Source organism: Camelus dromedarius, chromosome 3, assembly GCF_036321535.1.
Source record: "Camelus dromedarius isolate mCamDro1 chromosome 3, mCamDro1.pat, whole genome shotgun sequence".
In the NCBI taxonomy this organism is placed as follows: Eukaryota; Metazoa; Chordata; class Mammalia; order Artiodactyla; family Camelidae; genus Camelus; species Camelus dromedarius.
The window spans coordinates 84111483-84236616 of record NC_087438.1 but is presented as its reverse complement, the minus strand read 5'-3'; the positions used below and the strand labels follow the sequence as shown (position 1 = coordinate 84236616).

General features: G+C 34.9%; 2 protein-coding genes and 2 long non-coding RNA genes across 8 annotated transcripts; 1 reads left to right on the top strand and 3 right to left on the bottom strand.

The window, feature by feature from the left end:
- Positions 1–4533: 4533 nt before the first annotated feature.
- LOX (lysyl oxidase) lies at positions 4534–19422 on the top strand. Of its 2 annotated transcripts, XM_031448888.2 has the most exons (7): positions 4534–5732; positions 6083–6191; positions 7287–7424; positions 8649–8805; positions 12104–12199; positions 12553–12668; positions 15817–19422. In XM_031448888.2, exons 1-7 carry the CDS (start codon positions 5096–5098, stop codon positions 15821–15823), a joined length of 1260 nt encoding a protein of 419 aa, XP_031304748.1. In that variant the 5' UTR covers positions 4534–5095; the 3' UTR covers positions 15824–19422. The 2 variants fall into 2 exon arrangements, with proteins under 2 accessions (XP_031304748.1, XP_010997112.2); XM_010998810.3 differs by lacking the exon at positions 15817–19422 and having other exon boundaries at positions 12553–12672.
- Positions 7418–14274, bottom strand: LOC135320321 (uncharacterized). 2 transcript variants are annotated; one of them, XR_010379550.1, is made up of 3 exons: positions 13663–14274; positions 12429–12767; positions 7418–7497 (listed from the first exon to the last, which is right to left on the bottom strand). It is a non-coding gene; the product is annotated as an uncharacterized LOC135320321 (long non-coding RNA). The 2 variants fall into 2 exon arrangements; XR_010379554.1 differs by having other exon boundaries at positions 12429–12475.
- Positions 19423–19737: 315 nt separating the features above from the next.
- LOC135320317 (uncharacterized) lies at positions 19738–28907 on the bottom strand. The gene is made up of 5 exons (XR_010379549.1): positions 28765–28907; positions 28345–28399; positions 23635–23720; positions 22466–22513; positions 19738–20045 (listed from the first exon to the last, which is right to left on the bottom strand). It is a non-coding gene; the product is annotated as an uncharacterized LOC135320317 (long non-coding RNA).
- A 5722-nt stretch (positions 28908–34629) lies between these two features.
- SRFBP1 (serum response factor binding protein 1) lies at positions 34630–90755 on the bottom strand. Of its 3 annotated transcripts, none has more exons than XM_010998942.3 (8): positions 90614–90751; positions 80860–80948; positions 79694–79766; positions 57917–57988; positions 46825–46906; positions 45358–46066; positions 44107–44135; positions 34630–41040 (listed from the first exon to the last, which is right to left on the bottom strand). In XM_010998942.3, exons 1-8 carry the CDS (start codon positions 90647–90649, stop codon positions 40856–40858), a joined length of 1275 nt encoding a protein of 424 aa, XP_010997244.1. In that variant the 5' UTR covers positions 90650–90751; the 3' UTR covers positions 34630–40855. The 3 variants fall into 3 exon arrangements, with proteins under 3 accessions (XP_010997244.1, XP_031304745.1, XP_064339482.1); XM_031448885.2 differs by lacking the exon at positions 90614–90751 and adding an exon at positions 90468–90599; XM_064483412.1 differs by lacking the exon at positions 34630–41040 and adding an exon at positions 42139–43453 and having other exon boundaries at positions 90614–90755.
- Positions 90756–125134: the final 34379 nt, after the last annotated feature.

Below are 125134 nucleotides of genomic sequence, written 5' to 3'. Positions count from 1 at the left end.
TATAGTGACTAACATTATTTACTTAATCACATAAAATGAATATGCATTAAAGACTCTAAAAAGAAATACTTTTCCATTCCCTAGGGTTAAGCACTTTTCCATTCCCTTGGTGGCCCAAGGGGATGGGTAACCAAATAAGATATATTTAAAATTCATTATTTCTGGAATTCTTCTACCCAGTCTGTTTACACATTTTTTTTTTTTTCCAGTTCAGTCTTGACACAGAGACAAGTGTGTACCAACTGTCTACTTTTTATATTTGGGTGAGTACCTGGAAGTGGTATGTGGCAGAAGACAAGAAGTAGAGAACACAAAACATTGTTAACTTCAAAACTAACTTACTCCTCTCCTCCATTTTACCCCAAGTAAAAAGACTTCTGGTTCACTCTGTTCCCCTTTCTAAATTACTTTAAAACAAACAAAAACATGCTCAGTATCTCCATTCACCTCTCAATTCATCTACCTTGTGACAGATATCATACCTACCTCTTTTTTCAATTATTTCTCACACATTTCCAACTTCCCACTTTGTCTGTTAATTGTATTGTCTGCAACGTCTTCAAACTACATGGCACCAAAGCACATATGAGCATTTTTAGTCTTTACCAATAAACAACGTTTGTATGAGCCTCCTCAGCCCCAAAGTAAAGAATCTGTTCTCAACCCAGAGTCCTTTGACTATGGCCTTAGTGTTTGGGCTTTGATCATTCAGTGGCACTGCTGTTTGGCTTGGGCTTTCTGCACAACTCTACTTTTCCATTTGTATGAATTATCTCACAAATATAAATATAGCTTACAAATATCAGAACACAGCCTTATGACTACTTTTACTTCCTGATCAATGGGCCAGACACTGCAGTTTAAATTCTTGATACTGAGAGCCTAGAATCTTAAAAAAAAAAAAAAAAAAGCATCATTCCACCTCTTGTCCTCTTATGCTGTATCGCTATATAATGCAGAAATGTCCACAAAAAGAGTTCTAGGTCAAAGTAGAATCAGCTCTGGAGCCTACTAAAGCTAAAAGCAAAAGTATCTTGATGTAGCTATGGTTATTATTATTATTAATGATTATTTCAGTGTTGAGTAGAAGGAACTGTAGTTTCTCCAATTTTGTGAACAGAAAGCATAATGTGTGCCTAGACTGTCTCCTGTAGAGCTGGCAAACACTTCCCATTGTCCCCAATGTGCTAGCCACATGTTTGTTTTCAGCTGGCTGAGTCTTAAGAGTTTGGAGAAAGTGGAAGAGAGAGAAAACCAACTCGATTTCATGAAGAAGTACTACAAAGGGTAATGTGTTTTTGTCCTCCTAAAGCAGTATGTGTGTGTTTAAAAGAAAATAAGTGGTGCACACATTACTATTCTAGTTAGTTATTTTGTTCTCATAAGACCGTTTTAAGTCTGTTAGAGCAAATATGAAAAAAATGTACTTTATTCAGCTATAAATTGATAGTGAATCAACTGACATTCATTGAGTGCTCAGGTATGCAAATCACCATTATGATTTACTATACTTCAGAGTATAACTGTTCAAGAAATATTTGTGAAGCAAATAAATGTATATCAAATTTCTGACGGGAAATATGTAAAAAGAGAAAATGGTAGTCTGTAGACTCACACAGAATACATCCAAAGTTTTAAAGTCCGAGTAAAGGAGTTATTCAATTAAATATTAATAATCACGAGGAAATATTATAGTGAAAGAAATGAAAGTAACTGGAATTTTTTGGATATTCACAAAAATAAGAGATTTTAAAACTAGGAAAAAATACTTTACAAAGGATATGGGTTAATCCTTGAATCCTACACATAACTAAGAGCCAGGAAAAGTAAGTCAGCTGTCCAAAGATACATAGCTTTTTAATGCAAATACCAGGATTGGAAACAAGAGTATTTTATCTAAGATCCACGGAAAAACTTTCTACCCCACGACTAGGGGCCACTCTGGTCTGCCACTCTGACAGTCTGAACCCCATAGCAGAGGTCTTCCCTCAGCAATGTGTGGTCAAGCCCTAGCAGTTGTGGGCTTCTTTTTTCTGGGGAATGAGCTGTTTACGGTGAATACAGAGCATTTTTCAGTTGAGAGAAAATTATACTGTCTCCCTTCCTGCTTCTCCTATAATTTGGCCTGTCCATCCAAATTATATACACCTGCTTCTTCTTTTTACTCCATCTTCGTTTCATGGGTTTGGGGAATTGAGTAGTGAAGTTCTGTAGCAAGTCTATAAAATGGTAGCTAGAGATGTCTGACCTTTGTACAGATGGATGGCACTGTTGACCGGTCATTCATGGGGTCTGCACTTGAATTTTTATCTTCATCGTTTTAGTACTAGATTTGGCAATCCACTGGCAAGCTTCCATCCAACACACCTTTGTGACCAAGGATGCTGTGTGGTTATGGGCAGAGCAAATCTAACTTGATGCACTAACAGCCATACCCATCACCCTGGATTCAGGATCATGAGATCTGATGAGCTGAGAGAACTAGCCAAGCCCCTTCAGTATCAGTCAGGGTTCTTGAGAGGCAAACAATAGAAATGGACTCTGACCACAATGAGCCACAAAGGAATGCAGGGAAAAATCAATGGAAAAGCTGAAGAACCAGGTCTTGGAAGGTACTGGCCTAAGACAGCTTAAGGGGAATTGATGCAGGAAAATGGATGTGGGGCATGAGGGCTGTGTCCCAGGTCTCGGTTGAGCCCCTGGGACGTGCCCCGCCAAGTGTGGGTCCTTGGCTTTGCACAGTAAAGAATTCAAGAGCAAGCCACTGTTGAGTGAAGGTAGATTTATTCAGAGAGATACATTGAAAGGCAAAAGAAAGGCCACGAGGTGTGGGGGTTGGGTGCTTAGATTAAAAGTAGGTACACACTCCATAGACCGAATGTGGGCCGTCTCCGAAGAGGGAGAGAAAAAGGCCCCGCGAGGCTCCGTGTTGCTGGTTTTTATGGGCTTGGTGGTTTCATATACTATGTAAGTGGAAGGACCAGTTTAAGCAGCCTGGGGAAGGGGCTGGGATTCCCAGGAAGTTGGCCATTTTCCACTCGTTGACCTTTTGTGGCTAGCCTTGGGACTGCCATGGTGCCTGTTGGTGTGTTATTCAGCATGTTAATATATTACAGTGGGCGTATAATGAAGCTCAAGATCTACTAGAAGTTAAATCTCTCACCATCCTGAGCCTCAAGGCCTACTAGGGGTTGAATCTTTCACCATTTTGATGTTAATTTGCTGTGGCATTCTTTGAATGGCTGTGCCCTGCCCCCTTCCTGTCTCAGAATCTGCATAGCAAGAACTCATAGAAACTTTCTTTAGTAGTGGAAAGAGTGGGTTCCAACATTTCTGACCCTTGTGTATTTCTACTAAAGATCTGAATTCTAGGGGTATGATTCCATTAGTTGTGCTTGAATCTCAGGACCACTGCTTGAAGTAGGGGAAGTTTCCAAAAGGGAAACACAGCTGTTATTAACAGAAAAAAAAAGTGAAATGGGTGTTGAGTAGTCAAATTAGCAGACATTCACCACACCACAAAACGTGGGGATTAAACATGGAGAGACAGAGAGCAACACTGATGAGTGAATATCAAAGTATATCTAGACAATAGCCCAATGATGAGACCAATAAAAAGGTTAATCAACCTGGTTTTGAGTCATACTTTTAGATCAAGCTGTTAATTTTTTTTCTTTGAAATGTTTCCAGCACTGCCCAAACCCTGAATGGTATGTGATAACTGGCCCATTAAGTATCTCTTTCCAGTCAGCATTACCTGCCTCCTATCCACAGCCTTCTCTTCTGGCCACTCCCACTCCTTTCTCTTTACCAAAATCTGAAACCCAAGGCTTTTTCTTCAGCAACCTCTTTGTTTAGATTGGAAGATCAATCAAACACCATAGGATTCTTTACTGACTTTCCAACATTTAACAAATGGTGACCTAATTTTTTTTAAATCCGGTCAAACCTCTTTATTAGTGCATAAAGAGAAAAAAGTCAGATGAAACGCTTACTTGAAGCTGCCTTCTTAGTGCTCTCTTACGCAGACTTGCTCTAGCCCCCTTTACTGAAACCTCCTGATAGACACTGTGGAAATGAAAGATAGGTCTCCACTTCTATCCAAAGTACAAATCAGGCCGGCATTTTGAAGAGAGACAGGTTTATTCATCACTTCAGCATTAGCTGGCTTTGTTTCCTGTAATATTTCACTTTTGGTTATTAAAATATTCATTGTAGGAAATAAATTTGTAACCCATTTCTCATATTACCTACACACAGAAAAAACAAAATTTGATATCCTGGGTCTTACTTGCTGAGGGCGCTTCCCATAAAAGCGAGGAGTGTGCATTGGGAAATTTGTGTGGTTAACTCCTTACAGATAAACGTTAGTCACAATCCTCACTCTGCCCCCCCATCCCCCCGCCCCGACTCTCGCCCCCAGCACCCTCCCCACCTCCCGACTTTCCGCCTCTCCAGGGCTGGTGACCTAATAGCATTTTTCTTCATGCATATTTTGGCGTCGCCCCATGGCCTGGCTGCCTTAGCCTGTCTGAGTCTTTTGAAATTCCTGCATGTTCGCCCCAGATTAAGCAGAGTGTGTCTCAGGATGTGTGTTCCGTTTTGTTCTTTCCCCTTAACGCTCCCTGTGCAACGTGTCTGGGGGGAGGAGGGCAAGACGGGGAGGGGAGGGAGGGGCAGAGGCGAGGAGCTGTCCGCCTTGCACGTTTCCAATCACATTACGTGAACAAATAGCGGAGGGGCGGCCGGGCCAGAACGGCTTGTGTAACTTTGCAAATGTGCCAGAAAGTTTAAAATCTCTCCTCCTTCCTTCACTCCAGACACTGCCCGTTCGCCGGGGCCGCCGCGCCGCTCCCCATCGCCTCCCAGAAAGACTGAGAAAGAGGAGAGAGGCGAGTGCCACGTCCCAGCAGCCGCCTTTACTGGAGAGGGTCTGCAGCCTACCCTTGGCACTGCTTGGTGGGGACTGAGATACCACGCGCTCAGCCTGACTCCCTGGTTGAAGATTTCTCCCTCCTTCACGTGATTTGAACCCGGTTTCTCTTTTCTGCGAGCTACGTCCTTCTGGAGTGGGGACAATCCGGCAAAGGGAGCGATGCGCTTCGCCTGGACCGCACTTCTACTCGGGCCGCTGCAGCTCTGCGCACTCGTGCGCGGCGCCCCGCCGGCCGCCGGCCAGCAGCAGCCCCCTCGTGAGCCGCCGGCACCTCCGGGCGCCTGGCGCCAGAGGATCCAATGGGAGAACAACGGGCAGGTGTTCAGCCTGCTGAGCTTGGGCTCTCAGTACCAGCCGCAGCGCCGACGGGACCCGGGCGCCACCGCCCCGGGCGCCGCCAATGCTACTGCCCCGCAGCTGCGCACGCCAATCCTGCTGCTCCGCAACAACCGCACGGCGGCGGCGCGGGCGCGGACGGCTGGCTCATCTGGAGCCGCCGCCGGCCGCCCGAGGCCCGCTGCCCGCCACTGGTTCCAAGCTGGCTACTCGACGTCTGGGGCCCGCGACGCTGAGGCCTCGCGCGCCGGTAACCAGACGGCGCCGGGAGAGCTCCCAACGCTCAGTAACCTGAGACAGCCCAGCCGCGTGGACGTGGATGGCATGGTGGGCGACGACCCGTACAACCCCTACAAGTACACCGACGACAACCCCTATTACAACTACTACGACACGTACGAAAGGCCCCGTCCTGGGAGCAGGTACCGTCCCGGATACGGCACTGGCTACTTCCAGTATGGTAAGCACCCCCAAGTCACCGGAAACAACCGCACACCCCTGCCCCAATCCTGTGGCTCCCCGACGTGGCTGCCTGGGCGCGGCAGGCCTTAGTCCATGCACATCCCATCCCTCCCCCTGCGCCTGCAGAGGCAGCCCAGGAATCTGGTGCAAACCGCGTGCCTGACCCCTCCTGCTTCTTTTCCTCATTACTTTGCAGCCCTAGGCGTCCCCATTCTCCTGCTGCCCGCAGCCCAACACTGCAGTCTGGTTGGGTAAAGGCTGAGGGGTGAGGAACATGGAGGGACCCAGAGCCAGGGTGGAGGCCGCTGAGTTGTCTCACTGTTATGCCCATCTCCTGCTGACATTTAGGTCTCCCAGACCTGGTGCCTGATCCCTACTATATCCAGGCGTCCACGTATGTGCAAAAGATGGCCATGTACAACCTGAGATGCGCTGCGGAGGAAAACTGCTTGGCCAGGTACCAGCTGGGATCGCCTCGGCCCAGCTCCCCTGTCTTGGTTCCGGGGGGAGGGGTTGTGGGGGCTGCTTGAGTGCCTGATTCTGACCACTCTTGTTCTGTGCAGACAAATGTTGCAAAGTGGGACAAGAGCTGGGAAGTGGGACGTGATCTGGGCATGCTGACCTAGATGGAGGGTTAAAATTTTGAAGATTTCTGTGGCTTCTGGCTTTGAAACTGGGGCACAAGTCAGGGAAATGAAGCAAATCCCTTCTCCTGGAAAGTGGAGGTCACCTATTCTTTTTCCAGGATCCTTAAACTCTGGAGCCAACTGTTTCCAATAATGTTCTATTAAATTACTGTACAATAATATGGAAAAAATATTGTAATGGAAGGACTTAATACCCTCTTAAAAGACTGGGGCCCATTTTGCCAGTGTGGCACCCAACAAGGTTTTCTTTTTTTGTTTGAAGCCACCATTAGTTGTTTTGGTATTACTTCAGCCAGAATAAGAGCATGAGCAAGAGTTTTGTTTTTGCATTATTCCTAAAATAAAATCTTAGCAATTTAGGGAATGGAATTCTCTGAGTTTGCTGCTGGGAAACCAGCAGAGGGAGCAAAAGATGTTTTGATAGGACACATAAAATTTTTATTTAATGTAAAATAAGGTCATCAATAGGATTTGAATATATATTCACTCAAAATATATTAGAAACAAAAAAGAGTAATGCTTGTTTACTTTGTAAATTTCTTCCACTTTGACCCCCTTATAACTGTCTAAAAGAAGAAATCCAAGCTCATCATTTTCATTCTTGAGTCTTGCATCACTCATACCATTGTACTCCCTATATTACAGTAATGCCATTGTTTTAAAGATAGTTACTAAATTATTTCTCTAATCTGGGTGTACTTGTTTGGAGTTACTTCCCCACTTTACATGCTAGTTAATTCTTTAAGAAAAAAAAACTTAGGCAAAATGCCCTGGTCCCCTGGCACTTAAAGCCTAGTTGGGGGAAGGGAGTAGCCACCATTACAAAATGGAAATGTTTTGCCTGTAGTTTTGTCTTTAGTTAACATTCTGTGAAAATAATAATGTTTCTTTTTTCAAAATCACAGCTCAGCATACAGGGCAGATGTCAGAGATTATGATCACAGGGTACTGCTAAGATTTCCCCAAAGAGTGAAAAACCAAGGGACATCAGATTTCTTACCAAGCCGACCAAGATATTCCTGGGAATGGCACAGCTGTCACCAGTAAGTGGATGGCCCTCTTGGGTACTTTGAAGTGGCTTTTTCATTTCACATGTGATTCTTGATATGACAGATTCTAACACAAAGGGAGAAAACTGCAGTTATTTACCTTTAGAATTTTCAATGTAATTTGACATAATCAAGGAAATCTGTCTTTAAGATAACACATCAACTACTGTGTCCTGTTATGTTTTACACTAGGAACTCTAAACCCAGTTTATTAATACTGTTGATAAGATACAGCAATTGGCTTCACTAGAATTTTATTCCAAAATACTATGGGTAAGATTTCTAAACAAGCCGATTACTGTCAAGATCATCTATAGTTAGTTAGCACCTAATAAATACCACACATTATGAAAAGGATTCAGATACCATTCTCAAAGAAAGATGTAGATGAGAAGGATCTACCTCTATCTTTTAAAAGGACTGTACCAAGCCCAAGGTAGTTGCTTGTTTTGTCCTAAATTTAAATATTTTCACATAAGGTAATTCTATAGTTTGACTTGGTAACTTGCCTCTGTGTTTATTGCCAGGAGATCCTGTTGTGTGCCCTTAAACTTTCTGAGCCCTTTTGTGTGCCCTTAAACTTTCTGCAGTTTTAGCCACTTCTCCTTGTTCTTTCCTTATGTCAGATGAATAGCTCAGCACCTTCACATTAGTGAAATGAGAAAAGTAGATGTGAGCACCTAATTTGCTGATAAAATAGAATTATTTTATTTCTAATAAAAGTTTATACTAGTTAAATAATAGTGGTGGATAAAACATGCCTTTATTTCTCCTTTGCATAGAAGTAAAGGATTTTAAATATGTGAGAACACAAGTTTTAAAAATTTCCCAGAAACCTCCCAAGAGTCATGTACTCTTCTTTTTTGGAATGAAACATCAGTAGTTGCAGCCAAAGGAGATATACTAGAGGACATATGGCAAGTTTCACTTAAACAAAGATAATTTATTGTCTCTCTCTTCAAGAGACAAAGATAAAACAGGGTATAATAGAAAGCAAAATACTCAAAAAATCTTTTTTTCTTAGTCACAAAGTTAAAGCTCTACAATATTGAAAGATTTTTGTCCTGGGGAAAAAAGATATCTGGCATGAATCTGGGTCTAAGAAGATCAACCAGAGCTCAATTTTGATGTGAAAACAAATGTGGGAAGCCATCTAGAATCCTCATTGCTTTCTCTGTATGTTACTGACCACTGCTTCTGTGTTGTGTGGGACATTAGACATTACCACAGCATGGATGAATTCAGCCACTATGACCTGCTTGATGCCAGCACCCAGAGGAGAGTGGCTGAAGGCCACAAAGCAAGTTTCTGTCTTGAGGACACCTCCTGTGACTACGGCTACCACAGGAGATTTGCATGTACTGCACACACACAGGTAGGACGGCGGCCTGAAATCAGGAACCCACAGGCTTCAGAGAAAACCGGCTTCTATCATCTTTCCTCCTGCCTGTCTTTTTTAAAAACTATTTTATTTACGAGGTCATCTAGTTTAGGTGGTAAATTATTGGGAAAAGGAAAGTGATGGCTTGATGATCCAAATTACTTTGAAAGTATTTCATCATCACAGAAAGTCAATGTGCATACTTGTTATGTTCCACAATGAAAAGCAGTAGTTTATTATCTGAAAAAAATCTGAATGGTTTCCAGTACCTGCACTCATTCTGTATTCTTTACCTCGATTGCTAAGTAGCTGTAGAAAAGGTATCTATTTTGTGCAAAACTACTCCTGCCTCCACCTATTAAGCTAAAAAGAGAATAGTGATTGGGATTAGCAAAAGGACAAAGTTTTTTAAAAAGCACTTCAAAAAATGTCTCTTTTAATCATGCAAAGAAGAGTAGAAGGACACAGTTTCTTTCTCTACGCATACATATTTTATTTAAACCTACAGTATAATTGATGTCAGATGTCCTTTGGATGGATTTTTTAAAATAGTGCTGAACTAAGCAGTTCCTGTGTCTTATAATGGGAAAATGTGTGTCAGTTAAAAGCTGTGCCAGTATTTCCATAAGGAACCCTAATTTGTAAAAGGACATTATAATTTTACTCCAGTGGAAATCTTGGCAAGGAGTAGTGAATGTACATAACTCAGGGTACAAAGGGATCAGCAGTTGGCATCTTGTGAAGCAAATTCCAGGGCTGTGGCAGGAAGCTTTCTGGTGATCTAAATGTTACTGTTGCTTCTTTCTCTGAGTTTAGAACATCATAGCAATTTGAAGGGGAAGAGATTCAATTCCTCTTGCCCTGGGACAGCACGTGTTCCTTAAGCAAAAGAAGATGTAATGCACCATTACATGTATGTGTGTATAAAGATTCCCTTTTCACTCAGGGATCCCCAAATCCCTCAGTACCCACCTGGGACCTGGAGTTTATTCTTTTCATTTAGAAAAAGAGGCACTCTGGGCAGATCACTGCTAAAATATTTGAATTTAATATTATAAGTGTTTATAGCATGTGAGTCCTCCAATTCCTAGAGGGTGACCCCACTTCACTTTATATGGTAGCTTTCTTGTTAATTATCCTCCATTTTTATCCCACTTAACCCTTATTGACTAGGTCATACACTACAAGTTATTTATGTAGTTGTGATTTTCACTAGATCTGTGTTTCTTTGAAGATGGGCTTCATTTAAAGGAAAAAAAAAAACTTACAGAGCCCCAGTGTTGACTTAGATTAACTGTATTATATTCTTTAAATGTATCCAAATATAAAACTAGATGTAACTTCCTTATATTTATACTTTCATGTAAGTTCTTACATAATAAATTTACATATTAAATATATACAAAACTAGAAACAGTTACATCATCCTCATTAATTTATGTAGTAAAGTTACGTTTTGCTAAAACCAAAGAGTTAATTTACACAGCGTTGGCTAAGGTTCTACATTTTTTAAGTTTTTAAAGTTTGAATACGTGAAATGCCTTTCTGCTTACTGCCTTGAAAAGCTCTTGTTTGCTAGTTCAAATAATCAATGCTTATACTTAAATTCTGCAACCTGAATAAGGTAGAGGTCTAATTTCAGAATTCTTTAAAGCTCTTTTGTTCATCTGAAGGTAAGATAAGCTTTGTAGCTTTATTTAAACCAGTCTTAGACAGATACCTAATCCAATGAATCCTTTACAGTGCTATGAAGGTGGCAGAGGTAATAGCAGTAGCAACAATAATAACAGCACACACTTATTATTATTTAATAATAATAGATAACACTTACTATGTGCCAGAATTAGAATTATGTGCTGGAGATCAGAAACGGAAAATTCTTCATAATATATTTACTACTCAACATATGGTTAATGACTGATCACAAGTTGTATGGACCAAAATGAGAATATGGTTCTTACTGCTGTGGCACAGGTACTTTTTGAGTTTGGCCCATCTGTAATACTGTGTGCTGTGTGAGAGCACACTTCTCTCTCCTTCCCAAATCAAGCCACAGGCAAACCAGCACTGGTAGAACATGCTTTAGATGATTCTGCCATCTCTCTGGTGACCAAGGTGATCTTAAGCACTGAAGCAATTTGGGACACTGAAATTAAATGGCAGTATTGAGTTTAAATGATTCTAGCCTGTTCTTTTTTATTTACTTTGATTACTATTAGTAATGAAAATACAACAGTTAAAACTTCTCATGAAGAACTAATGGAACCAAGAGTATACCTACAGACTCCAATTTGAGCAAATTTCTCCAGACTAACTTTCTGGAGACTAAGGACCATACTTTAGTGGTGTTTTTCTCCTCCCAGCCTGTAGAAGGTACTCATTTACTTACTGAAGTGAATATCTTAGCAGGTAGAGTGATGTGGCATTCATTCATTGAAGCATACGTTTATCCCTTTAATACAACAAAATATTTCAGTGACAGTATGAGGAAGACTATGGTGTGGCAGTTAAGAACAGGGACCCTGGACCCCAAATGCCTAAACGCAAAACCAGCTCAGCCCCTTACTAGCTGTATATTCTTGGGTGAGTTATTTGACCTTATAGTGCCAAAGTGTGCTCATTTGTAAAATGGGGATAATAATAGCTCCTGTCTCATATAGTTGTGAGAACTGAATTTATATATGTAACATGTTTAAAGTTGATTCTGGAACATACTACATACTTCATAAATGTTAGCTATTCAAAAATGCAATATAGACTCCCTCCTTAAGGAGCTTACAATCTCTAGTTAGATATATTCTTAAATAGTATGATTTTACTATAGAGCAGAGAAGGATAAATACCATAAAATCTATACACAAACTGAGTATCATGGGCATTCAGAGCATGGGAAGATAATTTCCAAGAAGAGAAATTGGGGAGAGTTGCACTGAGAAAAGGACATTTGAGCCAAGCTGATTATTACATGGCCTTTATCCCTGAACCGGTATTATTCAAGAATTTTGGTGGAGGCCTGCTTTGTCACTTAAGATTGTATTTATCACTAGTGATTTATGACACTTTTAAGAAGTGAGATGTACTACTACTTATATTAGTCCTGTATTTTTTTTAGCTGGAGGTGCTATAAGGCTGAGTAATATATACTTCTCAAAGGAGATGCAATATAAGTATAGTTTTATGTCAAACTCTTGTAAGTACTAACTTAAAATTTAATTTGTAAATAATAAGCATATTCTTTAGCATACTCTAACCATATACCATCTTTTTAATTTTTGAATTTTATGTGTTTTAGGGGTTGAGTCCTGGCTGCTATGATACCTATAATGCAGACATAGACTGCCAATGGATTGATATTACAGATGTAAAACCTGGAAACTACATTTTAAAGGTAGAGACCTTTGAATATATACCTATAATTTATTTCAACTGCAATTCAATGGGCCCCTTCTCTGGAGTCAAATGGTAATTAATCATGGTCCTGCAAGCAATTATACATCTTCCAGATGTATAACTTTTTTTCCTAAATCAACCTAGAAATATAAAACAAATTAGCTGAAAGAACTTCAGGGGAAAATGTATACAGCCTCCTTTGATAATTTCTCCAGAGGTGAACTTACACACTCTCCCTGCTTGATTTAGTTGAAGCACTGCCTCCATTCTAGCCCTGTGGAAATAGGAAAAAATTAACCAGTAAACACTGCTGATGAAATCGGAAACACAGATGATGTTTTTGTTGCCTAGGTCAGTGTGAATCCCAGCTACCTGGTGCCTGAGTCGGACTATTCCAACAATGTTGTCCGCTGTGAAATTCGCTACACAGGACATCATGCATATGCCTCGGGCTGCACAATTTCACCGTGAGTCCTATTTGCATAGCTAAGTAATTCTCTCCACAACGTGTTTTAGTTCATTAATCAGCATCATACACATTTGTTTTTACTACTCCTGCAGCCTCCCTGTAAAACAGGCCAAAGGTAGAAAATGGTAGAGTCTGAACTATTATATAATTTGAGCTGATCTTTTTTTTGATAATGCTAGAGAATGGGGGAGGTGTACTCAGGTTTTTATCACCCTAAAACTTGGTTTTTAAGACAAGGCATACACACAGAACACACTGTTTACCCACCAAAGCCTGTGTGGTGGCCAAATCTGTGAAATATGCAACATGCACTGTGGGTGACCTTGTGGGAGCCCAGAGAGTTGGGTTTCCTGCCTCTTCCCCATAGTCCATGAAGGAGCCCTGAAGAATTTCCTAGATTTCTTCAAAGTACAGTTTGAAAATCATTACCTTAAAGTGTGCAACTGATGAGGTCAGATCACTTGTTCTGTAGAAATCAAGATTTCACATATCTGAGTTCTACCACCACAAGTACTAGGGAAATACCTGCAAAAGGAGGGGTATGTGGAGGTGGCTTCATAATTTTCCTAGTCCTAAAATTCGTCTTTGAATGAAATCATAGAAGGAATCTCAGCACATAAATATTACAGGGTTGATGCTTTGATGAGGATAATTAAAGAAAGTTGGGTAGTTTTGCCTGCTTGTCTCTGTCCCACCCGGATCCCTTAAACACTGCCTGCTCTAGGGCTGCTGGGTTATAGATTCTAACTACGTATGCCACCTGTGAGTGATACTGTCCTAACGATGGGAATGCCACTAGAGTGATAGTGGACACACATCAGCTTTGTTGTGATGTGGGAGAGGCACGCATGCCTCCAGATCATGCAGAAGGGTTTCGTGTACACTAGAAACCTAAAATTAATAGAAACTTCTCCCTGATCCACAAACCAGGACAATGGTTGCTGCATATGAACTTGTAGTTTGCGGGCTTCCCCCAGGCGATATAAACTTACCTGCTTGTGCATGTTGTTTTGCCCACTACTGGAGCTGCCAGCCAGGGGAAAGGTGGAACTTACAGCAGCCCATCCTCCATGCACAGAGCCACGTGGCCTGGGCTGCATTCACCTTGGAGGGGAGCCTTTCCTTACTTCGTAGAGAAGCAAAGCCTGTGCTTTTCGAGTGTCATGACAGCATTAGAGACAGTAGTCTATGATAGCCAAGGTGTGGCACTGAAAGGTTATCAAACATATTCTTCTGAACATGCCTGCAATCCAGAAAACTTGACTGAGTTTATGGCTGATCACAGTAAAACTGAAAATCCCCAGAAGAGCAGTGTAACTTAAGCTAAAATAATTTAAAATACATGGAATAATTAATTTTTCTTAATTTTCATAATTCCTTAATTTATTCATTCATTCTTTGTTCATTTATTTGTTGGCACTCTGTTTTTTGATACAATATGAAAATTCCATGGAGAGGGTATAGTAAAATGCAGTTGAAACAGGAGGACCTCTGCTAAGATAAGCTAGGTGACTCCCAGGTATAACTCCTGCCTCCTATGAGGAAAAGGTCTGGAGAGGTGATTCTATCACTGCATAGAATGTGTCTTGCTTTTCATCAGTAGAATCCATTGAATTGGATATTGCCAGATATGTAGAACAAATAAAAATTGTTATTTTTGTTCCAGTATAGAGTCTCATTTTTTTTAACCAGTTATTACTGACTATAAAAATTCAAGAATGGTTGATATAAAATTTTAATGAGAAATACTGATCAGATGAAAATATGAGAAAGTGAAAGGACCCATAGTTAGTGTTTGTAATAAAATAACAAGCTCACACTTACCTATGAGTGAAAATAATGGGTAGTACAGAAACCTTGACTTATTTAAGAAAGAAACCTTCATCTTTCCAGAGAGTGGTGCCAGCTTCTTATATTTTCACTTTCACTTCCGGCCTCCCTTGCTAGGGATCAGACTTCAAAGGAAGGAGAGATTTCCTCTGGCTGTGATCCAGGAGTGGCTTTAGGACAGCATTTAAGCCTCGAGGGCTGAGGAGGACTGCACTGGGGAGAGTTAAGGAAGGGCTCGTTGGGAGGAGTCAACACACCAGCAACTGCATGGCAAGAAGAAATTGCAGGGCATGTTTCAAAAAGCAAGTCTTCTAGTCTGGCTAAGGCGTAATTTTCATGGAGTTAAGATATGGGCAAAAAGGATGGAAAAGTTAGGACCAGATCAAAGAGAACATTGAAGAGCAAGATAAAAAGTTGGAACTTCATCCTAGAGGCCATGGGGAGTCTGTGAAGTTTCTTGAGTAGGGAGTGTATCGTGCCTAAAGCCATGTGGTCAGTCCGTGGCTCTGTAAGCAGCAGGGTGTGTGTGCTTCCCTTGGTAACATTACTGTACTTTTTTTTTTTTTTAACTCCTAAAGACAGAGCATCTTTAGTTTACTGACTGTTTTTCATGCTAATCGAGTATCTGATAGCATTCTATTGGTGTGTAAAAACCACCCAGTAAGAAAGTGTGTGCCTTTGATGTATTCTCTCTCCCTCATTTTCCTCATTGTAAACAAAACATATGAACCAGGTGACTCTGTGGCTCAGTTCAGTTCTAAGATACCATGATTAAGTTTTCTTCTCACAGAAATTAACATTTGGAAACTGATGGTTTATGATTTAGAAATAAGTGATTCTCATTTGATGGGGATCTATAATCACAATATAAATACACTCTTTGATTTATTGGCTTTGACCCAGTCTGCCTATTGATGCAACATTCTACATCCAAAATCATGCTGGGAAAGGACTAGAGCAGGATGGTGCAGAGGCCGTGAACCTGCTACTCGGCAGACATGCCACACTTGCTCCATGGAGTGAACTCAGCTGAACGAGGCCACTGCTCCTGCAGATCCTGCTTTACTTTGGATTATTTCAGAGGGTGTTACTTTTAACTCTAAACATCAAGTCTGTAGGTATCAGGCATACACTTTCTGCTACTGACGTAGTGACTTTCTTCAAATCAGTATGAAAATAATGTATTAATAGATAATTTCACAAAGGTGACTATTGCTACATATTTTTTAAAAGGCTGACTTTAAAGTTGTCTGCTGTACTCACTCATGGTATTATCTAAGGTTAATAACTTATCTCATTTTGTTTTCTTAATCTAGGTATTAGAAAGCAAGCCAAAATTCCCAATGGATAAATCAGTGCCTGGTGTTCTGAAGTGGGAAAAATAAATTAACTTCAGTAGGATTTATGTATTTTTAAAGAGAGAACAGAAAACAACAAAGGAATTTTTGTTTGGACTATTTTATAACAAAGTGCATAACTGGATTTTGAACATTTAAATCGGCATTATTTGGGAAATTTTTAATATTTTTATTCACATTACTTTGTGAATTAACACAGTGTTTCAATTCTGTAACTGCGCACTTGGCTCTTTCAAAAAAAATTCAAATTTCTTATGCTCCTTTGAAGTTATAGTGCAAAAGGGAAAAATATTTCAATGAATGAATCAAAATTACTCTAAACGGAGAATTTTCTAAAGTTCTGAAACTTCAGTGAACCATAATAGTAACTGGCTTATATATGTCCTATCATAGATTACTTCAGAAATGAGGCTCCTACTGTTTAAATAGACATGGACGCATTTGGTGCTGAGGAAGGAACAAACATGTTACCATTGGTGTCAAGAAGTATTACTATATAGCAGAGAAACTGCAATATATGTATTCAGATACTTACATCCCTATATAAAATTTATGTTTACATTTTAAAATCAGTAGATAAACTCTTTCTTTCTGTCAAGTGTACAATTTCATCCTGACTTAAGTCAGCTTTTGTTTTGGGATGAATTAAGTAACTGAGCTGCCCAACTCTTGTCTGACGTTTGGTGATGCTCCCCTCTACTCTTTAATTTTCCTATGGGCAGAGACCTTGTAAACGGCATTCTTAAAATTATTATTCTAGGGACTGCTATACGTAGGACAACTGTGTCAATGGGAAAGTCATTCTGATGATAGATGTGATACATCCAGAGATAATATGCATTTAAGTATATTAAACTGTTAGCCGAAAAAATTTCCTTGCTGACATAAAAATCATACAAACAAGTCCCCCAAACCACAACTGTCTCTAAAATACTTAGAAAAGTTAATGAAAAATATCTTTAGGATCTTCAACTTTTTCACAATTTTTAAATGTTCAGCTTTAAAATGAAGTAGTCTAAAACTTTTTAAATTATCTAGAATAGATGACATAATATATATGGATATGGGAACACTATCCTAGGTCATCTAGGAATCAGTCATACATGGTTTTTTCGTGTGTGTCTGAAATGTAATACAAATTAGCAAAGCACATAGCATTACATACTTGAGGTGTTGGTGAATAAGGGAAAAAAAAACTTTCTGTAAAATCAAGGACTGTGTTGCATAATGAGACAGCTGTGATTTTATTTTAAACTGTGAAACCATGTGCCACAACAGAATTTGGAGAATTTCTCTTTTTCCTAGATTTGAAAGGTACAGAAAGAAATCAAGTTACACTTTTAAGTTAGTGATGCTTAAGAAGTTTTCCTCCATTAACTAGTATTAAAATCTCAAGCAAGGTACTTCCAGTGCCAGGACACATTAGATAGAATTGGAAAGTGAGTTGGCATCCCTGTATTATATATCATAGAGTTGTAAAGTCAACACCAACAACTAGTAATCATTCTGCACTCACTAGTGCCTAGCACGGGAAGAGGGGCTAGAGATGGACAGTCATCATGGGCAGATACAGCCGGCCAGATGATCCTCATCTACCAGGGCACACACTTACCAAAAGACAATACAGACAGCTTGATAGAAACCCAGAACTTTGACTGAGCTAGTATCTGAGCTATGGAATAGCTTCTCTGATGTACCTCTTTGCCTTAAATTGCTTTTAGTTTTAAGATTGTAGAATGATCCTCTTAAACTGTAATCTTTTCTAATAGAGATATTTTAATATACTTGCTTTTTTAAAAAACAAAACTACTGTCAGTATTAATACTGAGCCAGACTGGCATCTACAGATTTAAGATTATCATTTCATTAAGAGTCCTACCCCTGTACTAAAAACTTGCCAATATCATGGCCTTTGGATACATATGAGAAGATATATTTACTATCATTCCATGGGTCTTCCATCTGTCTGTCCATCTATCATCATTTGAGGGCCTAATATATGCCAGACACTCACATACTAGGCACTGGGATATGAAAAAGACTGTCCCTAACCTCAGTAAGTATTCAAAACATCATTACCACCCATTAGGTTCACCTCATTTCATTCTTCATGTAATAATTACATGTCTAAAAAATATCTATTTTAAGCACTCTTGATTTTCATGATCATATTTTATTAAAAATAAGTTAAAAATGAAGTTATATGCATGTATGTGTTATTAATAATTAAAACTATATTTCCAGTTCCTGAAATGTCTGCCTTTTAAATATAACACATACTGTTTGGCTGATTTTGGAAAAAATTAGTTTCAATTAAGAGGCTAAAGATTCTCACTTATTCTTTATATAAATATTCCTGCCCCACCCTCCAATCACCCAGACACTCTCAAGTAACTTAACAAGTATTGATTTAACACTCAATATTTTTGAACCTCAAGGGATCTCTTCTCTGAATAACCACCAAGACTCACAGATAATGATTAGCTGGTAAAATTTATCCATTAATAAAGTAAAAACATAATCCAGTCTTATCAAACTCTAAATAAAAAATCTCTTAAATAAGAAGTACAAATGATACAAAGAATGTTGAGTACTGAAGAGACTGGTTTTTAAACAAATAGACTGTGAAAAAATGGGCTAAATGGGAAGATAACTTAGTGAGCCTTCCACATGCCATATTAGTTCTTCATTATTCAGACCACAGTCTGTACTAAGATGTCTTGACCTTTGAGGTCAGGATGCAGTCTCCCAAAAGTACCATAACATACACATCCATAACTTGCCTTTTTTCAGGAAATCTTTATATTTTTACATAATAATTTTATTCACAACTGCTACCATCCAATTAGTCACTAGGCATTATTTTTAATAATGAACAACAAATTTTTCTTCTCTTTGAAACCTCATAGGAAATAATCACACTCATAAACATTCCCAATATTCAGATTCTAGAGGAAATGCAGTTCACGAAAATTATCATAGCACTAAGAATCTATCTTACCAAATGGTGTTAAAATATTGAATTTCTGGCCAGAAGAGATTTTGTTTTGAAAATAAGTTGTTTTGATACTAACAGTATAATAATTGATAAGTAAAAATTACCTTTTTCTATATTTTTTGTTTAGAATTCATATTCACAATCAATGTATTCAATCAATAGCTATATTCATTCCCAGCTACCAAAAGCCCTGGGCCACTTTTGAACACTTAAAGCATTTCATTTATCCTTCTAGCCAAAATGGTGCTGAACTATTTCAACTTGAATGTAAAATGTGTTAAGTCTTAGCTCATAGGATATATACATTTAATATATAACTGCTCGCTATGAACTAAGTAACATGTGATTTGGTATTGTAATGTTTTTAATGAAGTGTTAGTTTCTCCCAAATTTTTTCAGGAATTCTAGTTGTAAAACATTTTTAACTTTTTTGAAGAGCTCTTATTTTAAATGCCCAGACACTGGCTTTATATTCTTCTTTATACTCTCACATTCTTTTTATTATATGCCTATAGTATGGTTGCAAGATTATGTAAAAATGCCTTGAATAAATGATTTCAAGTGTCTATAGTGGTCATTTGTTGTTACATATAAATAAATGATATGAATTTCATTTTAGGTTAAAATCTTACAGCCATGTGTATGGTTGGTGGTTTTGCTTAATTGCCTTTTGTATTAACAAATTGTTTAGCAAATGCACATGACTTGAAACTTGTCTATGATGGATAAAAATCTAGCTGATGTTTTAAAAAGAAACCATTATACATGAATGGATCCTAACCTTTTGTCATCATTACCAACTACTTCCAAGAATGCAGAGCAGGCATTGTGAGAATAACCACTCTCAGTTTTGATTAGCATTTATAAGAAATATACATGAGCATATATATATCCAGGGGACACAACTCAAACTACAAATTAAATGAAGAGAAACATTGCTATCATAGTAATTCTTATTTAAACATGTGCCAGATTAACCTGCAAGCTGGTAACCTGAAAGGACAAATAGGCCCCAAACTGTGGGCAAGTGTTTTGGGGGGACAATTTGAAAGAGTATAACCCACAAAGACAATTCACCTTTAGGAGCTCTTGCAGGTAAAACAGATGTAGGCTTGTGGCTGGCAGTTTGCAGATGTGAGCTGTAGAGTATCAATGATACTTGGAACCACCAATTTCCTGCTTTTCTCACCTGTTCAAGGCAAAATATGCTTTTGTTATTGGTGTAAAAGATGATTTCCTTCATCTCATCAGTGTTCAGTGTTATAGGTACTGCTCATTATTATTACCTCATTAACCAAAGACAGAGGAAGGCAGGTCTTTCCTTCTGCTAGAAAGCTTGACTGCCTTAAGTTACTCAGTTATTAATATTTCTAATTCTTGCCACAGATATTAGTAGGGAATTAACACAGAGGTTGAATAAATCACTTAAAGCATATATTAAGGAATTCTAACTTCACAACATACTCTACTCAAAGAGCCCCATACTAAAATACATATGGAAAATGTTATCTCTATGGTGGAGATTCACAATACACATTACCACCTTAAAGATTCAGAGAAGCCCTGCAGTAAAGAAACCACTTTATCCTTGTTAATCAGTGCTTCTCAAATTTGTTTTGCCGCAGAAGTCTTTTTTTAAAATAGCACTTGTTATCCTGTTAAACTTTTTTTTTTCTTGGAAAACTCCTAGATATGACATATTAAGTAATTCTCAATTCATAAAAATGAGATCATTTACAAATTAATTATGATCGTGATAGCATTTGAGCTGTAGGACACAGAGATACCTGAAACCCACCAATTTACTGCCTGCTTTGCTCCCTTACTAAAAACTGTGTGGTTAAATAGGATTCTTTCAAAGGAAATGATTATTTCACTTTCTAAACCATGTTGTCTTTCAGAAGGAGATATAGATCTTTTCTGTTTGTCTGATAACTTGAAAGCTTTATATAGTTCTTATTAAAAATCTCTCTTCTCCTAGATATTAGTTGTTTTATAACATTAAGGATGAACCAGTCATTTTCTTCCTGGTTCATTCATTTTGTATAACTGAAATTATTATGTTACATAATAGCATAAATTAAGTAAATTTCAAGTAAATCTTAGTTACTTCTCAGATTGGGCAGGGAAAAACAAGATTTAAAATGAACGACTTGGAAGAATATATGTATGTATTTACAATGTGCTGCCAATAATTTGGCATTTAACTATTGATAAGGCACCAACTTTGGAGACAGAAAAAATAGCCACAAACCAAAAGGTTAGCCATCAACACAAGTCCAAGAATATGCCTTTGCCACTTTTAGAAATATAATATTTTATTTTACATACCAAGTCAAATCAGAGTTCATGACACAACTATATATAACTGGGACTAAGGACAAATGTAATGACAGAACCTGGTTAAGAGATGACTTCTTTTAAAAATGAACCAATAATGTTGGATGTTTATTCACATATCTTTACTGAATTAATGCATACATTTGGACTCTGAAAAATTTGGAGCCAATGTTGCCAACCAGTCATTGGAAAACTAATGAATTATACCATTGTCATATAGCAAACCACTAGAATAAACAATTTTCAATTACTACAATGACATTTTTTTAGAGAAGATGGTTTTAGGAAAAAAAAATTTCTATAACACTTTCTAGTTGGGTTGCTGTTGGGGCATGGATACATAAACAATCTGGTGGTTGTGATCCCTTCAATTTTGTTTTAGGGCTGTCTGGTTTCTGGTAACAGAAATATATCTTAAGCTTGCTTAGTTCAAAGGGGAATTTATAGGCTTTTGTAGCCAAACAGAGGGAGAGCAAAAAGAGGGTTTGCCACCAGAGCAGATGGAACCAGGAAATCAAATACTATCAAGATCACATTCTTGCTGCCTTTTCTCTGTTTGATTGTTAACTTCATTTTCTTGGTTTAGTTTCTCCAAAAGGATGGAAATCTTGTCTGCAGATCTGGGTAGCCATCAACACAGCTTGTTGATCAGAAAGAAAATGGCATTAGCCTGTAACTCAACTGTGAAAAATCTAAGGGAAGGCATTTCATAGGCTTAGCCTAGGTCATGTGCCAATGCCAATTCCAGTCATTGTAGATACTACAACAGGTCCAGTTGAGTCAAGTGCTCTTCCTTATTAAATCACCAAAGTAAAGGAGATAAAGTCAAGTAAGAGAATGGCTGCTCCCATCCAAATCATGGGACTACATTCTGGCTTCATTAATGGATGTGAGGGGAAGTTGGGGGCATGGACAATGATAACTCCAGAGGAAGGGAGTGAGTTAGGATGGATATTGTCAATGAGAAGATTACTGGGAGCCAGAAAGCAAATTTATGTCCAGCAAAAAGATTAATAAAATCAACATACATGGGATCCAACTCATAACCTTTCTTTCCAAACTGTTCACCCACCTTGTTTTTTATTAAGTGAACCCCATATTCTCAGTATCTAAGGGCTGGCTATTCTCCCAGAAAGAAGTCATGCCACCTTGCTCTCCCTTTGAAGATTATTCACCTCCCCTATTGGTAAGTCTAAATGGCATGCTCACTCTCACCCTGCCTTCTGTTTCATGAAGCCTTGACTAGGGCATTTCAGGAGGGAAGCTCACCTTTACAAGAGTGAGAAGATCCCAGTTCTTTCTTATTCAACCAGTCACCTTGGAGTTGCAAAGGAAAAAAAAAAAAAAAAAAAAAGTAAATCCAAAGAAAAAAGAATACGAAAAAGAACCATTCTTTTAAGGCTTTGTTCCTCTACTTGCTACCCATAATACTATCCCTCTACCCTGTTATCCTGTTGTCTTTGACCAGCAGTGAGAAACTCCCTCAGGAAGGGGGATCTTAGAGAGAGGGCACTGCATCCTTTATTTCTATTAGCTACATTATACTTCTAACACATTTACAGTTCCTATAGAGTGGATACAATTCAGTCCGAGGGGAAGAAGGGAGAGAAAACCTCAGAGAAAAGCACAGCAAAATACTAGTGTTCTGGGAGAACTGCAGCCATAATGAGAGGCCTGGGTGAGAGTAACAAGCAGTCAGTTATACCCATCTCCCAATATTATCTTAGTATTCTCACCATTCATTGTAATCCACAGAGTGGAAAAATGGTTGATTCTGGGGTGAGGCAGGAGTGGTACACAGGTATGGCAACTCATCCCAGAGGTTTTTGAACCTGAGTCCAAGAGCATCAGTAACTGTATTAAATTTGCTTTGCAGATCTGAGATCTAAGTGGATGAGGTCAGAGGAATGGGATGGAAAACACATACATGGTGCAACTTCTTTACTAATTTAGGCAAACAGCTCTCTGGAAAGTGACAAAGCCAAGATATTCTCCAAGGCCCAGGCTGACCAGAGATGCCTCTTAGTCCACAGGGAGTTATTCTCTTTCAGAGTCTGAGAAGGCTTATCAGGAGCTAGGCACACAGAGCTTTATTTCCTGCCCCCTTCTCCCCAGTTTTCTGAAAGAAATACTTCTGAGTATTAGAGACATGGAAAAAAATGACATATTCTCGTTTTCTCTGGCCTCATGTACAGGATTTCACAATTTAGCAACAGGGGGTCCTCTAAGATTCTTTCTCTCTCAGTGATCAACAAGAGGCCAATATGAGGGCTTTAAACCTCAAACACTGGTCTCATTTGAATTTGCTTAGAAAAAAATCTAAAAGTTACACTTTGAGCTATCAGAATATAGTTCCCTTTTTATCATTTTTTCTCCATCTTGCTATTATGTGTGAACAAACATTTTCACATACTTTTTTTTTTTAACAGACTACTTACTGTCTCATAGAATTTTCCACATTGTAGAGTTTGCAGATTGTATCCTGGTGGTGCCATTTAATTCATTCTTCTGTTCCTTGTATTTCCTATGGAAAGTCAGACCTAGAGGCTTGACCAGATGTAGGTTAGGTTTGATTTGGGGGAGCAAGAAGACTTGCTAGATGATGGTGTCCTTCATAACTGCATCATATGAGGAAGCCCAGGATGTCTCTACTGTCTACTTTTTTGTGATGTTAAGAATGATCAGTGGGTTCAGTGTTGTCAGACTGATCCATCTGCTATAAAAGATTTTCACCTACATACTTCACTAGCCATTAATGATCACTGCTAGATCCATTATCACATTTTCAAAATCAGTGATTTTTTTTAAAGAACTGTGAGTATTCCATAACAGTGTATATACTTTTACATTTGAACTGAACTATTTGTTTTTTCCATTAATGTGTTTTATTAAATTAAGTAACATTTAACATGATAACTGATCTTATTTTTTTTTCCTTTTAGTAATTTGAGATAGTTTTGGAACCTTACAAAAGACATTCAAGGTACTGTGCTCTTTCACAAGAAAAGACAAAACGTTGTTTTTGGAGCTGTTTTTGTCATGTGCGTGTATATTTTTCTCCCATTATTGTCAAATGTAATTTTAACCTTACACAAATGATCTGTTGATTTGAAATATCATGGGAAAACTTTGACCTAGAACATTTTCAAAGAGGTTAGTTACTGGAAATACAAGAAAGCTAAGGACATTTGGCAAGGTGGGTTATATTACATGCTTCAAAACTCTACACAAGTACATAGTTTTCTCCTTAGATTTTTCAGTTTTCAATTTGGTCTCTCAATTTCCTGTAAACTAAATTTCAAAAACCCTAAGTGACGTTCAAGGCCTTCCTTTATCTGGCCCTGACCCCCTCCTTTATCAGTTTCATACTGACCACTGCTGTGCATTCTCTCCTCTGACCAAACTAGACAACTGACTACCCTCTGTGGCTTCTTGTCTCCTCAGGGGTAAAGTACCGCCCTGGGAACACACAGGGACTTTACTTTTCTATCTCTTAAGGTATTTTTTTCTTTTTTATGCATTCACATCTATGAACCCTCTCTTTCTAGACTTGTAGTGGACACTACTCTTTCTTGTGTAATGCCTTGCCTTCCTACTATTTAAAAGAAATTATTACCTTGATTCTTTTTGGGAGAATACTCCCCACATATGGCATTGTTAATCATTGTATCCAATAGCAAGCAGGAGATAGTGCCAGGCCCCAAGCTAGATGAATTAAAGAACACCCTCCCCCTAAAATTTTAAATATTAGTAGTGATTAAAAAATTGATAATGGTTAGAAACAATTAACTCAGATGAATTTCTCCAGAACTAATAGCTAATATTTACTGAGTTCTCTAGTCATCAAACCATAAGAAAAGAGAACAAAAAGAAGAAAGAGAAAAAAAAAAGTCCTACAGAAGACTGCTTTGGCAGTTTGGGGGTCTCTTACAGTTCCATATAAATTTTGGAATTGTTTGTTCTAGTTCTGTGAAAAATGTCGTGAGTATTTTGACAGGGAATGTTTATATGAGTTAAAAAATTCTGGTTTTTGAAGTGAAAAAAAAAAGGAAAATGAATGAAGGGCCATGAATGGCAAGGTATCCTTTTTTGTGGGTGAGTTGTATTCCATTACATATATATGCTGCATCTTCTTTATTCATCTATTGATGTGCATTTAGGATGTTTCCATATCTTGGCAATTATAAATAATGTTGCTGTTAATAGCAGGGTGTATGTATCTTTTTGAATTAATTCTTATTTTGTGGTTGGCTTTATTCCTTTGATAACTATGTAAGTTTAAAAAGCTAAAGCTCTAAACCTTCTTAGAAACAATGAACAGTACATATATGTAAATTTTAAAAATATGTGCGTATATTTTATATATGTATTTACATGCAATATATTGTACATGTGCAGTCAAACTGTAACAGTTCTACCTAATAAAACCGAAAAATGAAAAAATTAAATAAAATAAGGCAGTGGAAGAACCAATTTTAATTTTATTTCTTCCTTTCCAGTTAGCTATATTTATCATTTTATTTCTAACTTCACTGGCCTCAACTTTCAGAACAATGTTAAGTGAAAATATAATAACAATAATAAAGACAACCATCCTGGTTATGTTTCTAATTTCCAATATTTCTCCATTTAATGCAATACTGGTTATTAAAGATACCCATTTTCACAATGAGAAGTTATCCTTCTATTCCTACATTTTTAACTGTTTTGTTTAGAAATGGGTAGATTAATGAATCTCTTGGTCTTTTATGGGATAAAAAAAATTGTTTTAATTGATCTTACTGGACTGATATATTTAGTCAAATTCGGTTCCTAAAATTTAATTAACCATGGTTAATGCTGGACAACATTAAAAAATACAGAGAATTTAGCTTGCAGTATTATTTGACATTTTCCCATTCACGTTTATAAATGATTCAGCTCCTCCCACTCCCCATTATATAATCTTGTTAGGTTTAGCATCAAGATTATCCAAGCTTCAGAAAAATATGGCAGCATGATGTAGTTGTTGACAACACAGGCTATCTAAGCTCACATGCTAGCCTCACCACTTATGGCTGTGTGACCTTCAACAAGTCCCCTGATCAACAAATATTAGGGTGACAGAATAGAATGTAAATTCCATCAATCGTCATAAGGTGGAAATGGTATAAATAACAAACATTGAGAAAGGAAGGAAAAGAAAAGAAAAATTTGCTACTTCTTCATATTTTTATAGCTGAGTCAAAAGCAGATAAATATATCCATCTGCTCATTCCTAGCATATATTAATTTAATCATCACTCAGAATATACTGTCCAAGGCAAGGGTCAACAAATACGGACCACTGACTAAATCAAACACACCTCCTGTTTTTGTAGATAAAGTTTACTAAAATACAGGCACACCCATTTGCTCACATATTATCTATGGCTGATTTTTATGCTATAACATGAGTCAGGTAGCCACCGGAGATCTCATGGGTTGCAAAGCCTAGAGTATTTGCTGTCTCACTTGTTAAACAAAGTGTTTGCTGACTCAGGTTCTAAAGCAATAGACTATTAAGTGTGTGTGTGTGTGCAATTATAGTGATAAGGATAGCCTTTATTAAAAAATGCAAATATTTAATATTTATAAAAGTATCACGGACACACCTAAGTTGCCTAGAAAGAATGACAATGTGACTGACAGCTGACTTCTCAATAGAAACAAAATCAGGAAACAATAAAATATTTTCATAGAAATGGAAGAAAATAATATTAACCAAGATTAGTTACACTACTAGAATGTCGTTTAAGAATGAGACTAAAATAAAGACATCATTCTAACAGACAAAAACTAAGAGGGCTTACCACTAACAGATCTTCACTGCACAATGCTGAAAAATATGTACTTAGGAAAGTAGGAAAATGATACCAGAAAGAAGGCTGGAGACAAAGAAAATGAATGAAAAAAGAAATTGGTAAACATGTGAGTAAATCTATATAAATACTAACTGTATAAAGCAGTAATGATAATGTCTAATTTGGAGATAAAAGTAAAAGGCAGAACTAAAATATCTAACACAAATGCATGCAAGATAAAAAAGTGACCAAAGAGTTAGGAAGCTTATGTATTTGTATTGTTTGGTAGGCTGGTAAGAGTTACTGAGGTTAACTTAAGTTCCAAACTTGTAAAGGTAATTCTAACAATCAAGAGATTACATTGTTTAGCTCTGCAAATAAAATATACCTAATGGATGAAATGATTATTTTTTAACAAAATTTTAAATTAAGTTCAGGTGAAAATCTAAACAGATAAATTAACACAAGAAAAAAAAAGAGAAAGTTCTCAAAATGCACCAGGCAGGCAGAAATTTTTTTTTTCAGGATTATTCCACTAAATCTTTAAAGAGCAAAAGAGGAACACTTTGTAATTTTCATAAATGCTTAAAAAGCATGTGATAAAACTCAACATCCATCCTTGATTTGTAAAAAACACACCTTGGTAAGAGGAATAGATCATAACTTCATAAAATGTATCTATTTAAATCTAAAAGTCAACTTCATGCTTAGGTGGAAGCACTAGAAGCATCCTCACTAATGTCAGGAGCAGACAAGGGTGTCTGCTTTCAGTATTACCATTTTATGTTGTACTGAAGGTACTAGCCATTCTACTCAGGTAGGAGAAACAGAGTTACAAAAATTAGAAGCAAGTAAAATGACCATTATCTTAAGAAGATAGAATTCTGAACCACTGCTACCACCCAGGTCCAAGCCACCTTCTCTCTTACCTGGATTATTCTAATGGCCTCCAAACTGGCAGCTGCAGGTATTTCAACTATATGAGTCATTGATATACGGAAAAAACTTGTATATATCCATGAATATTTATTCAAAATAATATTTATTCAAATATTTATCAAATATGTATTTTAAAAACAAATATTTAACTGAGTATCTACTATGTACTTCTGTGAATGTCACAGAAGAAAAATCAAATAAAGAGGGAGGAATAACCAGTTGATGTATTCTAAGGGAAATCAGAGATGTCTCCCTAATAAGCTGACATTTGAACAGAGACCTGCAAAAGTGAGAGAGGGAGGCCTGCAGATATCAAAGTGGAGAATATAAATTCAAGCACTAAAGTAAGAAAATTCTACACATTGATAATATAATTACTGTGCTTACCAATCTTTAAAAATTTCATAGGGCCTGCAGATCTCTCCTTTATCACAGGTGGTGCCTATGATTAAAAAAAAAAAGTTCAGAACTAGTTCACACCTATTTCAGACATAAGCTAAACTGGTTGTTGTTGGTGTATGTGAAGACTATGAACTTCTGTCCATAACAGAGCTAAGCTAAACACTGAATAGTCATACCATGTTTAGTTTAAAAACAAACACAAACAACCCTCCTCCATTCATTGACCCTCTAAGTTTTGGCTGTCTTTACTGAAAAACATCCTTTTAATTATATCCTGAAAACAGCATGGAGAATGACTCCCTTTCAAAACAACTTTTTCCCTGAAGAGAAACACATGTTCCAAGTACAAACAACATTCCAGTATCCAACTTAAGGCTACATAATTTCTGCACAATGATGTCATACTTAGGCTACTGAACTTGCTCCTGTTCGTATCATTTCTTCTACAATTCTATAATGTAGGCTCACTCATGGAAGCGACTTGCCAAGAAAATTCTGAAAAAAAAAAAAAAAATAAAGACTGAGGAGTAAATCAGGCTACTGGGTGTCTAAATAAAATACAAAGCTATTCTAATTTAAAATATTACATTTTATCAGAGAAACAGATAAGCAGAAAAAAGAGCAAGTCCTAGGAACGTTGCTGTGATTACATGGTGACATTTCAAATCAACAGAGAAAGGATGACCCAACTACTCAAAAAAGCATTAGAACAATATTCATTTTGGAAAAACTAGTTTAGATCCCAACCACACATCATATATGTATTAGAATAATCCTTAGCTGCAGTAACAGATAAACACCCTAAATCTCAATGACTTAACCAAATACTTAGTTATTTCTTGCTCATGTGAAGTTCAATAGGTGGCTGGATAGGGTTGGGGGGATCTGTTCCGTGCAACCATGCAGAGACCCTGGCTGATAGAAACTTCACCATCTTCAAAATCTGTCTTGGAAAGTTGCCCAGGATGTCAACATCTAGCTGGAAAACAAGGAAATAAATGTGAAAGATTGCTTGGAAAGTTTTTTGGGGCAGGGAAAACCATGTAATCACTTTTACCCATATTCTCTTGTTGAGCATGTGCCAACTTCAAGGAGGCTCGGAAGTGTAATTTAGCCAGGTACTCAAGAAAAAGAAGGCAGATTAAGTGAACACTTAGCCAGTTTCCAACACAGTACATCCTTCTGGTTACCAGGAATCCTACCACACAGAGCACACTCCCTCCTTCCCCAAGTGAGACAATCCAAAATTCCATCCAGTTACTGCAACCAGCTCAAAGTCCAAGATCTCTGAATGATGTATGGTTCTTTCCATCAGTTCTAGATATGGCCACTTAAGTTCCAGTGACATTTGCACTAAGAACACAAGTTATGGAAATCTCTCTACTGCCAACAGGCCCAACTTACCATGGTAAAACATGGACAGGAGATTTGTAATAAAAATTGCCATCTGGTAAAGGGAAGATGGGAGACACACAGAAGGCCCTAGTCTACAGTCGCTACGATACCCTTCTGGCAGGCATTTTGAGGTCCCTCTTATCTAGCAATGGGACATTTTCTTGATTTCAATTTTGCTATCTGGAAGGAACTACTTATTCAATGTTCTTCATAGTTGTGGATTTACCCTTTTGGAGGTTTTTTTTGGTCCATTATTGCATTTTAAAAAATGATGAAGATTGTGCCTTTCTTGGGGGCCTTTACAGTTTTGCAACCCATCTCTTCCTTGAGCAAGTTTGGGAGCCCCAAAATATTTTTAATGATAGAACATTCAGAGGCTGCTGAAGGCTTGCAATTTCTTTGGCATTACAGGTAAGCAGAATAGTTTTTGTTTTGTTTTGTTTTTTTTTTCCAGAATAGGTTTTTGATGCTAATAGCATCCCCCTAAGTTCCTTCCTAAATATAATTCTCAAGCTTGCCTTATTTTTTTCCCCTTCTTTGCCAACATGGCTTAAAGCTATCATGTTTAGGAGGAAATGCCACATCTTTCTTTACTCAAGTCTGTGCTGGAGCTAGAAGTCTTAGTGAATATTAATCTCTTATTATTTGGGTCTAGTATCCTGGCTTTTCTGTGCTTTTACTTTTTGGTCTTTTCTTTTTACAAACTAACAAATTATTGCTACATCCCATTTCTTTTTTTCTATCACCTTAGTAAATGCAGACAGTAACAATCAACACTCACTACCAACATTCCTTTCTCCAGCCTCTTTCCTTAGAGCTGAAGTCATTAAACACGTGGTCCACCTGTAATTGTAAATGACTTTAAAAAATTGTTTTGTCACTGCATGTATAAATCTCATTTTCTGGATAGCCCTGGATATTAATTTCCATCTTGACTGTCTGTTGGACCAATGCCAAGTGTTTTGGATTTTTGTTACAGTAGCATCCTTCTTCTAGCAATAATTTCTGCATCAGAATAATGACACCTGTACTGTTCAAAAAAATCCCAAAGTCTCTTCGGTTTAACATAGATATTTGTCTGATTGTAAGTTAAGTCCAATTGGCTTAAATGGAGAGAAGGTGGGTGGATAATTGATTTTTAGTTATTTAGGTTCCCCATGCTGATGGTCGTTCCTTCATCTTAAAAAAAGGGCCTTCTAATGTCTCCCTGGGAATTGACATCCAGGTAAGGGACAAAAGAAGGTAGAGGATAAAAGGGGATATCATGGCTCAAATTTGGAAATGGTTTACATGATTTCCATTAATATTTACTATGCAATTCTTAAGTAACATGACCCCAACCTAATTTCAAGAGATGCTAAGAAATGTAGATTCATTGTATACTAGTTGGCATGAGAAAGCAGTTTGCCAATCTCCTTCAGAATACACATGGGTAAATTCCAGAGAGATTAAAGCCTATAGGTAAACATAAACCTATAAAAGTACTACAGGAAAATATAGTAGATTTAGGGATATCAAGAACTCTAAAGGGTGAGAGTTCCATGGGCCTATACTGGGCACTCAGGAAAAAGAAGGGGGACCAAAAAAAGGTAAGATAAAACTTCCCTAGATGGTGCAGGCCAGAAAGAGGAGAGGCTACTGCTACAGGAAGGACACGGATACCAACCAGGATCCTTCCTTCCTATTGAGAAAAAAGCCTTAAGCCACGGTAAGGTCATCAAACACACTGTTAATCAGGGTACAGATAAAAACTCACTGTGGCTTGGGAAGGGCAATAGGAAAGAAAAACCAAAAACCTCTGTATCCTTGGGAAGGGTCAAGAATCTATCCGGTACCCAGACTACCAGATACATCTCCTAACTTGGGAAGGAGTGAGAAGCTACCAAACAAGATTCAGCATGGACACAACGAAGAGTTTAGCTGCTACAAGGAAGAAGGGCAAAATCTCTGAGAAAGTCATAATCCCAAGATCCAGCCATGGTCTTTAACTATGAAAACCACAGAAAAAGTTTTAAAGTATGAAAACCACAGAAAAAATTTTAAACATCAAGAGCTCAAATAATTCATTCCATGAGTCCTTTTTTGAAAAATCTACTAGAAAATGAACTTCATCCAAACAAAAGATGACTGGAAAAACTTTTGCAATTCAGCTTTAATATATGTAATTGCAAGTCTAAGACTAAAACTAAAGTGGGGATAAGGGTAGATGAATATGTTGTATAATAATGCTCTGTGTTATGTGATGTATGGTTGAATGAAGTAAAAATAATGCAACTAAAAATGGGAAGAGAATGCAAGTGGAAGGAGGAAAGAAGAATAAACTCTCTAGCTGTGGTCTAGGCAAGAGTTAAAGTTAAAGAATGTCATTAAAAATGGACAATACAGATGGTGAATTAAAAAATAACGGACTAAAGGCATTAAAAAGGGTATAAGCACAAAGATAACCACTAGAACAGAAATACTAACCTTCTTAAATATTATATTTAGGAATTTCTTTCTTGAAAAAAAGGAACATAGTAAACACATTTTGAAGAGAAACACAGTAAATCTAACAAACATAGTAATTACAGCATAAGATAATCTGACACAATTGAAAGGAATCATCGTCATCATATCACCAAATATTAAAGGGTTTAATTCACTGATTAAACGGAAAGATTTTCAACTTGGCTTACAAAGACCCAAATAAATGCTCTTTTCAAAGAGATACATCTATTTGAAAATGAATGATGAATGATTCAGAAAGGTTGAGGGGATGGGTATATATAGCTCAGTGGTAGAGCATATGCTTAGCATGCATGAGGTCCTGGGCTCAATCCCCAGTACTTCCTTAACAACAACAACAACAAACCAAAGAAAAAAAAAAAAAAAAAGAAGAAAAGAAAAGAAACAACTCAAAGACCTATCAAAAAAGGGATGGGGAATTAAACTACAGAACATGTATACAATGGAATAGGGAAAAATATATTATAAAATTAAAAAAAAAAAACAAAACTAGTAAGGCTAAAACTGAAGGGATAGTCAAAGGTATTCCAGGCAAATGGAAACACAAAGCAGGAACAGCAAAACTGGTACCAGATAGAGTGAGACTTTCTATGATCCCCAATCTATATGCTAAAATGGAAATAAAAAGAGAAACCAGTACATCTGACTATAAGTGGCAAACAACATGAAAGAAACGTAAACAACATAAAGAAAATCAAAAGACAACTGACAAAAAGCTAAAAAGTATTTGCAATACGTATAACAGATAAAGGGCTAATATCCTTAAAATGTAAATAAATCTAAAAAATTAGGGGAAAATGATGAAAACCAATTCCTCATCAATGGAAAAACGGGGAAGACAATAGAAACAAAATCCACAAAAATTGATTTTAAAAAGTCCTTAAAATTTTTTTAAAGTATCCACTATGCCCATAATAAGAGAAATATATAGTAAAACTACACTGAGGTAACATTTCTCACCTACTGGCAAAATTCAAAATATAAAACACTGTATTCTATTGCAGAGGTGGTGGGGAAACAGACCTCTCTCATATGCTGCTAGTGGAAATACAAATTGGTATAACTCTCATGGAAGAAAACCTGGCAATTTTTAACAAAAACACATGTGCATTTACCATGTGACATAACATTGTTACCTCTAGGAACTTACCCCAAAGACGTATCTCCACCAAACTGAAAATACACATGTTGGCTTTTGTTTGTAACATTATTCATAACTGCAAAATATGAAACTAACCTATATGCCTATACGACTGGCTGAATACACTGACAGAGCTACCCGATGAGATGCTATGCCTTTACTTATCTATTTATTTATTTACTTTAGTAGCTTAACAACACAGATTTACTATCTTATAGTTCTGCAGGTTAGAAGTCCCAACCAGTTCTCACTGGGCTGAAATAAGGATGTTGGCAGGGCTGTGTTCTGCTCTGGAGGCTCTATAGGAGGATCCTCTTCATGGTTCATTCAGGTTGCTTCTTGAAGTGGTACGCCTGAGATCCTCGTTTTCTTACTGAATGTAAACTGAAGGTTTCTGGAGGCCACTTGCATTCCTTGGCTCATGGTCCCTTTATCTTCAAAGCTGGCAACAATGGGGCGCAGCCCCTCTCACACTGCTTTTTTTTTTTTAATTGAAGAATAGTCAACTTACAATATTATACTAGTTTCAGGTATACAAGATAGTTACTTGATTTTTTTATGGATTATACTCTATATAAAGTTATTATAAAATATTGGCTATATTCCCTGTGCTGTACATTACATCCTTGTAACTTTTTTTATACCTAGTAGTTTGTACCTCTTGATCCCCTTCACCTATTTTGCCCCTCCCCACAACCCTCTTCCCTCTGGTAACCATGAGTTTGTTCTCTGTATGTGTGTCTGTTTCTGTTTTGTTATATTCATTTGTTTTATTTTAAACAAGGAAGATCTCTATGGACAGTTTTGCAGTGATTTCCAGGATATATTTTTAAATTAAAATGAAGTTCACAAAAGCATTCAGGAAATGCCAATTTTTATGTAAGTAAGGAGAGGAAATAAGAAAATATACATATGTTTGTTAATCTGTGCAAATAGAAACTCAGGAAGAACATAACAGGGATTAATGAGCCTGATTACATACAGGATATGGGTGGGATTGGATGGAAAGGAAAGAACACCTGGAAGGGAGGATTTCCCACTTCTCTGAGTATACTGTTTTTTGCAGCTCTGACTTATGGAACAATGTTAATGTTTCATGTAATGAAAAAAAATTTTAAATTACCAAGCATAAAGGAAAAATACCCTTAAAATAAAACACCATAAGAAACACATGAACAAAAATGCATTTCAGATGAATACTATGAAGGAAAGAGAGGGGAAAAAAAGTATTAACCCAGGTAACTTTTTATTATTATTAAAAAAATTGAGATACAATTCACATACAATATTCACCCTTATAAAGTACACAATTCAGTGGACTTCCGTATATTCACAAAGTTGTGCAACCAACACTACCATCCAATTCCAGAACACAACTCAATCCAAAAAGAAATGTCACACCCATTAGCAGTCACTCACTATTCCTCCCTCTTCCAGTCCCTACCAGTCACTAATCTACTTCTGCTCTCTATGGATTTACCTATTCTAGACGTTCCATATACATGGAATCCTATTCTGCATTGGCTTCTTTCTTAGCACGATGTTTTCAAAGTTCATCCATGTCACAATATTTCATTCCTTTTAATGGCTGAATAGTATTCCACAGCATGTACACACCACTTTTGTTTACCAGGTCATCAGTTGATGGATATTTGGGTTCTTTCCTCTTTTTAGCTATTATGAACATTCATATTTAAGTATTTTTTAAAATAAGTTTTCAATTCTCTTTGGGTATATACAGCTGTGACTGCAAATAGGGGTCATGAAACTCCCATTATGCCTATGTTGGTACACTTGATGGTTTCCTACACATTTTTGAGCGTCTGTTAATTTTTCATTGTTTTGTTTCTCTGTTCCTCTAACTGGATAATCTCAATTGACCAATCATTATGTTCACTCAGTCTTTCTTCTGCCAGATAAAATGTGCTGTTGAACCTTCTGTTGAATTTTTTGTTTCAGTAATGTACTTCTCAATTCTTAAACTTTTTGTTTCTTCTTTAATTTGTCTTATTACTGATATTCTCTATTTGGTGAGACACCTCAGATTTTTATCTTATTAAGATATGGTTTCCTTTGGTTCTTTGACTACATTTAAAATAGCTTATTTAATGTCTTTGTCAAAACAATCCAGAGTCTGGGCCTTCTTGGGACAGTTTCTACTGACAGCTTTTTTCCCCGTGTATGGGCTATACTTTATTTTGGTGGATGTCTTATAATATTCTGTTGAAAACTGGGTATTTTAAATAATACAATGTCACAACTCCAGAAATCAATTATTCCCTTCTCCCTAGGGCTTCCTGTTGCTATTTTTTTGCTGCTGTTTGTTTAGTGACCTTTTTGAACTATTTTTGTGAACTCTGCATTCTTTGCTGCGTATGGCACTGAAGTCTCTGCTTCATTAGCTCAGTTTTACACTAATAACTGCATAAGGATTTCCTTAATGCCTAGAGTCAATACTTCTCTAAGTTTGCTGAGTCTAAATGTGTGTTGGTCAGGAAGTTGACAATTCCACCTTACCCTTCACTTCCTGCTTATGCAAGTCTCCACAAAGTCAGCCAGAAGTGAGGGTTTAGGGCCTTCTCAGCTTTTACCTGAACATGCACATAGCCCCATCATGCATGTAACTTCCTTAATTCCAGGAAACAATTCAAAAGTTATCAAAGTCCTTAGGATACTGAATTTTCCAGGGTTCCTTTTAAGCCATTTGATTAACTTATTTTTCCCAACTGTTACTCCCTGCTTCAGGTAGCTGTAATGTTAAACAATTGCCTCTAAGATCATTTCAAAAACTGATCTCAGGAAAAAGGCTTTTCACATTGCGTAAGATCTTGTCAAGTTAGATAAAGACAGAATTGCCAGTGCGGTCTTCCAGTGAACTACCAAAATGGTCAAATAATAATTCTCAGGGAATGTGTCTTTGAATAAGCTCCACCCCTGTTCTGGCCCCAACAGTGGCTGCCAGACTGCTGGTTTTCATCATGATTGTGGGCTGTTGATTTTCAAGACACCATAGATCTGGGGTGATAAGATCTGAGTGGGTGATAAGAATAGGGTAAATTAAAGTGTCATAAAGATAACTTCTTATCAAGATTTCAAGCATTTAAAATAAATAATACTCCTTGGATTGCTGTAAGCTTGTGGTTAATTCCATAGTTCTGAAAATGCTGATTCTGACAATACGGATAGTTTTCTCACTGCTTTTAATGGAGAAAAATAATTTTTCCATCTCCTTACTCAGCCATTTTTGCTGATATTATCCCAGGTAACTTTCAAACTTGGTTTTGAGATAATACGCTCTTAGGCTAAAGAAAAAAGAACTCTAAATATACATTAAAGTTTGGTTAGTAGGCTTCTGTTTTGCAGAGGTATTCAGTTAACAATTCTGAAGAAAACATCTATGTATTCTGGGGTTGAGAAAACAAGTAAATATATTATGGAAAATGAGAAACCATCTTCCTTACTATTACAGAAAGAACTTACATGCCAAAAGGACACAGGAGACAGCTTGAGGGAGCTCCCATTAATCAAATTAAGGATAATTTGAGCATCAAAATAAATAATGAACTTTTATTTCTCACCATTACGGAATAACAGGCACCAGATCTGCTCTTCTATACTAAACAAAATACTGGACAAAATATATGAAACAAGGTTTCAGACAAGGGACAAAAAGCAGTATAGGATACTAACACCTGAGAGGAAGAACACAAATGAATTGCATGCTACATGTTCACCAGTGCACTGTTTGAAGAGTTTCCAATATAGTGCAGGTGGGAGAAATTCCAAAATAGCCCAACTACCTTACTGAAAAGACAGTTCAGAGTTCAGAGAGGTTAATCTGACTAGAATTTGTGAGGCAAGATACCGGAGAGGAAGGAAATCCGCAAAAGAAGATAAAGTGCTCTGGAGATCTACATAACGGTCAATGGTATTAGGCTGACCTGAGAAATGTGTATAAAGAGTCTAACAAAGTCATAAGGGAAGAGTCACCAGGAAGGAGTTGGCAGAGCCATCCTAGGAGCCTGTACAGCTCTAGGTATAGTCTGTGTTCTCACCAGACACAAAAGAAAAATCTTCCAACAAACAAAGCATTAGGCAAACTTCTTAGAAAGGTAATGCCTCAGTAGTGGCACTAAATGAGCCCCAGACCAAGGTTTCTCAGCCTGAGGACTGCTGAAATTCTGGGCTTAATAATTCTTTATTCTATATATTGTAGAATATTTAGCAGCATCTCTGGCCTATATCCACTAGATGCAGCACCCTTCTCCCCAGCTGTGACACCCAAAATATCTCTAGACGTTGCCCAATGTACCCTGTGGGAAAAAACTGTCCCAGGTTGAGAATCACTCCAGATAAGATCATTAAAATAGCTAATAATACTCCATATGTTACAGGAAGTAGAGAAAAACATGGACATGCTACAAAGACAAATGGACTATCACAGCAAAATCAATAACAGTGTATTGTAGGATTATTTGTAGAAGCAAAACGTATGTAAACAATAATACAAAGGCTCAGGGGAAGAAAACTGAAGCATACTGTATTAAGGTACATGAACCACAAGTAAAGTGGTATGAAAACTACTTGAGGTTAGGCTGTGATAAGTCAAAGATGTATATTATAAACCTTATAAGGCAATAACAAATAAAGTAATAAAAAATACCCAATTAATAAAAAATAAACAGAAAAATAGAATAAAAGAGGTACCCATGAGATAATGTGGAAATATATTTAAAAACTCAATAAAGAGGAGAGAATGGAAACTTCCTTATTCTAAAATGTCATCTAATAAATGTAGAAACAAGATGAAATTAAAAAAAAACCTATCAGTTACTATAGCAATAATTGTTTCAGGTAAGAATCATGAATTAATGTTAAAACTAGTGCATGAAAGTTTCAGGACACAATTACACACAGTATCAAAGATACCACTTGAAACAAGTAAGCCAAGTTAATATTACCAGTAATGGGCCATATCAATATCATTACCTACTTCCTGATATGATATACTAGGACAAATACAACATCCCTTCTGTAACATTACTGCCAGAAGTGCATAACTTGAATTTAATAGTGGGAATATTAGACAAAACCAAATAAAGAAACAATGTAAAATAAATTGATTTGTACTTCTGAAAAATGTCACTGTCACAAAATCCTAAGACTGAGAAACTGTTCCCAACCAAAGAAACATGACAGGTGAATTTAAAGTGACAAATGGATATAAGGCATGATGCTTCATCTTCTGTGGCTTTAAAAAGGCACTGGGGCAACTGGCAAAAATTGAGTATTTGGTAACTGGATTGTGGTAATACAAGAGACTAGAGAATGACTGCATTTTTAAAGAAAGAATATAAAGGTGGGAGAGAAGAAGAAAGAAATGAGAAAAGCGGGAGAGGAAGAGAGCAGATGAAGGGGGAGAGAAGGAGAGACTGAATGAGGGAGAATGAGAAAAAGAAGGAAGAGAAAGGGGAAAAGGAAGAGAAGAAGGAATAGAGGAGGAGAGGGAAGATGAGACCCAAGGATAATGTAAATGCAGTAAAACATTAGTATCTGGGGAATTTGGGTGAAGGATATTGTGCAGTAAAGAACTTGGTCTTGCCCAAAGAGAGAAACTGCCTTTGCCTTCAGCTTCATGGAGGCACTCTTCTGACAGGAGTGTCTCTGTTTAGGGCAGGAGGTGGCTGCACTAAAAAAGGCCAACCATGTCATTTAGGATGGGGGCTTCAGGTCATATGGTATCAGTCCATTTCCAACAATCATGTGGGCAATCAACTGACCGTGCCTAGACACAGATGCCACAATAAAATTCTGGACACCAAAACCTGAGCAAGCTTCTAAGAATGACAATACTTTGTGCATACTGATGCCAGGACGGCAATGCAATCTGAGGACAACAGAAACTTTGCATTCAGAATGCTCAAACTTTGCCCTTATGCATCTCTTCCTTTGGCTGATTAAAATTTATAACCTTTCTCTGTAATAAACTAAAACTGGGAATATTTATAATAGGCTTCAGTGAGTTCTGGGGGGTTTTTCAAGCAAATTTTTGAACCTGAGGGTATGTGGGGAACCCTCCCCCCACAACCTCCGAACCTGCGGTTGGTGTCAGAAGTAAGAGCAGAGTCTTGTGTGGGCTCTTTCCTCTAACTTTGTAGCTGAAACCTAACTCCTTGAAGTTGGGTTAAGAAGTCTTGGGCAGACTTGGCAGTCTGGAGGACAGTGTTCTCAACCTTGCAGTTTGGCTAAACCTGGGTAGGGACAAAGACATTATTTTTTAGCTTTTCCTGGAATATTTTTCATAATTAAAATTTCAACTGAAATCATTTTCAATTTGACATACTTGGAATTACATAAAATAAAAACTTAAAGGAAAAATTTTGCATTCAATACAACAAAAATTATTTTCTCTCTGCAAAACCTCTTGGAATCTATTGCTCTAGTTATCTAAATTCCTAAGCTGTGGAAAAAGATAAAAATGACTTTTCAGAGTTTCTGAATTCCTGCTAACCAGAATGCTTTTCCTGCCATTAACAGTATCAATGCATAGAAAACCTAGAATTTAGTTAGCATTACCTAGTTAACTAAGAAACTTTAATTTCTCCCAGAGTAGCAAAAAGTAAAACATTTGAAGGAATTTAAAAAATCCTGTTTTAAAATAACAGTACTATGAAGAATAAGGTAGTCCCTTCTTCAGTAAGTCATCTCATAACCTCTGCTCAACTATAAGGGGAAATGCTCTTTCAATCATATTTCCTTCAGAATTAGTTCTTATAAATTTCAACTATGATTCCTCAAAAAATGTTTCTATAAGAACAAATGGCCAAATAACTAACTACATGTTGTGTTACTACACTGGAATGTGAATGTTGCCCAAATAACTGAAACTTAATTCAGAAATCTAAAAATTTCCTGGGAAACTATTTTAGAACAGTCAAAAAGCACAAAATCACAAATAATTAAAACTATAGTAAAAATTAATATCTACTTGTATAATTTATTATCTGTATACATAATAAAAGTTACTATCTTAGTTTTGCTAACAAGAATAACTTTTAGCAAAAATGATCTATTTTAAATAGCTACAATTTTTTCATATTGTTCTATTATTTTAAACATACCTCAACATTTATTTTCAGGGTAAAGAAACAAAGAGCTAAACCAGTGAAATACATCATGATAAAACACAAATAAGAAAATCTGAAATAGCTATTATCTCAAAATTCTTTTATAGACGGAACAGTCTGGACATATTAAAAATTAATTTAAGTATGTACTTGATTTGTGACAGTTTAAATATAACCTGAATATACTTAGAAAAGAAAAATAAAGACAAAACCAAATTTATTTCTGTAAGCTGTTCAAAGAGACTTATTCCAATACAAATTTAAACAATGGGCTGGCTTAAAAAAGAAAAACAATTTTTATATAAAAAAGTTCACACAAAGGTACTAATCAATCATCAAAGGTAATTTTCTTCCCCTGAAACACAGCAATTTTAGATTGCTGTTCTTTTCGCCTCCGGCTTGCTTCCCATGAAGGATGAAGAGGCAGTTGTGATTTCTGTTTTGTATTTTCAAATCCTCTTTGTGTACTCTTATTAAATTGATTCTTGAACTGAGGTTCAATTTGCTGAAAACCTAGAGAAAGCAAAATTAATGAAAACTAAGTTTTTACCTAAATAGCATACAAGAGAAATACATTTTATCTTATCAAATCAGTATCCAAGGAAGAAATTTAGTTTTACTTAAATGGAATACCTCACAATATAAAATCTAAGTCCAATAGGGAACAGTTTGAGGTTGAAATACACTTATAAGCAGTAAATTTGGGGGTACATGCTTTCAAATCTTATAAATAATGTTTATTGAGTGCCTCCTAGTATATGCTGTACTGTCTTATTTACACTGATATTAAGAAAGGAAACATAGTCCAGACAACATGTAAGGAAAAAAAAAAAAAAAGAGGGGGCATCTTGTATTTCTAAAGAAATATGATTCATTAGCTTATGATACCTGTGTGCAGAGCAATGTAGCCAGAAAACTCACGTTTTAACTAAAATATTGAATCCAATAATGCTGATGGGCGAGATTTTTAAAGGGCTGTTAATTGATTCCACTCCCTTCGGTTATTAAATAGAAAGTTGTGATGATAAGGTAAATTGCCGTATCTACTCATATTTAAGACCAACTTTTTTTTAACCATAGTTATCCACCAGATATGAGGGTGGCAAGTTGTATTCTATTCATTACAACCTCTTATATTACGAGAAACTCTTATATTATTTTGAACAAAGTACTAGGAGACATACTGGAGACAAAAGATTGAATCGATGCATATTTATAGAATTAGAAAGAAAAAGAGAGGCAAAAATTTTAATAAAGATTAATTAATCAGTCCTAGTGGTGTGTCATTTCTCCACTGTAAGTTAATCATCATTATCAGAAGTCTTTTAAGGATACTAAAAAGCAAATGTCCAATGTTATACAATCAAGTAAACAGTTTGGAATAACACTTCCAAAACAATCCTGTACACAGATTCAAAATGTTTCATATCTAGTACAAATCACATGTGCTCTAGAAATCTTATAATACAGAGTGGCTTTTGTGATTAAGAGTGAAGAATATAAATGTTAAATGAAACTGTTTCATGTATAGTGAGATTCAAATAAGGTAATATTTCTAAACTGATACGTATTTTACATAATTATGTAAAGTATATTTGCATGTGCAAATGAATGGATAAGTTAAATATTATAAATATATAAGCTAAGTAAAAACAAAAACTCGTTTCACTTGGGTTTCCTCACTGGGAAATTGTGGGAGTGTCTTAAGTTTACAATTGTCCTATGTTTGTAAATATAAGGCTATATATTTGCCAAAGCTAGTATTTTAATACAGTCATTAAAATAACATAAAAATTTGGCATGGGCTGTGTAGTTCAGCAGTAGGTAGTAAGGAAATGGATATCTGAGGTTGAAAAGGGAGCACCCTATGTGTTAAAGAAAAGGTAAAACTGCTGCCAGTGGAAACTTTGGAAGTAGGTTACAGGCTCAGGGAGTTGCAGCACCAGGGCAGATGGCTGTAAAGAATAAAAAGATTAGTGTACTGATGGCTCTTTGGCAATGTATTACAAAAAGAGTGCTCAGGAAAGAACTGGCCAGCTCACAGGCAGAAATGAAAGAGAAGAGAGGGTCCAGATATTTGGGAAGTTAAGTTTTAGAAAAGCCTTTGGACTCCAAACAGTAAGTGATAAGACTGAGAAAGATTTTAAGCCCATACAAATTTAGCCCTGGAGTAGAGATAAAAGTATGGCCTTCTCAACAAAACCTGAAAGTCTCAATGCAACAGACATCGAATGATGGGGGGAGATGTGGGGGTGGGCAAGTGAAAAAAACCCCAAAACAACAACAACAAAAACAAACCACAAACATAAATAAGGCAAGATTGAAAACTAGCTCTAGGAAAGAATTTTTGGTGTGGTGACTAGCTCACTGATGGACTGATTAGAAACAAAGAAGTCAGAAATCCAGTATGTTTTTGAGGGCATTGTATTGTGAAAAGAAGCACAAGCTTGGGCCAGAAAAAAATCTGACTTAAGACTTAAAAATCATCTTCAGGATCAGTATTTTTACTAATCATGTGGGGCAATTCCCAGATTATACTAAATGTCCACTTCATGTGTGTCATGGAACAAAGACCCTCCCAAGAACACAGACAGAGACTATGGAGGACAGAGGATAGGAAAGTTCCTCACAGATCCTTCATAATTTTTGCTCAGGTAAGAGATGTGTTGCACACTTCCCATGTTTCCCTGCACAGATTCAGAGTCTTTATTGTAGTTACCTGGTCCCTGCTCTGCTGCTAAATATTTGGTCTGAGTTGGGAGCAGGCAGTTTGTCGTTTTAGTGCACAGGTCACAAAATTTTGAGCACTCACGTCCATAAGATTTGATGGAAAATACTGCATTACCCCTCAGTGATTCTCAGCTTTGAACTGGATATAGTGACTGGATGGGACTTTGGGTTGACCTCCACAGGAAGGAAGTATACTCTATGTGTGGAGGAAAAGTGAAATTAGCATCTGGTGATCAAAAGGATGGTCAGTGACGGACAGTTATGTCTTCAAGAAATTCCACTTCCTTCTTCCACCCAGCCACGTAGTTAGACCGCATTTCTTAGCTCCCTTGTGGCTAGATGGGGTCATGTAACTGAATTCTAACTAATGAAATGTGAGCAGAACTGATTCCTGACACTTTTAGGCCTGGCTCATGAAAACCTCGTATTCTCCATGTACTCTATTCCCTTCTGTTAGCCGAAAGGAGAATACTAAGGAATAGACGAAGAAGGAGCCAAAAGATGGAAGGAGTCTGATCCTTGAATGACTATGAGAAACACAGTCCCTCTGCTGATTTATAGCAGACTATAATGTGAGAAATAAATTTTTATTATTTTAAATCAGTGGGAGTTTAGGATTACGTACAGAAGTCAGCCTAGCCAAATATATTAAACTTGATTTGTTAAGAATTAATCTGAAAATACTTTAGTTTTACTCTTAACCTTGCAAGTAACATATTTGTGCTCTATTTCCCTTTCTGTGGATAGTTAATTCATTCAGGCTATTAAGCAACAATAATTTTTCATCTTGCCACTTTGTTAAAGCATTGCTCAAATGCATATGGAAATCAGGCAGCCATTAATACATACCTGGAGTTTTGCTTTTTGGAACCTGTTCTCTGTAATTTGTAAAAGATGAAAAACACGATTAGGACATTTAAAAGATAAACAACTCATCTGACTTTAAGAAGATAACATAATAAAAATGTTGATAAAACTCATTCAAAAAAACTACCATACTCCTTTATCTGCCCAGACACCAACAAAAAAAATAATGAAAACCCTGAGTTTTAGCGACATCAAAAGTTTGTTAGACCCCAATATTACCAAAGAAACATGTAGCAATTTTCCTCTGACCACCCTCAAAGAGACTTGTGGCTATAAAATATCCTATCTTGGTTACCTTGTACTCTTGAGGTCTATCCAGACAAAGAATTTCAGCTGGAATGAGTCACATGTAACAAAAATTATGATTTACACTTGTGGGAGAGGGCAGGGATAGTGGTGCATAATTCTCAGGTGAGGAAAAAATGTAGCTTTCTGAGGTAGAGCTGGGAGATATAGCGAATAATTTAGTAATTTTCAAGGCTTCAAAAATGGTTTGTGTGTATTTTCCATACCCTTACTTCTTTGGAAAATTTCAAAATCACATTTTCCAATTTTTAAAAATTATTCCTGACCCATAAATAATAGAAAAACAGTTTACTGAAGAAAATTGCTAACCATGATTTTTATTCTAAAATGTAAAGATATCCCCTACCAGATTAGAATTACAAATGAAATTAAACTTATTGATTTATAACAAAACAGCTGTGAAAAGTGGTGGTTAACAGCAGGGATGACAACAACATCACTAAACATAAAGCAGTCTGGAGGAACTCGGTGTTAGGGCAAGTAGCCTTATATACTGAAACAGGAATACATAATAAAATAATTGAGGTTTACAATAATGCCCTGGGTCATCAAGAGAAAAACAAAAATCCCACCATATTCTTTTCAGAAAGCTCTGTTTAAAAAGAGATATTATGTGAGACATTTTCAAAAGTTTTCATTAAACTGAACTCAAAGTTTCAAAACTCTGACAATTGAAGGAAGAAACTTAAATTAGCTAGACAAATTATTTCGCTCTATCATCTCATTTTCTGATGAGGTCGGAAAAATGTAGCATTATCATACGTGTATTTGTACCTTGGAGAAGGCCAAGTCCAAACACAAGATGTATTGTATAAACCAGAATTATGTATGAGAGACAGTATCTCAAGTCCAGGGATGTGTAGATATTTCATATCTTTCAAAAAATTAAGAACTAATAATTATTTCAGGATGAAAACATATTCTTACCTTCCAGAGCTTTTAGATCCAGATAAAGAATGGAAAAACACTGACTCAAACTTCCTTGCTTCTGTATGTGGCTTGTTTTTGTCATTTCTTATATCCTGATGGGTTTTAAGTACATCTTCTTCAGGTAAATATTTTGGGGGGACTCTTTGTTCCTTAACTGAAAAATGACAACTACTTTCCTTCTTCCGTGTCCGTTTGACCTTCCCAATGAAGAAGTCATCACCACTATCACTATCCTCAGACATGGAAGATTGTCTATAAAACCTTTCTTCTGTGCTATCATCAAAATACTCCTTCTCTTCTTCATGTAATTCTTCTCCATCACTGTTACTACTAAGTGAGCTACTGGACTCTTTCTTTTTTTTTATTTGACTTAATGTTTTTATTTTGGGGTCAGCAGGTATCTTCTGGGGTTCAGAGGGAACTGCAGAATCCTTTTCAGAAGGCTTTGATGGAGAATTTGGAATGTCCACTGCTTTGGGTCCATGTTCCATCTTGGCTATTTTTCCTTTTGAATTATTTATTGGTTTCTTTGCCAATATTTTGGCTTCTTTCTCTTCTTGCTCACTGATAATAGTTCCTTCATGCTGTAACTTACTGGCATCATTTGAACACAAAGTGTCCTTGGAATGATTTTCTTCTGAAGCATTCTTTGATGACTTAACTTCAACAACATTTTGTCTTGCATCTTTAAAGGCTTTGACAGCAGCTACAAGAGAAACAGCACATGACTTGCTTCAGCATTGAAACAAATAATATAAAACACCACTATTTCAATACAGTATTTTTTAAATTATTTGGCAACACTTAAGAGAATAACTGGAATTTATATTAACTTAATATAATGGGTATGAATTCACAAACAAATCTACTGACTTTTTAAAAACCAAACTTACAAAAAATGCTCAGAGGTATCCATTTTAAATTTCTAAAATTAAAAGAAAATTCATCCCCTCACATACTGGTATTGTGAAGACCAGTAAAAACCTCATTGAATATAAATGAATAAAATGGCAACTTTAATTTTTGTAGTAATAATGTATTAATACAATTGTAGTGTGTTATAAATTGTGCTTTCAGACATAAAAATAAAAATCTACTCTGACAAAAGCACTTAAATTTTTTCAATAAACTTTATAATGCACACATAAATGAAAATTATGTGACTAAGTGGCAAAATCAAAAGTAATAATATGAACTACACTAATCTTTAGAAAATAAACTCTGTTCAATATTATCATGAATATATATATTTTAGAAATTTAGAAAAAATAGAGATTTAGATTTTTACTCAGATGTCAGATATTGTCCATATTTTCAGGCACTTCCCACATTTGGAAATATTTAAAAGAGACATTTATAATATAAAAAATCTTCAAAAGGAAGAAGAATCATAAAAATAAATAAATGAATGGCCATGTATTCAGATCATATACAGTACATGGCTTAAAATCATTTAATTCATACCTTTTAGCACATCTACTTTTTTCTTCAGAAGAGGGTGCACTGCTAGTCTGGCAATTGCTCTTTCAGTTGCAGTAGAATCAGGCTGCAAATTGAAATAATAAACACATGGGAATAAAAACTACGTAGCACTACTAAGAAGTGAACAAAATACAATCCATTATAATTTTTAAAAGTTAAGAGTTAGGAACAGGAATTTGTTAATATTCTAATTTGATAACTCACCTGTATAATCTATGCTAAAGAAAACACACTGACAAAAATACTACTGCTCTCAAACAATTAAAATTATTATGCAATCAATTAATAAATATTCTTTGAGTACTTAATATCTTTCCAGAACTGTGGTAGGCATCATGTGTGATATTGGAAAAAAAATGTAATATAGCTCCTAAATTCAAAGAGTTTTAAAAGATCTAGTTAAGAAGATTAAATTAATATGAAAAAAAAGTAACATATTAGTACTAAGCTGCATGATACAATTTATGACTACTGTAATGCTTGAAGTTCCATTTATTAGAGACCTAGAAATTATCAAATGCTACATATTTTTATTCTGAATGACTAGTACCACTACTGTATTCTCAGAACCTTCCACCAGTGCCTGGTTTACAGCCAACAGTTTATAGATAACTGACAATGAATGAATGGAACCATATGTACATATACAAATACACAGTATTTAGAAACTCAGAAAATTCTTTATTCAGACTAATTGCTTTAAGTATCATCTGTAGGCTGAAAACTTCCAAATTTCTACCTCTAGCTCTAACTTGAATTCTGGACTTACATACCCAACTTGACATGTTAAAAGAGAATTTTTTGATTTTCTTCTCAAATCTACTGCTATAGTCTTTCCCATCTTACTGTATGTAACTTTACTTTTTCTGGTTGCTCAGGCCTAAACCTTGATCACGTTTCTCCTTCCTTAACATGTCATGATAAATATTTCAGCAAATTCTGTGGTTTCATCTGCAAAATATATTCAGAACCAGTCACATCACCACTTCTACTTACTATCTTTGACCAAATCACTAATACTTACCTGGACCAGGTAATAATAAGAATAAGCTCACATCTGGTCATTCTCCATGGCATCTTGCTCCCCAACAGCCTATTTTCCATATATTAGTCACAGTGAGCTTTTGGAACGTAACCAGATCATGCTATGTCCCCATCTATTCTGTTTGGAGGATTTATCTAGGTAATGTCATTAAGAGAACAATTCCTTAAATTATACCTGGTGCAAATCCTGTGCCAGGATCGCCTGCTGTCTAATTACCTTCTGTATGGGTCAAATAGTATCCTCTCAAAATTCTATATCCAACTGGAAATTGAGAATGTGACTCTATTTGGAAACAAGTCTCTGCTGCTATAACTAATTAAGAGGAACATAGTTTAGAGTGGGCCCTAAAATCTAATGTGACTGGTGTCCTTATAAAGGAAGACATTTAGATACACAGGCACAGGGAGACAGAAAGGGAACAAAGCTGAGGCAAAGGTTGGAGTTGTCCTTCCACAAGCCAAGGAAGGCCTAGGGCTAACAGAAATTGGAAAAAGTAAAGAAGGGTTTTTCCCTAGAAGGTTCCAAGGAAGTGTAGCCCTACTGATGCCTTGATTTCAGATTTCTTATGTTTCAGGAGAAACATAAGAAAACAAATTTCTGTGGTTATATACCATCTAGTTTGTGGTACTATGTTACAGTAGTCTTAGGGAAACTAAAAAAACAGCTCGATTCTGATTCCTAGACATTGTCTCTGTTTAACCTTCTCCAAGAAATATAGTCCATTTGGAGACTATTCATTAAGTATAATGTTAAGCCATTCCTCTGCTTCTTTAACTCCTTGCTGGATTTCCTGAAGCAATACAGGACTTCTTACTCACAACTTTTATTCAATGTGGTACTATAAGTCCTAGCCAGAACAATTAGCCAAGAAAAAGAAATAAAACGCATCCAAATTGGAAAGGAAGACGTTACAATGGTCTCTGAATACAGATGACAGATCTTATACACAGAAAACCCTAAGTACTCCACCGGAAAATTGTTAGAAATAATAAAAAACAAATTCAGTAAAGCTACAGGATACAAAACCAACATACACAAATCAGCTGCATTTCTACACAATAACAACAATATATCTGAAAGAGGAATAAAGAAAACAATCCTATTTACTTAGGAATAAATTTAAACAAGGAGGTGAATGATCTGTACACTGAAAACTGTAAGACTTTGATTAAAGAAATTGAGGAAGACAAAAATAAATGTAAAGATATCCCATGTTCAGGGACTGGAAGAATTAATATTGCTAAAATGTCTCTACTACCGAAAGCCATCTATCAAAATTCCTCTAAAGTGCCTGTTGAGGGATGAATGAATAAAGAAGGAAATCCTTCCATTTGTGACAACATCAATGAATATGGAAGGCACTATGCTAAGTGAAGTAAGTCAGACAGAGAAGACAAATATTGCATAGTATCACTTAAATGTGCAATATACAAAAAGCCAAACTCATAGAAGCAGAGAGCAGAATTGTGGTTGACAGTGACTAGGAGATGCTGGTCAAAGACAGAACTGTTAGTTATGTAAGTAAGTGCTGGGGATCTAATACTCAGCATGGTGACTATAGATAACAATATTTTTTATATACCTGAAAGTTGCTAAGAGAGTCAATCTTAAATGTCCTCATCACACGCAAAAAACAAAACAAAACAAAACTAAACCCTGTAATTATGTAAGGTGACAGATGTATTAACTAACTATTATGGTAATCATTTCACATTATATATGTATATATGTATATCAAACTTGTACATTTTAAACTTATACAAGTTATGTGTCAATTATACCTTATTAAAGCTAGAAACAAAAACATTTTTACCAGAATATTTAAATTTAATATATCAGCATCTTTAGAATAAAAGAAACAAAAAGAAAAAGAAATGACTTCTCAAGTTCTTACTCATTTAGCTGAAATCTATTTAACAAAAATGTTGTCTTATAGGTATGTGCTGTACCTACTTTGTACCATAACGGTACTGATGTATGAACATCATGAACAGATGGTGTCTGAACATCTCAATTTGTCTTTGCTACTTCTAATTTTTATAAACTGGAATTCTGATAAAGTTGGCTATACAACACCACTGCGAAACATTTTAGGGAACAAACTAACCTTGTTATAATGAAATACAAGAAGTGTCAGAGTTGCTTAAGAATATTTTTTAAAAATCAAAAAATAATACAATGCAGAAATACCATAAAAATCTTGCTGGTTGTGTGATAGTGTTCAAAATAATTTTTTTTTCCCTCTGGTAAAACAAAACTAAACACTGAGAGGACAGCCCTGTCATTTTCATATCTGATGCAATAAAAATTTTAAAGGGAGACTAAAATGCACTACCAGAATGTTTGACCTGGAAAAGCTCCTTATTAGAGGAATGAGAAAAGACAAACGCCAGAGATGGCAAGTGACATGCCTGAAGTCACGCAGCAAGAGGCAGGCAGTGATGTGCAGAATGCAGAAATGCCTAAAAATTTAAGCCTCTTTCCTTTGTAAACAGGAATCTTTGCAAATAGTATGGTAGACAAATTATAAATTATATACATCTTCTTTGGGTTACTTCTAGCCCTTCAAAATTTCTTCTATTTGGTGCTAGATGTTTTTAAATTAATTCATATCTATTCTTGATAGTCTGTTACTGATCTGCAAGTCTGAGTAGCTTATGATTTGGGGAGTAGAAAAAATATTCTAATGGGAAAAAAACTGTGCAAATGGAAAAACTGTTAATTACATACCCATTAGTTATATGCCTTATGAATAAAAAGGATTTAAATTTTCATTCTTAGAAAAACCGATAAAAAATGTTATACAGGTACGGGCATATTTTGTTTTACTGCACTGTGCTTTATTGCACTTCACAGATATGTTTTTAACAAACTGAAGGTTTGTGGCAACCCCGTGTCTATCAAGCCTGTTGGCACCATTTTTCCAACAGCATTTGCTCACTTTGTGTCTCTGTATCACATTTTGGTAATTCTGGCAATATTTCAACTTTTTCATTATTATTATATTTCTTACGGCTATCTGCGACCAGCGATCTTCGATGATACTACTGTAATTGTTTTGGGATGTCACAAATGTGCTCATATAAGAAAACAAACTTAACTGATGTTCTGACTGCCTCACTGAACACTGACATGTTTACCACCTCTCTCTCTCCTTGGGCCTTTCTAGTCCCTGAGACACAATACTGAAAATAGGTTAATTAATAACTCTTCAATGGCCTCTAAGTATTCAAGTAAGTGGAAGAGTTGCACGTCTCTCACTTTCAATCAAAAGCTAGAAAGGATTAATCTTAGTGAGAAAGGCATGTTGAAAGTTGAGATAGGCTGAAAGCTAGGCATCTTGTCCCAAACAGCCAAGTTGTAAATGCAAAGAAAAAATTCTTGAAGGAAAATAAAAGTGCTACTCCAGTGAACACAAAAATGATTAGAAAGCAAAAGTCTTACTGCTGATAATGGAGAAAGCTTTGTTGGTCTAGATGGAAGATCAAACCAGCCACAACATTCCCTTAAACAAAAGCCTAATCCAGGGAAAGGCCCTAACTCTCTTCAACCCTCTCTGAGGGTTGAGAGAGGTGAGGAAACAAGTCTGAAGCTAGCGGAGTTTGGTTCATGAAGTTTAAGGAAAGAAGCTGTCTCCACAACATCCAAGTGCAAGATGTGGCAGCAAGTGCTGATGTAGAAGCTGCAGCACAGTATCCAGAAGGTAAGGCTAAGACAGACAACGCAGATGGCTACACTGAACAACAGATTTTCAATGTAGATGAAACAACCTTTTGTTGGAAGAAGATGCCTTCTACGACTTTCATAGCTAGAAAGGAGAAAATGCCTGGCTTCAAAGCTTCAAAGGACAGGCTGACTCTTGTCAGGGGCTAATGCAGCTGGTGACTGAAGCTCAAGCCAGTGCTCATTTACCATTCTGAAATCCTAGTGCCCTTAAGAATTATACTAAAGCAACTGGGCCTGTGTTCTCTAAATGAAACAAAGCCTGGATGGAAACAGCACATCTGTTTATAACATGGCTTAATGAACCGAATATGTTAAGCCCACTGTTGAGACTTACTGCTCCGAGAAAAAGATTCTTTTCAAAATATTCCTGCTCACTGACAATGCACCTGGCCACCCAAGGGATCTGATGGGGAAGTACAATGAGACTCATGTTGTTTTCATGCCTCCTAACTCAACATCCATTCTGCAGCCCATGGATCAAAGAGTCTTTTCAACTTTCAAGTCTTCATCTTTAAGAAATACATTTCATAAAGTTGCCATAGCTAGTGATTCTTTCTATGAATCTGGGCAAAGTGAACTGAAAACCTTCTGGAAAGGATTCATCATTCTACATGCCATTAAGAACATTCATGATTCATGGTAAATCAAAAGAGCAGCATTAACAGAAGTTTGGAAGAAGTTGATTCTAACTCTCATGGATGACTTTGAGAGGCTGAAGACTTCAGTGAAGGAAGAAACTACAGACACGGTGGAAACAGCAAGAGAACTAGAATTAGAAGTGGAGCCTTAAGATATCACTGAATTGTTGCAATTTTACCATAAAACTTCAATAGATGGGGAATTGCTTCTTCTGGATGAGCAAAGAAAGTGGTTTCTTCAGATTGAATCTACTCCTGACAAAGACACTGTGAAGACTGTTGAAATGACAACAAAGGACTTAGAATATTATATAAACTTAGTTGATAAAGCAGCAGGAGGGTTTGAGAGGACTGACTACAGTTTGGAAAGAAATTTTATTGGGGGTAAAATGCTATAAACAGCACTGCATGTTAGGGAGAAATTATTTCTGAAAGGAAGAGTCAACAGATGCAGCAAATTTCATTGCTGTCATAAAAAAAAATCGCCAAAGCCACCACCCTGATCAGTCAGCAGCCATCAACTTCAAGGCAAGACCTTCCACCAGCAAAATTAGTATGACTTGCTAAAGACTCAGATGATGGTTAGCAATTTTTAGCAAGGAAGTATTTTAAAATTAAGTTATGTACATTGTTTTAAATTATAATGCTACTGTACACTTAACAGTCTATGGTATAGTATAAACATAACTTTTATATGCACTGCGAAACTAAAAATTTGTGATTTGCTTTATTGCTGTTATTTGCTTTATTGAAGTAGTTTGGAATTGAACCCTCAATATCTCAGAGGTATGCCTGTAGTCCTTAAAATATGTGATTCTGAAAAAGTCTTAATTAAAAATACCAAATTTTTATAAATTACAGCAATCATTTAAATAAATTTAAAAATTTCTCCTAAGTAAAAAATTGTCAAATTTAACACTTTATACCTTTTCTTTATTCTTAAAACAGCAATTAGAAATAATTCATTTAACTTTTTTAAGTTCAAATTTTAATAAGAGGTAAAGGAAATAAAGATCAAAAATTTTATCAAACAATTAGACTAACAGTCTTGATTTTAAGACCACCGAGCCAGTTAGGAACAACCTAGAAGTCAAAGTCAGGTTTCTGAATTCAGTTTAGTATTCTCAACAAGTTTACTTCTAAACTATTTGAGATAACTTTCTCTCATTTTATGACCCAACTCCAAGCCCCCTTCAAATCTTTTTGTAAAGAAATTAAATATAAACATTAAAAAAAGGCTTGTTAATCAAGGGGGCTGAGGGTCATACCTTTGGCAGTGTTCTGGGTCTCTGCTGCAGTTTGGGATGTCTGCATTTTGCTTAAGGCGCTGAGCTTAAGTGTAGGAACTCAGGAAAAAGTAGAACAGCCCCTGCCATGAAAGACTTCAAATCCTTTATCCCTCCTTATTTCTTTCCTGTCCATCTTCCTTCCTCACTTACTTTCTCCCTCTTTATATTTACATAAACACACCTTATTATGTACAGGCATGGTCTTACACATAAGAATACAAACATCATTTTTTGAGGCTCACAATCTAGCACTAATTTAAAAGGTTAAAACAAACGTACAAATAACTAATCCAAGGCAGATTGTGATAAACTTTATAGGAGAGACTGAAAATGTTGTGGAGGTTTATAGGAGAATTCAAATACAGCCATACATCTTAAATTTAAATAAAATTATTTTGAAGCTTAAAAGGCTAAGTAGTCTCTATTAACAAATAGTTTTTACACCTGTGTGAACCAGTCCTCACAATATTAGGGGATATGAAGGAAACCACAGCTTTCCTTATTTAAAGTTGACACAGTGTTTGCCTTGGAAAATTCTCAGGAAACTGTGGTTTTCACACACCTCCAGTTTCTTCCATTTCAAATAAATTAAATAAAAAAGGGAAAACACCTCATCGTTTAGTGGAAAAGTTTTATTTTGGCATAGGGTATTTATCGTGAACACAAGGCATTTGGTGTTCAATTTTGAAAAGAATCTTGAGAATGTACATGTGAGTATAAACAAGAGTCTAAAAATGAAATAGCTCTCTTACATGAAACATTCATTCCTTTGAAATGTTGCTTTAAAACAAACTGACTCTAAATCAACTGGTAGAGGTAGAATGCTAGCAGCAGTACTTTTAATATTAACTGGACTTCAATTCTAGGTTTTACCTAAAAATATAAACCAATACATTCATATTTGTATTTATTAAAAACATTCAGGGACATAATAAAAAACAGTCCCTTCACCTGGATCAGAATTGTGGCAAACAAAGCAAAATAAGGCTTAGAGTCCATATTTAAGGGAAAAGGAGACTTTTCTGTATTCACTAAACTCAAAATCTCTACGACCCCATGATTCCAAAATGTAGTCTTACATATATGGGACTTACTCCATCCTTTCATCCTAAATGTTTGTTTTATAGGCAGAGATCTGGTTTTACACCTTGGATCTGACATCTCCTACTGACTAACCATAAGTGTATTTTGACCTTTCTAGGCCTGTTGTCTCATCTGTTAACAGTGGTACCATCATCTTCCCTGAGAAAGCTAATATATATATTAGGATCTAATGAGTCAGACAACTGGTAGATGTTAACAAAATTTGCTTCCTCTTATCCTGTAGTTGTTTAATATAACTTTTTTATTTTCTACTAGATTACATATTCTCCTAGAAAATATTCTGTGTCTTCTATTCCCTTCCTATCTTCCATAGTGCCTAGTGATCATTCTGCACACAACAGATGTTTTAAATTGAGAAGCCCTTGAAATTCTGGCAATAGCTGTCTGGAAATGTCACAGTTCTAGCCCCCAGACTCTCTAGCTTTAAAACTCTCATATAAATATTAACTGGCTACTTAACCTTTCTAATCCCTTTCTATGTTTGAAAAATGAAGACACTATTACTATTGCTACACACACACATGTGCACACATGGATGTTTTCTTTATGAGATCATTGTTTTAAGATCAATTGAGATAAGAATGTATATGAAAGAACTGTGCAAGCTGTAAAATGTTACACAAATTAGTCTCTTCTGCTCTATTCTGATGGTCAGACAGCTTCAAATGTACAGAGCTCTAGACTTATTTCCTATTTGGTCATCCTCCACTAACCTTCCCTCCTATGGCAAATAATCAGTCTCCCTCCATGACACTCCAAGCCTGCCTCATTTTTAATTTAGAGATTTAATTTATTAATATATTTTGACACAGAAAAACATGAATCCAATGAAAGGATATAACAAATGAAATAAAACAGTAACAAAGTAGCTGAAATCAAATGGCTTGGGAGGAATCTGGAATTATTCTTAAGCAGGGCAATTTCCCTTGGCTCTAAATCCTCAAGGGTTCTATCAAGAACTTTGATGAAACAGAACTGTTTTCCTTTCGTCCTTGTCCACCTCCCCTTCCTTCCTTCTGTTTGGAGGAAGGTACAAAAAGGGCAAAAACATAATCAGGTTTCACTTGACAGTATTTCAGTTAGATCTTAAACTTTCTATCTGAATTACTATCATAAATCTTATGACTAAAAATCTAGTAATATGCAAATGAATTTACTATTGCAAAATAAAAATGTTTAAGCAAATGTAGGCACATTTCCCCACTTTTAGGATGACATTTCATACACTGGAAGGTTGAACAAAGGGTTGTAAATGAAAGAAGATATCCTAAAAATCTGATTTTACAAATACTACACATACATTAACTAATAGTAACCTTCCAAAGTGAAAACTATCTGGCTGAAAAGTTAAAAAAAAAAAAAAAAAAAAACAGACAAATGATATTTTATTATAGATATTTTCAAGTTCAAGTTAAATGATAAATATTGTGAAGTTTTATTGCTAAAATTTAAATAGAAACATAACATTAGGGAACTAAAAATAAATTTTTTTATTCTCATCACAAATTAAGTCTTAGTAAGATAATTTTAGAATTCAGCAAACAGAAAGTTCAAAAAATTTATCCTGGTAAAAATCTTAAAATTATGATTTCTTTAAACTCTCAAGAGAAAACAAATATATTCTGCCTTATTTTTATACAATTACCACTATTCTATTTAACATGTCATTATTTTGTCAGAAATACAGACCAAGCCACAAGTTTAAAACTATAATAGTACTAAAATTTTTTCCTCTCTATGAATGAATGCTATGAAATAAAATATTTACTATAAAATCACGTTAGTATAAAATAAGTTAGCTGTTTGTAAAATCATGCTCATGACTTCTTTTGTGTCACTTTTCTGATAAGGACGAGGAAGATGACAACAACAAATCCTCCCTCCCCTTAAACATACAAAAACCTTTTATGTTCTGGCCTTCTTACAATAAAATGCTTTAAAATATTAACATAACTAATAACAATTAATTATAGAGAAGTGAGTGCTAGTCTACATGAACATAGAATCAGAGTATTACTTTCCTTAAGGCTGGAAAAGGAAAACTGACATTTATAGTTGGAAATTCCAAACTATCTTTCTTAACAATCACTGAAATAGGCAGGCAAAAAATGAGTAAAGATATAAATCACCTGAACAACACCATCAATCAGTTTGACCTAAATGACATTTATAGGACACTAACCCCAATATAACAATTCAAGTGCACATGAAATATTCACCAAGATAAGCTATGCTCTGGACATATAACACAAATAATAAAGTTAAAAGAATAAAAATGATAAAAAGCATGCTCGTGGATCATAAAGGAAACAGTAACCAAAAAATACCTGGAAAACCCCCTAACTGTTCAGAAATTAAACAATATACTTCTAATTAAACATGAGTCAAAGATGAAGTTTCAAGGTTAAATTAAAACATTTCGAACTCAAAGAAAATAAAGCACAACACACCATATTTATAAAATGTAGCTAAAGTGGTGCTTAGAGGGAAATTTACAGCATTAAATTCTTATATTGGAAAAAAAGAAAAGTTTAAATCAGCAATTTGAGCTGCTACATTAGGAAACTTGAGAAAGAGCAAAGTAAACACAAATGCAAGAAGAAACAGTATAGATTAGAGCAAATGTGAATGACAGTGAAAACAGAAAAGTACTAACAGAGTTTAAAAATCAATTAATCCAAAATCTGTTTTTAGGTGGAACTGTCTTATGTAGAATTTAGCAAAGTAGGTAGAAACAAAAAGGAAATACTAAGGATGAAACAGGAGTGACAAATCCAAGGAGCAGAAGATATGCCTGAAAGTCCCAACTGTGCACGTAACAGTGGTTAGCCGTAATTAGCTCACCTCATTCTTTCTGAGCTTCAGTTTCCTCACTTATAAAAAAGGGGTAAAAATAATTTTCTTAGGGCAAATTCAGGGATTAAATAAAATATTCATGAAAACTATTTGAAAAGAACAAAGAGTCTTTGTTCTAATTAGTAAGATTAACAGACTAACTGTTATCTAACACATAAAAGCCATATCCAGTTCAACATATCTTTAAGATCCTTGAGGGTATGATATCACAGCAAAGGAAAATTCATACATGACCATAAAAATTCTGGGGGTGCTTAATTTTGGGGGAGCTAAAGTGGGGAAAGATCATTATAGATACTAATAGTAAACGGCTTCTTGATCAGTTTTCTCTTCAAGGAAAAAAGTGACAAGAAAAAAGTAGGTCAACAATATAAATAATGAACTTTTAAAAGAAATACAACCCACTGCAGAAATACCTTTTTGCAGATTTTTTCAAAGTTGATATCATCACCAAGAGCAGATTTAGTTACTGTATCAGGTTTTAACTCCTGTAAAAGAATAAAACAAATTAATTTTTGTAATGAGCCTAATTTTAAACTATCATTATTTTTATGAGTTAAATTCTTTCCCATGTTTTGCTTTTAAGAAATTTGTTATTTAATGAAATTATTACTGATTTAAATGACATTTCAGGACATTGGCAATCTTCTCAATCCATAAAGAAATGCAGACATTTATAGAGAAACACTTAATGTTAATTCTTGATTTAAAACTATCTAAGCCACAAAATACTTTTCTATTATGGAAGGAGTTAATCCATATTTATTTTAGAAAATACAGAAAACACAGAAAAGCAAAGAAAAACAAGCAAAATTACTGGCAAGGTTTACGTGATTATAATTGTATTATACACCCTCTACAAGCTTCTTTAAGAGAATTTAAGTTTGATATGCATTCCACTAAGAGAATGAGGGATGACCTTAGATCACATGAAAATGCAATTTTTCTATATTAATAGTCATCAAGTTATTCTAATATGCATGAAAAAAATTAACATTTGAATGTTTTTTTCTAATATTGTTTAGAAGAAGGCTGAGTAGAAAAATCAGATAGTTGACTTTAAAACAACACCAAGTAACAGTTAGGTGGATATGTGATATGACAAACACTGTGCAAATATTAAGTGAAAATGATATTTAAATTATAGTTAGATAAAAACAGGACCATAGCATTTTGTAAACTAGCTTTATTTAATAACAGGGCAAATGTCCATTATTTTATTTCTTTTACATCACTGCCCTTATTTATTTAACCAACCTCTTATTATTGGACATTACTATATTTTCTGACCTTTTGATCTTTTTATATAAATTAAGAATGTAATGACTATTCTTGTACATACTGGTTTATGTAACTCCTTCTGAAAAATTACCACATATTTGATATGAAAGAGCTCTACTGGGTTTTTGGAAAGAGAGTAGAATAGAAAAAAAATCAGTATTAATAATGATGATCCAATGTCAAAAAGATCAGAAAGCACTGTTTCTGAGAGTAAAAACTCAATTTCATTTCAGGTACATTAACATAAATTCAAAAATATGTATGTAAAACAAATCCATATGAACAGTACATAAATAATGGACTCATTTTTTTAAATTGTACGTGTGTATACATATAAAAAATTCATTATGTGACATATTTGGTCTGAAAATGTCTTAAGTTTAATGAGCTAATTTAAGAAATTGCTTTCTTTAAGCAGTTTCAAGTTAATAAAACTATTTAAATTATAGTTAAAAATCCAAATTTTAAGACTTGCCCTGCCTTTGTCAATGGCTGGCTACAAGTATCTTTTTTGACTCTGCAAGAAAATAAAAAGAAAACAGACTAAAGAGTGAATTGCTTACATTTCATTGCTAAAATGAACTTAAATAACTGAAGAAGATAATGGTATTACCTAAATCTCAACCCATTCATATATTCCCTCCAAAACAATAAATTCAACAAGGAGCACCAATAAAACTATGCTCATAGCATTATTAGGGGATCAAGGATACCATAAATTTCAAAATACCTATCAGCAGAGAAACCGACACCAAATTTAGCAGAGCTCCCACTGCTGCTACAAATTTGTGAATATACAGAGCAAGAGAATGGAAGATTAAGATACAGGGAGAAAAAGAAGAAAGTGAAGGATATACATTCACGACAAACAAAAGGCACCACAAGAAAGCAAAAACTACTACAAAGCATCAAAATGCTGAACACTGAGACTTGGTAATTCACAGCATTGTCTACAGAGAAGGGAGGGTTTCAAAGTAAGTGATTCTGAAGGAGGAAGCCTCAAGAAGCACTGCTCCGAGAATTATATAAAAAGGGGTTGTGCACTTCCCTTCAGGTATAACAGTGTAGGCAGAGGAAAGAAAGATAAATTAAAGACCCTACAGAAACAAAAGAAAATACATGTAAACCAATTCCTCCTTTTCATCATCCATTAAAAAATATATATATAAAACTTTGCCACACTGACGTAAGTGGCCCCAAGAAATGACTAGGATTAAGAGAAGAAAAAAGTCAGATTCTTATAAAATTAATGCAAGAAGAAAAAAAAATGTAAATCAAAACATTTTATCCGATTCTCTCCTAGAACTAATCATGAAAAACACAATTGTAACATAAACCTGCAAAAATTAGGGAGCCTCAAACAAACATTTGGGACTTACACAAAACATATGAAAAATGAGAAATTAAAACACTAAGAACAGAAATAGGTAAAACACAGAAATGCATCAACAGTTGATAAAGCTTAGGAAATAAAAGAAAAACTATCTCAGAAAGGGAGAACGGATCTAAAGAAAAATTCAACAAGGAATAATGAAGAAAGTCAAGAAAACTACTAAGAAAATGAAAATGAGATAAAGAAAAAGGGACAGAAAGAAAGTGGCAAAGGATGATCCCACATACGTGTAACTGCAATCTATGAAAAAGAAAAATAAGAAAAAACAATACTTAAAACCCTATAGTTCTAGAAACCTTCATGAGAAAAAAAAAAAAAAAAAAAAAACCAAAAGGCTTACGATGTACCTAGCTTAAAGAGTCCTGGAACAATCAACAATGCAACCTATTCAGGTTAAAAAAAATTATTAGACTCTAAAGATAAAGGAAAAAAATCTTCAGAGTTCATGGCCAAAAAGATCAACTTAGTTACAAGATTGAAAAAATTAAGCTGGTATCAGACATCAGGAACAATATACAAAGCAAGCATGGAGCAGTATTTCCTATATAAGCAAGTGTAAGCCAAGGATTTTATACTCAGTCAAGCAGCTCTACAACAATCAAGTCCAGAGAAAATAGTTTGAACCTAAAGGAATTCAGGGAATACTGTACACATCTGTCTGTCCAGAGGAATCTTCTAGAAGAGTTCAGCCAGAAAGAGATAATTTTGGTAAAAGGATTGATGATGCATATATATTTGTAAAGCTAGAATTAAAAGAAATGTGGGGGCACAAGAGAAAGAGTAATACATAAATTTTGTCGTAATCGTCAGAGCCTGTGAATATGTTATTTTACATGACCAAAGGGACTTAGCTAATGTAAGTACGTTAAGAATTCTAAAATGGGGATCCTGGATTATCTAGAGTGGGCCTAACATAACCACAAACGTCCTCATAAGAGTAAGCAGAAGAGTGTGAGTTATAGAAGATGAGAGAAAAAGAGAGAGATATCAAGGTATTGAGATCTGAAGATGCTCTGCTGCTGGCCTTGATGAATACGGAGGAAAGGGCCATGAGTCAAGGAAGGCAAGTGACCTCTAAAACATGAAAAGGATTCTCTCCTAGAGTCTCTACAAGGGATACAATCCTGGCAACATCCTAGTTTAAAACTTCCAACTTTCAGAACTGTAAGATAATAAATCTGTACTGCTTTAAGCTGCTAAATTTGTTGCAATAGCACTAGAAAATTAATTATACTTTTATCCCCTACCAATCTTCATATTATAAAGTAATTCATTACATCATATTATTTGAACAAGTGCCATGTACTATAAATAATTCCCCAAATTAAATACGTAGCTTAAAACTATAAAAGCAAAATCTAGATGCATTTGGATAGATTAAACTTTCCTTATCACACCACTCATATCTCAGTATTTTGGGTCAATTCATTTTTACCTTAATTTAAAACACAACCCTATGTGTAGTTAAAAGAAAATGCTACCTCCTATGACATAGTTCATATAAAATTCTAAAATGGTTTAAACAGCAAAAGTGTATGAATAGGAATGCTGTGCCACAACTAGAATTTTGTTTCACAACTATCGTTAAGTAGACACTGAGGAATTTAATAAATCAAAGTGGTTTATTAGACAATGCAGTAAGTGCAACAAAATATATATTATGAAGTTATCCTTCCCCCTATACTTTTATTCAGAAGAGACCAGGAATTGTCTTTCAGAATAACTGTTTTTTTATACGTTATCACAAACAGATAGACAGCACCTCAAACGTTAGTACACCCTTCAGAAGATAAGACGAAATTAAACCCACGGACTTTCTGAATCCTTCTAAGAGTCTGCTGTGCAGTCTACTTGGGAAGTTCATGGTAAAGTGCCTGGATTTACAAGCTGTTTCTTAATTGCTCTAAACTCTAAATTTATACACATTCTGACTGATAATATTTAATATACTTTTAAAGGAAGAAGTTTTAAACAATCATTTTTATTATTCTTGGATTGATTTAATAGTTCTAACGTTAGGTCATTATTTGACCACAAAATTTAATTTACTCATATTCTGCTTCAAGCGCATGGAAGAAGCAGGCTTGAACATGGTTAGGCAGAAAGCCATCTGGTCAAGAGGTCTGAGGAACTACATAAAATAGGGAACAAAGCTTGAGCTAATTAAATGCTAACTGAATTTAGCTTCTGAAATGGGGCTTAAGTAGTTTCTTTTCCTTAGATTTCCTTAAAATAACTCAAGTCTGAAAAATCTTCATCTTCCCACTTTCAAGCTTACTCATCAGTGAGCAGGATTCTGTGTTGACTTGTGTAAGACATACATTCTTTTATTTTTAGATATTCAATCCAGCTTTATTTTCTAGCATTAGTACAATTTGTTTCTTTTATTTAAACTTTCAAATAGTTAGAATTATCCAATCAATTTTAAGATGAAATAAAATATTAACTTCTTTATAATATCTATGATGGGAGTTACTAATCTATTCATAAAACATTAGAATTACAAGGGGCTTCAGCTATCATATAATTTTACATCTGTGTAGGAAAGGGTTAACTCAGCAGGCGTGGGCTGCTCAAATTTTGCACATTCCTGAGAAAGGCCTATCTTTAGGACTGGCCTTTGGCCAGCTTCTAGCAGATAAGTTCTGAGCCCTTGGGCCACAGGCTACCAATTTGATCAGAAAGTTTACACTAACAATGTGATTTATGGTGACTATGTCTTTGTGGTGGGGAGCTGGAGTCTGAGTAGCTGAGGTGAGTCATGCAGGTGATTCATGCCTATGTGACCGGCTCCCAATAAAACCCCAGACCCCAGCACTTCCATATAAATAAATATCAAATTACCCCACCCCCCGCAAAAACAAACAAACAAACAAAACCCCTGATACCAAGGCTCAAGTGAGCTTCCCTGGCTGGCAGCACTTTGCAAGGAGTGGCAGCACTACATCACTGCTAGGAATGCGTCCATGAGATTATACTGGGAGAGGGCATCTGCAAGCTTATGCCTGAATTTTCCTGGACAATCCCCCCCATGTACCTATTCCTTTTGTTGATTTTAATCTGTATCCTTAAATAAAAATAAACTGTAACTCTGAGTATAAAATTTTTTTTATGAGTCCTGTGAATCCTGCTAGTGAATCCTTCAACCTTGGGGAACCTCAGCCACTCAATTTTATAGAAGAGGAAAATGATAATTCAAGAAAATTTAAGATACTCATTCAAGGTTTTACCACAGGGCTAGGACTAGAATTTCCACATTTTGCTTTTTGCCATATCCTGTTGTCAGTGGTGATAAATTACAAATTGTTGTAATTCCTTCCTAATCACATTAAACTAACATTTTTCAAGTTCCCTACATTAAAGATAGTTATCCCCAATAACTAGACCCCATCAGAATGCTCCAGTTCCCTTATTCCACACTTTGCCTGATGCTACTGCTTTACTTACATTCAAAAGAGAAAATTTAATTGAAATTAGGTAATCCCAATTTTGCTTATTTGGCTGTCTCCTTGCCTTCTTCTTTCCAGAGGATTCTGTTTGAACAAATGAATATACTGACACATAACTATAAAACCAATGTGGTGTTGTCTCTGGCTGAGTGGGGGAAGTATGTTTGCAACCAAACTATTCTATATCAGGCTATGGGGAGGGACACTGAGTAAAGACAAAAAATAACCTGGATGCAGTAATCAACCAGATACTTCTAATTCCAAGAGGCTCTCATTAAGGTTGGGCTTTTAACTTCGTAAAATATAAAACATATCTGTACTTTGCAAAATGTAATTAAAATTGGAATATGATATTTAGAGTATGAGGGGTTACTTCCCAATAACAGGAATTACAAGGTGTCAAGAAAAGTCAGATTCTTGGGTTTTTGTTTTTTTTGTCTTTTTGAAAATGAGGCAAGAAATGCCTCCGAAAAAAAGAACCTGAAATAACTCATGAGAGAGCTACTGATATCCAAATTCATGCTTTTCCACAGATGGCAATCTCATTCTGGTTACCCTTCAGTGACAACAAAAACTTTATTTCCTAAATATTGTTCTACTGTTTCCTAAATACAGTACCAGATGGAACTTCAATAAGGTTATACTCTGTCATCATATTGCCAAGGGATTTTTCCAAATAAAATATCTGTCTTCCTCCTTCACTTAGTCCGTTGTTATCGATGGCAATTAAAGGAATCTCCAGCCTCTGCTACCCAGGTTAGCAGCTCAGAGTCATCTGACTCTGTGGGCCTCTTTGTCATGCTCCCATCTCCCTTTCTGCCTTCTCTGCTGTAGTGGCTGTTGAATATAATTCCCTCCTTTGGATTACCATTATCCTACCTATAGGTCAGAACTTCATTATGGATTGTGTGGATTATAATAGAGTTACTGGCTTTCCTGCCTCCAGGACCAGTAACTCTAAGGCCTGTTATGTCACTGTCTTGAATACAGAGTGAAGCCAAAAACCTCCAGTCTGATGTCAAAATCCTTTCATTACCTGGATTCAATGCATCTTTCTATTGTAATACACTTTTCCTAGGAGTCTCATATGCCATCCATTCAGTTTTACACAGAAACCCCTGAATAAATTTCATATTCTCCCACCTCAGTATCTTTGGTAAATTGTCTGCTTTTAAAAATTTTATTGTGAAATGTCTCTAACTGGTCACCTATCTTTGTCACTCCCTTTCTCCCCATCCACTCAAAATCTATTCATGTTTCAACCCTTGGTTACTAAGTATCACTAAAATGAAGCAAGGCTTCTTGGAGAAATGGCTGATACATATCTGAGGCAGGAAAGTATAATCCCTGAAACATCTTGTTATGCCAGAAAAGGAAAAACTAATTGGTTCTCTCAAATAGTCACAAAAGCTAGCTTAGAAAAGATACTACTCATCTGTCACATTTGGGTGTCAAACAAAATAATGACAGCAATGAATCATAACCACACTGACCGTATAATTTGTTGTTCAAACCAGGACCCATCTGAGAGTGAAATAAGGTTCCTCTATTAAAAATTATGCTGGGACAAGTGGTAATTACCAGGAGAACACCAGGGAAATCTCGTCATTTGGTCATTCTAATTATAGTATTTGTCAATTCTTGCCATTTCCAAATACTCTTTTATTTTCTCTTAAACCCACTTCAAGCAGGTTTTTGCCCCAATTACTCTACCAATCCTGTTCTTGGAAAAGTCATTAATCTCCATGTTGCTAAATCTAATGAACAGGTCTCAGTGCAGCAACCCTCTTACTTGACACATCCACAGCATCTGACTCTTACCTTCCCTGGCCTATCACCAACTTTCAATAAGTCAATTCCTCCTTTCTCTTTGATATACTTTCTTCACTTGACTTACAGGACCCATGTTCTTGGCTGTTTTTTCTTAGCCTCCTTTCCTAGTTCCTCCTCTAACTACCTTAAGAGTAGACCAAGATTGTGTCCTTGGTACTCTTCACTATCACCTAATATTTAGTGATTTCATCCAGTTTCCCCGACCTTAAAGATGACATACATGTCAACAACTCCCAAAAGCCTATCTCCAGCACAAACCTCCCTTCTGCACTCCAGACTTACATATCAAACCCACTACTTCATATCATCTTTCCTACTCCCTCTACTCTGCTCTATTTTTCCCACAGAACATCATCTCAAAATATATATAATACATAATTAACTTATTTATTATGTAATCTTCCCCAACCCCCCAGAAAAATAAATCACAAAAGATCAGGAAATTATTTTTCCCCCCTGAGGTACAAGGAAAAGTGTAAGCCCTGAGGTACAAGGAAAAGTGTAAGTCATTTGGTAAATGCCCAAAATACTTCTTATCAAAATAGATACTGAAGTTATGTTTCTTATTAGGTATTATAAACTGTTAAACTGAGTATCTCAGTTTTACCTTTAGTATTTGGTAGAGCATAAAGCCGACCTGCCAGTAAATACTGCTCCTGTTCAGGCACTGAATGAACTACAAAAGAGTACATTTAATAACTATGTCTTTCATTCAAGTTTATTATTTTTTTAAATTTTCTACATTAAAAACAAACAAAAAAAACCCTGTTAAATCTTTATTCTTGTCCATGCTGAGATGTGAATCTAAATCACTATCACACGTAATACAGAACTTCATGTAGGTAAACTAGTAAAATAATCTAAAAACTTTGTATCACTTTATTCTATAAGTGGTTCCGTTACAAATTTTCAAAACAAAGAGTACTGAAGATAATGGCTATCTTAAGTAATATTTCACCTATGTTATTTATGTGGAGCAAGACTACAGAGATTCAAAATCTAAAAAAAAATTATTAAAAGAGTACTATGCTAGGAACATTGATACTGCATATTTTATTTAACTCCCACAGCAAAGAAGTCAAAAGGAATTATTTCCACTTTCAAGTTGAAGAAACACTCAAGGACACACAATTAGTTAACGGTACAAAGAGTATCAATGCAATTTGTTAAAAATTTTAGGAAATGACACAAGTGGCTTTATTCTTCTTTGCTTTTATAATAATACCCTTTCACATCTTAAAAGTTATTAACACATTGTTGATTTTAGTTCAAAAAAACTCACTATATGAAATTCAAATTCTTAAACCTAAAATGAAAAATAAACTAATAACAAAGTCTCAAGCACTATGATTAGATGGAGGATAAAAAAAAAAAAACTAAAAAATTACCAAACAACTTTGATAATCTTCTTTTTGATTAGAAAAATTTAATGTACTTTGTTATAATCTCTTAGAGCCTTCTATTGTGCAGAAGACTAGGCACTGTTTAAAAATACAAATTACCAGAAAGAGCAGCATTTCATTTTCAAAATAGCATGCAAATGACCTGACAAAACACAGAGGAAGACACAATACAAAAGACTGTTAAAAACTGATCACTTAAGTACTGTAAGTATGAAAATGAAGTAAGCAGGGCAATTTCTCAGGGCTGTAGATACCAAAATTCCTGGGGGGGGGGGGGCGGAGGTCTTTCTCAAATTGCACAAACCTCCCATCCATGATGATATACGCCCCCAGGCATGAATCTTCATGCATTTATCCTGTCTCTCCCAACAAAACCACTGGTTTAGAGGATGGTGAAGCCTGTGAAAATGACTCACTCTGGTTTTGTTAATAGTGTGTTGACATGGTGGTGAATTCTGCTTTGTTATCAGATAAGCTAGAGAAACTTAAGAACAGTATATGGAGGTGATATAATGTTGACTGCAGTATGCAGACAGACATGGGGATGAGAGATAAAATTGGTCAAGAAGAGAGAGGCCAACTGATGAAAAAACCTTTAATACCCAGGAGGAATCTGACCTGGTCTGGTGGACAACTGGAGAAGATAATTTAGGTTGTTGACTTGGAGAGTGATACAATAAAACAAAATAGGTTTACCATTAGGAAATTTTTACCAGTGTCAGGTTTTTGCTGGCAGCCAGTTAAAAGAATTACTAAATATCTACAAATAGTACAATAGTCTTCCCTTATCTGTGGTTTTGCTTTCCATGGTTTCAGTTACTCATGGTCAATTCCAGTTCAAAAGTATTAAATAAAAAATTCCAGAAATAAACAATTCGAAAGTTTTAAATTGTGTGTCACCATTCTGAGTAGCATGATGAAATCTTGTACCATTCCCATCTGTCCTGCCTGGGACATCAATCATCCTTTTGTCCAGGTATCTCACCCATTTAGTTATTTAGAAGCCATCTCCTATCAGGTTGACTACTGAGGTATCACAGAGCCTGACAGTAGGCAATTTAGATACACCAAAGAGAAGCTGTAAATTTTTTCTTTAAATGAAAATGAGAAAAAAAAAAAAAGCTTATGCTGAGGTTGCTAAGACCTATAGTAGGAACAAATCTTCAATCCATGAAATTAAAAGGAAGGAAAAAATAAATTCTAGCTAGTTTTGCTGCTGCACTTTAAAGTGTAGAAATAATGGCCAAAGAGCGTGATAATGCTTAGTTAAGATGAAAAGCCATTAAATTTGTGGAAGACATGAACACGAAACATATTCCAACTGACGTCAATGTGTTGCAACAGAAAGCACTAAGCCTATGGGAAGACTTCAGCAAAGGATCCCCTGAAACAAGTAATATCGGCCTCACTGCAAGTAAGGGATGGTTACATAGATTCAGCAATACTTTTGGACTAAAGAATATAAAAATGACTGGAGAAGCTGCATTTGCCAATGAAGAAGCCACTGCCACATTTCTGGCAGAGTTGAAGTTAAGGAGAGAGACCCCATTCACGTAACTTTTATTATAGAATATTGTTATAATTGCTCCATTTTATTATTAGTTATTATTGTTAATTTCCTACTGTGCCTGATTTATAAATTAAACTTTATCACAGGTATTTATGAAAAAACATAATATATATAGGATTGGGTACTATCTGCCATTTTAGGCATCCACGGAGGATCCTGGGATGCATGCAGGTAAGGGACTACTGTACGGTCTTACTTTATTTCCAAGCCAACTTTTGTGTTTAAAGTTGACTCTTCAAATTCTAAAAACTAAACAGAATTCATCTTTCAAATATAAATTATTTTCATCAAGATATGAAAATAATTACTGACATGAAAATAAGTAAAATTTCAGTGAGCTAAAATCAGCTTGCATAATTCAAAAGTCCAAAAATTTGCATTTCACTTAAAAGGAGATATTAACTAAGCAAAAATATCAAATAATTTAGTCAAATGAAGCTCAAAAATCACCTTGTCACGATATAGTCCTATCTCTCAAACAGAAATATCTTTCAGAAAAAAAGAACAAAAATATGTGTTTATCAATCAAAGTAATTAAACATGATCACATTTTTATAACCTCCCACCCTGAATCTAAACTGTTCTTGGCACATAAAATGACCCATTTCTGTCATGTTCAAAGAGGCAGGCAGAGAAATGAGATAGGGCAACCCAAAGATTTTACATAGAACACTTCTGCATTCTAAGGAGTAAGTGGAGTCCAAACATTCATTTGTTTAAAGGGGCATTATTTTGTGGCAAATTTATGAGAAGTAAAATATTTAAAATCACTTATTTTTGTCTTCTTAGATTAACATGCTAAGAATAAGAATTATTAGGGGTGGTGAGATGTACATAGATATTATTTTTTATTATTTAGTATATCAAATAAAAAAGGACAAAACAACAGCTTGGTATGAATCTATTATATTCACTGTTTTACTCCTAATACGTTTTAATCTACATATACTTGCAAGTTTAGGTTTCCTTACCCAACCCCAAAGAGTTAAGGAAACAAAGAAAGAAAGAAACAAATACCTCAACCTTAATATAAGATCATAGCACATTTTTCCCCCACAGTGGAGAACCTAGGAAACTCATCAAAAGGTCTTAGGGAAATTATATTAGGTGACAGAGGCAATCTTTCTCTATAATTTTAGGATTATGACTAAGATGTAGGGATATGCTAAAAGGAGTATCGGGATGTGTTAAGAGAGCAGTCTTTCATTGAAAGAATTAGGAACACTTTTTCAGTCTCAAGAAAGTCAAACTATTTGTTATTACAAGTTCTAATTCCTTCGAAGTATCTTCTCAAGAAACTTTAAGTTTCCAGTAGTCTTTTTCAAGGGTACATATAATTATAAAATACATACTCATTTCTTAATTATATTTCCATGTGTCAATAGTTTAAAGAGCCTATATCAAGTAATACTAGAATAAGGTTATATTCAAATTTGTTTTAAAAATACAGTGCCAAACTGGGTAAGGAACAAACATATTTTGAAACCTAATCATTGTTACCAATTCATAGTCCCAAGGGAATTAATATTTTGGTATTTAGCTCCTGGATGTTATTTCTAAATGTTAAATGGACACACAAATTCCTTTATGGATAACAAGACACTCTACATCTTTAGGAAGGCTCAACTATTCTAATTACATAAAATTAAAAATAAATTCTATTTTTTCCCAAAGGAGCCATGATGATATATTATTTCACTAGTACTTTCATTTTTGAATTAATAGTGATGATTAAAATTACAATGCAAAAGTGCATTTATCACAACTAATTATAATGTTAATAGAGTCTTATAAACATGGGTTACTGATTTAGATAAATTTGAACTGAATCCTGGCTTTGCCTTGCTCTAGTACTGTAACTCTGGGCAAAGCAATTAACCCTTAAATCCCCAGTTTCCACATCAGTAAAATGAAACTAAAAAGGAATCTTGAAAAGCTACTATGAAGATTAGAGATAATATATGTAGGCTATAGCAAAGAGTATGGCAGAGTAGGTACTCAATAATTAATAACTCAAAGTATTATTAAGTTGTTTATGAGCGATGTTCTTATATCTGAAATGGAGCTTCCTAGTGCTATAAATAATATGTAAGTCTGGAATGTGAAGTTGTTGCATGAAACAGTATCCTTGCTATCTAATTAGGATTCAGTTAAAGACTACCAAGGAAATCATATCAATTTGATAAATCAGTAACATTAATCTTTTTTATTAAGCTTTTCCAGGAAACCTTCCCTGATTACTAGCTAGAAGCAATCTCTTGCTCTTTTACAATTTTCAAAGACCCTATAACTTGTCCTGTTTTTAAAATGGTGTATACCAGCTCCTTTCTGTGACAGTGCAAGATTTTTGCAGAGCAGGAACAATTAATCACACGGTTTATCACCTTCCATAAGGATAGGCTTAATAAATGCCTCCTTAATACACGAAAAAAATCAGTCAGTAACTGCTTTCTAATTAGTTATCTCACCTCCAATCTCATTTCCTTTTAATCAATCCTCCACTGTCCTTCAAATTTCTCTTTCTAGAAAACACATATGATAACTCAAAACCTTTTGATTACCTACATTTCCTAAAAGGTTTTCAACTATAATCTTATCTACCACCTAGCCACCATCTTCAATTATTGTTCCTCCTCTCATTCTATATTCCAGCCACAACATTAATTCATTGAAGAAACACTTGCTAAACATCTGCTTTATGCCAATTAGTGCACTAAGCACTGGAAATAGAAAGATAACATTCTATTCTCAAAAAAGGAGACATACAAATAAATAATTACAGTGCAATGTGCTAAATACTATAAAAGAAAAAAAGTACTGAGCAGCCTTTCCAAATCAAACCATGTACTTGCAGACTTCTGTGCTTTGTTCTTGGTGTGCTCTACTTACCTAGACTACCATTTCCAAAATAGAATCATATTTATTGTTGAAGTTCTGCCTCAGTGCCACCAATTCTATAGAGTCTTCCCTAAATCCTATAAGTAATTAAATAAATTGATTCCTTCTCTAGGTTCCTACAACTCTTTGATTATAACACTGGTATGGTATATATATCAGAGAGACTCATATGCTTGTTTCCCACAGAACAGTATGCTCCCTGACAACAAATCTATTCATCTACCTATATAACAGGTTCTAATTTAAAAAGTATTTAACTAACCTGAGCACATAATATGGAAATCACAATCTGGAAATTCCTAATCTTTTTTTCATTTGTACATTTTTCTTTTCTGGTTGCAAATTTTATGGATCATAGAAGACCTATGATTGTTAACAAACTGGGATGCTATCTTAGATTGTGATGAAGAGAATAATTGTTATTAACTACAACCCAAACTCTTAAATTTTATTTTAATAATTGAGTTTCAACAAAAATCAAGGATTAAAAAAATGGGAATTTCTCTCCCTACTTCACCCATATATATTATTAATATGCCCTATAAAGGGTATAGTTAGTTTTTACAGAAGAAATGGGAGAATGAAAGAGAAATATACATTTTCACTGTAAATTGCTAAAAAACCATTTTTATTTAGAGCAATCACTACCCTTGAGATTACTTTTATTTACTAGAAGACTACAGTTTACATAATTTAGTGGTAGGTAGAGAAAAAATAAAATTCTTTATAGTCAAGGGAAAAACAGAACATTACTGAGCTTCTTGCCATAACAAAATATTAATTCTTTGAGTAGCAAAACACTAACATTAGTTATTCTAACATATAGGAAAAAACATAAAGAATACAGAGTTTTCATTATAATAGAAATCTAACAACGTAAAATATTGATAAGGAGTATAAATGTTTGAAAATAATTTGTCTCCGTTTAACCCAAAATTCAGGTGAAATCCCAGCTGAATAAAAAGAAAATCCCATTTTTCAAAAAGTTATTTACTGTTCTTATTGTTACTTTTCTGTAGGGCCTTTTATCTCCCACTGTGTGTTTCCAACAAAATATGTTGTAGTATTCGCCTCTTTTCTCAATCACCACATTATTCCCTACTGGAACTGTGATAGTAGCATTGGTTGTCCAAATTTTTTTTAAATTAATAGTTGGAAAAGGGCTCTGGATACTTTCACAGTTAGTAGGAATGTTCTGCCCAGGTTGTAAGTTCAAATTTCCAAAATTAAAAAACTTAAAAAATCAAATCAAAACAAAACAGAAAGAAATAAAAAAAAACTCTTTTTGGAAAAAAAGCTCATGTGATACTCCTTCCTTCCTACCCCTATCCTGTTTACACATCCAGTAGCCTTTGAACTAGGCTTATCCGGATGGAAGCAATTCCAAAGCCAGTTTTTTATTTTAAGTATATATAATGACTCAGTAAATGGTAACAGGACTTCATCATTTTTACAAACTAGGACCTGTAACTTTTTGTTTGTTTTCAAATAGAAGCAAGAAGGTTCAAAAGCAGAGAACGCATACCACTTTTATTTGCTACAGCTGCTCTAATTTAAAAGACAAAAATATTTTAAGGTCACCATAGACTTGATACAAGATCTTTATATCAACATAGCTTACAACGAAAATCATGACCCCTACATATTAAGGATTTCAGGAATATGAACTATTCAAAACACTGGCTTAAAGCTGTAGAAACCACATGCCAGGAAAGCAAACTAGAATTCCAATGTGATGATCTGTTGCATGAGTGTGAGGAAAGTGGTATATACTGATTTTTTTAAATAACACTATGACTTCCTGTTTATCATTTCAAATGTCACAAGCTAAGTACAGAAGGATATTAAATCAGGGCACCTTGCTCTGCCTTCAGAAGCAATGAAAGTTCCCCCTTTTAAAAAATTAAATTAGAAGTTAAGTGGCATTAGAGCACTGGCTAAGTTGACCATAAAAATGAAGAACCTATTCATTCTTCTGTTTCTGATAATTAACATTAAAACCAACAAACAAAAACATACTATCTGAAGTCGAAAGTTTTTATCAAGGATCTTTAAAGTTACCTAAAGATTTCAAGAAATTACGATAATGTATTAGAGGAAAAAAGCTCAATAGGAAGTACAGATTTAATAAAAGAGACATAAATCAGACTTACAGTGTTCATCCTGTAGCTATAAAAGACCATGATGTGGGTATGCTAAGGAGTATGGGGAAGTAAACAAGAAAGAGAAACATTATGCCTCTCCCATACTTGGACCACTGTTTGCAGCTACTAGGTTTCAGATGTAAAGGAAGAAAATATGAATGTGGAAATGATTTCAGAGTTTTGAGATTTAAGCATCTTTTTATAGAAAGAAACAGGATGGGGAAAAGGAAGTAGGAGAGAAGGCACGCTTTGGATCACATAAGCAAGAACAAAACCCATTCTGGTTCTTCCAGCACAGTTCTGTAAAGTACTCTAGACCACAGAGAAACTACAAGTTGAAAAATTCATCAATAATCACAACTGAATAAATGAGTTTACATTTTAAAACTAATATTGCTAATTTTGAAAACAAGAACTACAACAGCGACATCAACACCTAGTTCATTGTTCCACTCTCTTGAAATAGTCTTTTTCACTTGGTTTCCTAGAAACCATACTATCTTGGTTCTCTTTCTCCTTCATTGGTTACACTTTCTTGGTCTCTTCTACTGATTCTATCTCTTTAAGACTCACATTTATAGGTCCTGGGATGCTTAGGTCACCACCTCCCTGTTTTTAAGCTATTTACAGTTACTTCTAACTTCAACTACTTCCATTTCTGTGTATGACAGGCTAAGGTACTAACAGATAATATGATTAAACCTTCCCTCAAAAACCAAAGCAAAACATAAAATCTGGACATACTACAAAAAGCCCTACCTGAAGGTAAAGTAGAGTAAATGGAAGAAGACAAGCTCTGACGGGAAGAGTCTAAGCACACTGGGAGTAAAGATGGGAAGCTACACAAGTCACCATCTCTTCAGAGTGTAATCCAGACCTAACAGCAGTCGGCACAGTTCAGGAGCAGCGGTCACAGAACATATGGAAGAGTGAAGCCTGAGTACCTTATTCACTGAGAGAGCAGGGAAAACCCAGAAGGGAAGGGACCACACAATGGATCCCTAAACCTGAACAGCTCATGCGAGGAACAGATTTCAAGTAGCTCGCTAAAAGGCAAAAGATCTGAAACTGAAGCTACATGTGCTGTCCCAGAAACATTGTTAAAGCCTATTTCAAAAGTTAAGTGATAAAACAACCACTCAACTTTTCACTGGAGAACAATGACCAAACTCAGAATCTCTTCTACTTGATCTTCATAATGTCCAGGGTACAATCCAAAATACCCAGCAAATGAAGGACCAAAAAAAAAAAAAAAAAAAAAAAAAAAAAATTTTCCTTCTCTACAGGCAAAGATGGCTATTACCACTATCCTTGATGTTACAAAAAAATTCTTTTCAGTATATTAAAATCTTACCAGAGATATAAAAAAATTCCCAGCAGAGAAACAGAAACAATAAAAGTGTTAACTTATTCAGCCACAGATCATCAGTCACTGGGTAAAAAGACCCCAAGATATTCACAATGTCTCAAAGTTATCATCTCACAGATTACTTAAATTCAAACAAACACAAATAAAAGATGAAACTATCAAAATCTGGCAGACAACATCTAAATCAAGTGACTAGAATGCACCATTATCAGTATAGGGACAAACATGGATGTGATACAATGTATTATTATATTGTAGCATTATAAGTTTTCTATAGGTTTGAAATATTTTCCACAAAGTTGGAGGGAAATACAAACAAAAGAAATAAAAAGCCAAAAAGCATACTATCACAAATCAGAGGCAAGAATTAAAACAGCTGTCCTGGGATCCACTCACTTCCTTTACCAAGAGGAAATTCAGGGAAAAGTAGGTGCTGCAGTTTAATCTACTTGTTAATATACTGATAACTGGTAAATAGGCTAAAGGTTTTTTTGTTAGGAGGACAACGCCTAACCTGAAGAATGCTCTTAGCAGGATGGCCCCTGTTAAGGACGCTTATAGTAAACAAACTCAGAATCTATGGCTTTATGAGGCATGGAATGTTGAAGAATATCATGTAAGCTACATAACCCTGGGGTACAGAATGGATAAGTTTCAAAATCTAAATTTTGAAACTGCTATTAGGTAATAACTAAACTTCTTCATGTAAAGAGCTCATCTACTCTGCACTAGCAAGCACATATCTGCTGCAGAAAGGAAGGACCTATGGAATCATGCAGAGTCCTAGACATCTAGCTTCATCTGTGCCTTCTGATTGCATCTATCTTTGAAATTATTAGTAAAGCTAGATTTCTAGTTAAGATCTCTAATTGAGTCTGATTTGATAATATGATTCTTTGGATGGGCTTATAAATAAAAGATGAAACTATCAAAAATAATTATAATCTTAGGTTAACAATCCTATTCATACTATTACCTTAGTAGAGTAAGGGAATTAAATGTTAATTTGATACAAATAATCAACACTGTATACATTCAGGATAAAAAAGGCATCTTTTACCCTATGGAGAATTTCTTTTTAAGCATTTATAAGGGAAAAAAACCTTAAAACATAGTATGTGAAATTAGAGAAAAATCTCAATAACTTTTTAAAAAGCATCTATAACCTGAAAGACCTCAAAATTCTAATTAATATATGGATATATATGACAATAAACCTGCAACCAAGGCGTGAGTGCAGCCTAGAACACTTCTAAATATGTCCTCTGAAATAAGATTCTGCACACTTTACAGTTGCGGTGAAGTTCAAATGATATGATATACAGTTGACCCTTACTAACATGGGTTTGAACTGTCTACTTACAGAAAGATTTTTTTTCAATAGTAAATTGAAATTCAACCAAGGTTGGTTGAATCTGGCGATGGGAAACTGCAGATGTAGAGGGCCCATGGTAAGTTACACCCTACTTATACCCAGATTTTTGTCTGCACAGAGGGTCAGCACTCCAACCTCCATGTTGTTTAAGGGTCAACTGTAGCTATTTATATTATTTTGATGATAGACTATTTTACATGATTTTACACAGTACCTCTAAAGATCATAATCTACACCATTTTCCTATTTTGTGATCCACTGATGACAACCACTTAAAAACAGGCCATGATGGAGGATGAGACAAGGCAATCCTAACAGATGATAAAGCTCAAAGGAAGCTCTTAATAAGAGTTGAACATGTAAAAATAGAAGAATGAAACAAAAAGTGAAAGAGTTTTAAAAGAGAGAAGTAAAGGCAGCAGGCAGAGCAAGATCTCACAGAAGATATATAAATTCTCACTGCATGGGAATATTCAGCATAAGGAAAAGTAATGGACTCAGAGAGGAGAAAGGAAAAAAAAGAGGTACTGGTATATTTAGCTATGAGGAATTAAAGAATCTGAAAACTTGTTACATATCTCTGGGCCCTTCTTTCCTAGAGGGCAAGTATCAGGTTTATTAAATTATCTAATTCAATCTCTAGGAGAGTAAGAGTCTAGATATATTTGAGAAGTTAAAGTTTCATCTTAATGAAGTAGTACAGTGACATGGCTAACATCATCAGCTTTACAATTAGTTATTAAGCTCTAACTTAATATATGAGTTAACGCCTAACAACTATCTGACTTTGAACAAGCTGCTGAATGAACTTCTCTAAGCCTCAGTTTCCTATTCTTTAAGATAGGGATAATAATGATATCTACCTCACGAGATAGTGAATATAAAACACAAAACATAGTGCCTGGTGCATAGTAAATATCCAGTAAAAGCTAGTTATATTTCCTTTACTGTTGAGAAAAAGATTTCTTGTACATTTTGATTAATTTCACTGTATGCCTTAATTTTACTATCTCCTTCTCTAAATAATCTAGAGATCTGTAAAAGTCAATAAGCTACTTTAATTTCCAAAGAAAAAAGGAACTGTTTCAGAAACCAGTGTATATACTAGTATCAAAATTAAAAGTACGAATTTTATTAGAAAAGGCAGCAAATATTTCATATTTATACATCTCAGTCTATAAAACAGGAACCTCTCATTTTATAGTGTCATAAAGATCAGGCCATTTTTTTTTTCCTTGGCCAGGAAAAAAAACAAACTCCCATTTCTAAAAATGTCCCAAGTTTTTTTCTTAAAAAAGTCATCTTGCAACAAAATACCCTATTATCATAGAAAGCAAGTATAGGACAGTACGTCATGAACAAGACTATAAAAATGTAGTGGTATATGAACCAAGAAAAAAATTCATCTGGAAAAATGAGTGTAAGAAGAGGTTTTTCTCCGAATTTAATTAAGACTGTGAGTTTTCTGTTCTGTGATTTTTTCTTTGATACCCATGAACATGATAAACACTCAAAATTAAAAATGACCTTTCAATTTTAAAAAATGCTTTAGGTATTTGCTTCTTTTAGAAAAGCATACTAATTTTGTAAAAGAAACATGAATGATGAAATCTGACATATAAAAAAAGCAAACATATAGATTTGCCCCTTTTTTTTCTGGTTTTTATATTTAGATTTAATCCACTTTCTCAACAGCATTACAAAAGGAGTTGAAGGCAGAATATCCAATCTAAACCAATTAAACACTGACATGAATTCAAGGAATATACATACTATTAATTTTATGAATTCAAGGACTATCCGGGTTATAAATTTTAGCTTTCTGTGAGGCAACAATTCCATAGTGGTCTTATATAAACACAAGGAAAAATTAAAAAAAAAAAAAAAAAAAAAACCAAACCAAACCAACAAACTAAAACTATGGTTATGATACAGCAATCTCGTAAACCTATGAACTTTAATTACCACTGAGTCTGATTTCCAATTGCTGATGAGTTCTAAAGAATAACAGAAAGCAAGTTTCACATACAGATCAAATAGGACAACTTTTCTTCCTAATTAACTAAATTAAATTCATTATTGAGAGTCAGAGAAGGGAAGTGGTCTAAAGAGTAACACCTTTTGTTCTGAAACTCTTGATACACTATACATAGGTTTATTATATATAATGCATCCTTTCCACAGTAAAGTAAAATCAGCAATTATATAGTAGCCCAAAGCCTCTGAATAATTTAGGACTACAAAAATGACTATTCAGAAGAAATTACAGGGAAAATTTAGGTAAGGAATGTAATTTAGTAAGGACCTTGGTTAAAAGAAGGTGAAAGACACAAAGGAATAAATCATAACTTCCTACCTTAGTGTTATCCAAAAAAAAAAAAAAACTCTAAAGATTTTATTTCTCACAGGAATTTCATGGGAAAAAGAAGGTATATGAAAAAGTCTAAATGGATGTGCAAGATAAAGTGATAAAAATGATAATTCGGAGTCAGAGTATTTTGAGTGAAAGACTAGACAATAAGGGGATTAAAACTTTGATGTGTCAAATGGATTCCATGAAGTTTGCTGTCCGTGAAAATAAAACAAGTAAAAACACCCCAAAAAACTGTCTCACACCAAAGAATCATGCCCTACGTGTGTTTCTATTCAAATCAATTGTGAAAACTTTGTCTTGTAAGATATTTTATAATTCCCTCAAAACGAAAAAGTGGTGAGAAGCTTTGATAATCTCAATCAACTAAAATATTGTTAGAGATTCTCTTGCTCTTTCATCTATCTCAAAACTTAGAAGTTCTACCGTAATGTAATAGTCAAACATACATGCAAAATGACCCTGCAATTAAGGTAATTGCTGGTACCAAATGTTGTTTTTAAGTTCTGCAATAAAACAGTCTCCCAGACATTTAATAGTATGTCATTTGGTAAATGAAAGTTTCCACAAAGTAAGAACAGTGAGAAGACCTAAAAATTATGCTAGTGAAGAGTCTGGCTGAAAGAAACAAAAATACGGATCATTTTGGTCCAATACTAATTTTATTTCAAGTTACTACAGAGCTGAATAAAATGCTGACACCACCACACAAAAATTTATTGAGTTGGCAATAGGCAAAGCATGATGTCAGCCACCAATATGACCATCCACATTACCAAAGAGCATGAACTTAACTTAGATTTAAAGTTACAGTAAAAATAAAAATCTTAGGTATGAAGTATTATTAAACATAGATGAGTTTAGTTTAGCATAGTTTTAACTCAAATTAGTCTAATACTTTAACAAATTCAGTAAAAAACATAGATAAATGCAAGCTTAAACATATTACAACTTCCTAAATGCGCTACATGCTTTACCCAACAGACCTACACAAATAGCCTTAGTCAATTCACACTAATTTTCAAATACGTAACACCACACACGTATAAAAGGCAGGCTGACATGAGAGATGGAACACACACACATACAGTCCATACAAGTCCTTACCTTCATGGCATGAATTTCTTCAAGCAGTCGTTGTGCTCGTCTTTGGTTTTTTAATACCGCATCTTCGGTACCCCTGCAAAATACACATTACAATATGTAGTCAGAAAAAGCACTTATCTTAGATTCATATAATGAAATCTCTCTATTTCTTTTAGAAAAACTGAATAAAGCTCTAAATAACATTGTTGCTCTGTCATCCTACACTGCTTTCTCCTGCCCTACCCAACACATACCCCAATTCCATCAACAAATCCAAGTTTTTGGTAATAATAAGCACTGTCCAGGCATTATATTAATGACTATTATCACTGATAGACACTTTGCCTTCTAATTCCTTAATGGGAAGGTCAAATAATACATTCCAATCAACTGATAAATAGCACATTGTATTTCATATAATGTACGTTTCATAAGCTACAATTATGTTTCATAAGCTACAATTATGTTTCATAAGCTACAAGGCTGGATATAATTTTATTAAATAAAAATTTGTCCTCTGGAATGAAAGGAATACATAAAGATGTTAAACGTATGACTGTATCAGAGAGGAGGGCTATCTTCTGAAACATTTACAAAAGAAAGAGCAAGAAATTAATCAGAAACAAAATAAATTTCAAGACTAAGTATTCATGCTTGAAGCATAAGAACTATAACATACTTTTTCTCTAATACCAGTGACATCAAAAATACAAAATATTATTTTTTCAAAAAATTAATGCAACATAATATTCTGACAAACATTTCCATAAGGTATTAAAGATTTCCAATTAATTAGCAATTCAAGGAATAAGATGATATAAAATCTTTACAACTGATTCAAGGTATCACTAGATTTGTTAAACTACATCAACATCTTAAAAAAAAAATTTCTAATAACATAAAACATGTAAATAATCCCAAAGGACTTTCATTTTGAAAAAGCCAAAAGGAGAGTTTTGAAAAAAAGCAGAATTCATCATATATTTTAAGTGAATACAGGCCAAACTATGCAAGGACATGCTGACACAGCACACTTTACGTCACTCAGATCCTGTCCACATATAAAACAAAGTGCTGTATGAATAATATATTTAATTATTTCTCTAGGTCTCCAATTTTGTAAATACTGAATAAAAACAACTTTTGACATTTTATTAGTCATAGGACCATTATTTTAAATGACTAACTTTTTTGACTTCAGTCTGTCAACACTCCTGACAAGTTTTCGGATAACCAAAACTCGGATTCTCTTCACTTCTTTTCTCATCTTCACAACCTTCGAGGAATAAAGCCAAAATTAGAAAGACTATTAATTCAAGAAGAAACATACCTTATTTTGAGTATTATTATAGAATAAGTCAATCACTTTAACCAAAGTTTTGTTTAACTATATTCATAGTTTGATAAAATTAAACTTCTTTCATAAATAGTGAATAAGGAATAAATCAATATTATAGACATATCTGAAGACTTATGAGAAACAACTTATGATTAAAAAAAAAATCACAGCATTTCCAGTGGTTAGTATTTTAAATTACATTTATACCTTATTGGGCTTGGAACTTAATGAACTGGACTCACTGAGTACAGAGACCATCATATTCATCTTTGAATCTTTGTGGTTTAAAACAAAGCTTCACCCATAATGGCAGGAATTTAATTTACTCAGTGAGGTATTAACAAAAGAAAATGTATAAAAGTGATTATATTTTACTTATTTATAGAAAACCTTTTTCATTTATATTTAGTAATAAATTATTTCAACCAACCATAACTTGAAAACACAAGGGGGCCCACGTGCGTGCACACACACACGCACAAACACACACACACACACTTTAATTCATCCCATTAGAGAACTATGCTGAATTCTAAGGACAAAAAAAAAAAAAAAAAAAAAGAATTATTGGCCAAGAGATGGAAATATTCTAACAATAAAGAACTACTGTTACAATAGTACTTAGTACAATGGGATGCTATCATTCTGAGTTTATGTTTTTTCTATCATTGTTAGGAATCGTACATCTCATAATTCCTTCTGTAATGTCCTTCATCCCTTTCTCCACTTTAGGAGGTACATAAAATTCAGTTCAGATATAATCTTTCCTGTGAAACCTTCAATGACTTCTTCAGTTAGATAACAATGCTATCCTTGGTGTTCCCACTACATTTGCAGTTAGCACCCATCTCACTGTACTGTCACTAACTGCTCCTGCGGCTATCTTTTTCTATAGTTTATGAGCTCCTGAAGGACAGGGGCCTTACAATATTTACATAGCATTTTCTGTGCCTTGCAAGAGTGCCTGGCACACACAACTCTTAAATTCTTCCTGCCAAAATAACAATGTCAACATCATTCTGTTTTTCCAAGGCTCTTACAGTTAGCTGTTACTTTTCACCCTTCATCAGTATCATTCACCCTCTTTATTCATTGAAGGTACAGGCAGCTAACTTACAATTTCTCTGCACCCTAAGTTTTGCCATCATTCTGGATAATGTAGATGTCCACTTGAATAATCCACCCAATATTATATCCTCACTTCTTGACTTCTGCTTTTCTAATGACCTAATCTATTCCATCACAGCCACCCACTTCCATGGTCACACTGTATTCCTTGTCATTGCTCATAACTATTCCATTGCTAAAACCATCAATTCAAATACTGCGCACTGAGATCACAGCTTCTTTCAGTTTGCTTGTTCAACTCCACCCATCACAACTGTCTTTGACTTCACTGGAACTACCAGTTCACTGACCTCTACACTTTCTCTCAAATGATTTGTCCTTTTCTTTTTAATTTTCCTGCTTTTATCCAGTTTAAGTACCTGAGCAACACTTGTCAATACCTTAAACTCCCCTACCCTCTGGTTAGCAATCCTTCTATTTACTCCTGGATAAAAAGAAAATTCTGAGTTCGTTATCACAGTACCCCAACAGTCTGGAAATACTTGAGACATTCTATCTACTATATGTTCAAATGGGCCCTTACACTTCCTAGCAATCCTATCATGCGTGTGTGTGAGTGTGCGTGTGTGTATGCTTTTTTTTGTCAATTCACTTTACAATGACTATTATAAATTTGTGCCTGCTTTCCTAAAACATCTAACCTTTCTCTTTCTCTTTTTCAATTTCATGGAGAAAATAAACATTAGATGGGAACCATCATTTTAGAAAAGTGAAAGTAAATTTACTTGCATCATCCATCCTCTTCTATTAATAAAGTTACAATTAAGAAATATCCCTAAACTTTTCTGAGGTTAATCTTTTAACTGTGTTTTGGATCTCATCCTTTTCTGCCTTCCTAGAACCATTACTATATAGACTATCCCTTTACCCAGCATTGTCAATCTCTTAAACGGATGTTTCCCATTGACTTTTAACCATGCTTAAGTCATTTTCATTACAGACAAGACAAACAAAACATCCTTACTACAAAGATCACCAGAACCCTCTCTTCATCTCCCTCAGAGCCAGGCTTTTAGAGATGTTCAAACTCACTATCTCCATTTCTGCATGCCACATAATTCCATTTAATTTCTGATCCCATCAGTCCACTAAAAGCTGTCACAAAGGACACCAATGACTTCTAAAAGTCCCTAAATCCAATAGGAATTTTTTAGGCTTCGTTTTACTTTAAATCTCAGCAGCATGTCATACTGTTGACCACTTCCTCCTTCTTGAAATACTTTTCCCTTCGTTTCTATCACAGAATACTACTTTGGTTTTCCTCCTTCCTCTTTAGCCAATCTATCTTATTCTTCTTTGAAGGCTCATCCACCTCTAATAGTCTTGAACTTTCAGAGTTCAAGGGGCAGTCCTAGGCCAGCTCTTCTTTTCAAGATATACTTTTTAGCCCTAAGTAATACAATTTGAGTGATAATTAGGAGATAAAACTGTCAGGACTCGGTAATAGATTCATTGTGAGGGATTTAGAAAAGAGAGCTACCTATAATGAGCCCTAGGTTTATACTTGAAAGGATTGTTCCCTTCCTTTAAATATGAAACACCAAAAAGAGAGCCAGTTGAGAGTGAAGAACATGAGTTCAAGTGTGAGTTGGAGGTGATTTTAAGCATATTTGAAATGTCAAGTAGGTAGTTACACATTTAGGTTTGGAGCTAGAGATCTCAGCTGAAGGTAAAATTTTTTGAGTCATCTTTGTTTAGGTGGCTCATTATAGGTAGCTCTCTTTTCTAAATCCCTCACAATGAATCTATTACCAAGTCCTGACAGTTTTATCTCCTAATTATCACTCAAATTGTATTACTTTTTTTCTATCTTGACTTCCTAGCCCCCTTGGCTAAGTTATTGGTAACTGGTTTCTCAGCATCCATTCTTGTCTCTCTCCAAACAGTTATCTTACAACTCTGTCAATACACTCAGATCTGATGTAACACCATTACTTAACTCTCTTCAGTGGTTTCCAACTGCTCTAAGGATGGCCTCATGGGCCATCTTTTAGGCCATCCTCACCATGCTTACAACTACCACCAAATCTTCATGTCTGCTGTTTTCTGATAGGCGTACTCCTTCTCCTCGTTAGCTTGTTAACATCTCATCTTTGATTTTGGATCAAATATCATTTCTCAGTAAAGTGTCTTTTGGCCTCCATGAGAAGGTCGAAAAGTGCTTCTAGAACTTATTAGCTTCTAGACCCTTATTTTATGTTTAATATTTTACTTTTAACCTGACTATGCTTAATGCGTCTTTCTCTGAGTAGGTTATAAATTCCATGAAGGTCAAATATCTGGTTTTACTCAACACTGAATCTTACCACTTAACACAGTAGATAGCATACAGTAAGTGTTAGATAATAATACTCATTTGTTCATTCACTGTTTCAAGAGAGTAATACATTAACAGAATGTAGAGTAATCAGATTTCCACTAGATATGTTAACCTCTTTGGAATTTGTTTCAAAGTTAGGCCTATTTAGGAAAAAAATCATACTTACATAAACAAAAAGCCACTCAGACTAGGTTTAGGTGAAAAAAAGAAATGCTACATTTCATAAGCAGCATAAAAAGGGGTTATGATACATTTTTTGAAAGTTAAGTCTTTCATAAAATAAATTAATAGCAAGTGATAAATTATGCATTAAATACATTAGCATATGTTTCTAACTGCTATACACTGCAAGTGCACAAGATGATTATATACCATTTGCTAACCGCTGTTAACCAATCTTAACTAATAAATTGCAGTGGGCAGAGTTGGTCCTCAGTTACATTCCAATCATGGAAAAGCTAGACTCCAATTTTAAAATTCCAATTTAAGAAGTACTATGTTTGTCATTACTGCATAAGGGAATTCTAAAAGGAAAGAGAATGCTTCATGTACTTAGTCTCATGCCAATGCCAAAAAATGCTTTTCTGGCTTATTAACTCTCTCAGTATTTGATAAGTTTAGTATATTTTTTAAAAAGTGTATTTTTTAAAAAGTATATTCATTTATGTAAAAATGGAATTATTCTTTTATTTTTCTCACACTGTCCACTCCAAGCACCTAGCTTACTCCAAGGATTTAAATTTATTTTTGCAAAACTGATGAACAGCTACCAACAGCCTTTTAGTTAGGACTTAAAAGGCTGCCAATTCATTTGTCACCCAGGTATTATGAAGTTGGTTCACAGATAACCTGTAAATCAACAAACAGGCCTGAAATACCCAATTCTGTCAGAAGGCCAACGTACTACTTAAGGGCAATATGCCTTGGTGAATTCTCCAACCACAAGCAAATAGAACTGTCACTGTTAGAAATGTGAAAAGGTGTAATATTGTTTGGGAGGAAAAGAAGGAAAGAGAAATAAAATGAGCAAGGAGGAAACAGGTATAATGATGAAAATGAAATGTGCTGACACAGAAGAAACAAAATGAAAGAGAAGTGAAAGGGAAGAATTTAAAGTCAGAAATTGAAGGACAAAAATCTGTAGGTCATTAATCACCAAGACTGGTAAGTCAAGCAGCAAAAGAATGCATTTAATAATCTATAAGAACACAAGAAAAAGAGTTAAGACATATACACCCACATCCAAACACAATACATGCACTGAAAGTGAGGTGTCACCTAGAGCCTAGGCACTGATAAGCCTTCAGATAACCTGATTGAAACTGAACACAATAATGTAACCAGGCTCAACTCTTGGGTAGATGGCACAAAAATGCAGTCATAAATAAATTAAGCGAAAAACTAATAAACCTGCTTGGGAAAAGACCATGAGCATACAGGTAAGAGTCAGCATAAACACAGGAAAGGGAACTGCAACAAGCAAAAGATGGCAATGTCCAACTCAAGAAGATTCTAAGAATCTTCTTGAAAGAAAGGTTTCACAGCTCAGAGACTTGGGAAATTCAGTTTGTACTAGAATAACTCAATTATGGAGATGGATGTATCATAGCACAACATTCAATCATGCAACTAAAACCCTTCCTGTGGTTCTACATTTCAAGCAGCTGACGGAGACCACAGGGAAAGAATTTGTCTTACAACGTGGGCATTAGTAACTACATTAGATATATTCCTTAATAAACTGGCTTTCTCATTTATATAGTCTGTTATAAGTCTGTGGTTGATGTGATTTTGCTTTTGAGAGAGTACTTTTTTTGAGAATATTTTTGGAGTGACAATGATAGCAAGTTTCAGATCTACAAAGCTAAGAGCAAACTTTGGTCCGGAGACAAAAATAAATGTTACTTTGAAATAAGTCGTAGTTGGCTATCTGCTAGCCAGTCAACCAGCCAATCTTTTTTGGTAATGTACTAACATTGCTATGCATTTGAATTAACCTGTAACAAAAATTCATAGTTATTAGAAAACAATTATTCTAAGAGCTAGTTGATATCAGGAAGCTCGCAGTACTAAGAGTTTTCTGAATATATCTCTGTTTCTTAGAATACATTAAAGTTTCTGCTTATTCATTACCCACCTATCAGGTTGACAAATAAAAAAAAAATGACAACACATTCTGCTCGTGAGGCGGTGAGGAAACTGGCACTCTCATACAGTGCTGATAAGAGCAAACTGGTATATTCCTTCTAGAGGAAACTCTGGCAATACCTAACAAAAATCCTACTTCTAGGAATCTGTTCAGAAGACATACTTCCATCTATAGCAAAAGGCTATGCACACCACTATTCAATGAGGCATTTTTATAAAATGGTGCATAAGAGATAAAATGCCATATGTAAATAAACCATGAACAATGTATATTTTAAATCAATACAGGAGAGCTGCATGTATTATGGATAAACCCTGAAAATAATGTTTGGTGAGAAAAGTAACTTTTAGAATGATACGTATAGTGTGATACTACATTTATACAGTACGACATCACACATGCAAAGTTTAAAAATATACAACACAATACGCTGGGTACAAATATGGGTATATATGTTACTAAAATTACAAAAAAAATACCTATGAGAAAACCCTGAATGAGAAATGATTACTTCTGAGGTGGAAAAGAAGGTGGGTGCAATTAAGGATTATGATATGCAAAATACTGACATTTGCTAAATACAGCAAATAGATGATAAGGACATTTGTGGTATCGTTTTCCATATGTTTGAAGTATTTATTATAGTTAACAATATGAATTATGGTTTTATTCAGAGGACTTCTAATTTGGCCTTTTGGATAACTTATAGTTGAATTATGTATTTTATTCCTGATGAGCAACAATTTTAAAATGCTAGAGTGCTTTGTGATAATCTACAACTTAATCTTTATTGAGCATATGCTGCCACCTAGCAAAACTTCCCAGGATAGTTTAACAACCAAACAAAATGGTTCTCTTCCTATGGCTGGACTCTGACTTACTATTTCAGTAAGGGATTATTGAATACTTTATTAAAAAAATAGTAAAGGTAGAAACTTACATTACTTTCAAAAGAGTACATTTATTTTAAGGACTTAAGATTCTGGAAGTGTTCTAAATGTCAGCCTTTATCCTTGGAAAATAACTGAAAAAAATTTGAATTAGGGCTGAAGACTGAAAGTTAGCAAAATGTAATAGTTGTGTCTGCAGGAAAGCTTTTATTTTCACAAAAGACATTTTGGGAAATTAAATGTACTGAAAATTAGGTGGCCACATAGCTTTTAAAAGGAAAAGGCTGTAATTAAAAACTACAGAAAAAGAAGTCCATTCAAATAGATCACAGATATGAATATCAATATCCCAAAGACATTATCAGAGATTTACAAATTTTTGCAAATGTGATAAAACCTACAGAATCTTTCCCCCTCTCCACAGAGACAGACATAAATACAACAAATTACACATAATTTTAGGCACTTACATGATCCCTTAAATACATTACTGAATCTCAGTTAAGGAGAGCTAATTTAAGTTATCAGGGATTATAAAAATGATGCCTCAAGTTACTTATTTAATAGGTAAGTACTGTGTATATAATGGTAAGCAAAAATTTACAGTCAGGTTGAGGGCCTCTCACATTCACATGCAAATACATTAAGCAAATCTTACAAATGCTAAAAAGTATTAGTAAATTAGTGCAACAGGAGCTTACAAAAGGAGTAAATGAAAGTTAAGAATAGTTTCCCTGAAAAACTGACAAAGTAGAAGTATGACATGAACTAATGAGAGGAAAAGAAGCTGTGGGTAAAAGGAACAGCACATGGAAAAGACCTGTTGACTGCTATGCAAGGTAGTGAAGGAAAGCAAATGCAGCTGAAGTACAGAGCCTGAGCAGGGGATGTGGGGAGTGGTAAAATAGAAAATGGAGAGATTGGCCTTGCTTAGATTGGTCTTTACCAAAAGCAACAAGAAGTCACCAAATAGGTTCTAAGCAAGGGAATCACATGATTAGATTTGTTTTAAAGAGAGCACTCCAGCAGTATTATGGAGATGAGATCAGAGGAAGAGAGTCAAAGTAGTTGGGAGGCTAGGATGGTAGTTCTGCTGGGAGACAGAAACTGGACTAGGACAGAGGTGATGATGGAAACGTAATGGGAAGATATGAAAGATAACAGTGAATTTGAACTCCTTTTCAGATATATTTCTTCTTTAAAGAAGCTGTTAATTCATTTCTTTTACTGGTTGTCCCTTTGTTTTTCCCTTTTTATGTAGACAAATGTTTTTTCCCTTTGTAGTGTTTCTTCCGTTAATTTTAAATTATAACACCTTTCTTCTACCATCTCCACTTTTTTTGTCCTATTTTCCCTACTTTCACAGTAGAACATGTAAGATTTACTTCAATGTGGGATGTATAAACTTCCAAATTTGGTAAGTTCATTCAATCATCCAGCAAACATTTATTGAGCACATATGTTTCAGGTGTTAGACATACACACAAAAAGAGAGAAACAGGTAAACAAGTTTTTCCAGAGCAGAAAGGACCCAGGTTGCATAAAGAACAGACACCTAGCCCAGCCTGAGGGGAATTAGTGAAGACTTTCTAAAGGTCAAATTTTAACTGTTATGAAGAGGTCTGCATACTAGCTAAATGGAAAAACAAAGAGCCTTAAATGAAGAGTGGGTAGATGACTGTCACCAATCCTCTCAGAGTAATTTCAGAATTGAACAGGAAGCTCAATAGCAGATCCAGTGAATTCCAAGGACATCACTCCGATTAAAATCTTTTATACCTCATAGATAATCCAACTGAAAAATGACCACCAAATGTTTTCTGGAACTAGCATGAGCTCAAGGTAATTTTATCAATATAAACTAAACACTTTCAGAATTTCCCTCTCAATATATACCCTGTTCTCCAATGCTAAGTGAAATCCAGACTTATTAACCTGGTAGTAATATATTTCAGCTTTATTTCTACTTCATCCCACAAGTTCTCATCAGTGGAGTTATATACTCCTGTGACACCCAGGGGATTTCCCACTCCCATCCTTACCCCACTTATACTGGTCCCTCTGGCTAGAATGCCTTCTTCCCCCTTTATTTAATCACTGAATGCAACTCTGTGTAAGATTCTTAAACACCGAGAACAAATAGCACTCACTTCATTTTGCCTTCTTTGGATAGTTTTCTGCACTACGTAGCTTTTTTGGGGGGCATTATTCTGTATCACTGGTGGATGTTGCTCATCCTTTCCTGAGTATAGGTTGCTTAAAAACAGAAAGTATGGCTTACACAACTGCAATATGAACAGTGACTTGCACATAGCAGATACGTATATCCACTGAATAAAAGGACGAAGAATTTCCCTTGCTGTAGCTGACCCTTGCTTTTCCAGGCGACTTTAAGTCTTCGATGTCTTACGACTTCCTTGAATAGAAGCAGAAACTGGAAAGTGGATAACGACATAAATGGTAATATGGTGACATTTAACATATTATGGTGGAGGTGACGCTAGCAAATGTCTGATAAGACTGGATTTAAGAGAGAAGGAAAGAACAATTTGGGCACAGCAAGTATTAAAATTATGCTGTAAATGGAAGCAGAGAAATGGGGCAGTAGCTGGAAGAAATGAGATACTGGGCGAGTGTACATCGTTACAAACGATACGGTCTCATTCAAGATCAGCAATTCTTAGGAAAAGCTACAGGTCTCAATCTCTCCTTTGTAATTTCTGCAGTCAACAAAAGGCAAACAATATGTACTGAGAGTTTATATTGTCAGGCACTGTACAAACACTTTACATATTCCAGTTAATTTTTCACCAGAGCCTTGCGAAAAAGGTACTATCGTAAGATTCGTTTTACTGGCAGACACTGACTATAGAGATTAAACGCTCTTTCCAAAGCATCACAGATAAAAATTCATAAGGACTGAGAGCCAGAGACGCTTCAGTCGCCAAGAAACCGTTAAGGGGACTTACAGTCGTCCAGCTCTGACTTCTGGAAAACTCGCCTGGGCGTTTAGGCGCACTCCCTGCCTCGCCACAGGCCCTTCAGAATGACGTAGAAGAGCCATTCCGAGAGCCCTAAAAGTCGACCCCACAGGTTCCCAGACCTCGGTGCTCACCTCGTTATTGAGGTTCAGAGTTCCCGGCTCCGCCATGGTAGCTATAGAAAGAGGATCCGGGGCTGCCGGCACGTGAACGGTAGCTACTCGAACACGGCTGCGTCGCTACGCCTCTCAATGGTGGCCTCGCTGGCCCAAAATTCATCCGCCGTCCGATCGCGCCGATGCATGGGTAAAAGGTAGAGGGCCTCGGCGGGGGAGGGGAGAACGGAAGTGACAGAGAACAACTTCCGGCACAAAGCGCTCCGCGCCAGATTTGAGCGTTCCTGTGGAAAGCAGGCTCGGGCTGGAGCTTGGGAAGGCGCTCCGGAAGCTGTCGGCTTGTTGAGAAGTTTTTCAAGATGCTGATTTTATTGCATTCGATTGTAGACTGAGTCTAGCTTTGTAAGGACCTTGTATTTTTGTGTCCCAGTGAGTGAGAGCTTTTATGAAAGGCTCACTTGAACGACAGATTTTACTCCTATTTTTTTTCTAGCGTTTCTGAAGATTTCTGCGCTGCTAACAAACGCACCTCTTAGCTTCAGCTTTGTTCTTCCTTACTCAGGGATGGGCATATTTTTCTGCACACTGTAAGAAGGTTTAAATTTAGATAATGAACGTTTAAAGCAAAACTAGGTTGCACATTTGCTGCTGCCTGTGAGAATGGCTGTTTTGAAGTATTAGCCTGCATGCAGAGGAGACATGAGGGAGTGAGTCTGAATTAAATAATACATTAATAGTTAACACCTAGTAGTATTGAGCGTTAAAATGTGTCAAGTGCTGGGGCAAACCCTTTGCACGAATTTATCTCCAAAAAAGTCACAGAAATCCAGTGAGATAGGAAATATTATTCTTATTTTACAGATGGGGAAACTGACTTTCGAGGAGCCATGTGTCTTGCCCAGAGTTGCCCAGCTAGAGCCGACCACTGCTACAGGACTCCAGGGCTGGTTGCATATATTGTGGAGTCCCCTGCAAAATGAAAATTCAGGACCCCCCCATTCAAAAAGTAGGAATTTTCTTTTTAACTTCCGTGATGTCTTTTGACCTGTATGCGCCTTTTATTTGGTATTTAATGTGGTGCTCCCTCAAGCACAGGGGTGCCATGAGTGGCACTCACAGGTGCCTGGAGCCCCTGCTTCAGGACTCAGGGAGGGGCGGCTGTACTGGACCAAAGTGACAGCAGTTGCTGGACAGAGACAGGGAAGTAGGAAGCCAGAGAACCCGAATGGGATTATGTGGCAGGGAAGTACACACTTGACCTGAGACTAAGCCCTTGATACATTTTCCATTATCCCACTGGATTTCACTTACAAAACTCAATTTCACAGATAAGCTTATTAAGAATTTCGAGTCTGTGATGAAAAAACATTTAAGCCAGGCCCACTTATGAGCCTCTCTCCAAGAAGACGGACCTATGCCGACCCTATGCCCTTAGCTTGTGATTCTGAATTCACTCTGCAGTAACTCAGTAGCAGTAACTCAGACTTGGGTTTGGATTGGTATTCTTTTAGTTTAATGTGTGATTTGGGCACAAGTGAATTAATGCCTGACTTCCTGTTTGACTAGTGTCGCATAAAGGTAGTTTTTGCCATTAATGAGTTGTATACCGAATTGTAATTGTCTCCTTACTCATCTACTGCTCCTCCTGGAGTGTAGGGGCTTTTAAACCAGGCTGGGGCGCTCCATACATAAGTACACAGGAAGTAATGTTTTAAAGATAAATGTAGAGCTTGATGGAAAGTGTTTCTTCTATTTGGGGAGAAAGGTTTAAGTATGATTCCATAATGCTTCAAAAAATGGATTCTTAGTCTGAAGTTTGTCTATAGTTCTTAAAGGCCCTGCTGTGTTTTTCCTTGACCACTCTTGTTCTCCAACATTATTTCTCTGGCCACCACAGTCTCTTCAGGCTCAGAATTTTTTTTTATGTTTTCTTAGCTCAAGCACTCATTTGCTTTTGATATTCCCTCTGCCACAATCTGCTTTCTCAAGTGCTACTTTTCAAGACTGGTGCACATTCTATCCATCCTTTTTAAGAATTATTTTCATAGCCTTCGACAGAAGTTAATTTTTTCCATCAGCATTTCATTCCTATATAACTTACAATAGTTTGCTCTAATTTGAAATTTCTTGTGTACTGTCTATTCTTTTACATTATAACCTCTCAGCAACCTTATGTTCATTTTTAAAGTGACTAGTAGTTTTTCATTGTCACTGACATATCACTTCCATGTCAATCCATCTTTGTCTTTTGATTCCACAATCTCAAAAATCGTTTTGATTCTTTACAGGTGATTCTACTCTCCAACCTATTCTCATCAAACTATACACATTTCCTCTAGTAATAATAATGCATTTGTATTAATCAAGCTGTAAGTTTCTCCTGCTTCTTTTATTCCTGAAGGGCTGACCTGGGTTGGTTAAATGCTGTCAGATATATGAAGCAACAAAACTATTATCATTAAGAGCAACTGGTGTGAGACCTTGTCCCTCTTTATTACACTGTTACAATTATTGGAAGTAAGGATTCACAAGCATGTACAATGGTGACCCAGTTTTCCAAATTCAGGTTTCTTAAGAATTTCTCAAATCCCACTGTATTTGTCTACTCAGGCTACAACAAAATACCACAGACTGAGTGGCTTAAACAAAATAATTTATTTTCTTGCAATTCTGGAGGCTAGAAGTCCAAGATCAAGGTGCTATCATGCTTGTTTCTCCTGAGAGTTTTTTTCCTGGCTTGCAGAGGCAATCTTTTTGCTGTGTCCTCACATGGCCTTTGCAGTGTGCACACCTGGAGAGAGACTTCTCTGATGTTTCTTTCTCTTCTTATAAGGATGCCAATCCTATGGTATTAGGGCTCCACCCTTATGACCTCATTTCACCTAATTGCCTCCCTAAGAGCTCTGTCTCCAAACACTGTTACATTGGGGATTAGAGCTTCAATATATGGATTTCAGGGGGACACAATTCAGTCTCCAACACCCTCTTTCTTTGAGAAAAGAAAATTACCTTTAAAGTAATCTTATCAAACTTGCTTGATGACTGCTATTTCAATCATTTTGTACTTTTAAAAATTGTAGTCATACATTTCTAGATGACAGCTAAGCTCATGGATGTTTAGCAATCAGAACAGAATTGAGAAATAGACCTGTGCGTATATGGACAACTGATTTTCAACAAAGTTGCAAAGATAATTCAGTGGAGGGAAGGTAGCCTTTTCAAAAATTGTGCCAGAACAATTGGATATTCATATAAAAAAATTAACTTTGACCCACATTTCACACCAAATACAAAAACAACTTAAAATGATTTATAGTCCTAAATGTAAAGCATAAAACTATGAAACTCCTGAAATAAAAGATAGGACAAAGACCTTGTGACCTAGAGTTAGGCAAAGATTTCTTGGATATCAAAACAAATGCAGAATCCATATAAAAATGCATTGATAAACTGGACTGAATCGACATAAAAACTTCTTCTCTTCAAAATACAGTTAAGAGAATAAAAAGGTAAGCTATATGTGGAGAAGAAAATTTTGCAACTAAAATAATTTACAAAGGTTTTATATCTAGAATATATAAAGAACTCTCCAGACTCAACAAATATACAAAGAACCCAATAAAAAAAAGTTGGCAAAAGATCTGAACAGTTACTTCACCTACAAAGATATGTGGATAGCAAATAAACATATGAAAATAATGTTCAACATCATCAGGGAAATGCAAATTAAAACCACAATATGATTAAAACCACTTATTAGAATAGTTAAAAAGTGATCATACCAAGTACCAGTGAGGATGTGGAACAACTTGAACTCCTAAGTATCATTTGTGGAAATGTAAAATGGGACGATCTCTTTAAAAAGGATTTCGTAATTTCTTAAATTATACATCCACTAGCCGTATGATCTAGGATTTCCTCTCTTGGATCAGTAACGACATTAAAGCACATGGCCTTTATATAAAGACTTGTACATAAATGTTCAGATAAGCTTTATTTGTAGTAGCCAAAATACAGAAATAACTCAGATTTCCATTTAACAGACAAAGGAATAAATTATGGTGTACTTACACATAGAAACACACAAGCACACACACACAATGGACCATCACTCAGAAATTTTTTTAAATGATACACACTACAATATGGATGAATTTTGAAATAATTATGCTGAGAGAATCCAAACAAAAGGACTACATAGTGTATTATTCCATTTATGTAAAATCATGTCTATATTCCCCAATCCAGGGAACAAAGGTGTTACACAATCAAGTAAATGTGATGTGTGAAAAGCAATCTCATGTATAGTGACAAAAAGTAGATCAGTGTTTCTAGGGACTTCAGGGTGGAAGGATGGAATGATGGAGGGGAGAAATTAGAAAAGGTCATGAGGAAACTTTTGGAGATGATTGATATATATTCATTGTCATGATTTTGGTCATGGTATCAATTATACATAAGTCAAAACATATCAAACTGTATACTTTAATTATTGCAGTTTAATATGTGTCAATTACACCTCAGTAAAACTTAAATACACTTACCATAGAACTAGCAATTAAACCTCTAGAAAAATACTCTATAGTTATATTGGTACAAATTAATGATGCATGTACAAGGATATTCATTACACAAGTGTTTGTAATAACAAAAGATTTGAGACAACCTGTTCACCAGCACATAATTGTTTAATGGATCCATTAAGAAGAATAATCATCTCTTTATTTGCTGGAGGAAGGCTCTTCATAATATATTATTAATGAATAAATCAAGTGGCATTACATTATAATGTGCCACTGTGTATGTTTGCAGGAAGGGTACGTACGTATACACGTCATATTTACTTGATTGTATAACATCTTTGTTTCCTGGCCTGGGGAGCAGAGGTAGAGTTTTTCTACCATGTACCCTTTGGTATCTTTTAAGTTTTGTACCATGTGCTAGTATAAATTTTTAAAACAAATACAATTTAAAATACATTCTCATGGTTTTTGTTGCAATTGTGAATGGTATATAGTCTCTCATTACTGCCTATATTAGCTGGTAGTGCTGGTATTGATACAAGCTATAAATTTGTTTTTGGTGTATTTGTCATGCAATCACTTATCCAAGGGTTGGTTGGTTTGTTTTTTTGAGGGAGGAGAATTGTCTAGGTATGCAATCACATGATCAAAAAGAAAATTACATCTATTTTCAGTATTCAGACCAGTTATTTTATTTTGTTGTATTATTACATTTGCTAGAACTTCTGGAGAATATCCCTGGCTTGTTCCTGATTTTAATGGGGATGGCTTTAATGTTTTACCATTTGAAATTACATTTGGTGTTTATTATGGTGAATAGTTTAATAAAATTCAGGTAGTTTTCTGGTATTTTCTCTAGCTTTTCTTTTTTAATAAGTAGAAATGGTTGATGAAGTTTATCATTTGACTTTTCAATTTCTGTTGCTTTGATCATATTGTTTTTTTCCTTTAAAGCATTTCCCCCACATGTTCTAATTTTATTTTGGATGTTAGAAAGATATGGGTGTGGACCTTAGCATCAGGGCTAAGTATTGGCAGACCCCAGCAGTGGGCCTGTTCATCTGTGGACCCTGCCAGCTGACCCACCCACAGATCTGACTAGCCATCCTGCCTGTGGACCCTGCCAGTCGGTCCACCCAAGATCTCTATTAAATATTAAATTAAATATTAAATATTTTAATAAATATATATATATGTATAACTGCTGTACACCAGAAGTTAACACAACATTGTAAACCGACTACATACTTTAATTAAAAAAAAATGAAGGGGGCAGGAGAAAACTTTTGGAGGTGATGGATATACTAATGCATAGATTGTGGTGATGGTTTCGTGGTGTATACTTATCTCCAAAGTCATCAAGTTGTATATATTAATTATTTACAGCTTTTTGTATGTCAATTATACCTCGTTAAAGTGGCTTAAAAAAAAGAAAGCTATGGGGTTTTAAAAAAGAGAAATGCCACTCCTTTCTCTTATTTACTTGAGTAAGTGGATAAAGAGAACTTTCTATTGGCAAACTTGTCATTTTTTTAAGCATGTCATTTATAACTTTTAGTACTTGAACTATTATTAGTAATTCACTTCAGAACAGATTGCAACACACCTGAGTGCTTCAATCCCAGCTAAGAACCACTGCATTAAGTTTCTCAGTTATTCTGGCTCTGTACTTTCAATCCTCTGTCCCCTGGATGGCAGTGTTGTTCCCCAAATTTCACATTACAATTAGAACTTGGCATCTTAAAGAAAGCAATCTAAATGAATGGCTTATGATAGCATTTTTGAATTAGAAGGAAAAGAGATGGATCTATCAGATTTTGTATTTTTTAATGCCTAAGATTAACCCCTCAGATTTCAGTTTTTGGCTTGAAATGAATTATTAAACAATAATAAACCCTCTAATTGAACCACTAATGGATTTATTTAAGATTCAATGTTTTATATATATAACATACTGCAAAGTGTAACTAGTTACTGTATAGGAAACAGGTAGTTGGTAAATCACTAGGCAATATGTTTACTAAATCAATCCTCTAACATTACTTTTTGCCTTAATTTCATGTCACTGTTTATAGAGTGTTTTGATTAGATTTGTTACTTTGTATGTCTAGGAAATCTGAAGGAAAGTTTCTCTTCAAGGAATTTTAGATCTTAAAAATTTGAAATAGCTAGTTACTATTACATAGTCAAGTTTTACAAAATCTAAAGGGATGGAGCTGACACTTAGCAATTCAGCATTTTGTCTAAGAGCTTTGGCTCTGGAATCAGACCGATATCAAATTTTAACTCTCTCTCTTAATAGCTTTATGCCCTTGGGCAAATTATATTAGCTCTCTGTGACAAGATTCCTTTATTTATAAAAATGGGAATGAAAATGAACCTCTCAGAATTGTTGTGATGATTCAATGAAAACACGGTAGAGTTCTTGAATATTTACCTCTCAATAATTTAAGCTGTTATTATTTTCCATTACCTCATTTGATCTTGACAGTAACTTGGTGAGATAGGCACGATACATATGAAGGATTCATGTCTTACGAATAACAAAAATCCTTAGGTCATAGGGGTAATAAAGGGTAATTCAAGTAAGTGTCTTGACATAAAATCACTGGTGGCAGTTTTACAACAACTCTGTGATATGGATGTATAAATTACATTAATAATTTATGACCATCATTCTTTCCCATTTACCTAATTATTTATTGATTGTTCAGTAATTAATAAGGCACTTTTTTTTTCTATTTTGAAAGAGGGCTGCCACTTCATTAGGCAGCTATGGAATAGGGATAAAATTCCCAGCAGAGGTAAATAAAAGCAAGGTAATAAAAGACACTCTATTTCATAAATAGAGTAAAGCATCTAAAAGATTTTTCACATACTCTTCAAGTTTCCCAAAATGTTGTTAGGCAGGTATAGAAATTAACAACTTTAAAATTTCTTAAATATATTTTCCCCACACATACCTCTTAAAAATATAGCTCTCTTAAGTTATTGAAATTTTTTTAAACTTTTTTTTATTGAGTTATAGTCATTTTACAATGTTGTGTCAAATTCCAGTGTAGAGCACATTTTTTCAGTTATACATGAACATACATATATTCATTGTCACTTTTTTTTTCGCTGTGAGCTACCACAAGATCTTGTATATATTTCCCTGTGCTATACAATATAATCTTGTTTATCTGTTCTACATATGCCTGTCAGTATCTACAAATTGTGAAATCCCATTCTGTCCCTTCCCACCCCTTGCCCCCGGAAATTTTTTAAGTGAAGCAAAATCTTTTGAAGCAAAAACCAAACTTCATGAATCATAATAGACTGGGAGAAGTGGGTTTTAAAATACTTGGGAATTTATGGATTTGTAAATGAGTAATATTTAAAGGCAATTTTGCTGCAGTTATGTTTAAACATAAAGATAGAAATTCAAGATAGAATGAAGTGAATGGTATAGAAGCCTGTTCAGAGAAAACATTTTTAATTTGAAAATAACATCAAGAAGCAAGGAATTTGTAGCAGGTCTTTGGGTCACATGTCTATCAAGAATAAGAGAGATAAAATATACAGCTTGGGGAGTTAAATTTAGCAGTTCATTTAGTCTCTCCTTGAAGGAATTCAGTGCCTTTTCTCTGGTAAGGATTAAAATTAGAGAAAAAAGCTCTGTTATTTTCCCCAACTCATAGTCCAGGTTCTAGAAAGTGGTATGTATCTCTGCTTCACTTTTTAGCTGTTCCAAAATTTTGGAATCCCCTGCTAAAACTCCACTGAACCTCTGCTTGTCAAAGTCCTGGGTACTTTGAACTACTGGGTACTTAACTACACCTTAGGGTGCTCTAGGTACAAGGTATCATCACCCCTTTCCTTTGCCAGTTTGACTCACCTGAACGTGTTGGCTGAGCCAGTGACTCCTTTCCTCTTTTGTCTCCCCACATGTATCACTGTCTGCACTAGAAGCCTTGCCAGATAGATTTACTGTATGTAGTGGCCCTTCATACCGGACTTTTTATGCCTGACACTAGCCACATGGGAACTATTGATTTAACGAAGAATTATCCAGCCCAAATGTCACTAGTGCTGAGGTTGAGAGCTGCTAATCTATGTTCATGTCTGTAAGCACCCACTTTATAGCACAGTGCAGTACCAAGGGCCAAGCTGTGGAGAGGTCAGGTCCGGATATTAGAAATGAGGGAGGGGGCTGGGATGTGTCTGTATAGGATTTTAAGTCACTTATAATCCTGACTAAAAGTCACTCTGGTTTTATTATCATCATGCATTAGAAATTCTAAAGAAAAGTCAGTGATAAAAATTCTCCTTCCTGAACAAATATTTTATCAGTTGAAATGTAAATAACTAGATCAGCTTTACTGTTAAGTTTTAAAACTGTAAATGTAAGCTTCAAAATTAGCCAAGTTTTATTAACTTTAATAAACATTGTATTCCACATGAAAGTCAGTTTGGGGGACTCTCAGCTATGCAGTAGGCCCCTGACTCAAGTGGACTCAGCAACACCTGTTCAGCAGTAAGTTTGTAATTGCTTGGAATCAACTGAGATCACTTTTTGACACAGTTCATTGACAATCTCTGTGATAGAACAAATTGCTGCATTTAACAGTGATTCAAAACAAACAATCATAGCTGTGTGTAATTTTTATAGTTATCTTTCTTTTTCTAGTGTGAGGTTTTATATGAGGTTAATCAGACCAAAAAAAAAATGCAAACGGATAGAATTATTCATGAGCACAGTACAGTCAATACCAAGCTTTAAAATCATTTCTTGAAGAGAGGCATACAGAAAATGTGGGAAAGGATATTAATATATTCCTTCACATAGAGTGAAGAACATTCTTTTATATTCTAACATTTAATTAATTTTTTTCAGTTTTTAATTTTTTTACTGCATGATTTTTATATACAAAATTTCAGTAAAAAATAACTTCACTGTGTGCTTTCTCTCCTGGCCATTATTTGTTGTTTCTTTTTAGAACAACTTTTTGTGAAAATAACTTTTTTGTTTAGAGGACAGTAGTATTAGGAATGATTTGTGCTGGATGTATAGTAGGTTTTGCCACTGATATACTAATCCCCGAGAGGTACTTAAAATTGATTTGTCTCAGACTAAATTCATTATCTACCATTCATGCAGTAATGTTAAAAAAGCAAACAAACAAGGACTCCTGATTCCAGTGAAGGACATCATCATTCACACCATCATCCTTGACTTCTTCCTGCATTCAATCTTCACCCTCACCTAAACAGTCGATAATAAAGTTACTTAGATTTTCCTTCTTTCATCTCTCTCCTGAATCTCCTTGTTTCTGTCTATACAGCTGCCAATTTCAGTTAGGCCCTTCTCTTTTCTCTTGTGGATTTTATGGTAGTTTCCCTAGTTGTCTTCCTGCCTTTACATTTACCACTGTGTCTCCTTTCTTCCATTGCCAGAGATGTTTTCTAGAGAACGAATCATGTCGTTACCTCCATAAAACTTTCGCTGTTTTTTCATTGCTTTCAGGATAAAAACCAAACTTCTTGGTATGGTATATCAGACTCTTTTTGATCTGGTCCCTGCTGACATCTTCAGGTGTACTCCCTGCTAAAACTTTGTAGTTATAAAATATACCCCAAATTTTGCATTTCTTTTGAAATTTTCTGTTGGCTATGTCATAGATATGGATTCTTGGCCTGAAATACTTTAACTCTCTACTCCTAACACTTACCCAGGGGTCCATTTATTGACTTCCATATTTATCCTTAGTCTGGATTAATGAACTCTGATGCTGTTCTACCCCCCCAGAAGTTGAGGTAATCTCAGTTTTGAGTTAATCATACTCCTCAGTTTATACACATTTTCATCATTGGTCAGAACAAGTTTCGTTTCTTATTTTAGTTATGTATTTCCTCTACTCATTCCAATTTCCCACTCTCCACCCTGGTAGGTTACCTTTCTATAGTATTTAATATGTATGTTTTTTGAGGGAGCAGGTATGTTTACAAAATGTTTATTACCTGAATCTGTTTTAAAATCTTCACTATTATGTTTTAAGGATTATTTTACTATGTGATTGTAATCTCGTGCTTCTAATTTTTTTTTTTTGCTTCTAATTGTTACATGGGGGTAAAGAGTTTCCATTTTAGCTACTTTCTCTCCTAATGATTGATGTCTTTCCCTGTCATCTTAAATAATATAAGACTGAACAGCCTCCTACATGTTCACTTATGGGTTTTTGTGAGAGAATTTTTTTATGGGATTATGTATCAGTTTATGGTGGTAAATGTTCATCAACTTGCTCTCTGTAAAAAAAAGTGAGCATATGTGTATATGTATGTGTGTGTGTATATATACATTTACTTGTATGTATGTTTATTATAAATTTTATTGCTATAGAAGAGATATAGCACAAAATTTTCAAATGGTACTAAAATCCACATTTTAGTCAAATTGTATTTTGATAGAGCCAACTGATTCTCACAGAATGCTTTCACTGATTTTTTTTGTTGAACTATTGTATCCCTGGCCAAACTATGATTTCAATTGATGAATGAGTACAGTTCTGACATGAATATTAGTTGGTATTTTCATTTACGTTAATGGATAGATGAAAGTGAAAATCACAAAAAAAAGTTGAAACTTCATTTCTTCATAAATGACAAGCAACTTCTTTGCTGAATTGGATACTGGTTTTTAAATACTGGAGGAGCAGTGTGCTATTCACAATAAATGACCATAGGCACAGCAAACTTTTGAATTTAATCTACATTATTAACATTTTCTCCTTCACTGTCTAAAGTCCAAAGTCAATCAATAAAACAAAGTAAGCCTTGACCTGTGTTATTTGCTGCTATTCATGGAATAAATACTCCCACCATTACCTATATGAAGCTACCAAAGCAATGTCACTGTGCAGGAAGATGAGATGTGCAATTGCACACTATTCTATAGAATCCATCATGTAGATCAAACAGCCATAAGCTTGAGAACATAGATAATTGTATGAAGAAGTAAAAAAGAAATAGGAAAGGATGATTTTTAAGTATCTATTGCCTTTGTTCCTAATATAGTTATTTTTAACTTTACATAAATTAACTTTTAATAATGGCTATGTTTTGCAACAGATTATCTTCTTGGTTATTTCCTCTCAATGTATGTTTACTCTTTAAGGGATGTCATTTACCCCTAGTGTTTCATCTTTCTTTTGAATCATTTCCCAAATTACGCTCTGTGCAATATTTCACAGCATTAGGTCTGGCTAGAAAAATCATTCTATAATCAAATACGTTTAGAATTTTCTGAATGATTCATAATGTAATGTAACATGCATAATGTAAACTAAATTCTGTGATAGTTCTGAAGTAATGAACCCTCTCAGTCATGTTAAACTAATCCTTTCCAATCTCCCTGGAGCACGGATCACATCATGGTGCATTTATTAAGTCTACTGAAACTTTGTATACTAGTTTGGGAAATACTGGCATAAAAATTGATATCTCCCCAATGTATATATCCAGTCCTTCCTTTTATCTGAACTCCAAGACTGGATTTCCAACTGTCTCTTATACATATAGAGGTACTTCAAGATTATATTGTGCAATATTAGACCCGTTACTATATTATTGACCTGAAGCTAAAGATCACCAAATCACACTTACAGTTAAACAAGTTGGGCTTATTACTGGTTACAGTGAGGGGGAATGCACAACATACTGAAATGTAGGGTGTCCCACTAAGAGGTTGTTAGAAAGAACTTATTGTAAGATTTTGGTCTGTTTTGAATAATTTTGGAGAAGATCTAAGAAAGCAGGGGCTAGCTCTAGACTAGGTGCTATCAGAAAGCAGTGAACAAATCTATAATTGAATATCTCAATAAATTTTATGTCTAGGAGGACTGATAGGGTGAGACTAAGCAGTAATTCATAGAGAAGTAGCAGTCCATTATTTTAGCTGAGGGAGGGGATGTGGTATTTTGTAAATTTCCCAAATCATCTTTTTGTCTTATTTAATCATGGTGTCAGAGTTACTGTACTTGATATTCATGTTTCGTGAGATTATTTATGTCCAAGAGCAAAACAATATGGCTTAAGTGTCAGCATCAAAAGAATTTATAATGACACTGAGGCCTGCTTGTGTGTATCAGACCAGGTCTCCAATATCAGGAGCTGTTTTTTTCTCTTCCCTAGATCCTTTACAGTACTTTTCTTTGTTGTGTATTCTTTACTGGTATAATCTTAGTCATCCAAACAAGAAACATTTGGTTAACTTTCATCTCTCATTTCTCTTCTCCCTGACATTTTAGAGGATTTTTAATCACCAGTTTCAATCTTAAGTATCCACGAAATATCTTTCACAATCATTCCTGCACCTCTTATCTCACTGCCTAAATTCAGGTCCTCATTATCTCTTATCTGAACAGTTGCAATTGCTAGCAAATGGATCTTCCTGATTCTAGTTTTAGAGCCAACCAAACATATATAAGATCATGTTGTTCCTCTATTTTATAACCTTATTGGCTCATTTTACCTATACATTTTATTATGTAAGATATAAGTACCTATTCTGCCATTTAAGTTCCTTGGCAGTTTGGTACATCTTAACTTTATAATCTTACTTCATACCCAGTCCTAACAGTCATCATATATGATCTATGCTATAAAATTCATTCAATAAATATTTGTCTAAAGTCTTTATTATGTGCTTTCTTTGAGCCATGTTATTTATCTTAAATAAGTTTTAAAATTAAATAGCTATTAATATGCTTATTTAATATTTGTCTCCATACTAAACTCTAAGTTTAGTGTCAGCAAGTACCATGTCTAGTTTTTCTCACTATTTTATTCTCCAGCATTGAGCAAACTATTCAGGCTATTAACACAGACTAACATAGTTAAACTCTGGGTGCAAAATGCACATAAGTTATGTTACAGGCATGGGATGGAATTGAGTACCTGTTTAAATTCAGAATATTTTGAATAGGAAATAGTAAAGTCAGACTTTCTTAATATCCAAGACTATTGTTAATAGTAGAAAACAAAAAGCTCTATCAATGAGAGCATCAAGGCAGATTGAGCAGTGGATTAAATGAATCCTCCTAAAATTGCAGAATTTAGCTAATATAAAATGACAATAGTTAGACTGACTTTCTGAGTCAGTGTTACATAGATCTGAAAATAAGAATTCTAAATTGATGTGCTGAGACCTTTCCAAGGTTGAGGAAGCTAAAATTTGATGACTAACTAGATGCTGCGAAGAGAATATTTGACTAGATTTAAGATCCATGGAATAGGAATCAGAATACTTCTATATGTGGTACTAATATTAAAACTTATTAGCTCTGTGGCCTGAGTAAGTCCATTCATCTCCCTGAACCCCAGAATCCTCACCTATAAAACTAGGTGAACAGATACTCTATGTAGATTATCTTAATTCTATAAAATAAAGATACAGCAGATTCTTCCCTACCTCAAACACTTTAGAACTCTATCAGAGTTCTTGCATGAAGAAGTGTCAGATTTCTACTTACCATTATGTTCTATTTAATCTAAAAGATATATTGATCAAGGATAATTTAAGGTGTTCCCTACTTTACATTTCTGCTTCTCCTATTTAAAAGACCAAATCTGGTCCAATAAAACATCACAGTAGATCCTTGAGAGGTTCAGCATACATTGAGATAGCTCTTGGGCCACCAACCACTTTTTACTATATATTGCCTTCTTCCATACCTTATCTGTAATTTGTCTCCCTTTTTTCTTTATCCTTTAAAATACTGACTGCTGAACTTTCTAGTTGTAGTCTCCCTCTTTTAGTGTACATTATCCTATATTGTTAATTCTATAACAACTATGACAGAAATTGAGCGTTTCTTCTATTATCTGTTTTCCTCATTTGATATTGTAAAAGAATCAGTGATTTTTTTTAAGCTGAAACAACTAAAAGTATATTCAGTCACCCAGAATATAAATTCTATTTTAGGTAGATTGGCTGTCTTATCAATTTCTGACCAAAGAGGTATAAATGAAAGTGGTAGGTCCAAGCTTATAGTGAAGTGAATGTGCCTCTTGTTCTTGCTCCTTTTATTGGCTGGAATGTTGACATAATGGCAGGAGCTCCAGCAATATTTAAGAACATACAGATGAAGGCCACATAAAATAATGATGAAGTCAAAATTTGGAAGGAGCATGGGTCCCTGATTACTTCATTGAACTGTCATACCAAGACTGGGCTTTTCTTTAAGTGAAAAGAAATATGAAACAAAACTTGTGTGTTTAAGCCATTGTGAATTTGAATTTTCTGTAACATTAGGTGAATTTAACTTTCTCTGATATGATAGTAAGGGTAACCATATTTTTAAAATTTCATTTTATTTAGCTACCCATTTATCACTTCCTTCTGATACAATTACATATCTATCCAAAAGAACTCAGTGCAGTGTGGTAAAATAATATTATAAAGCAGCAACATTACATAGTATAAAACTAAGAGTATCTACTTAATACTTTTACCTGAACCCTGGGAACGTCTTCCCTCCCCAGCCAGAAGGCCAAGAACTACTCAGAGCAGAGCATAAAGGCTACACAAAGTATTAGAAAAAAAAAGCAAACAAAAAGAAAAAAAATTTTTAAATAGCCACTGGCCAAAGCAGAATTCAGAAATTTTAGGTTATACACATGCACTGATAATTTTCTTGCTTGGATATACTGAATAGAGTGCATGGGCAGAGGAGAGAAAGAGTTGAGAGAACCATGGGGTAAAAAAGAACGTGCTGGGGAAATTATGAGCCTCTGCAAAAGTTTCAGAAAACTATGTTTCTTGATTACCAAAAGCCAGTTTTTGCCTAAGGAGTGGTAGGTTTCAATTAAAACGTGACTGTGCTAGTCTCACATCTCCATCCAATACAACCTTTTAAAGGCAACCCTTTCTCTGATAGTCCAGGACAATTGACAGCTTCTACAAATGGATAGTGAGAAAGTTGGATGCCGAGGTTTGACTTTTAACATGAAAGGAAACCTTGCATCTATTCAAGGTAAGAAAACAGTTTGAAATTATGCATGAAATGAAACTGTTTTGAAGTTTACAAATATACAAATAATTTGTTGTAGGATAAAATTATAAAATATATGAGGCAAAGGGAAAAGAAAGGCAGGAAAATAAGATGGAAGCAGAACAAAGATTAACATACAAAGGGGATGCCACAGTCATATATATATTTTAGGGATGAGTCATGATTGAAAATCTAAGACTATAGTGCTAAAAAACAAGGAGAAATACAATAATTTTGATACTCAAAATGTCCATGATATAAAATATGTCTTGTTGTTTAGAAATATAATTAGTAATAGTACTAAGAGCACAGAGAACCAATCAGTCTCAGTTGGGTCCTCCTCCCTGGAACCATGTCAATGAAGACATTCTCAACATTTTTATAGTAAATACAGTCATTTTACTTTCTGTTTACTATTTATCTGTCCTTAAAAGAATGCTTTCATTTTGTGTTCTACAGCTGTAGAGCATCCTAAGCATCCTTTGATTTACCAAAGTGTTTTTTCAAAAAATTAAAGATCAAGTTAAAAAAAGGCAGGGGTGTTCATCTCCCAGCCTTGAGAGACTAACAGGGCCTGGAATTACTTTCTGCTGTAAACAACTAGAAAATCGGATGAAATATATGGAATTATATAATTCATATATAATTTTCAAGCATTGAACAATAAGCAGCATAGGTCTATAAGAAAGCAAACAAATTAAGTATAAACTCATTTAAAGTGTTCTTCTATGCTCTGTGTCAGTATTGATTATATTTCTTCTAAATAACAAGGTATATTTATGTTATAAATATTTTGAGCTTTAAAATTATTTTATTGTGTTTTTTTAAATACTAGAATCACCCAAAAATACCATGGTGTCATTTAATCTGTACCCTAATCCCTACATTTCCTGTGATTTGGTACTTAAATCTGGAAGCTAAATAGTATTCTAATTTTTAAAAAAATAAAAACACTTCATTTGTAATATTGTGTACTTTCATGAGAAGGCATGGATATTTAACTCCTGTGACATCATGTACTTATTATTATTGTTGTCTAGCTCAATTTCTTAATGGCTCCAAAATGGTGTTATTTTAATTGTATAATTTGTTCATTTAGTTTTCTTACTTCTATAAAGAAAAACTTTTCCTTTTCAACTATTTGATTATCATAGGGTACAGTCATATAGGAGAGACAAGATAAATACTTGATAGCTTTTTTCGGTTTTAAAAATGAATTAGTTGACTAGCATATTTGAAAAACTGACTAAAGATTTTTCTGGAGGTTTGCTTGGTTCATTTTTAGGGCTTGTTTTAGAAAATAAGTAGCCACTTTGGGGAGAAAAATCTGCCTCACTGGAGTCAATCCTATTCAGTTGACCAGCTGGTCAGGGAATAAGCAAAGGTAGATCATATTATTTCCTATAGCAATCAGAAGTTTCATATAGGCTGCTCAATTGCTTCTTCTCTTTTACTAGACTCATTTCAGGCAAATTGTAATGTTACTGTTCCTTAATAATGTTCTGTTTTCTAGGAGAAAAACAAAGTGACAGGAACAAGGATCCTGAGATAAGAATAGAGTAGGTAGGAAGAGAGATATGGATTATCTTAAGGTGGGGATTCACACACCAGTCAGGTTGTAGGGGCAGGCTGTGATTAGGCTGCAGCTTGATCAGGCATATTGATTTTCTAGAGGGAATCAGTATAGAAAGACCCAAAGAGGGAGAACAGACTGTTTTAGAACACAGAATATGTAAAAAAGAGGGAAACCAAGCTCTGTTACTAAGTTTAAGAAGTGACTGATGAGCTGAAAAACTGGAGGTAAAGAAAGAATGCAGAGGCTGCACAGGCCCTAGGACTGAGGGAAGATCAAGATCAATGGTAAAGTCGGAGTCTAATATTACTGCTTTTACAAAGTTGGAGAATTCAAGGGTTATTTTCATCGAGCCATTTATACAAGACTTGAACAGAAATGTATGAAAGGAAGAAATTCTTAAAGTGCTCAAGTGCTCAGTCCTTAATTTATTCGGAGATGGCTTAATTTGTTTCAGATTTTAGAGCAATGGTTGATTATATGCTGTTTTAAATGCTGTATATATCTTTATCAGAATAGAACTCAGTTTTAAATAGAGTTGCTCCAATTTTTGCTATTTGGATGATAAAAAGACTGTTAATTTTAATGGTGCTTAAATTAAGCAATCATGAATAACAGCCTCTTGTCAGAAATCCTGGATGGAAGGATAACAATTGCTTGACAACATCATCAACCTACCATTTACAAACTACCTTCTTTATTTTTAACATTGAGATTCAGCAGCACTAATGTAGGGCTAAAAATGAGAAAAGCTGCTGGAATTCTTAAAGTTGCTTCTGTTTTGTTATATTTATTCTACTAAAAGAGGGTTATATCTTACTTAGCGTATGTCCACTCATTAATACATAAGAAACACTAGTAATTCAATAAAAAAATAAAACCTCAATCCCTACAAATCACAAATTCAATGGAGGCCAAAAGACCAATAGTATAAATAGTGTTCTTTCAGTGGAGACACATCAGGAAGGTTGAACAGGTAGAACAAAACTGGATAATTAAGAATCATGGAAACTGACTATACTTCAATAAACATATATATACAAAAAAGGAATCATGGAAATGTTTTAAAGAAATTGTATTTTATGTGAGAATGCTAAATGTGTCTACTGCTGATAGTACGTCAAATCCAAGTACTGACTAAAGTAGTTTAAGAAATGTCAGTTTTTATTAGAATTTTGACAATGTCCTAGCATTAAATGATTTTATGTCCATTCAGTCTAGAATACTGTATCTAAACATAAGTGGAAAAAATGGACTTATGAACTTGACAGAATGGGGAATCATCTATAATAATTTTATATCAAAAAAGAAGCCGAAAACTATAGTTTCAGATTTTTATTTTATCTTATAACTAAGATTTTTGCAAGCTATCTTTCATAGAAAAGTAAAGAAATGGTAATTGCCTTTAGGATAAATGTGACTTCTTTCAGTTTTCAAGAACTGAGTTTTGAATTTTCATATTTGACATTTAACACAAAAAAACTCATTATACTAATATTTTTAATGTAGGAATCAATTGCAGTATTGTGTGATTGTATATTCTTAATGAAAAGTGATCTCTACATATATCCACTGATCAGAGAAATTTTATACACTAAGTGGAACATGATACCAAAAATAAAGATGTATTTATGAAATGGTTCTTAATTTTTAATTTAAGCAGTAGAGTTTCCTATGGTCATGCATATTTAATATATTTACTAGGGTTTAAGGCCATTCTTCATTGGCTTTGCACTGAGGTTTCAGAATAGCACCACTCTGCTGCCATAGCCAAAAAAAATTAGGTCATCACTGTTTGTAGAATAAAGGAACCACATGAGTTCCTGTGTTAATGCAAGCAAAGGTATTGGAATAACATTAAGCTTTGTTTGATCCAACTCTGCAGTTATTCTAAGAAAGCAAAGATTATGCTTCCAATTTTGTTGACGCCATAATATATCAGGGTACATAATAGTACTAGGCTTATAATTATAATGTTAAGGCTCTCAAAAGTATTCCTAAATCAAAAATACAGAGATAATATATCAGAACTACTCTTTTCTAGGTATTTGCATATTTTAACTTATTATTGAATACTACATTTTTTCAACTGAAAATATTTTATAATGTATTAATCTTATAAATCTCTCTTGATTTCCATGCTTCCCTCCTGGTAATTTGCATTCTTTGATCATGATGTTTGGGCTAGCAGTAGACAGGCAGGGAATGATCAGATTTTAGTTCAATATTTAAAAGCTACTTAGCAATCCATACTCATTCCCTGATTCTAAAACCCAAATTATCACCATACAGGTTCACATTTGTATTCAATCTCATGTTACAAAAACAATTCATTGTATTTCCCCTAATCACAGCCCTTTCAACTTCCATTAAATCCTCAGTTTTTATTTACTTCCTGAGTAGTAACTGGCTCCACACTCATCCCAGAAACCTGAGAATGTCATGAATTTTTCCCTTTATCTTGTTTTTCGTATCAGTTAATCTAGCCTGTTGGTTCTTTTTCCTAAACACATCTCATTTCTCTCCATACTTCTCCATTGCCATTGCCACATTTCTAGCTCAGGCATTAATCATCTGTCACCTGCCCTTGGAACAATCCTCTTAGCTGTCCTTTATACTTCTAGAATGTTGCTCTATCCTGCATCCAAAGTAATCTTTGTAATGAGGGTATATGATCATATCACTTTCTTCCATGTAATTCTTCAGTGGTTCCCCACTGCTTTCAGGATAAATTTTAAACCCTTTCCACATAGCATATAAAACCTTGACTTTCTCTGCAGCTTTAATATTTAGAACTCCCATCTTTGCACTCTATATACCACAAATGGTCAACTACTTGTGATTGCTGGAACAGCCTATTATCACAAACCTCTGAGAGTTTGCTCAGGCTGTTCCCACTGCTTGGAAATCCCTTCATTATCTGTCTGTATAATAAATACTCTTTCTGCATGCTTTTGGCAAGATTTTTTCCCCTCCCATCAGTCAGAACTTCATCACTCCAGTTAGCCTTTGAGACTACCAGGATTATTCCCACCCTACCTTTGATTTTGGTGTATTTTATTCCCACTGGAAACCTTAGACTCTCATCCCCGTAGGATTTGTGTTAAACTTTATCTGACTCTACTTTTTACCCCTTTTCCCAATTTCATTCCCTAAACTCTGCTAGCTCATTCTATGGAACTTATGATTTGCCATTATCAAAATATCCTTTATCATCAACCTCTTACTTGAACATTCCCTTTACCTTCGTTCTCTAACCAAGACTTGGTTGTAGCCTTACCACACTACTTTTCTTGCCGGTTTCTCAGGTGGTGGCTATTTTTGTTCTCCTATGGCTCTTATGACTCTGAGCCTCAAATTGAAATAAACACCCTTTCTCTCTGTTGATTCAAAACATTTTCTTTCCCTCTTTCCAAAAAGGCTCCAGCATTGAAGTTTCTGCTATCAGACTATGTCATTCACTATTATTTCTGTTAGCTACATACAGGCCAATCTCTCCCATTTCTTGAATACTTAAGAATTAGTGCACTATCACATTCTCCAGTACAACAAATATAAAAAGCTGATGATTTCAGTATTCACATAGATTCAAAGAGATGGACCTTCTTCTTCCTTGCCTTGTTTCTCAATTCTCCGACTTTCCTTTATTAACCCTATTGTTACCTTAAAACAACCACTCTCATGTTCTTACTCTAAGCTAGCCATAACCAACAACTGCACTTCTTCCTCCAAAATTTCATTTTTAAGCATACTGCTTTCTCTTCCTTTCCAGCATTTTATTATAAAAAGTTTTCAAACACACAGAAAGGTTGAACGAATTTTTACAGTGAACACCTGTATACTCACCAGTTGGATTCTATTAATATTTTACTGTATTTGCTTTAAGATATACCTACCTAATTATTTGTTTGCCGTTATAGTAATACACACACATAATTATTTGCATCTTGCTCCTGCTTTACTACTGGACTGTGATCTTGAGGGCATGCACAATGATCCACTTATATTTGTATCCTTATGGGCTAGCACAGGAGCATTTAGCAGGTGGTAAATAAATGCCAGTTGAATGAATGAATGTCTCTTCTCTCAGTAATACTAATATAGAAAGTTAAGATATAAGGATAAATCCCACTGGATCACTCAAATCAGGGTTAGGTTATCTTAACAAATCAGGCAGGGAACATTGCCAGTAAATGAGGACACTTAAGACTGAATTCATAGACAAGTCAGGCTTTTTGTTGAAATGCTTCTATTACTTCTTTACATCTCAAAGAAGTGAAAGAATTGAAATTTATTTCATGAGCAAAAGGCATTAGAGCTTAATTGCTTTCTTCAGAAAGCCATGCTTATCACTATAGTCACATTTATTTTCTATTATGGCTAAGCAGTGGCTAATATTTTTAGTTAGTTTAGTATGCCTAGAATAATTATAGCTATAGTCTATTAATACAGAATTACTTCCAGAGTGTGTTTTACCTTTGAGCTTGGTTAAGTAAAACTATATCGTGCATAAAGACACTATTAAGGAATAAAGTGTTCACATCAAATCTTGTTAGGTTATATGGATCAAGCATTTAATACAATGGACGCAATCTTACTTGGCTTTTAAACATCTTGTTGATTTTCCATGCTTGCCTGTAGTATAAGTTATAATGATGTTATCATGTTAATAAGAAAATTAAGACTATGTAATATACCATACTCTCAACAATGTAATTGGATAATTTATCCCTACTGCTACAAGAATCAGTAAGCATACTTACTGAACAGATGCAAAGAAAGAGAAATGTGTGCGGTGCTCTGACAGAATGACACCAGCCACAATACTAAACAAGGAGCATGTGTCATAAACGCCAACCTTATATAATAGAATAACACGTTTTAAAACACAAGTGTGATCATAAAACCATCTGCTTCATAATCAGCTTGCATAGTACATCTGGTATTGCTACACTGCTTACCAAATTGTTCCTAAATGCATTTTAAAAACATAAAGTGAATACAGATAGTCTATGGATTGAGAGACTAAATGTCCAGATGGCTTCCTTTAGTATCTTAACTAATTTTATCATTGTATTTCTTAATTAAGCTCTAAGTAAGCATGTAAGTGTTACCATTAAAGACACATATTGATTAAATGAGTGTTTGAAGGACTCAGTTAAGTGGTGGTTTCAATTTAGTTCTATAAGTTGAGTATAATTTTATTTCTACTTAATCACCTCTTTCTATTAAAACAAAAGAAAGTAAAACATCACGAGAGTCCTTATTTCAATCATAATGTCATATATAGTATGAAGATATTTTTAGAAGAAAGAGCAAAGCTCAAAATGATAAATTAATGTAGAGCACAAAATAGTTTCTGGCTTTAAACTTTTTTAAAAAGACAGTTAAAAATGTAGCCTAAACTCAGAATACACCCTTAGCTTTTATTATCATTGACATCAGACAATCTGTTACTATACCTTTTGTAAGAGTAACACTTGAGTTGGAGATAATTATTTCCTGGTTGATCAATATTTCACAGGCAAAGTTCTTTATACTACTAGAAGAAAAACTGCAAAGAATCTATGCAGGTTAGAAGTTTATGTTAATAATCATGCGGGTTACTCTTTTCATTGTATCTTTTCTGTAAGAGTTTGAACTGTTTTCTTGGTTAGGATTTTAGGATTTACATGTGCTTGTGTGTCCCTCTTCTATCAATATTGTTATTTTCAGTACAATCCTATTTTTTTTCTCTCCTGGGGGGAAAGGAAGGAGTGTTTCTATTAGAATATTTTAACAACTTTTAAAATAAACATTTAAAAATATTTAATTTCTTATCTGCTGTCCAAGATGGTAGTATAGGAAGGCCCTAAACTCACGTCTTCCCATGGACATACCTACTTTACACCTACATAGAGACCAATTCCTCACGAAGAAGACATGAGGACTGATTGAACAGCTTCTATGAAACAGATGATAGAGGGACCACAGAGAGACAGATAGGAGAGATGGAGACATGGTATTGATGGGAACTCCACTCTGATGCAGTGACCTGGAGTAAGAAGAGAGAAGGCACCCAGACACAGACTTGCCTGCCCTGCGGGACAGTGAAAAAACAGCACTTTAAAGGGCACCAGACTACCTGAAGGAAACCCACTTACTAACCCTAGAGAGTCTGCCACATAGGCCAGGAACTACTGGAACTCTCTCCAGGGTCTGAGGTGCCATGATTGCATTTTTTGCATTCCCCATCCACCGTGATAATGCAGACAGAACATGGTCCCTGCACTCTAGCCAGCCTGCTAAAACTGCCACAGCATATCGCAGGCCCCCTGCTCACACCAGCTCCAGCCACATCTTCACCCCCTAGATCAACCGTGGCCCATAGTTGCTCCAACTCCAGTCATGCTGCCAGATGGGACTCCTCCAGCCTATGTCTGTTCCAGCTCCAACCACCTACCAGTGTGGGCCTGGAGTATAAGACTTTGGTACCTCTCTGGCAGACATCTGCTACAGCTTAAGCTGTCCCACTGGATTGGCTCTAGGGCAGCACACTCTAGGACACCACCAACCCACATTCGCTCCAGCCTCAGCTGGTCTGCCAAAATCTCCCAGTACATGCAGTCTACACATGGGATGGCTCTTACACAGACTATACTACAAAGCTACAGTAATCAAAAAAGCATGGTATTGGCACAAGAACAGACACATAGATCAGTGGAATAGAATAGAGAGTCCAGAAATAAACCTGCACACTTAATGGTCAGTTAATCTATGACAAAAGAGGCAAGTATATACAATGGAAAAAAGAATTTTTTCAATAAGTAGTTCTGGGAAAACTGGACAACTACACATAAATGGATGAGTTTAGAACATATTCTTGCACCTTATAGAAAATAAACTTCAAATGGATTGAAGACCTAAATGTAAGACCTGAAACCATAAAACTCCTAGAAGAGAACACAGGCAGAACAGCAATAGTTTTCTGCATCTGTTTCCTGAGGCAAAAGAAACAAAAGCAAAAATAAACAAATGGGACCTAATTAAACTTAAAATCTTTTGCACAGCGAAGGAAATCATTGAGAAAAATGAAAAATAACCTACTGTATGGGAAAACATTTGCCAATGATATGACCAATAAGAGGTTAATATTGAAAATATATAAATAGCTCATACAACTCAATATAAAAAACCCAGATAACCGAATTAAAAATGACTTGAATAGAAATTTTTTCCAAAGAAGATATACAAATGGCCAACAGGCACATTAAAAGTTGCTCAACATCATTAATCATCAGAGAAATGCAAATCAAAGCCACAATGAGATATCACCTCAGACCTGTCAGAATGGCTATCATACAAAAGACCACAAATAACAAATATTGGTGAGAATGTGGAGAAAAAGTAACCCTTGTACACTGTTGGTAGGAATGTAAATTTGTGCAGCCACTGTGGAAAATATTATGGCGGTTCCTCAAAAATCTAAAAATAGAACTACCATATAATCCAGCAATTCCACTCCTGTGTATGTATCCAAATTAAATGAAAACACTAATTTGAAAAGATACAAATATGCTTATGTTCATGGCGGCATTATTTACAATTGCCAAGATACGGAAGCAATCTAAGTGTCCATCAAGAGATGAATGGATAATGGAATATTATTTAGCCACAAAACGAATGCAGTTCTGCCATTTGCAACAACACTGATGGACATAAAGGGTATTATGCTTAGTGAAAGTGAAGTCAGGCAGAGAAAGACAAATATTGTGTGTTATCACTTATAAGTGGAATGTAAAGAATAAAACTAAATGAATATAACAAAACAGAAACAGTCTTGTAGATTAAAGAGAATAAACTAGCAGTTACCAGTGGGGAGAAGGAGGAGGGAGGGGCTTGATATAGGGGTAGGGGTTTAAGGCACAAACTACTGTGTATAAAATAAATAAGGTACAAAGCTACAATGGTATACCGAATAGCACAGGTAATATAGCCAGTATTTTATAATAAATTTAAATGGAGTGTAAGCGATAAAAATTTTGAATCACTGTATTGTACACCTGAAACTAATATAATATTATAAGTCAACTATACTTCTTTAACAATAAATAAATGGAAGCAGACCAAACTTTTGTCTTCAGTCCCTCCCACTGGCTTCTCCTCTGGGAATAGCAAGAGGGAGATCAAGATGATGGATTTCTGATGATGCCTGTTGTGTGCACATGTTGTGTTTCTCTAACAATCAGCCTTAGTGACTTTGCCAATGCGTTTGGCTGTATTGAAGCTGTATACATTTGAGTCTCACTGGACATATATTTGATTAATCTTACAAGCAGACTAGAGAGCCTGAGGCTCAGCTCTCTGATTTGCCTATCAGCCACTGTCTGTCACAGTTTTTATAACAAAGCCTTTTAAAGTATAATTTGTTAATTTTGGATTATTCCATGAAATAGTTTTTAGTCAGCACTCACCATTACCAGGAGTAGGTTAATTCCGTGATTCTCCTATCAGTGTTACTACATATCTTCTTACAATTTTTCTCACTGAGTTTTGTTTATTGAAGTATCATTACATACAGTATGCTGTACAAATTTTACGTGTAGAATCATGCATATGTTATTTGCTTCTGAAGTACAATACTCTTGACTTTTGGCACTTGTAGCTTGAATGATTTACTGCAGTCTGTATTTAATTTATATTCATAGTATTTGTAATTTGGCATTTTTCCCTGAAAAGAATGGTTCAAAGTAGAAGATTATATCCAAAACAAAAATAAAAGAAATAATTCACATTTTAATCATTTTATTTTTAAAAAGTAATTTTTAAAATTCCCCTGAGTAAATAACAAAGCTACAAATTCACATAGTTTGAGGGAGCTAAGAGTAGACAAAATTCAAAACTTGACTTAATCTGGCTTACAGAAATTCTACCGCATTCTCTTTTGCACCTGTTAAATAGAATCTTTTCCCCACATTCTTATTACAATGTAGCATCAGAAATGGAATCTTATTTTATTCTCATTTTGCTTTATTTTACATGATCCCTGGTATTTCTGCCTCAAATAAATTTCTAGAATGTCTTTTAAGAAGCACTTATAAGTCTTTTCAGGCCCTTGGTATTTATTGTCTTTACAGAGTAAAGTACATATTTGAGTGGGAGAAAAAATCTGTAAATAGTATACATTATTTAAAAAGCTGCACATTTCATTTCTTGGCTTGGTTTGTAAAAGTTAATGTGTATAATGTCATATTGAATAAAACATTAGCTTTGAGATATGCCTGAAGATACTATCTTCTAATATGGAACCAAATTATTCTTTTTTTAACTTGTATAACGACTATGAATTAGTTATAGTAATTTAGGTTGGCCTAATTTTGATGCTTTTTTGAGACCATAGTCAGCTTCTAATTATTTTAAAATTATATTAAAGTTTTCAAAGTTAGGTAATTCTTATAGAGCTTTCGTAAGTTTTGACTTGTCTGTTTATCACCCCTCCTATTACTTACTGAATATTTTCTGTTAAAATGACTCTTTTGAAAAGAAAACAAAGCCTAAAATAATGTTTTAACCTTTTTCTTACAATAGTATAACAGTTTTCATGTATATTTAGTAAACACATTACCATTTAAATAAGAAATGTTTACCTGTATACTAAGTACCCATATCAAGTACTCAGTATTAAATGCAGTATATCTTGAGAATGACTCTATTATATTGTGCATAATTATGTTATGAGGGAATGAGTTGGTTTGATCATATCTCTAGTCTCTGAGTATGTTGCTATACAAGTCTACACTCTAGGTGTCCACCAATCATTGGGCTACCAAATTCTGGTAAAAGGACCAACCAGTTGGAATCATAGTTTCACTTTGGAAGTCTTAGACAAATATAGGTAAACTACTTTAAATTTCTGTTTTAAAAATATTGTGTTACATTAAAATATAAATTAAGGTACTGTGGTCTGGACAAATGGAGAATGGTCCCACAAAAATGTACATTATCTCTGTGGAAATTCTGACTGCAAAATCTTGTCTGCTAACAGTAGTGGCATATTTAACTATTTGTGGGCAAAAATAAGAGACAAAAAGGAGATGAAGCTTCTCAAAATGGGAAGAATGGCTATCTATGATATTGATAAAGGAAACAATGGACCATTGCGGGGCTTTCGTAAAAGCCGGATGTTCATGGTGCTTCTTAATTTCCCATTTTTGTGGATGTGGGAAGAGTTAGGTTAAGTGTACAAATAACTGAGGTTGTATTACTTGATAAGTTCTAAATATATACTTAGAATCCAAAAGTCCTCAGAGTAAAACTAAAAATGCTTTTGATGTAAAGCAACCTAAAATGTTTTTGTAAATTAGAGAATCAAAGGAAGCCTATGGGAAATATTATGTATAATTTAAGAGATTAAGGATGTATTGGACATTATCAGATTTAGAGAATAGTATGCTGAACCGCATATAATGTTTAAACCGTGTTTTTGCTGAGATTTGATGTTCTGAGATTGTGATTCTCTCTTTTTTTTAAACTGAAGCACAGTAGGTTATAATGTGTAGTTTCTGGTGTACAGCACAACATCCTAGTCATGCATATACATACATACATTCATTTTCATATTCTTTTTCATTAAAGGTTATTACAAGATATTGAATATAGTTCACTGTGCTGTCCAGAAGAAACTTGTTTTTTAAAATATATTTTAATATATAGTAGCTAGTATTTGCAAATCTCAAACTCCCAAATTTATCCCAGTAACCATAAGATTGCTTACTATGTCTGCAAGTCTATTCCTGTTTTGTAGATGAGTTCATTGTGTCCTTTTTTTCCCCTTTTTGTTTTTAGATTCCACATATGAGTGATATCATACAGTATTTTTCTTCCTCTTTCTGGCTTACTTAGAATGACGATCTCTAGGTCCATCCATGTTGTTGCAAATGGCTTTATTTTATTCTTCTTTATGCCTGAGTAATATTCCATTGTATAAATGTACCATAACTTCTTTATCCAGTCATCTGTCGATGGACGTTTAGGTTACTTCCACGTCTTGGCTATTGTTTATAGTGCTGCCATGAAAATTGAGGTGCATGTATCTTTTTGAATTAGAGTTCCCTCCAGATATATACCCAGGAGTGGGATTGCTAGATCATATGGTAGGTCTATTTTTAGTTTTTTGGGGAATCTCCATACTCTTTTCCATAATGGCTGCACCAAACTACATTCCCACCAGCAGTGTAGGAGGATTCACTTTTCTCTGCACCCTCTCCAGCATTTATCATTTGGGGACTTTTGAATTATGGCCATTCTGACTGTTGTGAGGTGATACCTCATTGTAGTTTTGATTGACATTTCTCTGATAATTAGATAATGAGCATCTTTTCATGTGCCTATTGGCTATTTGTATGTCTTCATTGGAAAATAGCTTGTTTAGGCATTCTCCCCATTTTTTGATTGGGTTGTTTGTTTTTTGTTATTAAGTTGTATGAGGTGTTTATATATTCTGGAAATTAAGCCTTTGTCAGTTGTATCATTTGCAAATATTTTCTCCCCTTCTGTAGGTTGTCATTTTGTTTTGCTTATGGTTTCCTTTGCTGTGCAAAAGCTTGTAAGTTTAATTAGATCCCATTTGTTAATTTTTGCTTTTATTTTTATTGCCTGGGTAGACTACCCTAGGGAAACATTGCTAAGATTTATGTCAGAGAATATTTTTCCTATGTTTTCTTCTAGGAGGTTTATCATATCTTATCTTATATTTAAGTCTTTAATCCATTTTGAGTTTGTTTTTCTGTATGGCGTGAGACAATGTTCTAACTTCATTGATTTACATACTGTTATCCAGTTTTCCCAACAGCACTTGCTGAAGAGGCTGTCTTTTCTCCATTGTATATTCTTGACTCCTTTGTCAAAGATTAACTGACCGTAGGTCTGTGGATTTATTTCTGGGCTCTCTATTCTGTTCCATTCACATGTCTGTTTTTATGCCAATACCATGCTGTTTTGTTACTGTAGCTTGTAGTATTGTCTGAAGTCTGGGAAGGTTATTCCTCCAGCTTAATTCTTTTTTTTTTTAATATTGCTTTAGTAGTCTAGGTCTTTTGTGATTCTATATATATTTTAGGATTATTTGTTCTTATTCTGTGAAAAATGTCCTGGGTAATTTGATAGGGATCGTATTAAATCTGTAGATTTCCTTGGGCAGTATGGCCATTTTAACAATATTGATGCTTCCAATTCAAGAGCATGAAATATCTTTCCATTTCTTTAAGTCATCTTTATTTCCTTAATCAGTGTTTTGTAGTTCTCCATGTGTAAGTTGTTCACCTCCTTGGTCAGATTTATTCCTAAGTATTTTATTGTTTTGGATGCGATTTTAAAAGGGATTGTTTCTTTACTTTCTTTTCCTGCTAAAGAAATGCAACTCATTTTTTATGTCAATCTTGTCTTCTGCTAAGATTCTCTTCTCTGCTCTAAATAATATATTAGTGTCTATAATTTAGGAGTTAATGTTTAGTAATTATTATGCGTGTGTGTTTTTATAAAGCATCTATTTATAGAATAAGCTGGGTTGACTAGAAAACTTGTTTTGATCTTTGGTACAGGATGTTTGTGAATTTAATAAAATTGCTAATTGTAATATTTTGAAAAGATCAAGATTTAACAGCAGGTTTGCTCAATCAAGTGATGGTCTTCTTTCTGCATTTCAGCAGTTTAATTTTCCTGATATATAGTCTAACTTACAATAAAATAAATTGAATTCTCTATTTCAGGAGTTTCATTTTTCTGAACTTATAGTATATCTTACAATAAAATAAATTGAATATTTTATGAATAACATTAGTCATTAAAATGAGATTTTGAATGGTATGATCATGTTCTGTATTCAAGCAGTGTAAGTTTGTGACTAAGAGCATAAGTTAGAAATCAGACAGATTTGGGAAGGGCTCAGTTTCTGCCACTAATCAGATGAAGAAGTGCTTTATAAGCCTCAGTTTTCTCATCTTTAAAATGAAGACAGTAAGAGTACCTATTTGATTTTTTTGTATGGATTAAATGAGATAATTTGCATAAACTTCTTGGCATAGTCCTAGGGACAGAATAAGCACTCTGCGAAAAGCTATTATTTTAAATAATAATATAAAAATAAATAGAGAAACTAAAGTAAACTAAAACTGATGACATGATTGAAGAAAACAAAATTTGTATGTAATTAAAGAGAGATTTCTGGTTAAGATTACCATTACCATATTGAAGAAAAATTTATTAGCAGATGGTTTAAAACATTCAGTTATCTTGTAAAGAAACTCTTTGTGGGAGCCAAGAGGATAACTATCAGAGCTGTGAAAGTAAAGTGGTGACAATGTAATTTTTGTAACTTATCAATATCCTTTGATGATTATTGAGAAAGGTAAAAATTAACTTTTTATTTTTAAATTGATGGTCATGAATTTCTTTAGGTAGGGACCCAGTGATATTTAGACCTGCAACAGTCAGTTAAATTCTGCTATGAAGTGATGAACCAATGTACCCTTACTTGTTCATTCATGACCTTTTCTTTTTGCATAATCTGTACAATCAGATTTGCTGCCTTCACACCTCTCCTCAAATTTACAGTTGCCCTGAGCTGTCCCAGATGTTAGAGAAAAATATATTTAATCCCTAAATCAACTCATTTGCTGATACATTTTAAGAAACAAATATGAAAAATAAAAATAACCACAAATATGGACAATGTACAAGGCCTAGGAATAGATGGTAATTGAAAACATTTTTACATTAAGTGCCATTTAGAGGTTTTCCAGATGCACCTATATTATGATTCAGCTTTTCCAGAAAAACTTAATGATTGTAAGAAATAAGCTTTTGATTGTGTATCTCCTCCCTTGTTTTCTTCTTATGCATTGCTCTTTTGGGAATTTATATAATATACTGAACTTTTAGAACAGTGGTCATCATAATGTATTTGCCTTGATAAAGAAGAAAAATTTTGATTCTCAAATTTTCAACTATTCTTTTTTTCTCAATTTATAATCATTGTCAAACATAAAATAGCATCTTGTCAACACACTCTTAGTTTCCAGAAACATATATTTTTGAGAAATTAGAAACAGTGCAATGTAGGCTTAAACTATGAAGCATATTATCTTCCAATAGTAAAATATAGAGGAATAATAAAAACAAACAAAAATCAGTGTGAATGATATGCCTTGTTATGGTAAAATTCCAAGCAATAACAAATATTTGAAACTTTAGTAAGTGATTTCTTTTTAGGCTTCAAATAAGATATACTTGATTTTACTATCAATTTATAGTAAAGAAAACTTGAAATGGAATTCTACTAAAATAATGTTTTTAAAATAAAAGTTTAGTGATATCATTAACATTAACATTTCTCTATTATATAACATTAAACATAATTTTTAGCAATAAAACAATGAAAAATTTTGAAACAGTATGCCTCCTAAATGCTTTTAAATTTTACTCTTGTACACTTAATTTTTTATTCGAAATTCGTTGTATAAACTGCTGTGATGATGATGTTTATTTTTTCTAACGTCTGCATTCATCAAAAGAAAATATAGTGAATTGACTGCAAATAGCATAATCGTGTTTATATAAATATCTGCCTTATAATTAAGCTGATTGACAGACCACAAAAACAGTAGATCCTGCATGTAATTCTCTTTTAGTAGGAAGAGATGCAGCTACATTTCTTTCCTTCACTTACATTTTGTATTTTAATGAGTCTAAACATTACTCCAGATGTTTTTGTGTCTGTAGAATAATATTTATCAAATATACCATTTGGTCATGAAAAAACCATCATTATGAGAATGGTCTGATTTTTTATTCATTCACTCATCCATCCATCCATCCATCCATCCATCATTCATTCATTAATTCACTTATTGAGCTCCTAATAGGCACAGCCACTGTTAATTAATGAGAATAACATTACGAATAAGACTCACAGTCCAGATACACAGAGAGCTCTTAGTCCAAAAGAAGAGAGATAGATCAACAAGCGCAGTGATGATGTATTATGATAAGAGTTAAGAGAGAGACACATCCAGGATGCTATGGGAACACGGAGAAGGGATACTGGAGCAGTCTGGGAGGCTTCTAGGATGAAGTGTTGATTGAATGTGGGCTGACTAAATGAAAAGTTAGCTAGGCAATAAACAGGGGGCAAGAACATTTTCAGTATGTACAAAAGTATGAAGGCAGGAAAGAGCATGATATGGCCAAAGAAAATTTCTTCTTTTTTAAGTGTAGAGTTGAATAGGTAGATAGGCATTGTGGAAGAGATTCAGAGAGATTAAATACTTTAATCAAGGTCGTAAATTTAGTTAATGGCAAAGAAAAAACCTGAACAATGGACTTTTGTTTGGTTGGTTTTTGTTTTGAAAATCAAATACCTTATGACAAGGAGTCTGTAATTCAACTTCTACTCTGGATTTCAAATTGCACAGCTCCAAGGAGTGTAGTGACTTCACTGTGTTCAGAAGTGCAGTATGATTGCCATATCTTTGTTCAGTTTTTGAGACCATTTCCTTTAGACTCTTGTCACCAGCATCCATTTTTAAGTGAAACATAATATATATAAGACCAAGCCTCAACTCTGCTGAGTATCTCATGAAAGTGACCCGTTTGGATCAGGATAGGGAGATAGGGATGGAGTAAATGTAAGGATAAGACTAGCTGGTTCTTAAAGCTCTGTGAAAGAACAAGCTAAGACACAGAGGTTTTGCATATGTTACAGTGATTTCTGTATCATGTGCTTCAGCAAAAAAGACTCAGAATATCTTAAGAAAGATGTTGATAAAAGCAGTACTTCTAACAGAAATCAGTGATACTAATTAATTTAATATCCAGTGCTCCGTGATTCTCAGCTTAGACCTTAACAGATACAGTTTATTGTTAGAAAATTGGAAGAACTGGTATTATTGTGTGACATGCTTGATAACCTTAGGGAGAAAATTTGTAAGTAACACAGTTTGGGCAGAACATTGGGTGTGAACTAGAGTGGGATACGAAATTGTCTACAAAATCAAATCACATTAATTTATATCATAAAAGTTCTTGATAGTTCTAATTTCAATATACATTAATTTACTAAACAAATAGTTATTGAATGACAGCTATATACCAGGCACTTTTAGAGTTTTGAAAATAGAAAGATGAAAACTGTTTTCTGACTTAAAGGAACTTACTATAGAGTAAAGGATGTTCATGATAGTAATAATTACCTTTCTAAAGTTCATTCTCCAATAACTGGAAAACTCACCTGTGTCTCTCTTTACAATAAACTCAATGAATTTAAAAAGCTCTTGTTTCTTGATATATTGTTATATCTGTGAACCTTTTGTCAATTCAGAACATATTTATTGACCAACCTACTATGTGTGCCAAGCATTTATTGAGAGGCTAAAGATAAGAATAGGATTTAGTTCTTGCTTTCAAGAAAGTTTTAGTCATGTGTGATCATAGAGATAAATACATCCTAATTTTAGCATATATTAATAAGTGAATCCAAAGTCAAAGGGAAAATGTTATGCACAGTCTTGCTTTCCTCTTCTCTATCCTCTTCTCAACTCTTGAGTGCTTTTTGTTCTTCTCCTTTGATGTTTGTGTGAGTTTGGATTAGTTTTGTTTAGATTAGTTTATCGGTTAGGATTCTTGGTGATGACCAATAGAAACTGATTGATTAACTTAAACAAAAAAAAAAAAAGAAAGAAAGAAAGAAAAGGAATTTGTAGGCGGTATAAGCATTAATCATAGTAGAAAATGATAGATTCAACAACAGGATTCAGGAAAGAACAGAAACTCACTGTAGCTCCAGGGATCTCAGTAGCGAGGACTCATAACCATTTTCCCTAGAAATAAGTCATTTCTGTCTGTCTTCTACCTTTATATGTCTCCTCTCAATATTCATATTCCTAGGAGACAGAATTTTGATTGTTCTTATGTGAGTAATGTATCCATACCTTGGATAGGGGAAAAAGTACGGCACAATTTATATTTCTACTAGAATCACATGGAATAAAGGAATAGTTTTCCAGGGGAAGAGTGGGATTCTATTACTAAAAGTAGGACAAAAGATGCTGGGGAGGTAGGAACAGTTTTTCTCAAGTTTGAAGACATTCATGGCCTCTTTTAAATGAAATAGAAATGATCACACCCTTCCTCAATGTAGTTTAAAATTACTTTTATTCATCACTTTCAATATTTTAAAATGTTCAAGCATTTTGTGCTTATTAAGAAATATACTACCCCCTTTTATAAGTTTGTTGAATGGGGAAGAGTAGAAAAACGATCACTATTTTTTGTTTCTTGGTTTAAAACAGCATGAAAAATTACATGTAATAATACAGTAATACTGTGTTTTTGTTTTTCTGCCCAGTGGTGCTGTCGACTGGTTGTTGAGGGTGGAGAG

Excerpts from the sequence above, each read along its gene's own strand:
- LOX (XM_031448888.2), top strand. The coding sequence starts at position 5,096 with ATGCGCTTCGCCTGGACCGCACTTCTACTCGGGCCGCTGCAGCTCTGC. Across the intron at positions 6,192-7,286 it reads GAGGAAAACTGCTTGGCCAG|CTCAGCATACAGGGCAGATG; the intron begins GTACCAGCTGGG and ends TCAAAATCACAG. Across the intron at positions 12,200-12,552 it reads CTGGAAACTACATTTTAAAG|GTCAGTGTGAATCCCAGCTA; the intron begins GTAGAGACCTTT and ends TTTGTTGCCTAG.
- SRFBP1 (XM_010998942.3), bottom strand. The coding sequence starts at position 90,649 with ATGGCGGAGCCGGGAACTCTGAACCTCAATAACGAG. Across the intron at positions 46,067-46,824 it reads AAAAGTAGATGTGCTAAAAG|CTGCTGTCAAAGCCTTTAAA; the intron begins GTATGAATTAAA and ends TTTCTCTTGTAG. Across the intron at positions 41,041-44,106 it reads TCCAAAAAGCAAAACTCCAG|GTTTTCAGCAAATTGAACCT; the intron begins GTATGTATTAAT and ends TGCTTTCTCTAG.